Consider the following 144,179-nt stretch of genomic DNA (forward strand, 5'->3'; position numbering starts at 1 on the left):
CTGATTCTCTCTGACCTTGATCCATGTGATCCAGGTTGAAGTGAAGGTGGCAGGCCCCAGTTCTGCAGCTAGCAGACTAAAATGAAATTCTGAAGTGAAATAGTTGTTGATTCCAAGAAATTAGGAGGATCCTCTGTGTTACTCTCAGAAGCTGCAAGTTGCAGGAGCTTGCCTGGTTTTGCTCTGGCAGGTTTCATAAGGTCTGTGAGAAATCATAGAAGCATAGACTTTATAGCTGGAAGGGATGGTGCTTAGCTTTCATCTAAATACCTCGTTAGAGATGAGAAGATGCGTCCCAGACAGGGACTGTGATCTTGAAAGGCACATTTTCTATTTGTATTCCTTTTTAAAAAGCCATTTTTAATTCAAGTTTTGTACCCTACTGATGGACAGGGACTCCAAAATTTGTTGTGATTGCTCTGTCCACAAGGTGGAGGAATTGGAGGGAAGGACTAGTTTGCTCCCCTGGAAGGACTGAGAAAATGCAGAGCAAAACTCCTTGAGCTGGATCTGACTCACCAACCTCCATATTAGTAAAACTAACTATCTGATTTACTGTATATAATCACAAACTCCAACTATGAAATATAATAACAAAACAATATTATGGAGGGCTACATGTTCAAGCGATAGAACCATAGCTGCGTTTAAAAACAAAAAGATAGTTTAAACATTCACTTTCTTACCCCACATATCGCTTCTTGTGTATCTTGGAAACACATTTATTTACTGTACAAAGTTGTAATTTTTAAAAAGTTTACTGTTACTTATTATCTAGTGAGTAGAAACACTAATTGAGGAAACAGTGGAGAAGAATATATTTCTATTTCTACACAATAGCCCAAAATATTACAAGTGAGAAAGCTTGTTGAGTCTGTAGTCATGAATGTCCCCAAATGTCTCCATGATTTGACTGTTTTTACAAAGTCAGAAAAATGGGACCATTGTTTTTCCTCCTATCTCAACTTCTGGGCTTGCTATCTGACAGACTAAAGGTCCACATCATTGGGAGCTTTAGTATGGCCTTCTGGGACTGTTTTTTATAAAGGGAATTGGCTTTTATTTAAATATGGTTCTTTGGCTTAGGATTAGGTACCTGGACTACTGTAACCAGAGCTCTCCAAAGTCGAACGTGTTACATGAACACAGGAGTTGGTGAGGGAAGCAGTTTCAAAACAGCCTGATCTTATTTTTATTTTAAAAAGAAAATGAAATACATAAGGGATAATGCACGCACGCACACACACACACGCACTCTCACACCACAGTTATGCACCAAACAGCAGTATAACAACATAGCAGTGAAAAGCTTGAGTTCTGGAGTTATGCAGTCCTGGGTTCTACTTCCAGCGCCAGCACTTAATCTCCTTTCTTAGTTGATTTTCAGTCAACTGAGAAGATTTAAAAATATGGTACAGGCTTCGAAATGCTTAAAATTGCCCTACTAGCCAGCCAAGTTCAGATTCCTCAATGCTTCTCCACCAACTCTGGATCCTGAAGCACTCTATTGGGCTTCAAAGTTCTTAAACTTAGTGTTTATGGTGTCTAATCCTTCCATCCACCACTATCTAAACATCCTGCAGCCCCTGCCCATCCAATGCCTATTTACTCTGTCACGAGAACATGCACATCTCAACCAGTAGTTGATTTGAGTCTTCTAAGACTCCTCTCCTGATCTCAATCCCATATGTCCTTATTTTCAAACACACACCCTTTGAGCACCAGGGTCTCTTTGTCTTGGACCTCCAAAGACCAGTTTAAAACCACAGAACATGTAGAATTCTGAAGAAAACTTATTTACCAAATATTTCATCCATACTCAAAAATATACAATTTTTAATTAAAATATATTTCCTTAGAAATACAATCAACTTCCTCATTCTGATAACATGCATAAAATTTATCTAGACTAATTTCCAGCTGTGACCTAGAGAATTTTAGCACTAGTGCAATTTGCCAACTATGCAGAACTAACAAGTTCTATTTCCAGTATTAAAAATTTTGTATATCTCATACATGTTTATAAATTCTTTTCAGGGCCGGCCCCGTGGCTTAGTGGTCGGGTGCGTGCACTCCGCTGCTGGAGGCCCGGGTTCGGATCCCAGGTGCGCACCAACGCACTGCTTCTCCGGCCATGCTGAGGCCGCGTACCACATACAGCAACTGGAAGGACGTGCAGCTATGACATACAACTATCTACTGGGGCTTTGGGGTAAAAATAAATAAAATAAAATTATTGAAAAAAAAATTCTTTTCAAAAGAGTCAATTATTTTTAAAAGCATACTGATTAATTTTAGTGCTGCAATCTTAATATGCAGGCATGGCTCATTTACTGAATATTTACAATTTACAACATTGTATTGTATATATTTATTTCCATAGGTACATTTCTTCAAAATTTCTTTTTAGTTGCTCTTATACTTCCTGGAAGAATAGCATTATAGAGAATGTGCTACCAAATATTTTAAATTTGGTTCCAACAAGTTTGCCCTGAAAAAACAAATTTCAATGATAATTTTAATGATTACAAGAAAACTGATATAACCAGTCGATTGTTTTGTTTTTTTTTAAGATATTTCTAATTTAGAACATTGCACAAAGAAGAACCCATTCCAGCAGAAAGACAGAATGAGAATTAACTAACCAGACTGTACCGCAAGTTTGTAACTATATTTAGTTATGATGTTACTTTTGGTAAAGCAAATTGTTTTGATGTACTCATAAAACGTGGATGTAAAGGAACTATGTTGCAGTCAGCTTTACATACAAATAATAGGCTGGTTTAACTTTCTATTAATTGCCTTACTTAGGATACCATGGAAAGAAAGAGCAATATGATATAAAATTTTATGTAATTTTTTGAGTAGTGTATGTACTTGGATAGAGAAAAAACCATAAAGCAATGTGTATCACACAGAATATTTTATAACTGTATATATTATATGGGCTATGCCTGCAATTGATACAGAATAACAAAATGCTACACACAGTTGATCCTAGATCATATGACATTTTCAGAAGATAACAGTTTCAGCTATTTTTCAGTCTCTGAAGATTTCCTTCTTCTTTTTTTTTTTGTGAAGAAGACTGGCCCTGAGCTCACATCTGTTGCCAATTCTCCTCTTTATGCTGAGGAAGACTGGCCCTGAGCTAACATCTGTATCCAACTTCCTCCATTTTTGTATGTGGGTCGCCACCACAGCATGGCTTGACAAGCGGTGCATCAGTCCACGCCTGGAATTTGAACCTGTGCACCCTGGGCCATGGAAGTGGAGTGCGTGAACTCAACCACTACGCCATCGGGCAGCCTCATGAAGATTTCATTTTTTAACTGCATGTGTACTTCATTATGTGATCTTGATGCAGAATTTCCATACATTACAGAAGGTCTCTGACTTATAATGATTTGACTTAACGATTTTTTGACTTTATGATGGTGCAAAAGTGATAGGCATTCAGTAGAAACTGTACTTTGAATTTTGAATTTTAATCTTTTCCTGGGCTTGGGGGAAATTATCCTAACACATGATAAGGGGATTATAACCTTCATATACAAAAAGTTGTTATAAATCACTAAAAATCACAAATTTATCCAAGAAGTAGGTGATGAACAGGTAAGTCACAGGGATATATTCTTAGGAGTTCAGTTAAAAGGTCAAAATTTAAGAAAAATGTTCAATATTACCAGTAAACAAAGAAATGCAAATTACAATGAGGTGCCAGTTTTTTTAAAAAAATCTACATTTAAAAGAAATGTCAACACATAGTCTGTAGAGCTGCTGGGAAATGTGCATTGCTGGTGAAAGTCTACATGTACAAACTTTCTTGAGCATACTCTGATAATACATATATTTTAAAAATCTTTAAAATTTTTATACCGTTTGGTTCTGTAATTCTATTACTATGAAGGTATCCTAAAAAAACAGAGATGTGCACAAAGATTTACAAAGATGTATAACATACTGTTGTCTGTAACAGGAAAAAACTGAAAACAGCCAAAATCAAAATTAAGTTATAGGAGAATCATTAAATAAATTATGGCATACATTGACATTATTAAATACATAAAAATTAAAAATCATATCTTTGGGGCCGGCCCAGTGGCACAAGCGGTTAAGTGCATGCGCTCCGCTGTGGCGGCCTGGGGTTCGCCGGTTCGGATCCTGGGCCCGCACTGACGCACTACTTGGCAAGCCATGCTGTGGCGGTGTCCCACATAAAGTGGAGGAAGATGGGCACAATGTTAGCCCAGGGCCAGTCTTCCTCAGAAAAAAAAAGAGGAGGATGGGCAGATGTTAGCACAGGGCTGATCTCCTCACAAAAAAAAAAAAAAAAAAAAAATCATATCCTTGAAGAATATTTACAGATATGGAAAACATTTCCCAAATGTTAAGTGAAAAAGTATGTTATAAAACAGTAGGTCCCAAATATATATATATATATATACACACATATATAATTATATGTAATATATATGATATAACTACACATATAATTTTTTTCTGTAAATATACATAGAAAAAAATTGGATATATATCCAAATATAAACAATGATTATCTCTTGGTGGTATGATTACAGATGATTTTCCTTTCTTTGCACTTTTCTGTATTTAAAACATTTTCTATAATAACCATGTTAATGATCCAATGATTTTCCTCCAAGGATGTTTTACGATTAAGCTATTCCATTTACGTCACTAAAAAATTACCCAGTGCCCAGAGTCAGGCAAAAAAAAAGAACAGGCTTGCTCAAAAGTGGAGCATTCAGAGTAGTTCCCTCTAGTGGAAACAATGGAGGTAATGGACAGTCTAGTAATGGCTAATATTTAGCCTCAGCGTATTCTACTCTTCCACATCCCCATCTAGAAAATGCCACCCCAAGCTCTGCTCCAATTATCGTTTACCCGCAACTTAATGGCACTGTAATGGCACCGCATTGCGTCCCTACTCCCAAGAGACGTTAGTGGGGACTTCTGAGGTCTGCTGTCTAAAGCCAATTAATCCCCAGTACCTGTGGGTTATAATCTGTAAAATGTTGTTTCCTTTTCTAGGGGACAGCCTGATCCTGGAGTGCATACCTTTTCCAAATAGCAGATGAGTTAAGTTTATGAATGGCCAAACCAATTATTCTACGCCAAATGAATCTTCTTTTGCCAGTTACTCATTTCCCTTCCTTTGGAAGCCACAGTCTACTTTGAAAATTCCCTGAGAAAAACCCTGACAATTGAAAGAACTAGATTCAGTATGCTGTATGCTCAAAGTCCTGATTCAGCACTAAGGAATGTTATTTTTAGATGGAATATAAAACTGAAAACCTGATCCTTTATTTATTAAAGATCTCTTAAGAATCTTTGTGAGATGACAGCATTAATACTTTATCCCTTACTACATTCTTTTTTTTCATTTTAAAATTTCTCTATAGTGTCCTGATTGCTACTTGAAATCCCTATTAATGCTGTGGGTAAAATGTGGAAATTGATTATAATAAAAAATAAAAATCATTAGGGAAAACAAAGTAAATTAACTATTAATTCTATGCAATTGCTAAAAATATTTTTATAAGTTTAAAATTTTCTATTATGTTTGTTGCAATATATTGTTTGATGTTGAAAAAGCTATATAGAATATATACATTTTGTCAGTAAAAGTACCTACAATAGTCTTTAAAAATTTTTCATTTTTCCATCTGTCTTTAACACACACACACATTTTTTTCTGACACTGGCACATTTTCATTTGTTCAAATATACTTTTTTGGGGTTTTTTTGAGTGTCTATTATATGTTTGTTCAAATGCCAAGGGCACCTAAGATAGTTTCAATTAACTTGTAATATTTGAAATTTGCTTACCCTAATAAACAAACATTATATTAGTGGTTGGTGATGTATATTTTCTGGTAAAGGACTTAGATGAGTGCTGTCCGATAGAACTTTCTGTGATGTCCAATATGGTAGCCACTAGTTATGCCGCTATCAAGCACTTGAAATATAGCTAAATGAGACAGAAGAACTGAATTAATTAATTAATTCAACTTTATTTAAATAGCCAAAAATGGCTAGACGCTACCATATTAGACACTGCAGACTTAGACTTTAATAACTACCCAAAATTCATACAGAAATGGACTGGAGCCAGAGGTGGGATTAGAACTAGGCTCTCACTCTAGTTTTACACACTGTCTCACGTGTGGAGCACATGCAGATATTTGTGAGTGTGCAAGTATATTGGTGAGTTAACAAGTATGACAAACAGGCCTTCTCTAGTGTCGGAAGATGTCTGTTTTACATTTCAATCATATGTTCTGTTATGTTTAGGTAAACACTCTTAGGTATTTGCTATAGATAGGTATAGGTAAATACTATAAGGTAAAGACTTAGTAAATTAGTAAAATGGAAATAATCTCAAAGTCCAAATATGTGGCTTTTTCTTAGTACTCACTTTTATGTGCAAGAGACCAAAGAAACAAGTGAGACTTCTGATAGACTTCTGATTCAGAAAAACAATTTCGAGACATAATTTAGCACATCTCAGTGGATATATATGGATGTAAACCAATTGCCTGCACTTCTCCATCTGTCTTGGTCCTCTTTGACCACACTGCTGGACCACTCCTTTCATCCTAACTCCTCTCCTTTAGCTTCCAGGGCATCCTTGCTGAGTCTCCTGCCCTTCTGCCTGGCGCATCATCTCTTCTGTCACTTCCTTCTCCTTCTGCCACTTACTTGTAGATATTATCTTTGGTTCTGCTGTTGGTCTGGCCCTATAGCTCCTGTGCTATCTTATTTCTGTCCTCTATCTCATGGTTTAAACTATCATCTTTATGATAACTACCTAAATTGTAATCTACTTATATGGAAAAATAATCAGCACAGAAAAAGAATGAAGCTTATCATGTAGAGTGTTAACAGACTGCCTTTAAAGACACCGTGCGTTTTTTCCTCCAATACATGGAAATAGATATGGATTCAAGAGGTTTAGGAATAAATCTTAGGAAGAAGCCTTTTCTTTCTCTCGTTTTTGGTCCAATATATAATATAGAAATAACTTATATAACCAATTTATTATATAAGTTTTTTAAACTTTTGCTAATTTAAAAATATTTCTAATTTGTGTTTTATCTGAAAAGTAAATGATGGAAGATTTTATTCTGAACAAATTCAATGTTAATTCTCTTACGAGAATTAGAAAAGTTGCATATAATCCATAATTTTAAAAGTAGTTATGCTTAAAACTTAAAGTTCCATCCAGTAGTTGGTATACATTTTCCCCAAACTCATTAATTCATAAAGCTATATGTATTATAAGAGTGCTGTTTTCTACCATTGTTTTCAATTGCAAATATACAGCATTTTAGCTACATTATAATTTAACTAGGCTTTTGTAGGAAGGCCATTGTTTAGAGAACTGTTTGTAAAATGGTTTCTACGGAGAAACGAGTTTTCAAGATGGAACTTATAATCCTTGGCTCACACCTCTGCTGCTTAGCAAGAAGGGAATGAGCCACTTCCCTGCCATCTCAGGTGCCAAGGAACATTTCCTCAACCATGCCCTGGAGCAGGGGCTAGCTGGCATCACTGCTTTCTCCACCATTCAAAAAAGGATTCTGGGAAGGACGCCGATCTACTCCCCACACAGTCTAAGCATCCACTGCAAGAGAATTTTGTGGTGTGAAACTAGGTGGTAAAAAGATGCAAAAAATTCTTGAATCTGGGATTACTGAGGTGGGACATATCTGTTTTATCTAGGAGGAGAGGTAGACGTTTCCTCTAAATCTACATTAACAACAAGTGTACTAAAAAGGAACAGATTTTTTTTTTAAGTGGTTTTAATTGGCATTTTCTCCCTATGTATAAGAAGAGTGTAAAATCAAACATGGTTTCCAGCCGATATCAGTCAGTATAATCATGAATAAAAGTGGATGTTTGGGGGAAATACTGCACTGGAACACCTTAAACAACTACACGAATGGTAATTTGTTTCTTCTGCCACCCTTAAATGTTATATACGAATAAATAACAGTGATCAGTCCTTTAAGAAGGAGGCGGATTTCTGGATATCACAATGATCTAGAAGGTCTACACATGATAAAATTTCCTGTGATATTTCTAACTTCTTAAAGACAATTGTGGAGACGCTGAAGCCTGAGGTAAAATATGACAAACACTACTCTCTCTTTCTTAAAATTTCCTTTTCCTTTAATTTTTTTTTTCTACTTAGCAGATTTCTTACTATCTTTGGGTCCCCTCTTTTTTTTTATTTTTAAATTTTTTTTTATACTTATTTTTCCCCCCAAAGCCCCAGTAGATAGCTGTATGTCATAGTTGTACATCCTTCTAGTCGCTGTATGTGGGACGCGGCCTCAGCATGGCTGGAGAAGCGGTGCGTCGGTGCGCACCCGGGATCAGAACTCGGGCCGCCAGCAGCAGAGCGCGCACACTTAACCGCTAAGCCACCGGGCCGGCCCTGGGTCCCCTCTTTTTCTAAGTGAACATTTGAAGATTTCACTTTCAACCTCTGTTTTTAAGTTGATTCCCACATCTCTATTCCTTTCTAACCTGCACTTCCAGCTTCTACTTTGGTGCTTCCACTGGGAGATCTCATCAGCAACTCAAACTTAGCATTTTTAAATCCAAACTCATCTCTTTTCACTCAGGCACCAAACTGCTCCTGACTTCTGTATTTCTTTTAAGGGTATCACTATTTTCTGTCACCCAAACTAAAACTGGTCATCTTTTCTTTCTCCCTCTTTGTTCCCTACAGCCACTGAGTTGCACAGTCAGTCCATTTCCGCTTCATGTCTTTCATATTCACCTCTTCCATTCCTCTGCCATCGACACTTCTCATTACTTCACGCCTAGCTGCTACTGTTCTTGTAACTGGTATCTCTGTCTTTAAGTGTGTCTCCTTCCAAACTATCTGACATAATACTCCCCAGCATCATCTTTTGGTTGCTAACTTTTCTAGGAAAAATAACCCACTTATTAGATATGTCTTTTGCCTTTTCACTTATCTAGTTATTTAACTAGATAAGCGAAATGCTTTTAGCAGTCCATGCTTTTAGCAGGACTGTTTGGTACTGTTTCCTCTCATACCTAACTTTACATCAAAACAATGAAAAAAGGCAAAAAGGAGAATGACTACTTACCATACCTTCTTTTTTGGCCTTACAGGAAAAACCTGGGTATTAAAGGTGCATTTTGGATTTATTTCTCTCAATGGATTCAGAATAGACTGATAGTGGGCCGGCCCGGTGGCTTAGCGGTTAAGTGCGCGCGCTCTGCTGCTGGCGGCCCGGGTTCGGATCCCGGGCGTGCACTGACGCACCGCTTCACCAGCCATGCTGGGGCCACGTCCCACATACAGCAACTAGAGGGATGTGCAGCTATGACATACAACTATCTGCTGGGGCTTTGGGGGAAAAAATAAATAAATAAAATCTTTAAAAAAAAAAAAAAGAATAGACTGATAGTTTCAGTGTCAGAGATGCAACCTATTACAAGATGCAGTGTACACAAAGCTGAGGGAATGTAAGTGGTGAACTCTAGATTTGTAGGATGAGAAGGAGCAGGTAGACTGGCTTTGTGACTCTTGCTTTGGTCAGTAACAGAGACTAACCAATCTTTCACAGTGCTAGCTCCTGAATTTCTGATTTAGGTTCACAATAGAGACTTGAATGATTATCGTCTAAATTGGCTAAAATCATGACAAAATTATGAGTTACTCTAATTCTACTGCATCCCATATAGCTCAAATTTCTTCCTAGCATTTAATCCTCACTAAAAACAATAATCTGATTTTCATTGAACAAGGGACACACACACACAAATGCAGTTACAGTGATTGTCTCTGAGAAATGGAACTGAGGGGGAGGAATTTTTTTATATAGTACTTTTTTTTAATGAGCATTTCTTAATTTTATAATGAAAAATTAGTTAAAAATAATATACTTAGAAAACGTTACACACATTTAGTTTAGGAACTTTCCCCTGTTTTGTAACACTTTAGTACCTAAATAGCAACATAATCTAAGTCAAGAAACTTAGATTAAATGGTGGAAGAAACAGTGTCATTTCTTGGCCTTTCCTTGACACATTCACTATGTGACCTTGTCTTTAGTCTAATTTACTTTTCCTTATTCATTCTGACACAAACAACGTAGCTCTTTAAAATAAGTGGGGGGGGGAGACCTAGGGCACATCACTCAGCCTCTACTAGAAAAGGTGAGTGCTTATCATGTGGAAAAATAATTAACACAAAAAAAGAATAAAATTCTCATGTAAGGAGTTTTAACAGACTGCCTTTAAAAACACTATGGTTTTTTATAAAACTACCCAAAGGATTTGTCAGTAAGGAGTTTCTGGCCACTCAGAAAACATTCTCTCCCTCTCTCTTTCACACACACACACACACACAGGAGATTATCAAGTTTTAAAAAGGAATAACTGGTTAAGAAATTTGCAAAATGTTTTCTTCATTATCCTTATCAAACCTCTCCAATCAGTGCTCTATTTGTTTCTTCTCTGAACATAACTTTCCTCTTTATGCTTTTCTGGACTCTTGTAATCTGAATTTTCTGGGAATGGTAACAGCCACCAAAGTGGATATAGCCCTACTAAAGGGATAAGTGGGCAATCTGTCTTCGAATGTTTTTCAAAAACAAACGGTGCTGCAACCGTCAAAGGGGAGCCTGGAAGGTTTAAGGAAAATCCCGATACGGGGCGAGTCTTTGCGGGAGTGGGAAGCAGCCCCTCAACTCGGTATAACGTGGTTCCCCACGCCTTGAGCTATGGCCAGCTTTGGCTCCCCCCCTTGTCTTTCCAACCCGGCTCCTAACTCTGCCAACTCATACCGGAGTGTGGGCCTGCGGGTGCTGCACTGGGGTGACAACAGTCCAGGTGCACCCTGCAATTCCGTAGTGGGTCCAAGTCGGTACACTGATGCAAATATACCTTTCTTCAAGAGCGAACTGATTCCCTCTAGCCCCAGGACTGGGATTTTCCTTTTTTTTTGGTGCGGTGTCTGGGTGGTTCTAACACCTTAAGGCTGCTCATCTGCTCCTCTTCCCCGACAAGGCTCCCACCCCGGGCCCAAGTACCCCGCTGCCCGGTGCTCGCGCAACCCTCGCGTTTCCTCCCTACCGGGGCACCCTAGCATTTCCTCCTTCCCCTCCCGGCCAGCCTCCCCCGCCTCCCCCCGCCTCCAGCCACATGACAGGAAGGGCTCCGCCACGCGACGTCACGGACGTCCGCACCCCCACCCCTGTCCTCCCCCCGCCCAGCACGCAGGGGGCGGCCGGCGGAGGGACAAACGTGGTCCGCGCGCTCCGCGCTCCCCAACCAGAGCTCGACAGAGCGCCGCGGCGGCCGCCGCCGAGCCGGCACCCGGGTTCCCGGATGTGCGGCGCTCGCGGAAGCCCCGCCCCCGCCGCCGGCTCCGCGCGCGCCCCCGCCCTCCGCCCCGCGCGCCGCTGCGCTCCGCTTTCTCCTCCTTCTCCCGCCCTCCCCCTTTTTCGTGCCTTGAGGTTGCGGGTCAGCGCGAGCCACTGCAGTGAGTCCGTCACGGCTCCGGCGCGAGCGCGAGGCTGCAGCCCCCGAGTCGCCTGGCCCCCTCTCCCCCCCTCCCCCTCCTGTCTGCCTCTCCCCCTGCTCGCAGTCTCTCTTCCCGCTCCCTCTGTGTCTGAATCTCGACCTTAATTTCTCTGCTCCCCCGCCCGCTCCCGCGTGCCCAGTCACCCGGCCGGCGCGGGCCCCGCGGCGCCGCCTCCCCTCCCCCAGCCCGCACCCCCTCCCCCGCGGCCGTCCCGAGGGCCGCAGCCGCCCCAGCCGAGCGCAGCTGGGCCGCCCGCGCCGCCGCTTCCTGAGGGAGCCCGTCTGAGCGCCGACACTCTCTGCCCGAGCGAGCCGCCGACCGCCGAGCAAAATGGTGAGACCTTGGCTTCCCCGGTGCACCATCCTTCCCCCGCCCGCCGCTTCCAGGGCCGGGGGCGAGCCCCGACGCCCCCGGTCGGCTTCCCTCGGTGGAAAATTCGAGAGACCCGGCCGAGCCGGTGTCGCGGCGGGTCCGAGAGAGCCCTTGGGGGCCCGGGTGCGTCGGTGGCTGGCGGGGGCGGCGGGCCGGCTGCTTGACAGGACGGCGGGGCCCCCGCGCCGCCCCCGGGCCTCTGCGGGGCGCCCCCGCCCCCTCCCCCCCTCGCGGCCGCCGGGATTCCGCCCCTGCCTCGACCTCCGCTTCCTCACCAGGGCCATCGGCCTGGGACTGTCCCCTCGTCGCCCCGCGTTCCTTCTCTCCCGACCCTCCTGCACGTGGAGCCCCCCCTTTCACCCCCAGACTTACTCTCAAGTTCGGGGATTTTCCGAAATCCTGTGGAAATAATAGTGTGTGACAAATGGCTCTTATTTATATAAGACCCACTTTCCTCTCCAGAGCGGCTCTTTCTCCCACTCACGCTCCATTTTCAAGCAGTGAGTGAGTCTCGGCAGGAATCCTGCCACTTACTTCCCCCCTCTCCTGTTAGTGTTTATTTCGCTGCTCTTTGCAACCTGGCGGGGTTTCTTTCGCTGCTGCTTTTCGCTCTGCACTGGCGAACCGGAAAGGTCCAAGGTGTACGCTCATGAAAACAGAGTCTAACTCGGTCTTTGAAAAATGAGGATACTTGGTTTTTAATGCTTCCTTACTACCGAGGGGTTTTCGTTTTCTTTGTTACCTTCGTAAGTCTCTCTCTGGTGGTGGTTGTTTTTGAATCATGGCGATTTAAATTTGTCTTTCCTTACCCTCGCGTTAATCCCTAGGTAGAATTCGCTGCTGTAGTGTTTCAAACCGACGCTAGGGGTGTGTCTCCCGCCTCTGTCACTGCAGCCAAGAAATCAACGACGCCCTTTTAGCCTGTTACCTTACCGTTTCTCTTTCTCCGGGTAGCCGGTGCAGTTTCCCCTTTGTAATTAAGAATTGTATACATCGTAGAGAAAGTTCGCAGTGCTTTTCTCTCTCTATCAGATATTCGAACGTGTGATTTGGTGGTTCCGTTTTTTCTAAAAGTCACTGAACGGTTGTCAGAAGATTTTTAGACTGACTGGGTAATTTCTTGGACCTTTTCATTGTATGTATTTCACCCTGTATGTAGAATTAAAGTGTTTCAGAAATAGAGTGGTGGATTAGGGAAGAGAGAAATTCTGTTGATTGCAACTTAAAATCAATTTGGCGTGGTTGTGAGGGAAGAAAGTGAAATTAGAATATTCAAGTCACCTTTTATTTAAAATATAGGACAAATGACTAAGGGCACTTATTAGTGTACTTAAAATCCAGATTAGGAGCCGTCTTAAATGATTAGTGATTTTGATATGTAGAGGAAGTTTTTCTCTGCCAACTTGGGAGGCAGCCCAGAGACGACTTTGGTCCCCAAAGTCGCAAAACTTATGCTTTTCCAGACTGTCACAGAAAACAACTTAGATCAGAGCCATTCATGGTAGTCTTGTTGTTGGCGTAGTCTTTTGTAGTTATGAAGTGCCCTTTAGTGCTTCAATACAACTTCCTTACTGCGTGTGTTTCTCTTGAAGTTCTTTGACCATTGCAGGGAATGTTCTTACCTGCATTTATAAACAGTGCATTTTGAGGAACAATGATCTAGGCTTTTGTTGTTTATATATTAAGCAGAATGATCTGGTTTCCAAATAGTTGTTTTTTCCTTGTAGGGCGTCCCCCCAACTACCCGTCTCTTTTTTTTGAACAACAGACTGCATTTGGGAAATCTTTTAGCTCTTAAATTTATCTTCCTGGTACTCAGTGTTTCCTTATCTTTTAAAAATATTTTAAGATTTACTGTACGTTATTGCTTTCCTCCAGGTCTTTGTTTCCCTCTTCTTTCTAGTTTCCTTTTCAGTATTTATTTTCTAGTTCACTCTTGGCTCTTTTTTCTATCATCCTCTCAATACCATTTCAAGACCTAGGTAATTTGTCGCGACGGTGGCTTCCCAACTTTAGGATTATTTTGGTCTGCTGAATACAGCACTGCTTTGAAAGTATCAAGACCATATCTGTAGCTCAATTCTGCCATATGGGATACTGAGTAACTCAACTAAATTGGGCTTTGGAGTGATCTGGTTGATTTTGCTGGTTAATTGAGCATACAATTCTGAAAATTTTCACTCCCTTTGGAAGATCTTTATTATAACTCTTACTGAGTATCATGAACATGTTTGCATTTTTGTCAACGGATTTTAATTTATGAATAATATTCATGGATTCAAGTAAGGGGAAAGGAAAAGGCTAAGATTGGATTGAAGCTATCAAGAATCTTTTCTGATAGATAATAATTTTAGTTGTTACGTTAAAAGTAGTTTACTTCTTTTTTCCCGGAAAGTTAAGTCTTTGTCTCCCTTCCCCTTTATTTGAATTTTAAACTGTTGAGCATCTAGGCGGGATGAAGATTTTGTATACTTATATAAAAATCTGTGTACTGAGCTCCGAGGAATTTTCCCCTAACCACTAATGGTCAGTTGTCTAGGGTTAAATAAATAAATAGATGTTTATTTATTGAAATAAATAAATAGATACCTTCACAATTTTTTCTCTGGGTAAGCATATGTAGTTTTAGATAGAGTCTGTCAGTGTTACTCACATGCAGAGGAATGGAGAAAGAATAAAATCAAAAGAAGAATGTTTAGGTTAGTGTGATTGAAAACAGTCTCGGAGTATTTTTGAAGGAGTAAATTTTATAGGGGCATTTTTAGAAACTTAGTTGACTTCTCATGTAGCAGAAATAGTTTTTACTATGTCCTTAGTATAATTTAGAAATATCACCAGGCTTTTTGTAGCTGTTGTTGTTTTAATAGGTAATATGGATTTTGTTCTGGATGCATATATGGACATAGTGCATGAGTAATTAGCTTTTCTTTTAGATTTTGTTTCTTAGGGCAACCTTAAATTTTATAAATGACCTTTTTATGTCTTTGTATTTTTAAACTTTTTATTAAAATTATCTCCACAATCTGAAAATAGAACTTGAAACACATTTATTGCTGTCTGTGGTAACTGCACTTAGAATTATATGCAATATATTCTAGTTCAGGTTCTGTGGCAAAGAAAGGCTATGTTAAAAAAAAAAAGAAGCAACCTGTCTTATGGCCAGCAAAATTAAAATTCACATCAGTCATGAGGAGAAAATTTCTTCACTCATTCTGTCCCACAGTGGAGGAGAAAATTAAAAAGGCTCAGAGTACAAGGTAAAGAAGCTGACTAAGGGTCAGTTAGCAATGAGAGGGACAGACAAGTGTGGGAGGATCAGGCATCTGTCATAGGTAGCGAGGCAAGTACAAGGTAGTATAAGGAAGTCAGCTTGGGCCAGGAGGAGTAAGCGAGTCAGACAGACTGTGGGCCCAGAGTCTGGGCAGGGAACAGGGATTCATTCATATCAGCAAATACTTGTAGATTTGTGTCTGCTGTTCACTAGTTACTGTGCTTGGTTGTGGAGGATATTAAAATGATTGTTTCCTACCTTCATTTAAAGTAGGGAACATAAGACAAATGCCAATAGGTGTGAAAAAAGTTAGCATGAGTTATCACATGAATTATATATATATAAAGCTCAGTAGAAATTGAGGGAAGAGCAAGATCAATTTCATCTGGGATTAGGAGAAGTTTTATGAAGGAGGTGACAATTGAGCTGGATCTAAAAAGATTATTAGGATTGCAGTGCAGTAGACAGAGTTGGAGGCAGCTAGGAAAAGATTCCTTAAAGCCTGGAGATAGGAAGAGACAACATGTGTTTGGAGCACAATACTCATAATATGGTTCCTGGGCCAGCAGCATCATTATCATCTGGGAACTTGTTAGGTCTCACCCTGGACCAACTGAATCCAAAACTCTGAGGATGGGGCCAAGCAGTCTAGATTTTATCAGTCTTCAGGTAATTCTGATATATGCTAAATTTTGAGAGCCACTGATTAGAAACTAGCAGAGAATGTATTTAAATTTTAGTTGAGCATCTGTTAATATACCTAGCACTCACTATACGAACATAAGACATAATTGTAATTTCCAAGGAACTTAAATGGAGTATTCTGCAGTGTGATGTGTGCTATTAACAGACTAAACATGGGGTACTGTAAGAGCACATGGCAGGGGAGAGGCTTAATCCGAACTGGAGGGGGGATGGGGCAGGGAGATGAATGTCCCTCAAAGGAAGCTTTCTAGAAGAGATGGGATCTGAGCTGAGTCTTAAAAGAATGAGTATTTAGCCAATGGGAAAGGCACTCTAGATAGAGAGCTTTATGTTGAAAGCCGTAGAGGCATGAGATATACAAGCCAGTTCAGCACGGCTGGGGGGTAGAGGGTTAGGGTGGAAGGGAGGGAGAAGGTGGTCAGGTAGATGGAGGCAAGATCATGGAGGCGTTTGTATATCATATGAAGGAGTTAACATTTTTTTCCTAAAGCCAGTGGGAAACTATTATTTTTAAGCAGGAGAATGACATTTTCTCATTTACTTTTTAAGAGACATCAGAGGATCTGATGGCCGTGTGGATAATAAAATAGGATAGATGAATCGAGGCATGGGGACCAATTAAGAAATTATCAAAGTAATTCATGTGAGAAATAAGGACCTGAAAGAAGGCAGTAATAGCCCAGAGGGAGAGGAAGGACCAGGTATGAGACACGTTTAGGAAGTAGACAATAGGACTTGATGACTGTTGGATTATGGAGAAGAAAAGGGGTGAATCCTGCTGTGGCTTCTGGCTTGGGTGACTGGATAGAGGATAGTGCCGTCCATTCATATTTATTGACTGTCTACTTGGGTAAGATTCAGTTCTAGAGATACATGGGAAATGGTACGCCGTCCTCAAGAAACTTTCAGTTTGCTGAGATGACTGTTGTTTCATCTCTAGTCTTCTCTTAGCATTTGGTTATTAATACTTGGAATCCTATTTTGTAAGATTCTAAGTTCAGTAGGATGGAGTGCTGTGAAATATGAACAGTGCCTGCTGCGTAGATATCATGGCCTAGCAGCAGAAGGAACTTGATATTCTGGAGGTAGGAAGAGGCAACATATGTTTGAGCAGTGATTCTCAAAATATGGATCTTGAACTAACAGCATCAGTGTTTTCTGGGACCTTGTTAGAAACGCATGTTCTCTGCCTAGGAGATATAGGAGAAGGAGATTTGAGGGAGTTATGATGATTTCTGTTTTGGACATGTTGAATTTAAAGTAGTCATGGGTCATCTAGGTGGATATGGCCAACAGATAATTGGCTATCTATGTCTGGAGCTCAGAAGAGAAATCTGGACTTGGATTAAAGATTTGAGCATTGTCTGTATTTGTGTTAGATAGTAGTTGAAGCCGTGAAACTAGATGAAATCCTGTAGAGAAAGAATGTAAAAGAGAAGAGGGCAAATCCTAAAGAATACTGCATTTAAGAGGAAGGTGGAGGATGAGGAACCTGTGAAGGTTGTCTGAGGATAATAGCCAGAGAGATAGCTGGAAAGTTAGCAGAGTGATGTCACATTTGAAGGAGTCAGCAGTGTCTAGATATTGCAAAGATCGGGAAAGAGAAGAACTTAAAGGTGTATTTTGGAGGGATCAGGAGAGTTCTGGTGACTTTGGTAACAGTACTAAAAACACCATTTTGTACTGGTAGCAAGGAAAGCCAGGATGTAGTGAGTTGAGGAATAAATGGGTGGCCAGACATCGAGTATAAACTGTTCCTTACAGCTTTGACTAGAAGGAGAGAAGATGAAAGCTAGAGAATTTAGGTTTGAGGTAGAATTTATTTTGGGGTTAAAGGAACAAACCAGGAAAGAGGAGGTGTGGTTGAAGATTCAAAGGGAAAAGATGGAGTTATTAATAGTTTGAGGTCTCCAAGGAGGTAGGAGGGACTATGACTCTCCTTAGACAAGAGGAGAGATTTTTCTCATCTGTTAACAGAGGGAAGGAGATAAAAATGAAAACTGTTATAGAGGTAATAATCTTGAAGACAGTAACTTCATTTAAGTCCTAGGTAATGAAAATAAGATTAGAAGAGAATGTAAACTCTGAAAATGCAGAGGCCTTGTCTTTGTCTTTTCGTTGTTATATTCCAGATACTTAGTATATAATAGATATTAAGTAGTGTTTGAAGAAGGAATGTGTGAATGAATAAATAGAATAAAGGAGTAAGTGCTGATGAGACGTTGGAGGCAATGAGTATCAGTTCCTTTTTTGAGACATTTATGAAAAAAGGGACAAACAAAAGTTGGCTTCAGTGGTTTACAGTTGGGATAAGTTCTTAAGGATAGGAGATGTCAGTATTCTTTAGAATCAGAAGAGAAGCCAGGAGAGGGAGCTGTAAGAAAGATGATGATTAATGGAATGAGCCCTAGAAGTGGTAGAAAGAAGAGGGATAAAAGGAAGGAGAGACATCAAAAGAGAGAGAGAAAAATCAGGGTCAGGAGAGGAGGCCATGGCAACAGATATGTTTTAATAATGGAGTTCATACCAGATGGCCTAAATCATCTCAGTAACTCCAGATAGTTTGAGGCAAGATCATCTGCTGAAATTGAGGTTGAGGCTAAGGCAAATGGAGTGAGATTGATGGTGAGGAGTATGGAAAAGGATTATAAAATTGATTTGGGGGGATTTGACAGGCAGTTAACAGGGTATTAAGTATTGTTAAATAGTAGATGGACCCAGGAGAGGGCAACAGGGGTCAGTGACCTAGGAAGTGAATCCAGGAAACAGGAGTTTTAACCAGAGTAGAGCTTAATACTTTGTCCCGTCTTTGCTTTAGTGACTTCTCATCAAGTTACATAGATCTAAAAGGAACCATTTTTGAGTTCAGATTTTATGTAAGGGGAACATCTGGTTGTATATTGATAGTCTTAAAAATTTTGTTAAGTTCTAAAGACACTATTAATACATTTGCTTAAAAATTTAAACCATACCTAAAGGTATCAAATGGAAAGTTAAGTCTTTCCTGGCCATCCTTTCCCCTTGTATTGATCACTGTTGAATTTTTTGTATATTCTTCCAAGAGGGAGTTTTTTTTTGTGTTTCTTTGTTCTTTCTTCTTTTTTTAACCTATGCCAGTGTATGGATTTATTAATTTTTTAATAATTTAGTTTTTATTAAAAAGATTACAAAGGTCAGACTTAAAGAGATTTTAATGATATCATGCTCTAGTTTACTCATTACAATCAGTTTTTTTCCGATGCTTTTAACTGCATTTCAGATGTAAACGTTGAGTCAAAAACAATTCAGCATAATTTTTCTAATCAGGTAGCAATTTCATAATGATCGAGGTTGGTGCTTTTAACAGGGGTATGCTATGACAGTATGCTTATGAAATTACTCATAGGGAAAATAATATTTTACTAGAACATTTCTTGCACTTATTTTTTCTGCTTATCACCTTATTAAGCATTAACTACATGGATAACAATTTCTTAAATTAAAACAGAAAAGGACCTCCAAAGTGTAGTGGATAAAGCATCTGTTTTATTTCAAGCTTGTCAGATTAAAGTTTCTTCCTCATTTTTACTCTTCTAAATAAACCTTTTCTGCAGCAGCCCACATCCACCCTCTCCTTTTCTGAATTTTCTCCTTGGACTCCCATACCCTCTTGGTGGTCATGAGTTGACAGTATAATTATAGCTAATGTATAGTTCTAGCACAGGAATAAAATTTTGAAATGAAATAATATATGTTTCTGAGTTTGTCTTTGGTTTTTATGGTCTTGTACTATAAAAATATTTAAAACACTTGAAGATTTCTATAGGAAATCCTTTAAAATTTAGCACTGAATTCAGTAAGTCATAAGTTCGTAATAGGTTCCTTCCTCAAGAGAGTTTTTTTGTTAGTTAAAGCCCCTTCTTACGAATATCATCAGGAAGGCCCTGTTGGTAGCCCTATTGCTGTCCGAAAAAACATTTCTGTAAATGAGATGCTACTTTGACTTGTTTTTCTGGTAACATTGTTAAATTCGTCTGTGCTCTAGCCAGGTCTCTTTTGTAAACAATGCAGAGTATTCATTTTTATTTGTTTGTTAGAACTGGGTATGCATTTTAAAAACCTACAAGAGAGTGATGCATAGCAACCTACAAAAAGGATCCAACCTTCACCATTGGCCTTATTAGAGCTATCTACTAGCACTTTTTTTTTTTTTGTGAGGAAGACCGGCCGTGAGCTAACATCTGCCAATCCTCCTCTTTTTGCTGAGGAAGACTGGCCCTGGGCTAACATCCGTGCCCATTTTCCTCCACTTTATATGGGACGCTGCCACAGCATGGCTTAAGTGGTGCATCGGTGCGCGCCCGGGATCCGAACCGGCAAACCCTGGGCCACCGCAGCAGAGCGCGTGCACTTAGCCACTTGCGCCACTGGGCCGGCCCCTCTATTAGCGCTTTTATTTATTTATCCTTAATCTCTCTAATTTCAGGGATGATTTTCTTTCATATCTTCCTGAGTGTGATGCCACAAGCAATCTCCTATTATAGGCATGCGATAAGCCAGCATCCTTTAGTATTATTTGCTTGTAAGGCAATCTAATAAAAATTGGAATGTCGGGAAAAACAAGTGCTAAGAGGTAATAAGGGAGACCTGTGATTTTATGTGTGTTTATGTTGCAACTGTTTTCCTAACAAATAGAATTTCATGAGTTATGAACTAACTCATAATGATCTTTCTAAAGTAAATAGTGAGTTTATGAACATTAGGTATACTTCAGCTCTGCCTTCCTGTCTGGCTGTCACTCTCTGTCTTTACCTTTACCATCATGCTTCTTGACTCGTTCTGTTTCCTCTTTTCTTGTTTTTCAGTCTACTGCAGTCTAGTTCTGTGATGTACAATTCAGTAGCCACTAGCTACGTGTGGCTGTTTAAATTTTAATTAAAATGAATTAAAGTTAAATAAAATTATAAATCTGCTTCTTCAGTCACAATAGCTACATTACAAGAGCTCAGTAGCTACTTGTGGCTGGTGGTTACTGCATTAGCACAGATATAAAATGTTTCCATCATTGCAGACATTTCTATTAAATGGCACTGGTCTAGAGTGATTATGTATCTGCATTTCACTGAAACTTATATTGGCAGTAATCTTCTAATTACCACTGTGAGATCTTGAGTTGGAAAGATGTGAATTTAAATTCTGGTTCTGCCATTTATTAGCTAAGTGACCTTGAACAAATACCATAAACTCTCTAGACCTTATTTAGTTCTTGTGTAAAATGAGAAGAACAACTCCTAAGACTGTGGTGACAGTAGAGAGAGTCTGGAAATCCAGTAGGTGCTCATTAAATGTATTTGGTTCTTTATTCTTTTTACTTGACTTCTTTGTAATGTTGGACCTTGTTGGGAACTCTTGAAATTCTCTCTTCTTTTGGCTTCTGTGACATTTTCTGCTAGTTGCTGTTCTACCTCTCTGACCATTTTTAATCTCTGTTGCTATGCTAGCTTCTCATCTGAGTTTGGTCCAAGACCCTCTTAAATATGATTTTATGACTTTCCAATTTAAAATCCTATATATTATAGAGACTAAAATCCTTGGCACTGCTCATAGACTCCATAGGTTCTGCCTGTTCTTTACTTCAGCTTCTTCCCCCATGTTCCTGCTTTCTCTCTGTACTCTAGCGTTACATTTTATTCAGTATTGTATGCTATATTTATTCTTCCATCTGTTTATTCTGCCATCAGAGCCTTTTGCATAAGCTATGTTTGGAATACCTCAAAAGTCCCTCGAGTAAGTGACTGAGCCTCCCACCCCCTATACCAGGTCAGTTCATGTTACTTTTAGTACCTTTTACGTCTTGTTTGTACATGATTAATTAGTTCTATAGGTGTTTGATTGCTTTCTGTCTCCCCATGATTTAGTGTGAACTCCGTGAGCATGGGCATCATGGCTGTCTTGTGCTTCACTCTTGATATACTCCTGCTGCCAGCATAGACCCCTACATATTGTAGGAATTCAGTAAATATTTCTTGAATGAGTGAATTGAGTGAATGCATGAATTCTTGTTTATTTTCAAAGTTTCATCATATCCTATGTACGGATGATTCATATTTTCAGCCCACATCATCTTCTGCTACAGTCTGTGGATCTAACTACTTACTGGATATTTATCTAAATGAGGCAGTCTGTAAGGCACTTCAAATTCAACATAGCTAAAACCACATTCATTATTGTCTTCCTATTCATGCTTCATTATTCCTTAATTTTCCTAATGGAAACGTATCTATCCATTCACTCCTATCTGGAAACCTGGTATACCTTTTTCTCCCCTTTACTACTACCGAAGTCTTAAGCAGTCCTCAGTTGCGGTCTCTACTAAGAGTATAACCTAGGAACACAGCCTAACCTGCTGTAGGGGTGGGAGGATCAGTCGCTTACTCGAGGGACTTTTGAGGCATTCCAGTCTGGCTCACATACTATTGATAAAGAGGAAAATGTTTATCACGTTCCATCATATTAATGCTTTGTGCCATCAAGTAGTGGCAGCTGAATCTAAAACACACTAACAGCTGAAAACTGCGAGCTGCTGAAGAATATAGTACTGTATACTTACTACCCAGAAAGCCTGCATTCTTCCTCTTGACTCAGTTTGGCCATTTGTGTTGGAAGAATTTATTGCACAGTTCCTCTAGATGTTTGCGCATATTTCCTTTGTTTCTGTAACTTAGCTTCAAATACCCCTTACACTTTTTTTCTTTTTCATCTGTGCTTTTAAAAAGTCTCATACTTATTAGTTATTTAGCACTTCTTTATCTATGTTAATATGCTTGTTAGGATTTTTGTTGGTATTGTTAGTACTCTGGTTACAGAGTTGCATAGGTTTTGAGTGTCTGCTTCCAACTCTTATTTTCCTTAACTCATGTTATTTTTAATGTGTAGTTTTAAGACCATGAAGGTTTTTCAGGAACATGAGTATTGTGTTATAGTAAATGTGCCCTCTCATTTAGCTCTCCCAAATGCCTCTTGAATCAGCTTCTTCATCCCCGTTGCCACTGGCATTGTTGCAGTTACATTGATTGCTCACGTGGACTCTTTCTATAGCCTACTTAATGCTTTGCTCTTTTTGCCTCCAGTTTCTTCCTTCGTTCTGTCTTACCTATTGCCACCAGAGTTTTTCTTCTGCAAAGGAAATCTAGTGTTACTGCCTTATTTAAAAGTCAATGCTACATCTTCTAGAATTAAAAATGTAAACTTTTTTGCATGGCGCTTATGTTCTGATCCTTATTTCTAGCCATCCTTATGCCATAACCAAGTCAAACTACTTGGTTCTCAAAACACCTCATCCTTTTTTACTTGTTGGACCCTGTGTGTGTACCTTTTCTTCCGTCTGCAATGTCCTTCCCCTTTCTCTGTCTGGCAGACATCAAGATCCTGTTCCAAAGGCAGTCTGTGAAAACTTTCTCAACTCCCCCAGGCACTTAATGGCATTTCTAAGTAACTTTCATTATAGTAAATCCCATATTTCTTTGTGTTTAATTGCTTCTCCTTCTAAGCTGTGGGCTCCTCTAGAGCAGGGGATGCATTTTTTTTCATCTTTGTAAAGCCAGTTCTCATTGTAGTATCTCTCATGGAATGTAAATATAAATGGTGGATAGGTAAGTAGGCATTTGTCCTGCTGGCTTGGAAAGCCTGCAGAGGTACAGCTGAGTTAAGTTATATTTATCATCTGGGGCTAGGGAGGTCTCTGAAAGTCCTGTGAATAAACAATTAGAAAGCTCAAGTGTGTTAGGCACAATGGGAGAGCTACTGGAAAGGAAACTGCTATTGATTGTAAAAGTTACAGGACTTCTTTTATGTTTCAAGATTCTTTTTACACATCTGAATAAAGTGTCAGTTATATGTGAGTGCTATTTTCATTTGTTAAATAGTAAACTTTTTCATAATTAAATAAAGGAAACTCAAAATTTGTAACTGTTTAGTTTTGTTTACTTAAGCTGATTTATCTTAATGTTTTTTCTAAATATTTTGTAGAACAGCTGATAAAGTGAGACTACAACTCTTTGATCTTTGATTTCTTAATTTAGCAAACATTTATGTTAACCTACTACATGTATCAAACATAGTCTTAGGTACAAAGATGCAAGAAAGACAGACATAGCTCCAAAGATTTCACAGCATAGATTGAATCAGGCATGTAGAGGGAAAAATTATAATACGATATAGTATGTGTTTAAGTAGCTATTATAAGGTGCTAGATTTCTTCTGGTCACTCCACTTGCCCAGTTTGAACTTAACATGTAGCAGCTATTTGGACATTTTATTATTCATTCTAGTCACATTACTCATCAAATAGAATTTTATAATGTCAAGCAATCATTTAAGTGCTGAAAGAATGCTGTAATTATTTTGTTGTTGACTATGTTGCTTTCAATTAATTTTGTTTGATAGTATGAGACATAATATGGTGTGGTGGAACAAGCATAGGATATAGATTTCGAAGACCTATATTGGAGTACCCTGAGTTGTTTTTTTTTTTTTTTTTTAAGTATATGTCGGTAAAATGGCCACAAGACTGCCTGATTTCAGAGTTCTCGTGGGTATTGGTTAAGGTAATTACCTAAGATGCTTGATGAAGTGCAAAATGCTTTTTGAATTCTTAAAAATCAAACTATTAAAAACTAGTATGTAGTATTCCTGGCAGATCTAGGTTTAATAATCACTTCATTTTAATTTCTCTGCAGCTCTCTGTCCAGTAATATACTTATTAACAAAGTAGAAAATGTATCAGAGTGTTTTGGGCTACAAGTAACAGAATACCTATCCAACTGAAAGTGGCCTAAATAATAAGGAATGTATTATTTCAGAAAATGAGAAGCCCAGAGCCAGAGAGTTATAGGGTGGTTCAGCAGCTCATCAGTTTCATTAAGGACATAGGTCGGGTTTGCTTTAAAGCTCTGTGTGTCAGGAGAGGGCTGCCACAATTTCAGATACCAGCATCTGGCTGAAGAGGAGCGGGGAGCACTTCTTCAAGTGTCTCTTTTTATTAGAGAGGAAAAATTTTATTGCAAGTCGCATAGCAGGTTTTTTCCTTAGGTCCCATTGTATCTCCATGTTTCTTTTGTACTAGAAAGAGACCAAATTCCTTGCTCTGGCAGTTAAGTTTTTTTTTTTTCCCTTCTAGTTTTATTGAGAGATAATTGACATACATCAGTATAAGTTTAAGGTGTACAGCATGGTGGTTTGATTTATGTATATTGTGAAATAATTACCACATTAGGTTCAGCTAACATCCATCATCTCATATAGATAAAATAAAAGAAAAGAAAAAAGAAAGGAAAAAAGAAAAAAAAGTTCTCCTTGTGATGAGAACTCTCAGGATTTACTCTTTGAACAACTTTCCTATATATCATGCAGCAGAGTTAACTATAGTCATCATGTTGTATGTTACGTCCCTAGTGCTTATTTATCTTATAACTAGAGGTTTATACCTTTTGACCATTTTCCTCCAAGGCAGTTAAAGTTCTTATCAGCTGGCCCTAGCTTACCTTCGTCACGAGAGGCCAGGCCGTTAGTAGTGAAAACAACCTCATCGATATTTTATTTGGTACCCTGAACAAAAGTCACAGATTACTGATGGGATTGTAGGCAGTGAAAATTATATCTGGCTTCTGATGCTATACTGTACTTCTTCCTTGGTCACCCCGTGTTGTCAGCCTCTTCACAAAAATAGTTTACTGTAACCAAAATTCTGCTTCCTTCTAAAGGATATCATCTGCCTTGCAGCCCCTTCAAGTGAAGGAAGGCTGTTCATCTTAAGTTAAGGGTGAGTGGGAATTGTTGGCATTGTGTTTGATCAGAAGTTGAAAACTTTTTCTATAAAGGGCAGGATAGTAAATATTTTAGGCTTTGTGGGCCATACAGTCTTTTGCAACTACTCAGCTCTGCCATTGTAGCTTGAAGCAGCTATAGAAGATACATAAACAAATGAGCATGGCTGTGTTCCAGTAAAACTTAACTTGCAAACACAGGTGACAAATTGTTTCTAAAAGCACAAACAACAAAAGAAAAAAGATAAATTGAACATCAGCAAAATTAACCACTTTTATTCTTTAAAGGACACCAAGAAAATGAAAAGACAACCCATAGAAGGAGAGAAAATTTTTGCAAATCATAGACCTGGTAAGAGGCTTCTACGCAGAACATATTGTTGAATTCTAAGAATTCTTTATGAAAAGACAACTCAACAAAAAATGGGCACAGAATCTGAGTAGACATTTCTCTAGAGTAGATAAATGTCCAATAAGCACATGAAAAGATGCTAAACATTACTAGTCATTAGGAAAATGCAAATCAAAACCATAGTGAGATACCACATCAGAAAGACCAGGTTAGTGTTAGTGAGGATGTGGAGAAATTGGAACCTTCCTAACATTGTTGGTGGGAATGTAAATGCTGTAGCTGCTTTAGAAAACAGTCCCTCAAAATGTTAAACATAGAGTTACCGTATAACCTAGTAATTCTGTTCCTAAGTGTATAACCACAATAAATGAAATGAAAAGCTTATACATGAATGTTCATAACAGCATTATTCATAATAGCCAAAGAAAGGGAAACAGTCTACATGTTCACTAACTGATGAAAGTGGATAAATAAAATGTGGTATATCCATAAAATGAAGTATTATTTGGTTGTAAAATGAAATAAAGTATTAATTCTTGCTACTATGTGGATAAACTTTGAAAATATTCTGCTACATAAAAGAAGCCACTTACAAAGGAACACATGCTGTATGATTCCATTTATATGTAGTATCTAGAATAGACAAATATGTAGAGACAGAAAGTAGATTAGTGTTTGTCTAGGGCTGGGGTGAGGCAGGGAGATGGAGAGTGACTGCCAATGGATATGAGCTTTATTTTTGGGATCATGAAAATGCTCTAAATTTGATTGTAGTAATGGCTGCACAGCTCTGTAAAAGTACTAAAACCATTGAATTGTACACTATAGATGGATGAATTGTATGGTATGTGAATTATATCTTAATAAAGCTATTATTAAAAACCCTTACAAAGCTATAGTAAACAAAATGTTATGGTATTGGCATAAACACAGACACATAGGTCAGTGGAACAGAATAGAGAGCCCAGAAATAAATCCATATATATATGGTTAATTAATTTATGACAGAGGAACCAAGAATATACAATGGGAAAAAGGACAGTCTCTTCAATAGTGTTGAGAAAACTAGACCACTGTCTTACACCATACACAAAAATCAACTCAAAAATGGATTAAAGACTTGAGTGTAAGACCTGAAACCATAAAACTCCTAGAAGAAAATGTAGGCGGTCAGCTCCTTGACATTGGTCTTGGCAGTGATTTTTTGGAATTGACACCAAAAGCAAAGGCAACAAAAGTAAAAACAAACAAATGGGACTACATCAAACTAAAAAGCTTCTGCACAGCAAGGGAAAATGTCAACAAAATGAAAAGGAAACCTATTGAATGGGAGAAAATATGTGCAAATCGTATATCTGTTAAGGGGTTAATATCCAAAATATATAAAGAACTCATATAACTCAATAGCAAAAATAAAATTTGATTAAAAAATGGGCAGATAATCTCAATAGACGTTTTTCCAAAGAAGACATATAGATGGCCAACAGGTACATGAAAAGGTGCTCAGCATCACTAATCATCAGGGAAATGCAAATCAAAATCACAGTGAGATATCACCTCACACCTGTTAGTAGAATGGTTGTTATCAAAAAGACAAGAAATAGTTAAGTGTTGGCAAGGATAGGGAGAAAAGGGAATCCTTGTGCACTGTTGGTGGAAGTGTAAATTGGTGCAGCCACTGTGGACAACAGTATGGGAGGTTCCTCAGAAAATTAAAAATGAACTACCATGTCATCCAGCAGTTCCGCTTCTGGGTATTTATCTGAAGGAAATGAAAACACTAACTCAAAAAGATATATGCACCCCCATGTTCATTGCATCATTATTTACAATTGCCAAGACATGGAAGCAACCTAAGTGTCCATCGATGGATGGATGGATGGATAAATAAAATGTGTGTGTGTGTGTGTGTGTGTGTCTGTGTGTGATGGAATACTGTTCAGCCGTAAAAAAGAAGAAAATCTTGCCATCTGCCAACAATATGGATGGATCCTGAGGGCATTATGTTAAGTGAAATAATTCGGACAGAGAGACAAATACTGTATGATCTCACTTGTATGTGGAATTAAAAAAAAATGTAAAAACACCCAAAATTGAACTCATAAATACAGAGAATAGTTTCGTGATTGCCAGAAGTGGGAGGTGGGGGGTGGGTGAATGTAGTCAAAAGGTACAAATTTCCAGTTATAAAATAAGTCATGGGGATGTAATGTAAAGCATGGTGACTATAGTTAATAATACTGTATTGCATATTTGAAATTTGCTAGGAGAGTAGATTGTGAAAGTTCTCATCACAAGAAAAATTTTTTTTTAACTGTGTATGGTGATGCATGTTAACTAGACTTGTGGTGATCATTTTGCAATATATACAAATATTGAATCATCTTGTACACCTGAAACTAATATAATGTTATATGTCAATTATATCTTAGTTTCAAAAAAAGATATTACCAAAAAAAAAGAAAACTCGTGAGGTGTAGGCCTTATTTGGCCCAAGGCCGTAGTTTGCTGACCCCTAATAGATTATTACTTCTTAGTTCACCTGCAAGGTCATTTCCTTCTGTCTGACTACCTTCCTTTATTTCTTTTCATTGCTATCATCTAATATCTTTCTACTCAAGTTTTTCATTCAAAATTTAAGTCCTTGTGTCACATTTTCCCTCCGGTTTCTACTATCTCTTTAAGTCTTTATGTACATCCTTGCTTTAGTGTTCCTTGACCTTTTGCAGCTTACTAACCTATACTTTCTAGTTTAGCTGTTTCCTGTGGCTGTAGTCAAAATGGTCTCTTACCATCATCCAGAACTGTGCCACTGCTAGGACTTTATTTCTTCTGTTTTGAGATTTTCTCAGTTATGATTATTGAAAATGCTGTGCCCCTAGAGTTTTCTGTTTTGTTTTGGGATTGTATGTGTTTTTATATTAAATATAGTGCCAAATTAGTATTGCTCCCTACAAGAAGTTGTTGGACAGTTTCCAAGCAATAGTATCTTATATTTTCCATCCCTTTACTTCTCCTCTTGGCTGTCTCCACCTATCTCACACCCTCTTATTGTTATGTTTCTATGATTGTGACTACTGTGTTAGATACATGAACAACACATTTTAAGTTACTGTGCTGGGCCAGCCCCGTGGCTTAGCAGTTAAGTGCGCGCGCTCCGCTGCTGGCAGCCCGGGTTCGGATCCCGGGCGTGCACCAACGCACCGCTTTTCCGGCCATGCTGAGGCCGAGTCCCACATACAGCAACTAGAAGGATGTGCAACTATGACATACAACTATCTGCTGGGGCTTTTGGGGAAAAAAATAAATAAATAAAATTATAAAAAAAAAAAAAGTTACTGTGCCAGTGTGAGTTGGCAGTGACAAGCCACTTGAGTTTAAGTATTCTAGGATGAGAAAAAAAGGGCTTCAGTAACTTAACTGCTTCTCTTGTAGAATACAGAAAGGATGTGGCTTTATGGTTTATTAGTAAGAATACTCTGGGAATTATGTTAGCTTGAGTTCAAATTTGATTTCTGCCACTACTGGCTGTGCAACTTTGTGCAAGCTACTTAACCTTGACACCCAGAAGATTGTCTGGAGTATAAATGAGAAAATGTGTGTAAAATCTCTAACAGTGCCCAGCACGTAAATGTTATTTCACTTTCTTGGTATTCAGTAAACTTTCCTTTCTTATTTCCGTGTTTATATTCACAAAGCTAATTTTTAAAGATTATTTTCTAGATCCATCAGTTTTTTACCTTTAAAAAAGTCCATTAGAACTTGACAAAGTAACAACATTTATCGTATTGCATGTTTAATTTGAACTAAAGTAGTTACTGAAATTTAAATTAGTACATCTGAAGTATCTGAAGGATTTTAGGACCTTATGTAAAGAATTGTAGTAATTTGAAGAAAAGTAATTTCATTGTTAGATTAAAACAAGATGAAGAATAGCTAGTAGGGTTTTTTTTGTTGTTGTTTTTTTTTGGCAAATGTAGACTTTCAGAAAGATCGCTTTAGTAAAGCTTTTGTCATGTATCTGTTGTTACTTGAGAGATACCTTTTTACATTTGGGAATGAAATCTTATTCATAAATCCTTGTTTTTATTAATGGCTTACAGTGTATTAAGCACTTTGTAAAATATCATTCTTTTGGACAAATACTCATTCTTTTGAGAGTTTTCTTGAATGTTGGGAGCCTCATTCCTGGAAAAACTTGGTTTGGCATAAAGAGGAAGATTAATTGGCAAATGGAATATATTGAAAGTTCATATACCAGTTGTTTGGGACTCAATACATTTATCCAAGCAGATAACAAAAAGAGATTTACTTAATAAAGATTTACAAAAGCATATTTCAGTGGTAATTCAAAAATATTTGTTATTTTCTGTGTATCATGCACTGAAGAATAACTGGTGAAAAAAACAAATACATAAATACGTATAGAAATGGAGGGGAAAAGAAAGCCTTTCCTTACAGGAGAAAGCCAAGTAATAAATGTTGAAGGAATGATAAAATTAGAAAACTACCATATGGCAATTGTGTCAGTTACCTATTGCTCCATAATAAATTACCTTAAAATGTAGTAGCTTAAAATAACATGCATTAATTATTTCACAGTTTCTATAGGGCTTAGCTGGGTTTTCTGCTTTGTGGTCTCTTAGATGGCTAAAATCAGCCTGCAATCTGTGGTTTCCTCTGAAGGTTTGATTGGGGAAGGATCCACTTCCACACTCACTCATCGCTTGTTGGCAGCATTCAGTTCCTTGTGGGCTGTTGGCCAGAGGCCACCCTTGGTTTCTTGATTCATTAAAGTGAGTAAGCTGAGAAAGCTATAGAAAGACTATTGGTAAAATATGTCACCATCTTTTGTAACCTAATCACAGAAGTGATATTCCTTTAATATTGTTGTATTCTATTGGTTAAAAGCAAGTTACACAAGGGAAAGGGATTATACAAGGCTGTGAATACCAGGAGGTGGGGATCATCTTAGAGGCTGGCTATCCCAGGAGTCATCATAATATAATTGACTCAGACAAGAATCGTCAATGGATGTTAAAATGAGTGGGTGAAAGTTGGAGGAGTAACTTGTATATTTACATAGTCTAAAAATAAATTCCCACAAGATGCTTATTCAATACAAAGGGGAAAATATAACTTTACAATGGACAAACTTGGCAGGCCTTCACTAAGTATTCAAAGTTACGTTAACACCTAAAACCATAAAACTCCTAGAAGAAAACAAGCAGTAAGCTTTACATTGGTCTTGGCGAAAAAAGTGCTTTGCTGTCATAGAGCTTGCAGTGTGGTAAGATAATCATAATGGGAAACTGATTGCTTATATGGAAACAACTCCTCTTTGTGTTTAATTTAAGTCTTAGTTAAGGTAGAATCTTACCCATTCCACAGCCACAGTAGTTGTGTGACCACTCAGAAAATATTTTTCTCTGAGAGAGACCTAGAATATTGTGGTCCATCTTTGTGTGTTCATTAAATAAGGAGGAACTTACAATGTATGTTATAGTAAATAGATCATTTAAAAAATTTCACCCTCTAAGGTCATTTTAAAGATAGTTTTGTAGGGCTAGTGTTGGTAATTAGTATAGTTGGTCTTAGTATAGCAATCTGCATAACTTAGAGTTGTTAATGATCAAATTAAAGTTATACCTTGCTTTTAATAATATGACTTATAAGAAGTCTGAACCTACCGAAAAAATGGGAGTAATTATTGTTTGTCCCCTCTGTGACTTTTAACTCTTTCCTTAAGTGGTTTCTAGAACCATATTAGAATATGAACCATAATAGAACCAAAATAATGATGTTCTGTTATAGTATAAGAAAACAGAATAATATAGATTATGATAAAACCATAATAGAGTATTAAACTATTAGAATAGAACCATATTCTCCTGATTCCCTTCCTTTATTTAATTTGCTTTATTTTTGTTGAATTTCTCTTCTTCGGATTCTTTAAATGTAGGCATTTCTACTATTTTTTATTCCATTTTCCAATTTTTATGAACTCTCCCTTGAGTGGGGAAGTCTACCATCCCTATGCTGATAATTTCCAAAATTGTATTTCTAATCATAATCTTTTCCCTAAGCCCAGGTTCTGTTCTTGCTGCATATGTCTACCTGACTGTCCATAGACTCCTACAATTTCAAAATTGTTTGTTTGGGGACCTGAGAGTCTGCAGTGTTTGTACTTTGATCATGCCTAGCATATTGCATTGAAAATGAATGGGCATTTCACTCTCTCCTCCTCGCTAATGGTTCAGTAAAAGGGTATAGATATTCTTTACATGTAGAAAAATACTTCAGAATATTAATAAAGCAATATAAACAGATACAAATTCATATCGTAAGAGTTGTATTCAAACAGCTCAGTAAAAGAGAAATCAGGTGTGTTAGGAGTTAATCTAAACATAGTGTAAAATAAGAAATGAATAAATTAGACTACATTAAAATTAAGAACTTTTCTTCATCAAATGATACCATTAACCATTCTCCATTAAAAGGACCTGGGGCTCCTTGGAGAAATAGCTGATTTCAGAACTGGGGCAGGGAAAGTACAAATGTATGCTTGGAACATCTTGCACTAGAAGGTAAGGAGGGTCCAGAGAATGGTGGGGACATGTTAAAAGGGCACAGGAAGCAGCCTGGAGGAGGAGGACTCCCACTGGCCAAATGTGAGACAGTTTAAGCCTCAAATTAGATAATGGTGGTAAAAGATTATAACTCATTGAAATAAAATCCGTGAGTCTACATACCCATAATAACATTAAATATAAAAGATCTAAATATACCAATTAAAATACAGATATTTGCAGAGTAGATTGAAAACACGACCCAACTCTATAATGTCTATAAGAAACTCACTTCAAACATAATGATATAGGCAGATTGAAAGTAAAAGGAAGGAAAAAGATATGTCCTGCAAACATTAATCCTAAGAAAGCAGGAATGACTATATTAATACCAGATAAAGTAGACCTCAGGGCACAGAAAATTACCAGAGGCAATGAATGACCATTGTATGGTGACTAAAGGATAAATCCATCAAGAAGACATAATAATCTTAAATGTGTTTGCATCAAACAATAAAGCTGCAAAGTTTATGAAGCAAAAATTGATAGAACTGAATGGAGAAACAACAAATTCAAAATTGTAGTTGGAGACTTAAACACCTGTTTCTCAACAAGTGATGGAACAACTAAGCAGAAAATCAGCAAGGCTATAGAAGCACTTAACACAATCAACCAATAATACCTAATTGACATTTATAGGACATTCCACCAAACAACAGTGTGGAATATACGGCCTTTTCAAGTGCCTGCAGAACATATACCAAGATAGGCTATATCCTGGGCCATGAAAACAAACCTCAACAAATTTAAAAGAATTGAAATCATACAAAATGTATTCTCTGACTACAGTGGAATCCAACCTGAAGTCAATAACAGAAAAATAACTGGAAAATCTCTGAACACTTGAAAAGTACACAGCATATCTCTAAATAATCCATGGGTCAAAGAGGAAGTCTCAAGGGAAATAAAAATACTTGGAGGGGCCAGCCTCGTGGTGTAGCGATTAAGTGCATGCGCTCTGCTGCAGTGGCCCAGGGTTCACAGGTTCAGATCCTGGGTGCGCACTGACACACCGCTTGTCAAGCTGTGCTGTGGCAGCGTCCTATATAAAGTAGAGGAAGGTGGGCATGGATGTTAGCCCAGGGCCATTCTTCCTCCACATAAAAGGGGAGGATTGGCAATAGACGTTAGCTCAAGGTTGATCTTCCTCACACACACACAAAAAAAATACTTGGAACTGAATGAAAATAAGAATATAACCTATTGAAATTTGTGGGATGTAGCTAAAGCAGTGCTGAGAGGGAAATTTATAGCACTAAATGCACACTTTAGAAAAGTGAAAAAAATCTCAAATTAATAGTCTTAAGCTCCCACCTCAAGAACCTTAAAAAAAAAAAAATCTACCTGAAGCAAAGAGAAGGAAAGAAATATAAAAGCAGAAACCAGTGAAGTTGAAAACAGAACAGTAGAGAAAATCAATGAAGTAAGAGCTGATTCGTCAAAAAGATCAGTAAGTTGACAAACCTCTAGCAAGACTGAGAGGAATAAAAGAAGAAACAAATTACTAGCATCAGGAATGAGATAGAGGGTATCACCATAGACCCTGCAGACGTGAAAGAGATAAGGGAATACTGTGAACAACTCTGTATACATAATTTGACAACTTTGATGTAATGGACCAGTTCCTTGAAAAATACAAAACTATACGTCATTCAATATGAAATAGATAATTTGAATAGCCCATTGCCTTGATAGCAAAATAAAAAAAAGACAGTACAATAAAGAAAACTATAGATCAATAGCCCATATCAATGTAGATAGAAAAATCCTTAATAGCGTATAAGCAAATAGAATTAAGCAGTATGTAAAAAAAATTGTATACCATGACCAAGCATGGTTCATTACTGGGATGCAGGGCAGCTGGTTCAATAGCCCATATCAATGTAGATAGAAAAATCCTTAACAGCGTATAAGCAAATAGAATTAAGCAGTATGTAAAAAAAATTGCATACCATGACCAAGCATGGTTCATTACTGGGATGCAGGGCAGCTGGTTCACTACTTGAAACTCTATATAAATAATCCACTGCATTAACATACTAAAGAAGAAATATCACATGATTGCATCAGTTGATGTGAAAAAAGCATTTGATGAAATTCAGGACTCATTCATGATTTTTTAAAAAACTAAGAAAAATAGAAATATGGGGAAGCTATATATCCAACTAGCTCAATTGGATAAAGAACATCTATAAAAACCTACAGCTAACAATATCCATAATGGCAAAGACTGAGGGCTTTCTCCATAAGATGAGTAACAAGGCAAAGATATCTGCTCTCACCACTCTTTCAACATAGTACTGAAAGTTCTAGCCAGTGCAGTAAGGCAGGAAAAGAATATAAAAGGTATATTTGGAAAGAAAGAAAAACTGGCCCTATTTGCAGATGACACAATTTGTCTACATAAAAAGTCCTGAGAAATCTACAAAGAAACTGTAATTTATAAATGGATTCAACAAGATTGCAGGATACGAGATAAACATACAAAAATCACGGTTAATTTTGGGTAGTAGAGAAAAATAGGACTAGTTAGGTTAGGTATTTTTTAATAGGACATAAGTTTTAAACTGTGAAATTGGATAATAGATATGATTATTCCAGGCCTCATTATGCAGTAGGATCTTTAAAATAGTTAACATATGTTATGTACCTTCAAACATTTGCTAGATGAATTCAAGCAAGCTATAGAGTGTAATTTTGGCATTTACCAGGCTGGAAATTTTTAGTATTGTTTTCCTCCTAAAATCATTTGACAAGTACAGATATGTTATTGACTTCTATTGGAAAACTAGTCACTGTTTAACAATAGTATACTGTCTTAATGAATATTCCTGCCATGTGATAGCATCATAACTAATTTTTGTAGAGTATCCACAAAATCTCTGGTGCCAGATTTGTAGCTGTAACTAAGGTCATGTTTGATTTATATTGCTAAGAACTTGTACTTCTGAGATTTATTGCCTTTTCCTTTCTTATATGACTGTTGAACTGGCCTACAAAAGAAAATAATAAAAAGCTAAGCATACTCTATTTGGGAAACTTTTTGTCTCTTGGACCAGCAGGATAACTTGAAGTTTCTTAACATTCTGGGTCTTTGTTTGCTCTCCCTTTTGTCTTTTCTCCACCTCTCTCTTCCATATTTAAGTATGTCCAACATCTTCCTTAGTAGTCAAAACATTTCATACAGCTAGAAGGATCCCTTGAACTAATCTAGTCTTTCTTATTTCCTCCACAGAGAAGTCAGTGCCTAAAGGGATAAAAGTGATTTTTGTCCCTTGCTTCTGTCCTTTGTTCTTTTCACTCCCTTTCCCCTATACGCACCTATCCACAGTTTCACATCTTGTTTTATATTTCTAGAACACTTATTAAGATGGTCAGTGATTTTTACCCTAGAAAAAAATTGATTTCGTTGTTGCAATTACATCAACTAGGAAGTTGGCAAGCTTTGTCTTTGAGTAGATAAAGACATTTGGATTGATTCTTTTTCCTCAGGGTCATATTACTCAGTATTGTTTTTAAAATTTACTTTATGACAGTTATCAATTTTGGTACACATTAAATCAGTAAGAATAGGAAAATATTTTCTAAAGAAATTTTCTGGCAAGAAAATGAAGAAAAGAGTTTTGGATCTCTTATGTCATTTTGTTGAGTTACTTTGATATTCAAGTGTCAAGATATGAGAGAATAAAAATAATTTTATAGATGCATACTGTAAAGTTTAGAATATTTTCAAAAGGCATGCTGTCAGAATATTTAGACATTTATCTTTATCTAGTAGACTTTAAGAGGTGACAACATTGTCTTATTTGGTTATAAGCTCTCCTTGTGAACTATAAATATTACTCAGTACTAGAGTACTGCTTGCTTATTTAAAGTGTGTGTAGATCCAAATTTAAATGATACTCATTATGAAAAGTCAGTAAGATACTCAGCTTCGAGGAAAGTGAAAATCTAAAGTTTTTAAATAACTGGGCTTTTAAGAATTTATTGAGTCCCATAATATGCTCTTAATCTTTATGTTCTTTAACACATTGACACTTAAAATGCCACTTAAACCAAGTTTGGTAAGACTATCTAGATTTTTACATGCATCGATAAAATTCTTCCTTGAATAAATTTACAACAATGTTAAATCTGGCAAGGGATAGCAGAAGATAGTGAGACACTTGCTGCCTTCATGGAGTTTAAAATCTGAGGAGACTGAATAAAGGGTGAAAGAATTATAAGGGTTAAGATTACTATAACTAGGTAGTTTCTGGTTTCTGATGATACTGCAAGATTAATCTGAAAAATATGTAATTTGCTACCTTGAAATGCATATATGTATCTTATAAAAATAAAAATTCACATAGTTTTTAGATTGTGAGTAGTAGTATGAAACTATGTTATTATTATAAAGAAAATGGTGGCTTTTCATCTTTCTTAACTAGAAACTTATAAATCTGTGTTTTGAAGCAATTCCATTATACTTGGGACTCCTTAGTGAGTTTTAGAAATCAACTTTATTGAGGTGAAACTTACATATAATAAAACTAATCAGTTTTAAGTGTACAGTTAATGTGTTTTGACAAATGTATATAGTCTTGTAAGCACCACCACAATCAAGATGTAGAACATTACTGTCACCCTAAAATGTTACCTGGTACCTCTTTGCAGTCTCCCTCCACCCCTGTCAACCTCTGATCTTTCAGGAACTATAGTTGGCCTATTCTAGAGTTTATAAATGGAGTCATGCAGCATGCAACCTTTTGTATCTGGCTTCTTTCATTTAGCATATTGCTTTTGAGGTTCATTTATGTTGTTGTGTGTATCAGTAGTCTTTTCCTGTTCATTACTGAGTAGTACTCTATTGTCTGCGTGCGCCACAGTTTGTTTATCCATTTGACAGTTGATAAGCATTTAGATTGTTTCTTGTTTGGGCTATTAACAATAAAGTTTCTATGGACAAGTGTATACAAATCTTTGTGTAGACATGTTTTCATTTCTGAATGTTATGTTAAAACTTAATATTAGGAATCTACTAATCTGTTTTCCAAAATGGCTGTACCATTTTGAGTTACCACCAGCAATGTATTAAAATTTTAGATGCTTCACATCTTTACTTTTAGCCACATATGTCTGGGTGTTAGTTTTCTATTGCTCTGTAACAAATTACCATAAACTTAGTGGCTTAAAACAGCACCTGTTTATTATTTCATAGTTCTGTGGGTCAGGAGTTCAGCACAAGGTCTCTCTTTAGGGTATCACAAGGCTAAAATCCCCCTGTCAGCCAGACCAAGTTCTTGTCTGGAGATTCTGGGTGAGATTCTGTTTCTGAACTCATTTAGGTTGTTGGCAGAACTCAGTTCCTTTCTGTTGTGGGATTGTGGTCTTTGTTTACTTGCTCACTGTCAACTGGAGGCCACTTGCAGCTTCTAGAGACTGCTTGCATTCATTGGCATGTGGTTCACTCTGTCTTCCTTGTGCTGAGTTCTTCTCAGTCTTTGCATCTGTGACTTCTCTCTGCTTTTAAAAGGATGTTATGATTAGGACAGACCCACTGGAATAATCTTATTCTAAGGTCGTCTGATTTGAAATCTTAATTGCATATACAAAATCCCTTTGCAGCAGTACCTAGATTAGTGTGTGAATAACTGGGAGAAGGTGTTTGTAGACCAAGGGCTGGGATTTTCAGAGGGCCATCTCAGAATTCTCCCCACCACATAACCATTTGTTCTCTATTTTCAGCAACACTTGGTATGTCAGTTTTTAAATTTTAGCCATGTATATACTAGTTGCGTATATAGTGGTATCTCATTGTAGTTTTCATTTGCATTTCTCTAATGTCTAATGATGTGAAACATCTTTTCATGTGCTTATTTGCTATGTATATGTCTTTTGTTGTAAAATGTATATTCAAGTCTTGTCTTTTTTATTTTGCATGCTGATATCCATTTGTTTTATCATTTGTTGCAAAGATTTTCTGCATCGAATTACCTCAACACCTTTGTCAGAAATCACTTGACTGTATATGTATCTATTTTTTTCATTCTGTTCTGTTTCATTGATCTTTACATCTGTTCTTAACACCCGTATCACTCTGTTGATAACTATCTGTATGATAATTCTTTAAGTCAGATCGTGTAAGTCCTTCCACAGTGTTCTTCTTTTTCAAGTTGTTGGGCTATTCAGGTCTTTTGCATTTCCATATAAAATTTAGAATCAGTTCATTGACTTTTGTGAAATATTTCACTAGGATTTTGATTGGGATTGTTTTCTATCTGTATATCAGTATGTGGAGAATTGTCATCTTAACGAGTCTTCTGATCTATGCACGTAATATAGCTCTGTGTTTTTTTCTTAGATCATGTTTAATTTCTCTCAGCTTTGTTTCAGTCTTCATTTTATAGTGCTTGCACATATTTTATTAACTTTATCACTAAGTTTTTTGTATTTTTGATGATTTTCTAAACGGAAGTGTTTTTTTTTTTTTTTTAAGATTTTATTTATTTATTTTTTTCCCCCCCAGAGCCCCAGTAGATAGTTGTATGTCATAGCTGCACATCCTTCCAGTTGCTGTATGTGGGACACGGCCTCAGCATGGCCGGAGAAGCGGTGCGTCGGTGCGCGCCTGGGATCCGAACCCGGGCCGCCAGCAGCGGAGCGCGCGCACTTAACCGCTAAGCCATGGGGCCGGCCCTGGAAGTGTTTTCTTAATTTCATTTTTCAGTTGTTTCCAGAATATGGAAATACATTTGATTTTTGTATGTTGACCTTGTATCCTGTGACCTTGCTTCATTCATTTATTAGTTCTGATGGCTTTTTTGTAGTTTGTTTAGGATTTGTGTACATACACAGTCATGTCATCTGTGAGTAAAGGCGGTTGAGCTTCCTCTTTCCAATCTGTAGGCCTGTTATTGCTTCTGTCTTGCCTTATCGCACTGGTGCAGATATCTTTATCTTGTTCCTGATCTTAGGGAGAAGGCATTCAGTCTTTCACCTTATTAAGTATCATGTTAGCTGTAGGCTGTTTGTAGATAACTTTTATAGATTGAGGAAGACCCTTAGTTTGCTGAGTTATTGTTCTTGTTTTATCATGAATGGGTGTTGAAATTTGTCAGATGCTTTTATTCCATCTGTTGAGATGACCATATGATGTTTTTTCTTTTTTACTCTGTTAGTGTTGTGAATCACATTGGTTTTGGATATTAAACCAACCTTGTGTTGCTGGGATAATCTTCAGTTGGTCATGATGTTTTATTTTTTAAAAATTTTTTCTGGCTTTAATTTGCTCAAACGTTAAGGATTTTTGCATCCATGGTTGTCAAGAGATATTGGAGTATAGTTTTCTTTTTTGTAGCGTCATTGTCTGATTTTGGTATCAGGGTAACGCTGGCTTCATAAAGTGAGTTAAGGACTATTCCTTTTTGCCTTCTGAAGGAATTTGTGTAGGGTTGGTATGTTTTTGGACTTCGAATGTATGATAGAATTGACCAATGAAGCTATCTGGGTCTATAGTTTTCTTTATAGGAAGGTTTTAAACTCAAATTCAGTTTAACAGCTATAGAGCATTTAGCTTTTCTCTTTTTTCTTGAGTTAGTTTTGGTTGGTTTCAAGAAACTTGTCCATTTCATCTAAGTTATACAATTTATTTTCATACATTGTTTAGAATAGTCCTTTATTTTCCTTTTAATGTCTGTAGGATTTGTAATGATTTGCCTGGGAGTTTATTTATTGACCTTTTCCAAAAAATGTGTTTTTGGTTTTATTGATTTTTCTTTGTCCACTTGCAATTTCATTCATTTTCTGCTTTTTTCTCTCTCTCCTCTTGCTTTGGGTTTAATTTATTCTTTTTCTAGTTTTTTAAGGTGGGAGCAGATCAAATAATGTCTGTCTTTGTGAATGTTCCGTGTGCACTGGAAAAGAATATTCTGTTTAGGACATGTTGGTTGATAGTGTGTTGTTCACATCTTCTATATAACATTACTGATTTTTTTTGGTCTGCTTGTTTTCTGTCAGTTACTCTGAGAGAAATGTTAAAATCTACAAATGTCATTGTATGTTTTCCTTTCATTTCTCTAAATGTTTGTTTTCATTTATTTTGAAGCTCCGTTATTCAGCATATATGTATAAAAGAGTTCTGGGACCCAATTACAATGTGTGTGTGGAGTTTTTCCCTATACGTCTACACAATTCTTGGACACCAGCTGGGTGTGTCCTATAATTCAACTGAATTCTGACACTATCTACCCAGAGATAGCAATAAATTCCACAGATTAAGGACTCAGTCCTACAGACCTACCGCCTCTCTTCCTTTCAGATGCCAATTGCAAGTCCAGGTTGTCACCTGGGTTTCTGACCAACTGGCTATAAATTGGAGGTTCCTATGATCCCCTCTTTGAGTTTGATTTGTTAGAATGACTTATAGAACTCAGAGAAACGTTTTACTTACTAGATTACTGGTTTATTATAAAAGTGTATAACTCAGGAACAGCCAGATGGAAGAGATACATAGGGCGAGGTTCATGGGAAGGAGCACAGAACTTCTGTGCCCTCTCCAGGTGCTTTGCTCTCCTGAATCACCACGTGTTCACCCATCTGGAAGCTATCTGAACCCTTTCCTTTGGGTTTTTATGGAGGCTTCATTGCAAAGGCATGACTGATTAAGTCATTGGCCGTTGGTGATTGAATCAGCCTCCAGCCCTGCCCTGCTCCCCAGAGGTTAGGGTTGAAAGTCCTTCTGATCACATGGTTGGTTCTCCTGGCAACCAGCCCCCATCTTTAGGTGCTTTCTCAGTCACCTCATTAATACAACAAAAGATATGTCTCTCCACACTTTATGTCTCTCCACACTTAAGAAGTTCCAAGAGTTTTAGGAGCTCTGTGCTAAAAACGGAGTAAGGCCAAATATGTTTCTTATTGTAAATCACAATATCACGATATATTGAGGATTGTTACATCTTCCTAATAAATTGACTCTGTTAACATTGTGGAATAGCCCTCTTTATCCCCGGTAATATTCTTTTTCTTCTGAATTCTACACTGTCCAGTGTTACTAGCCAGTATATTTTTCTCTCTTTTTTTTTTTTGCTGGGGAAGACTTGCCCTAAGCTAACATCTGTTGCCAATCTTCCTCTTTTTGTACTTGAGGAAGATTAGCCCTGAGCTAACACCTGTACCTGTCTACCTCTATTTTGTATGTGGGTCGCCACCACAGCATGGCTTGACGAGTGGCGTAGGTTTGCGCCTGGGATATGAACCCAAGAAACTGGGCCTCCGACGTGGAATGCGAGAAACTTGAACCACTCAGCTGGCCCCCACTGTATCTTGCTTTTGATTAGTATTTGTGTGTTTTCTATCTTGTCAGTTTTAACCTGTCGTAACCTGTGTTTAAAGTAGGCTTCTTGGAAATAGCATATAGTTATGTCTTTTAATTGAAGTTATTAGACTATTTACACTTAACATAATTAATACAGTTCTCAAAGTGTTTGGATTTTAATCTCGCATCTTGCTATTTACTTTCTGTTTTTTTCTCATTTGATTTGTATTCTTTTTTTCCTATTTATCTACCTTCATTTGGATTGAGTATTCTTTATGATACCATTTTATTTATCTTTTTATTAGAAAGTGGTTGCTGTAGGGTTTACAACATATATCTTTAGCATCATGTAATGTTTTCTTCGTAGTGTAAGCTCTTGACAGTACACACCCATTTTTCTGTCTCACATTTGTGCTGCTGTTGTCATACATTTTACTTCTACACATTATGTACTCCACAGTGCATTGTTGTTATGTTTTTTAAATAGTCAATTATATTTTAAAGACATTTAAAAATGAGAAAAATGTCTTTTATATTTTCCTACATATTTACTGTTTCTGGTAATCTTTATTCCTTGGTCTAGATGCATATTTCCATCTAGTATTAATTTTATTTTACTTGAAGAATTTTGTTTTGACATTTCTTGTAGTGCATGTGTATTAGAGCCTAATTCTTTTAGTTTTTGGTTATCTGGAAAAAGCATTTTGCCTTAATATTTGAAAGATAGTTTTGCTGGGTATAAAATTAGATGGGTTGAAGTTGAAATAACCTTTTGGATATGTGGATTCTAAGTTTGGGAGAAAGATGAGGCATTCAGTGTTGGTGGAAAAGCCCTGAGGAGGAGCCCTAGCCAAGGCTGGTCCTTGGGTCTTGTGAACACTGGCTAGCGGTGAGTGATACAGATAGAGGATGGATGGTATCATTTACAAAGAATTGATAACACTGTAAATGTCAGTGGGTTGGAGAGACAAGGACCTGGTTTCAAAGTCCTCCCTGAAACTGCCACGTAACCCTTTTACCCTTACTTATAAGATGATTATAACATTAATCATTTAAAAAAAACAAACTCACAGTGACAATCCAAAGTATCATTATACTCTTGAGAGCCTCACAAGAAGCATACTTAATTTTAAGATAGAGTGGAATAAGATTTTTAAAAAAGCGTATTTTAAAAATTTGGGCATGAAAGAATATGTGAGGCAGTAAATGATAGGAATCACAGTGAGAATCATAGGGTCAATTAAGTAAGATGCAAAATAAGCAGAACTCCATCTCTGCTCATTAAAAATGTCAAGTTTTATTAATGTTTGCTATTTCTTCTATCTTTAATATATATTTGATATTTAAATGACCTAAAATTAAATTAACCAGTTCTGGAAAATTGCAGTTAATAATTTTCAAGGAAAAGACTAATTATTGGCAACATGATAAGAATTGAAGATGCTAATTTACTGATAAACTTTTCTTAGACTTGAAGTTTACGCAGAATAAAAGATACTTTTAGGAGTTTAAAAGCTAGCTAGCCAGACTAAAGTGATTTTTCAGGCTATATTCAATAACTTCTTAGGATGTATAAGTATATTCAAATATTTAAATGTTAATCCTGTTATACACTTATTGCTAGACAGCGTCAAGATTACATAAATGGAATATAGGATGTGTGGTACTCAATTTTATTGCTGAACTTTAAATACTCAATTTACAATACTTTAAATTCTGTAGACTTTTTAAAAGTTCTTCATGATTTTTACCTCATGTGAGTCTCTTATACTTGGAGTTTTTACTGTTTTAGATTTAGTACTACTCCTGGTTCCATTACTAGTCAAATGGTGTGATCTTCCACTAGGTACTTGACCTCCCTGGGCAGTCATCAAGATTTGTTAAATGTAGGCATTGGGCCAGGTCTGTAGTTTTTCTGGAGCACCTTTTTCCTTAAATAAATTTCACGTGGAATCCTAGTTTAGGAAACAGGTAGTTGGTTTTATATTTTTTATAAATTAGGAGTTAAGATAAATTATAGTAACTTAGAGTCTGTCCATGAGATAAAACTTTTCATGAAAAGAAAAATTTGAGCTGGCGTTCAAGTGGCCAGCTGTCCTACATTGAACCCATCTTCCTATTAATATTTTTCTTATTTTAGTTGCACAGCTTATAGAAAATTATTTCAGTGCAGGTATAAATGATAACAGGGTTTTGTTTTTTCTTTTTAACAGCTTTTGTGGTCTCAGGAAACTCAATTGAATACAGATGGCAGGAGTTAGCTTTATTCTGAGCTCTTTCCCAAAATGAGTTCACCCAGCAAGACAAGTTAGAGCATTGATAGTCTCCAGTGTGTTAAAATTTGTTATACAACATGTTTAGGGTATTTAAAATATTTAAATTAAATTTTAATCAAATGTTTGCATGAGTCTTAAGTGGCAGAGCCACAAATCAGGCCTGTTTTGATTCAAGAGCTCTTTCTGTCATATGTATTTTTTTTTATAAAAAGTATAGTTTATAGATCTAGGCGTATTAGTTGATGGCTTATTTCCCTGTGTTTTGTGACTCAGAATATTTAAGTTCAACCTTTTAAAGAAATTTGTGCCAATTTTGTGACTAATTATTATTATTTTTTTTCTCCAGGGAAATGAGGCAAGTTATCCTTTGGAAATGTGCTCACACTGTAAGTCACATATTCTTGTTATCAAGAATTTCTTTTATTTACACATCTCTATGTATGTATATATATCACACACCTCTCTATATATAGCAGTTAGCCCTTAACTATTTAAAACAGGTACTGAATTTGACTTACAGTCTTTTTAAGTTATTAGAGTAGGGAAATATTTTTTTATAGACCTCTTTATTATTAGTATCTGCACTATGCTGTAGTTAGAAATCAACCCTCAAATCTCAGTGGCTTAACCCAATGTAAGTTTTTCATGTTAAAAAAGTTTCAAGTAAACAGTTAACTTACGTGGTTACATAAAATAAAGTGCTTATTGAAGGCAAAACTTTGGAAGACCAGGTAGCTATTGTGAAAGATCTTTCTGGGGAGAATGAGGAGTATAAGAAGTGTGGGTGGGCTGGTTATTTCCTTTTTTTTGAGGAAGATTGGCCCTGAGCTAACATCTGTTGCCAGTCTTCCTCCTTTTTTTCTCTCCAAAGACCCAGTAGATAGTTGTATGTCATAGTTGTACATCCTTCTAGTTGCTCTGTGTGGGCTGCTGCCCCTCAGCATGGTTTGATGAGCGGTGCCTAGGCCTGCGCCCAGGATCCGAACCTGTGAACCCCGGGCCACCAAAGCGGAGTGTACGAACTTAACTGCTATGCCACCAAGCGGGACCTGGGCTGGTTATTTCTGACTGTACTGGATGGAGAATGTAAAGAAAGGAAATGACTATCTTAGAAATTCTTGCTTCAGAGATCAGTCAGAGGACCAGGGGACTTAAATAAAAATCATAAGGTCTCTTGTGTGGAAAGGCAGTGATTGGGAAAGAGGGTGATCCAGAGAATTGGAATGGGGACCTTTAGTAAATTTAAGTATCATCATGAGGTCCCAGAACTCCCAAACCATTCTGAACCTCCCTTGCCCTTTCCGTCCCTGTTTGATAAAGTTGGTCCTGCCTTGTTTGGAGACATCTTATCTTGCAGTGAGGTGTCACTTCCTTTTTGTCTTATTAAAACCCATTTTCCCATTGCTCATTATGTTTCATTAGTCTCCTTTCTTTTCCTAAAACACTTGTCACTTTCTTTCATTCTCGTCAACACCTCTGCTTGCTTATAAACTCTGGGTAGAATCCTCTTCTATCAGCTCTTTACTTGACTGACTTCTTTGTCTTTCTACTCTTGACATAAATGTCACCTCTTCGGACATGTTTTGTATCTCTCTCTACTCTTTTCAGATTCTCTCTATCATGGGTAGTACCCTGTTTTTTTTAATAGCAATTACCATAAGCTAAAATCTGTTAATCCATTTTATCTTCCATTTTGAAACTTCTACAGTTTTTTAAACTTTTTGTCTTAAAATATGGTATTCTATGACCAATTACCCATTATTCTGCCATCCCAACTACTATTTACATTTTATTTTACTATTTCTTCCCAGGCTTTCCTTTATGAATTTCTTACATAATTATGATCATATGTAGGTGTATATTTCTGTTTTAAACATGAAGATAAAATGTGGTATCCAGCATATTGTTAGAATTAACCAAAACCAAACCTGATTATGACTATACCAGGGGTTGGTAAACTACTGCGTGCCGATAGTTTTTGTTAATAAAGTTTTATTGGAACATAGCCATCCCATTTGTTTGCGTATTGTCTATGGCTGTTTCATGCTACAATGGCAGAGTTGAGTAGCTGCAACAGAGACCATGTAGTCCACAAAGCCTAAGATATTTATTGTCTAGCCTCTTACAGAAAAAGTTTGCTGAACCCTGTTATAGACTGGAGCAGTCTTCTGGATTTGAGAACTATCACTTCTGTCACTGCCTAACCTATTTTTGAAATATGGTCAAGATAGAGTAGTTAGAGACTAGTACTCTGGGTGTTATCTAGATCTGTAATTCTTGTCTCTGGCAAAGTTAATCTGTCAGTTTTACAGTTTCTTTAGAATTGAAAGTGTTCTGCTCAGAATTGTGCCTTGCCACTTACTATTCAGTTTGAGCATGTTATGTAATTATTCTTCTAGCTGCTAGTGGGCAAGAAGCAAGTGTGGAAGCCTTTATTAGCTAAGGCTTCAGGCTGCAAATAGAGTTGGGATTGGCTGTTGGGACTTCTACTCTAATAGGAATGAGGTACTAAGGAGTTAGTTTTTGTTTCTTGGTCAAGGAACAGAGGTCCTAAGGGGACAGTACTTCCCAGGTTCTTATCTTCTCCTCTCCCTTTACCTCTGGGACTGAGGGTCATTTACCTGGTTGCAAAGAAAAATGTACCAGGGCAAAAGGCAAGGTGGATTCCATTCTGCACATCCAGGATGGCAAAAGCTAAGCTTTTAAAATGTGTGGTAGGTACTTTAAATAGACTTCGTATACTATTAAAACTGTCCCTTTCAATTTTATCCTCAGAACTTAGTAAGTCTTCTTTCTTATGACTTCATCTATTAGATGCTTTGATGAAATTGTTGAGCCTTGTCACTAAAGATCCATACTTGTCAGTGACTGTTCAACCAGCTGTGAATCCACCTGAATTCTTCTGTTATCCAGCATATAGTTTTTTCTCTGTTCCTTACTTGGTTCACTAGAATGTAATGTATTTTTATCAAATTTTGTACATGATTTGGATGAATTTCCCCAAAATGAGTTGTCTCATTTTGTAACCACTTTTTTCTCCAGCCACACAGTGCAGTAAATTTTTTCTTTTTTTTTTTTTCTCATTTACAAAACCTGTTCAGGGTCTGGCCTGGTGGCATAGTGTTTGGGTTTGTGTGCTCTGCATTGGCGGCCCCGGGTTTGTGGGTTCGGATCCCAGGTGAGGACCTATGCACTGCTCATCAGCCTGTGCTGTGGTGGCATCCCACATACAAAATGGAGGAAGATGGGTACAGATGTTAGCTCAGGGCCAATCTTCCTCACCAAAAACAAACAAACAAACAAAAAACCTCTTCAGTATTGAAAGAGCTTAATGTTATTTGTAAACAGCTGCTATCATACATAAGAATGTTAAAACCAATCCTTGAGGCACTTCACTATTTGTTCTTGCCTGTTCAGGTTAAATCCTGTCATGCCTTCTTATCCCTTCAAGACTCTGCTCAGTTCTGTGTTCTTGGTGAGGCCTTATATAATTGTCCCAGCCTTCAGTGGTCCTCTCAACTCTTTAGGTAGTTACTATCTGTTTTGTTCTTTTGGTATTTAAATTGTGCTACTTTTTAAAAAGGTAAGAATGGGCCGGCCCGGTGGCTTAGCAGTAAAGTGCGCGCACCCCACTGCTGGCGGCCCGGGTTCGGATCCCGGGCGCGCACTGACGCACCGCTTCTCCAGCCATGCTGAGGCCGCGTCCCACATACAGCAATTAGAAGGATGTGCAGCTGTGACATACAACTATCTACTGGGTCTTTGGGGGAAAAAATAAATAAATAAATAAAATTAAAAAAAAATAAAAAGGTAATAAAATTCTAAATTATATGCTGTAGGGTACTGTCTTCGGCCCTGTGACACACACAGATAAGTAAGTAGCCACAAAGTGCTTACAGTCTAGCTACTAGGAAAGAGAAATGCCTAAATGATTATAGTTGCATTATGAGAAATGAAAACAAAGGTTTCAAGGAAGGAAAATTACGTTTACTTAAGGAAATTAAGCAAAGCTTCATGGAAGGGGTGATATTTGAAATTGTTCTTGAAAGCTATATTAGATTTGAATGCTGATTAATTCTTTCACCTGTCTGGTCATTTGTCTCTTTCAGTCTCCTTCAATTCCATCCAGATCTTCAACATTCTGTCCAAACCCTCTGCATGATCCTTTCCAGTACCTTGCTTTTAAATCAGTGATTTTTGTCTCCTAATTCTTAAGAAAATTGAGAACATTTTAAGTGTTAACCTCATTGCCTCCTCACTCTCCCGCACCCTCCCCCAGCTTCCACCCTTGCCTGCCACATATAGAAAGTTTCCCAATCCCACACTTATGTTTAACTAACTCCTTCGCTTCAGTGTCAGAGGTTGGGTTATATTTCCCTGTTCAAGGTCAGCCTCTTCATTTGTGCTTTTGATCTCATCCCCTCATCTCTAGGACCTTATTTTGTTAGCTTCTCGCTGTTTTTTCCTGTCTTCAGCTCTCTATCTCTCTTCAGTTTACAAACATAATCAACTACTCTTTGATCGTGATCCTGCTATTCCTCCCAGTTTTTCTCCATTCTTTCTCATATTTGAGCTTCTCAAAAAAAGAGCGTATACAGTTTTCTCCATTTCTCCATTTCTGGTCATCTCTTGGCCTGCCGCAATCTAGCTGTGGTCTCGTACTACTATACTGAAAATGTTATTATTAAGGTCACCTTCATTTTATTGACACACTGCCTAATTGCCAAATCTGATGGACTCAAGAAAATCTGTAAAATCATTGGTGACATTTGGGGAAGTTTGAGCACTGATTATTTAATATCAAGGAATTAATTATTAATCATTTTTTAGGTATAATGTTCTTGTGATGTTTTTTAAAAGAGTATCTTTTAGAGATAGGTAATGAATAGTGAACAGTTATAAGGAAATGATATGTTTGGGATTTGCTCTAAAATAATCAAAACAGATCTATAAATAAAATTTCTCATGTGTTAATGATTGAAGCTGGATGATAGGTATATGGGATTCATGTACTAGTCTTTCAGCCTTTTATGTGTTTGAAAGTTTTCTATATAAAAAGTTTTGGGTTTTTTTGATGAATGGAAAAAGTGTAAGGGAAGTAAATTAAGAGTGATATCAAGGAGAAATAATTATTTAATTATAGTTAAATATGACTTGCAGCACAGCAAGCTTTAATAATACGAGGCTGTTTAAGCTAATTTTCACCGATAAAAGAATTGAGGTCGGGCTGGGCCCGTGGCTTAGTTGCGCGCTCAGCTACTGGTGGCCCGGGTTCAGATCCTGGGCACGCACCGACACAGCAACTAGAAGGATGTGCAACTATGACATACAACTATCTACTGGGGCTTTGGGGAACAAAAAAAAAAAAAAAAAAAAAAAAGGAGGATTCGCAATAGATGTTAGCTCAGAGCCGGTCTTCCTCAGCAAAAAGAGGAGGATTAGCGTGGATGTTAGCTCAGGGCTGATCTTCCTCACAAAAAAAAAAAAAGAATTGAGGCATTGTCAGTGGAAGCATAAGTGCAGTGCCTGGCATAAAGCAGATGCTGAATAAATATCTGTTAACTGGATAAGCTAGTAAGAGCTCAGAGCTGGACTATATAGACAACTGGTTGGATAATTTTAAAGGCTGTACCTTTAGGAAAACCCAGTGGTTACCAGTCACCATGTTTGTTTTCATAGATAATAATAAATAATTACATGGCATTTAAAATGTGCCAGGCACTATTCTAGCACTTGTGTACATTAACCTTTTTAATTCTCACAGTAGCCTCATGAGAGAGGTATTATTAGTTTCCCCCATTGTATAGTTGAGAAAACAGAGGTAGAGAGACCTTTAATAACTGGACTAAGGTCATACAGCATCAGGTAAAGTAACAAAGCCATGATTTGGTCTCAGGCAGTCATTCTCCAGTCATATTTTTAATCACAATACTCTAGCCTTTCTTATAGTAAATCTTACAAGATTAATGTTTTGTTTGTCTACATGAGTTAGGCAAAACTGGACTTGTCTAAGACATAGATATTCGTTGATTTTTTTGTTTCTGAATTCAGTGTTCACTTTTTATCAAGTTAAAATTTTCTGGGCCATTGTGACTTTGTTTCTGTCTGTTGGTCAGCCTGTCTGGACTAGGAAATATATACTCTATTGGGTGATTTGCTCAAAGTTGAGACCTTCGTTGTAACTTGGCATGATAACTTGGAAAAGTGACTGAGTGCAACTACTTTAGATAGTTTAAGCAGAGGACTAGATTGGGGCACAGTTGAAAGGATGAGTGGAAAATCACATTCAATTAATTTTTACTGTTGAGAAAACCAGTGTTCTGAAAGGCTTTGACAAAATCGGTAAACACAGGGCCTATCTAGTAGATTGAATGTATGTGAAAGACTAATAAGTCTTTTATCTAAAAAGATTTCTCAGTTTTCTTTCATTAGAAAGTGACCCAGGAAGAGCTTGGCGAACTCGGAAGGAATGTTACCTTTTGCATAATGAACTACCTGTAGAAACCTCGAAGACATGCTTAGCCATTAGGCTGGCTGCACTAATTTTGAGCTAATAGTCTCGTATTCAAGCAGTTTTGTTTCTGGTTTGAACATTTATGGGTGACTTGAAACTATAAAGATATTGACTTTGTGCTATTAATTTCTCTTCACAATCATATTGTCTTAGGGACGTTTACATGTTCATATTCTTTACTTAGGCTAGGATTTTCCTTTGTTGTGAAAACAAAACTTTTTCAGAGAAAAAATTAAAGTTAATTTGACTTCCTCCTTCATTTCTGCATTCCTTTATGTTTCTTATCTTATATGAACTAGCTTAACTCACTTCAATTTTTAAATAATGTATGTTGTAAAGAGTAATTTCTGGTTTACTCCCAAATCTTTATTCATCATTTCAGAAATCTTTGGAGGAAACCTTTTTAATGTCAATAAAAATTCAATTTGAATATGAACAGGTAAAAATGTTTTAAAACATTTTATTCCTAAAATGCCATTTATGATTAAAAAAAATTTTGTTATTAACTTTGAAACTGACATGTGCATTTGTTACTTTATTATTTTTTTTCTTTTTTTTTTTTTTGTGAGGAAGATCCTCCCTGAGCTCACATGCCATGCCAGTCCTCCTCTTTTTGCCGAGGAAGATTGGCTCTGGGCTAACATCTGTGCCCATCTTCCCCTACTTTATATGGGACGCTGCCACAGCATGGCTTGACAAGTGATGTGTCGGTGCACGCCTGGGATCCGAACCCCAGACTGCCGCAGCAGAGCGCGCACACTTAACTGCTACGCTACTGGGCTGGCCCCCATTTGTTACTTTAGATTAAAATCGTCATAAATTTATTACATACTTAATGCTTCTTAAACAATCTACCAGCCATAATTTATTGTTTGCTTAGTGACTTAGAGATCCTGAACTCTAATTTATTTTAGCTAGTCCACTGAAAATTACTTATATTTTGCTTTCTTTCGGTAAAGCTTTAAAGCTGAGAAATGAAGAGAGGGATGACAGTTTTTCTAACGTATAGTGCATGAACTCGAATGCCTAGGCTTTGAGTTGTTATTTTGTTTTGCTGTTACAGTACCTTTTTTTTTTTTTAATCCCTGGATTATCTGCTATATTCTAAGTATTTCAAGTTTTTAGGCAAGTAGTCTTAAGAAAAGTGAAGTGCTAGCTCTGTTTTTTTATCCATAGTGTCAGATTTTGTATTGTGACAGCACTTAAAAATTTGTAGTTTTGGCAATGAACCATGACATGTAGTAATTTGCAAGTTGCCACAAATTTGAATAATTTTGTATCTGGTGTGTAGAAGTCAGTTACTTTAGCTGGTGAACAGCTTAGCTGACCATTTAGCAAAAGTATAAATTCTTGGATCCCACTCAGAATGTTAGAGCAAAAGATATGGAAAAGTATGCAAGAAAAGAAGGATTTGGGGAACAAATACAGAGGGTAGTAGCATCTGTCTAAAAGAAATTTGAGGAGATGTGTTAGATGAAATAGAAGCAAAGATAATCAGTGAAATAGTAGGAGAAAATTTCTCTCACCTGAAAAATCAAATCTTCTGATTGAAAGAGCATTTAAGAGGTTAGGTGAAGAAAGATATGCATTTAGTCTCAATTTCTTTTGTAATTTTAAAATTCTAGGAGTGAAAAGAAAACCCTAAAAGCTGCCAGACAAGGAAAAAAGTTGCCTAAAAAGAGTAGGAATTTACTTTCATTAGATTTTTTTAGCAGCAGCAGTAGATATTAGAAAGCAGTGGAGCAGTTCATTAGAAGTTCTGAGTTTCTAAATCCAGAATTTGATACCAACCAAATGATTCCTCAGGTGTGAGATCAAATTAAAGACATTTCCAGAAGTTGAAGGACTTCGAAAATTTACCTTTCATAATTTCTTGAATGTGTACCCAGAAAAATGAAATAGAAGTTAAAGAAGAAGATGAAATGAGGTCCAAGGAACTAAATCTCTAAGATACCAGTGAAAATCCCAGGATAACAACTATACTGCAGGCTTAGAAAGCTGTTGGTTCAAATTAGAGCAAGAAGCCAGAATTGTCTGTGAAGAATGTCTTCAAGAAGAAAGTAAAAACTGTTACATAAATTGTGTGCTGCAATTTCTTAGTGTTAAGATAAAAGGCAAGTCAATAAGAAAAAAAAAAATAGACTGGGGATGCAGTATGACATTCTTGGCGATAAACCAGATTGAGCTCTGGAGCGGCCATAAATAACTCTTGAATAATTGGTGCTGAAAGTAAAAGAAGACTCTTGAATATGCATTCTTTTGTGAAAATACCATATTTTTGGGGGGGGTGGGGAGTGGTACAAAGCTAAAGAAAAGTACAACTAACGTGTTTAAATACAGCACAACATAAGAACAGATAAAATAAGAGGAAAACCTGGAGAATATGATGTAATGGGCTGGGGTTGGATTTGACTTAAAAAACAATGGAAATCTTTGAGAGCTGCATCTTTTGAATAAGATATGTTACTGACCTACACAATATGCACTTAGGTTTAAAAAAAATGAGAATATGACTTTTAAGCCAGGGTTATTAATAACAGTGAGAAAACTTGAAGACATGTTTTTATGATCTTACAAATATATGCTTTTTCAATAACGTATTGCCTATTTTGATTTTTAACCACAATGTAGATAAATCAAAAGGAGAAAAACAACAGCAATGCGAACACTTTCAGCAGGAAAACTAGTAATAAACAAGTTGGAGAACATCTTAGAAATATATGGTTTGATTTTTATCTACCTAGAGTGGGAACATTCTTACTCTTCCCTTTTCTCCACACTTGCCTCAGAAATACAGGTTAAGGAACAGCAATGTTTAGTATCTCTTACCCTAAGCTTCTATGCTGACTCTTCAGATGAAACTACCATAGGAAAAGAAAGTATTTCAAGAAATCCTATCACTCAGCTTTGCCTTTACAGCATTGAGCAACTTAGTTAACTTTCTCTGGGTCTGTTTTCTTATCTTGAGTTTGTCTTCTCCAAGGTTCCTTCTAACCCTTAACATTACATGGCTTTTCTATAACAGATTTTCTTCTGAAGCTCAGTGAGCTGTGAAAACAGTTCTAAGAATGCATTTTTAGGGTTGTTATAAGTTTGTAGCTTCTTTGTGACATCTTTGAACAAGATTCATTTGCCTGAGTGACTTCTGGTATGGTGGGTCATTTTTGGTCATGCCATTTATATAAGGTGGGAGGAAGTTAGTGGTACATAGCTTTCACATTTTGAAGGAGCAGTTTAGAAGAAAGAAAACACAATTACCGTTATCAGTAATGAAGAACTGAAAGCACTACAGATCCTACAGATGTTAAAAGTATAACAAGGGAATATTATGAACAATTTTATGCCAATAAGTTGTACACCTTAGATTAAATGGACAAATTTCCTGAAAAACAAATATCTAAAATGGGCCCAAAAAGAAATAGAAAATCTTAATAGCATTATACCTGTTAATGAAATTGAATTCTTATTTAAAAATCTTCCCGCAAAGAAAACTCCAGGGCCAGATAGCTTTATTGGTAAATTCTACCAAACATTTAATGGAAAAAAAATATCAATCATAATCCGGTTTCCTTCAGAAAATAGAAGCTAGCGTTACACCGATAGCAATACCAAAGACATTATAGAAAACTATAGACCGATATTCACCATGAACATATGTACAAAAATCCTTAAATATTTGTAAGTCAAATCCAGCAATATGTAAAAAGGGCAATAAAACACGACCAAGGGGTCGGCCTGGTGGCGCAGCAGTTAAGTGAGTGTGCTCCGCTTCGTCGGCCCGGGGTTCGCAGGTTCGGATTCTGGGCACACATTGACACACTGCTTGTCAAGCCATGCTGTGGCGGCGTCCCATGTAAAGTAGAGGAAGGTGGGCACGGATGTTAGCCCAGGGCCAATCTTCCTCAGCAGAAAGAGGAGGATTGGCACTGGTTGTTAGCTCAGGGCTGATCTTCCTCACACACACAAAAAAATGACCAAGTGTAGTTTATCCCAGGAGTATGATTTTAACTAAAAAAATCAATTAATGTAATTCACTATATTGACAGAATAAAAGGAAAAACATAATCTTCTCAATAGATATAGCAAAGTGTTTGACAAAGTTCAGTACCCTTTCGTGATAAATACTCTTAAGCAAATTAGGAATAGAAGGGAACTTCCTCAACCTGGTAAAGGGCACCTACAAAAAACCTACAGCTAACATCATGCTAAACAATGAAAGACTGCTTTCCTCCTAAGATTGGGAAAAAAAGCATAGTTTTTCACTCTGACCAATTCTAGTCAAAATTGTACTAAAAGTTCTAGTCAGTACATTAAGTCCAAAAATGAAATAAACTACATGTAGATTGGAAAGGAAGGAGTAAAATTATCTTTATTCTTGGATGATATGGTTGTGTATATAGCAAATCCTAATTTACTAGAAATAATAAGTGAATTTAGCAAGGTTGTAGGATACAAGGACAGTATGCAAAAATCAGTAGAATTTCTATATAATAGCAATAAACAATTGAAAAGTGAAATTGATAAAAATACCATTTAAAATAGAGTGAAAGCGTGACATATTCGAGTATAAATTTAACCAGATATATGTAAGATCTGTACACTGAACTGTAAAACATCACTGAGAGAAACTTAAAAAGACCTGAATAAATGGAGAGAGATACCACATTCATAGATTGGAAGACTTGATACTGTTAAGGTGTCAGTTCTACTCAGATTGATCTATAGATTCAATAGATTGAATTGATCTGTAGATTCAAGATTGAATTGATCTATAGCTTCAAGATTCAATCTCAATCAAATTCTCAGCAGGCTTTGTGTAAAAATTACTAAGCAAATTGTTAATTCCATATGGAAATGCACAGGTCTTAGAAGAGCCAGAACAGTTTTGAAACATGCTTTTAGAATAAAGTATGAAGAGAGTGCTCCCTGATTTAAAGATTTATTATAAAACATAAAAACTGTGGTATTGGCATAAGATAGATCAATGGAACAGAGTAGACGGTATATACACACATATATACATATACACACACACATATATATGGTCGATTTTTAAATTTTTTAATTGAAATATATTTGATATGTAACATTGTATAAATTTAAGATGTGCAACATGTTAATTTGTATAGTTGATTGATTTTTGACAAAACCATCAAAGATACCATTGTAAGGCGAGCCTTTTCAGCAAAATAGCTGTATTTCTATATGGAATAAAAGTTTACCTCTACCCTTACTTATACCATATATGAAAATTAATATGGGTCATAGATTTAAACATGAAAACTAAAACTATGGAACTTCTAGAAGAAAACCTTCATGACCAAGATAGGCCAAGATTTTTAGTACACATAAAACATGAATCGTAAAAGAAAACAACAGACTTCATCAAAATTGGAAGTTTTTGCTCTTTAAAAGACACCTCTGAAAAGGCAGCTTATGGACTGGGAAGAAAATACTTAAATAACTCTTCCTGACAAAGGACTTACATCAGGCAGTGTACAGAGAACATCACAAACTCTTTAAGACAACCCAATTTTAAAAAGGTAAAAGATTTGAACAGTCGCTTCACAAATGAAGATATACGAATTGCCAATAATCACATGAAAAAGATGCTCAAGATCATTAGTTCTCAGAGAAATACAGATTAAAACTATAATCACATACTGCTGCTACCCACTAGAATGGCTGAACTTAAAAAGACTGACAATACCACATGTTGACGAGGATTTGGAGCTCCTGGAATTCTCATATTGCTGATGGGAGTGTAAAGTGGTACACCACTTGGGAAAACTTTTTGACGGTTTCTGAAAGTTAAACATGTGGCCCAGCAATTCTAGGAAAACATTTGTTTACAGAAAAACTTACAATGAATATTCTTAGCAGCTTTATTCCTAATAGTCCCAAACAGGAGACGATAGGAACGTCTGTTAACAGATGAATGCATAAACAAATGAGATATGTCCATACAATGGACTTTATGATAAAAAGGAGCAAACTGCTGATGTATGAAGCAATTGGATTAGTGTCAAAAACTTGATGAGAAAAAGAAGGTAGACACAAGAATATATATTATGATCCCATTTATATGAAATTCTAGACAGAATTTAGTTACAGAAAGCAGAACAGTGGTTGCCTGGAGTTGGTGGGGATGGTGGGTGTGTGTGTGATTGACTGCAGAGGGCCCAAGGGAACATTTTGGAATGATGGAAATGTACTTTTTATCTTGATTGTAGTGATGCTTACATAGGCATATACATTTGTCAAAACCTATGGAACTATATATTTAATAATGCATTTTTGGGATGTCAGTTATTTCTCAAAGTTGGTTTAAAATCCTTTTTTTTTTTGTGAGGAAGATCACTGAGCTAACATCTGTGTTAATCCTCCCCTTTTTGCTGAGGAAGACTGGCTCTGAGCTAACATCTATTGCCAATCCTCCTCCTTTTTTTTTTTTCCCCCGAAGCCCCAGTAGATAGTTGTATGTCATAGTTGCACATCCTTCTAGTTGCCCACTTAATAATTTTTAAAGTATGTAAGAATTATAATATAAAAAACCAAAAGTGCGCGTTGCCTCTTGCGTTAGAAAATTATGATATACTCTTAAAATCTAGACCTTTTAAGTGAATGAAAGTTCTTCATTTGTAAGGAAAGAGCACAAATGTCTGTGTCCATATTTCATGATACACTTTTTCGATTCTCTCGTAATATTGGTAGAGTGCTTTCTTTGCTTTGTTTGTTCTGTTGTCAAACCATTCTGTGCAGAATATAAATGTTAAGCTACTAATGTATACGTAAAGTCGTTATAAAAGTTTGGGTGTTTTTGGAGCTGCGTATGGTTTTTATCTGTGACCGTCTCTACTGCGCCCCCTGGTGGGTTTTACTTCTTATTTAGGGTAATATGGAAATAACAGTCATTACCTTTGTAGGAGATGAATTTTACAAAAGACTCTAAAACTTTTAAATTAATCTTTATGTTGAAAGACTACCCAATATCTTCTGTTGACAACATGATAACGCTTTATTCTTGTGGTAGTTTATAAGGTATTCAGTACATGTTTCTCCTTAGGTAATTTTGTCATGTCTGATGGCTCTTTCCAGAGTATCTTGAAGGTAGAGATTCTGAGATCACTTATTAGAGTAATCTTTCCTTATAGTTTTCATTTTATAGTATATTTCTAAATGTCCAGCTATACAAAAGAGATAAAAGAATCTCTTCTTAGAAATATTATGTGTACTCAGGATGAGGCTGGAACATTTTATGTGCCAGAAATTAAGGAAGTGCTCAAAATGGAGATTGTTGAAAGGTCACACAGGAGCCAACCAGAGGTAGTACCAAAGGACCAAAGCTGAAACAGTTTGACTAGCAAATAATGACAATGTTGAATTTTAACCCATAGAATAAAATAAATACCTATGAATCCATGCTGATATGAATAATTGAATAAAGAAGTAAATGGAGAGAAAGGACAATTTTTGTTTTGTTTTGCTTCGTTTTTAACAGGAGCATTCCAATTAATGTAGGAGGAAAGAGGGAAAAAGAAAATCATTATTAGGCAAATACCACAGTAATAAAATCTTGCAGACAAGACCCACCGATGGATGCTAAAATTAGGTCAGAATTTTAGGAGAAATAGGATATTTGCATAGTCTCAAAGTATTTCCCTTCACCCCCAATATTTTTTAATACAAAGGGAAAGATAGTAATAGTGGAGAAATCCGGCAGACACCACCTTGCCCTGGTGATAAAAGTTACCATCACTAGTACTGAGAAGGATACATCATTATTTCAGTGGTAGTCTTGCTCCAGATGTCCAAATTAATTCAAATTATGAGAAAACATCAGCAAGCTGAAACTGAGGAACATTTACAAAATACTGGAGCAAAAGTTTCAAGGTCATGAAAAACAAAGGAAGAATTAAGAGCTGTCACAAATTGGAGGAGACTAAGGAGAAATTACAAAAAAGTTGCAGAAATAATAGAGTTCCCAAATATCCCTCACTGAGCTTCCTCTAATGTTAACATCTCACAGAATCATAGTGCAGTTATCAAAATCAAATTAATATTGTTATACTATTAAACTGCATATTTTAGTGAAAAAACTGAGGACATATGAAAAGTTTTCTTTTTCTTTTCCAGAATTCTGAACAGGATCCCACATTACATTTAGTTGTTTCTTTCAAAACATTATTTTTGCTAGGACAATTTAAAAAAACTTGCTTTATTTTGTTTTTGTTGTTAAATCATTGATAGAGTAATAGGTAATAAAGTATTTATAAAGTGGCTGTTAAAAGAACTTCCTGAAGGAGCAATAGTCTTCTTGCTGTTTACTACTACACAATTACTGGGAATTGGCTAAAATTTGAGGAAAGTTCATTTTTCTGCCATTCTTCTTATTTTTTTTCCTTTTAATTCTGAGAAGCCTCAGAATCACCTAAAAGAGCTTATTATACTTGAAGTTGTTTTTACTTTTAACCCTAACAGTAGAATAGCAGCTTGGTGTGTATCTGGTAATAACAGTGCCTTAAGAGCCAGAACTCTAGATCTCTTCTCTGCTGTTTTGGAATCTCTTATATTCCTTTTTTTCTAAATAAGAAAAAAAAATCTAATAAAGGGAGATGGTTAAATTTCTTCATCTGAGAGTGTGACGAATGAATATGCGACCTTCTATCTCTGTTAATATTATAGCACTCTAGTATTAATATGTCCTGTTGAAAATATTGATTAAAATTTACTGTAGCAACATGAGCTCTCTAAAAGCAAGTTTTTAATTATTTTATGTGGTAATATTAATAAGATTCTTGATATCACTTGTTAAAACCAGTAACCATCTAATTTCACATTTATCTTTGAGTATACTCAAGGTACATTGATCTGGGTAAGGTCTCAACAATTTAATTTGGTGTTTTCCATGTAAGCAGTTCATCAATTCCTTATTAATAACTATTTAAAACTCAGACTAAAGTATCTAAATTTTTAATGCCTTGCTTAAATTTTAGAGAGCTGTGTGTGTGTGTGTGTGTATATATATATGACTTTATAGAGTAGGACTTTATAAGATTATCTACTTTAATACTTGGTATAATATAATTTAAATTGACTATGTAGGCATTTTCAACTATTAAAAAAGATAGTCCTCTCAAAGGTATGCTTACAAAAAGTGGAAAAATAACATGTTTCAACTTGGCAGAACATATGAAAAAGAGTATCTCTGAGTCACAAGATGAGTCAAGAGGAGGGTGAGGTTTGTTTTTTTTTTTTTTCTTTGTCCGTCTGTTTTAAGAGAGTGTGATCCCAAGCAGTAGGAAAAATCTTTGATGAAAGTTGGTGCCAAAAGTTGGAATTTGTTCTTTAATAAGCTAAGTGCAGATCTGAAACATTTAGTGGTGCTGCCAAGATGGGTTTGATCTATTTCAGAGATCTGTGCCTAATTGGTAGGAGATTGGTAAATGCTAATATTTCAGGAATTGAGACCCTGTTTCATACTTTAGGATATGTTTGATCTTGAAACATGTCTAGTTTACAGTGCTGGCAAATGGGAAGTGCTGAATAACTGCTTCTCTGGTGACAGTAATGACCAAATAAGTCACTTTGTTCCATACCTAAAAGAGCTATTTTTACCATTTGTTTTTGAAAGCTAGCTTTCTTAGATCTTGGCTTTAAAAAATATTCGTGACATTTCCTTGCAAGCTAGCCATTTTAAAACATAATTATTTAGGTACAGATTCCTTCGGTTGTTTAGCTAGCCTCAACAAGATAGTAAGTACTGAGTACTCTAGTCTGTGTCTTACTCATCGTTGTAATCCAAGCAGGAAGGAAGGGACAGAAAGGAGGAAATAAATGGGTGGTTGGAGAATAGATACTGCCTTCTTTCAAACTACGCTGACTTCGTAAAGAAGCTCGAGGTGAGTTTGGCTCCAAGGGGTATGTGAATGGTGATGAAGAGAAGATTAGATGGAGCTCGTTTCCTCTAAGTCATAGTTCAGGGGCATTTTAAAAAGCCGCTTACTGTCCAGTTAAAGTGTGATCACTGGCAAATTGCTTTGCCTTTGAGGAAAGTTTTAGCTACTCAACCAGAACAGGTATCAACTATTTTATAATATTTCATAAGATACTTCAAGTAAAAGAAAGTGAATGGATTTTAAATGTTGCTTTAAGGGCTTTTGCCAGAAAGTGAGTTAATGGTACTAATAACTACAGTATATACAGTTAAGAACATCCTCCCCTCTTTTTTTAATCAGAGAAAAATTGAGAGGGGTCTCATAAATGGAGAGTTCAGGGAAGGGCATTCCAGCAGAGGGTTTATAAGGTAATGGAGGCATGAAATTTATGCTGTCGAAGATTTGTGCCAAGATTTGTAGCTAAAGTAAAGGCAATGTCCCGGGGGAAGAGAAAGATGGAAATTCAAATTGAGGCTGAATATTGTCAAGAGCTTTAGACTTTTTATCCTGTTTGCATTAGGAAGCCACTAGAAATTTTTTTAAGCACAGAGCTAGCAATTTGGCTGAATATGCCTTTTTGAAAGATTACTGTTGGCAGTGTAAAGAAGGATGTATTGAACCAAGTATATTTATGTGATTTAACAGTCATCCTTATTACTCTTAAGATTTTTAATATTCTTATTCTTTCATCAAGACTGTAGAATGCTGTCTTCTCACTTAGTGGGGTTTTCCAGGTAATTGAAACATAGTCCTTCAAGCACCTCAGTTTCAATTTCATAATGGAACTTTCTAAACTATTGTTCATGTCCCAGCCTCAGTAAATGGAATCTAAAAGATAGTTTCCATAAATATTATGTTCTGCCTTCCCTCTTTTCCACACTCTAGAGCTATTGCTAAATGAAATGATCCTGATTCATCCATGTACTGTTGGTGGAGACATTGTCTTTCTTTTTCCACTCGTAATCTACCTTGGTCATCCATTATATTCAATTTCTTCATCACGCTTTTTGGTCTATGATTGTAAACTAAGGCAAAACTCAAGACTGCTAGAAGAAACTAGTTAACTGATCTTTGGTATGTATGTAAAATTAAGGCACGCATGGAGAGGGTAAGCTTTCAGCAAAATATAAACTTTGAGAACCTGTTCTGAAAGATTAGCTGATTGGTATCTGGTTAAATAAGTAGAGTTTTACTTGAAATACTGATGGCATTTTGATCAATAAGTTTTAAATCTGAAACATTTAAAATTAGTACTCATTGAAAACATTTATTGAGCACCTATTATATGTAACGTACAGAACACCAATGAAAAGGTCATAGACTCTGCCCTGAGGTGGGGGAGACCAGTAAAAAATAAATGAAAAGCATTTGTGGGACTTAATAAGTTTTTTTTCCTCCAAGAGTGAGGGTATCTGATTTCATCATGGAAAATTGGAAAATAAGATTTATTTGAACAGTTTGCTTTTCCCATCTCTTCCGTTAAAGAAGGAATACTCTTTAATATAAAATACTCTGTGCAGTTGATGTGTTCATGAAGTGTATGTTGGAATTTTTGATTGGATTATTATAAATATATGTATTTTGCTGTTTGAGGCAGTGTTTAGATGAATCACTAAATTACTGTAAAGACATTGCTGCTGTGATACAATATATATGCATTCCTGAAAAACCTCACATGCTGCAAAATCACGTCTAGGAAAAATGTGGATAGGGTAGGTCACTCATGCAGCTTTGTAACAGAGTACTAACAAAAACAATAATGATTTTAAAAATACTAGCACAAATTACCTCTGGCATTTATACTAAGCACCGTAGCCCTTAACTTATTAGCCTTAAACTGAGGCTTGTGCATCTTGTTTTGAGATATGAGTTCTTGAGGGCATCTGCTTCAGCAGAAAATAACTGTAAAAATTAAATAATAAGCCTGGGTATAGTCACCTTTGTTAATTGCTTTTTCGGGGAGCAGTGGGAGGGAGAGGTGATAGGCAAGAGAAATTGTCTCTGCACGGGCCGGCCCCGTGGCATGGCGGTTAAGTGCGCGAGGTCCGCTGCTGGCGGCCCGGGTCCGGAGCCTGGGTGCGCACTGACGCACCCGCTTGTCAGGCCATGCTGTGGCAGCATCCCACATAAAGTAGAGGAAGATCGGCATGGATGTTAGCTCAGGGCCAGTCTTCCTCACCAAAAAAAAAAAAAAAAAAAAAGAGGATTGGCATGGATGTTAGCTCAGGGCTGATCTTCCTCAAAAAAAAAAAAGAAAGAAATTGTCTATGCAGCTTGTTCCTTTGCACCCTCAGTTTTCACCAGGTGACAATGTTGGAAAGCCTCGAGGTTCTTGAAGCCGCTAAACTTGCTGTTATTTTCTCTAAAGGAAGGCATCTGTTGTTTTCACCTTTTCTTTTTTTTAAGGTTTTCATATTAAGACTTTTCTGTTTAATTTGAGAAAACTTGCCCCTGATCCTTTCATAACATACCGGGGAAAACTCCCTGTGAACCAATGACATTTCTGGGCTCTGCTGACATTGCTCCTTGTATCAGTTGCGTGTGAACTACTTCGTATTAGAGCAACATCTTGTAGTTGTACAGTCTATATTTTAGTAGTGCAGATAATTATAGTTCTTATTCCATTTTAATGTAATGTTTTTATATTTTAAAAATATATACTTTAACTTTTAAGTTCTTACAATGAGGATGCCATATATTTGAACTTTCAAAACAATTTGCAATCTCAGTTTCTAATATTGTGGGCAATTATACGTGTATATTCATGGGCAGTAGCATATTTTACTTGTTAATTTTCTTTTAAAACGTTGGTGATTGTATTTAATTTTTTTATATATTTGTATATTAATCCATGATCAGATTTTTTTATATGAATTAGTCTGATTTTTTAAAGGAATGAAAACAGTAATGTAATTTAGAAGACGACGAAGAAAAGAAAGCTTTTTCAAGAATGCCTACGATAAGAGACCTGATACTGCATTATTTTTATAGAGTAATTACAGACTAATGCAAACATTTCTTAAGTTGTTTAGTTATTTTTTTTCTCCTTTAAAGCGTTGAAAAGTGAATTTTGTTAGCTGTAGTTCTTTTGGTTAAAGTAAAAGCTGTGTTTTATTTGCTCGTATTTGCAAAGAGTATCTCTGGAAGAATATTCAAGAAACTGGTAACATTGCTTCCAAGGAGGAGAATTGGATGTCTACAGGGTAGGATGTGGTGGGGAGGCTTTGAATTCTGAACCACGTTTAAACCATGTTCATATTTTGAACCAAGAACTATTAGAAATAAAGTAAATTAAAATTTAAAAACAAGTGAAAATCAAGGTGCTTTGGTACAGAACAGAGATTGATTTAGCCTGCCTAGTAAGAACCACCTGACTTCCATGATCAGCTTAGCATTGTCAATCCTGTAATATCTTGATACTCAGCATACAGTTATGGCAGGTGCCGACAAACAAAAAGGTAACCAAATAAAAATATTTCTGATATACTTTCTCTGTTATAAGGAATTAGTCAACAGTATATGTACTCTTTTAATTAAATTGAAAATTAAACTATTGGGTAACTGCTGGATTTTTTCCCTGTAATTATCATAAAATCATTTTGTAAATCTTGCTGTCTCTTTTTGTTTGCTTTTAGTTGATGCTGATGAAATTAAAAGGCTAGGAAAGAGATTTAAGAAGCTCGACTTGGACAATTCTGGTTCTTTAAGTGTGGAAGAGTTCATGTCTCTGCCTGAGTTACAACAGAATCCTTTAGTACAACGAGTAATCGATATATTCGACACAGATGGGAATGGAGAAGTAGACTTTAAAGGTAAGAAAGTACTTTTTTAACATCACAAGTTAGATAATCTATGAGTAGTCTTACAGCTCTGTGTATGAAAATGTCTGAACAATTTAGTTTTTCTTAAATGTCTTTATATTTTTGGTAATCTTATAATAATAGATTATGTTAAAATCTCAAAGTCTGTGGTATATGAACCTTAATGAACTAAGACATTTTACTTTTTGGTTCATAAATGATCAAATTGTCCTTTAAGGTAGTCTAAAAAAATTAGATTTAGTATCGTGTTTTTAGAATATTAGTCTCACTTTAGGGAAACTTAGAAATAGCATTTTCTGAAACCTTTTTTTAAAGAATGAAACTTAATTCTAAGTCAGTGATAAAAAATAAACTGTAGTAATAAGGATATGAGCATTATCATAGAAAGGATTAATTTATTGTAGTTAATCTAGGTTTTTACAAAGACAATAGTGCTTTTGCTAGTATTAACATAATTTTATATTTGATTCTATACTTTAAAGTAAATAAACATTTCATTTCACTGGGGAATCATCGACAAGATTTTATTTTAGTTTTAGGAACTGAATTATAAGTGAAGGGAGCTAAAGATGATTATGATTTAGGGTTTAGCAGGCAATGAAGAAAAATGATCATTTTCATGAAACTTCCAACAGTTTATTTAAATGATTCTGAATTTTGGAACCAGAAATCCAAAATTACTTTTGTTCTGGTAAAACAATGCATTGTCTTTTTTTAAAGCCCCCCTTTTTTAGTCATATTCCAAGAAGAAAGAAATAAATAGCTTAAAGCATTTGTTTTTGAGTGTTATGCTCTGTGGTACTTAATAAATATTTGTTCAAATTGATTTGACCTTAGGGAACTCTAAGTTCAAATTAAAAAATATATATATATATAAAACTTTGTCGAAGTTTCATATTTGGCATTTTCAGTTTTAAACACTGCTAGTAATATTTTCTTTTGCAGCAAGGAAATATCCTTTTGTGGGTATGTAAGAATTTTGTGTGTATTGTTTTTCTGTGTAAAAAGTGAAAACTTCTGACTTGTAAACATTTTCTGTTCTTATTCAGAATTCATTGAGGGAGTGTCTCAGTTCAGTGTCAAAGGAGATAAGGAACAGAAGTTGAGGTGTAAGTATTTCTCTTCACTGAGCTCATTTTCACTCTTATAGCACCACTACCCCAAACTGCATTATAAAAGATGTCTTTTATTATAGATCCTTAGTAGACATCACAGAAATTTTACATTCTGGAGAAAATCCTTTTAGGACATTTGCATCTGGTATTTTTTAATAATGTGTCATTGTTGCTTTTTAGTTAGATAGAAGGAAAACAGAATTTCTTTTTATTAGAAGCAGCCATATAAACTTTGTCTTGGATAAGAGATTTTTTGATGAAAGTGGGGAGAAATGTTCTAATGTTCTAGGTAACTTAGTTTACACACACTATTCAGAAATATTTAGCTGAAAGTCCACCGTTTTGGTTTATAGAGGCAACCTCTACAACAGGGAACATCTGATGCCTTTTTAAATTACTTAACTCTTAACTAAAGAGACATTTTATTCAACAACAGTTCTCCGAGGCACAGAATATATGCGAACATCTTCTGCAAATGAACTCATAAAGTGAGAGTAATATTAATAGCAATCGCTGTCTTTTATTGAGCTTTTGCCGTGTATCAGACACTCTTCTAAGCAATTCACATGTGTTATGTCATTCAGTATTCTGAAGAACCTGGGAGGTTGGAGCAGTTTTTAGCCCCAGTTTTATATGTGCAGGAACTGAAGCTTAGCAGGGTTAAATAACTTGCCCTCAGCTATACTAATTGGCCCCAGCACTCTTGACTCCATAGCCCATACTCTTAACCAACCATGTTAAACTGCACCTGAAGGCAACATCTGTATGTGGAAAGTAACCATCCTCATAATTTGTAAGTTTAGATGTTTGGCAACTTATTGTTTTCTTTCTCTTTGAAAGTATTCACTTGGGATTGCGTTGTAATTGCCATTGATTTTCCTTACTCTTTTTTTAGTTGCTTTCCGTATCTATGACATGGATAAAGATGGCTATATTTCCAATGGGGAACTCTTCCAGGTGCTGAAGATGATGGTGGGGAACAATCTGAAAGATACACAGTTACAGCAGATTGTAGACAAAACCATAATAAATGCAGATAAGGATGGAGATGGAAGAATATCCTTTGAAGAATTCTGTGCTGTAAGTACAAAAGAGCTGGTTCTTCATTAGTTATGATTTAAAAACATTTTAAAAACCACATAATATGGGCCGGCCCCGTGGCTTAGCGGTTAAGTGCTTGCGCTCCGATGCTGGTGGCCCGGGTTCGGATGCCCAGGGGCGCACCGAAGCACTGCTTCGCCGGCCATCCTGGGGCCGCGTCCCACATGCAACTATCTACTGGGGCTTTGGGGGAAAAATAAATAAATAAATAAAATTATTAAAAAACAAAAAACAAAAAACCACATAATAGAGAATTCCTTATAGTTTTTTTGCACTGGAAATTTTTATATTTGATTTTGCCTAATTGCCCTATATTCAGTTTTGAAATGTTCTTTGTTCTAATTGTTAATAATTAACAATTAGTTATCATTCTCAAGAATTAGTATTTTCAGTGATTGATAAAATGCCACAAGAATGGTACTATTATCTTTTACTTATTGTTGGTAGTCCTCCAGATTACGACTAGGTTACATTCTTAAGCTTCATTTAAAAATAAATGTCTGGAAAGACATTTGTGGCAAATATGTGTTCATGAGTTTCAGCTAGGTATCCAGAAGCTTGGCTCATTAGGACAACAGAAATCAAGTCCCTGTCCATCTTAAACTCACCAGCGAGGCAACGTAAATGGTGTGGTTCCCCCCACCCCTTTCCAACCTATTGATGGGTAGTTCTTGTGTTTTGGGGCAAGAGCCCTGCAGAGACGGGGGGACTACAGTTATGGGGAGCCCTAGAAAACTAACCCTGGGTGGAAAGGGGCAATAGCTTAGCCTCCAGTTTACTGCCCTTCTTCAGTAGATCCAGGGATTTGCTACCATTCATTGCTTCCAAACAGGAACACAGCCACTCAGCTACTCGTCTCTACTTCTGCCCCTAAAGCAAAGATGGTAACTTTTTGATGTGTTACAAGGAGTTTTAACTGCAAGCTAGAGATAGTAGAGAATCCAGAGGAGAGGCAAAGATAAAGTTTTGAAATTTTTCACTTATGACTGGCTGCTTCTATAGGAAGATTCCCCTCTTCCCTTTCTTTTCACTTTTTATTTAGACCACACAAGGAAAAGCAAATGACTCTGGTTGTGTGTTACGTCAGGACTGAAGTGTAGCTACTTGGGCATTTAAGGAGAAGTTCACATTCTCCTCTAAGTATCTTCCTTCATCTCAAAGGAAAACTATCTTTTCATTTTGTTTTGAAAAGTGGGGTGGTGCTCTAGTTTAAAGAACAGGCTGGGTCTTTTTGGAAGGGAGTTAGGCTTGAGACTTGAGACTTTGAACTGTTGCCAGGTGTGCTGCTCCAGGTGTGTGTTATCCTTTCTGCTCCTCCTTCACCATTGCCAGAGATCACTGAAGGACTCCCGTGGCCTGGTATCGGGTTGAGTACATCAGACCAGGCTAGTAATGGCATTACAGACAGCAGCCAGTTTTCAAAAGAAGAAACCTCAAGCCTTGAGGGAACAAAACAAAAATGGAAAATTCTTGACTGGAGTGTTATGGAGGGGAGATATGTAAATGAAGTTTACTTGCATTTAGTAAATATAAAATGTAATGTAAAATTACATCTAAATCACCTGTCAGTGGAAGGAAATTAAAATACATCTTTAGGTATAGAAATGATGCTGTTTACAGTGAAGACATAAGCTAAGCTTTGAGTCCGTTTTCCAGTATTTGTGATAAATTCCTTTACTTGTATTTTTGAGGGGCATAGTCCAGGAATTAAAGAAAAATGTTTATTTTAAACCAACTTTTCTGAACATTGATCAAGCCCATAACTTTGGCTTCATTGAGTTCTTTTTATTCTGATTTCTCGAGCTATAACAGTGAAAGAGATGGGAAAAGTTATTTTAAAAGATCACATACTATATACCTACTTTAAAACTTTCAGAATACTTAACATATACAAATAAAACTTATAAATGATTAGTGACAGGATTAAAGTTGGTGAATTAACACACATTTATTTTTTGCTTCCTCTCAACTCCAATGAAATTAAATGTATTAAAAAGAAAATGTTATGAAACAACAAGGACAAAATGAACAGTAGAGAGGATAGCAACTAGATTTGGCAACTGATAAGTCAATAAACTGTCTTAGCAGACAGCACAAAAAATGAATTCTAAGCTGTCAGTTTGGAAAGCTGAGAAGCAAACTGGTTTATGATGCAGAATCCCTGAAAGGCTCAGAAATTTGTTGGCACAAGATAATTGAAAGTGGAGGTGAAGGTGAGGCTAAAATCAGGAGACCTGCTTAAAGTCTGTTTAAGAAGCAATTAGAGCACTAGATCTCCTTCCCCACTGTTCAGAATCTGCTGCACTTTAGTGGGAGATTGGAAAGAATGAAATAGAGTCTCTAGGCTGGGAAATACGAGGCATGGGTGCACGCGCGTGTGTGTGTGTGAAATCCTTGAAACAAAAATTGGATAATGTATAAAAGAGCTCTTGGAAATTGAAATTTAGTGATCCATTCTAGGTCTAACACCTGAATGCTAGGATTTCCAGAAAGAAAATGGAAGGAAATCATCAAAAAGTAATGAACCAAAAGTAATGAGTTTCCTGACTGAAAGGACTTATTAAGTAACCCAGCATAGTGTATAAAAATAGTCTAGACCCAGGCACATTGTCATGAAATTTTAAAACAGTGGGAACAAAGAGATGGTTCTACAAACTCCAAAGAGCTGAGGTAGGAGGGCTGGGGGAGGGGCTTCATACAAAGACTCAAGAATCATAATGGCAGCAAATTTCTCAGTAGCAAGGTTGGAAACCAGAAGACAAATGGAACATTGCCTTTACAGTTCTGAGGGACAGTTATTTCCAAATTAGAATTCTCTACAAACTCAATTGAACTGGACAGAAGAGTAAAGACATTTTCAGGTATGCAAGACCACCTTTTTTGACACTACTGGAGGATGTGTTCCCACTCTAATAAGGTTGTAAATCAAATAGGAAGACAATGTGGGATCCAGGAAGCAGAGGGTCCAACATGAGAGAGAAGGAGATCTCCAGGATGATGGTGAAGGGAGATCCAGAGATGACAGGCCTAGATTGGAGCAGGTTGGAAAGCTCTGGGAGTGATTTCAAGACAGTAAAATTAATAGAATTACATAATATATTTGAATATATTTAGAACAAAAGTTTTGGGGTTGAATTAATGGTAAATGTATAAAACATCCTGCAAAGAAAAGGTAATCATAGTATGTGATTCTGTGCTGCTGCAAGTAATATTTTAGATAGTCATAATTAAATAGCTGAATTTTTATCTAATCAAAATAAAGGTATAACTATTGGAAAGGGTGGGGGGTGGGAAGTATATGGGGCAGGAGACAGTTGGCAGAGGTGTGTGTGAAAGAGCTGAATCTTCATCTTCTGTGGTGGGAAGTCAGTGGATAATGCCCACAACTTTAAATCCAAGTAAAGGCAATGTAGGAATGTTATTTGGAGACCTGTAGGTAATACTGAAAACTCTAAATGATTACCTCTAGGTAAAAGGAAACAGAGAATGAGGGCAGGTTAGCAAAGTGTGGTTTTCATAGCAGAAGTTGTAGAACAAATTGGTTGGTGAAGCTTTATTTTTCAAATAAAATTTTTTAAAAAAGTTTAAATTTAAAAATAATGCAGATGCAACTATACCAAACAACATGGAGTTATCTCACAGACATAATGTTGAGTGAAATAAGCCGGACACGAATGAGATTTTATTTATAAAATGTATAAAAACAAACCAAACTAATCTAGGATGTTAAAGTCACGATAGGGGCTTCCTCTATGTGTGTGGTGGGGCGGGCGGAGGAAGATGGCTGGAGCTGGATGGGGGCCGCAGAAGAGTCCTGATAATGGTCTGCGTGCTGGTTACTTGGGTGTTTACTCTGAAAATTCATCAAGGTGTGAACTTTTATGACTTAAGCACTTTCTTGTGTAGTTATACTTAATAAAATGTATCTCACAAATAATAGTACTGATAATTACACTTTTAGATTACCCTGTCAGTATTCACTGATATGTCCATAACAACTCTACATGTATTTGACTCCATGGGAAAGTAATGTGCAGAAAATTTTATTCATTTGGTCCTTTTTAATACCTTCTGGAATAGACTGACAGTGAAACCCATATTTGGTTTTTGAAGACAGTTTTTATGGTAATAGCTAGTTATCAGTTAATATTACTACTGAAATAGGCGCTGGCAAACCACAGAGCGGGCCAGATCCTGCCCACGGCCTGTTTTGTGTGTCTTTGAGTTTTTTACATTTTCAAAATGTTAAGAAAAAAGTGGACGAAGAAAATGCAAGAGAAATTATATGTGGCCTGCAAAGCCTGAAATATTTACTATCTGGCCCTTTACAGAATGAATTTGCCAATTCTTGTGCTAGAACACAAGAAAATGCCTGTTATCCTGGGAGAAAGAAGCAATGAAAATTCTAACTAGAGGTCAACACAGGTTTAAAAACAGCTTCTGAAAATGGTTAAAGTAGTATGTTTTTTAAATTGTAGTTTTGATAAGGTGGTTAGACTAGTAAAAAAGAGTTTCTCGAACATGGTTAAGCTTGATCTGTTCCTATCTGTTGCAGGTTGTAGGTGGCCTAGATATCCACAAAAAGATGGTGGTAGATGTGTGACTCTTTTTTAGAGTACCACCCAACACTTTTGCTTTCTTCTCCATCTCTGAAGATCTGCTCAAGACGTCCAGCAATGCTCTCTGTGTATTTAAATGGAAGTATTTTTCTCTGTGAAGCCACATTTTCCAACATGAGCCTCATGAAGCCAACTAAGTGTTATTGAACTCTGATTCTCTCAATAACTCAGTGTAGCACTTTCAAGTCTGAAGGACAGCAACATGAAAAGAGCATATCAATGTGGTGAAGAAAGGGAAGGGGTTGGCTTTTTAATTTATTTTTCTTCATCTTTTATAACAAGAAAGTATCTATATATACATATGTAAATATTTATATATAGATATATGTAGCTTTCTATATGTGTAGTAGGTTGGCTTTAATTTAATATACTTGATTCAGAAACAAAATGATAGAGTACAAAAGTGCCAAGCAGAATATAAAACATCCTTACTTTTATTTCACACAGTTTTATATATAGATAGAAGATTGTACAATTTGAGCCGGGTGTTAGGCCAGCTATTTTCCTTTTCCTGTGCTTTCTCCTTTGAGAGATTGACAAAGCATTTGTTAATGTCCTATTATTTACCTTAATTACATTTTTGTAACAGAGGAGTTTGTACCTTTATTTATACCTATGAATATATTTCCAGGGACTACGTCTCATTGCTGAGCAGCTCTTACTACATCTCTGCTTGAGGAGAAAGTATAGTTCAGTGCTACTGCCAAGAGCTCATTCTTGTGTTCATATAGTAACTGCACAAAGCTTATGGCTGCTTCGTTGTTACTTCATAACTAGGAGCCATGACATTTATTAAATGTCCCTGAATTAATGTAAGTTATCAGTTGTGATTTTATACATAAAGGCCAGAAGCTATATAAGGCAATCATGATTTATCTTAGACATTACTTAATGAAGAGTACCTAAAGTAATCATGTAACTGCTTAGGGATATCTGTTTTATTACATGGGTAAATAATTTGTCATTAAACTTATGTTTGAACCATAAATTTCCCTTCTGTTTCAAAAGACTTGCAGCTAATCTTAAAAAACTGGTGATGTTTAATGTGCATGTGTGTATCTAAACACCCACATATATTTGTGATTTAAATGGGAGAAATCTCACTAATCTATATGCCACATAAGAGCAAAGTTTTATCTTAAATTTCTTTACCACAAGGCATAGAGAGGAGAGTGCATGATGGTGTTCTTTCTTGATTTGCCCGTATATGTAATGGATGACAACTTAATAAATTTGTGTGATATAAAAGTAGTGTATCATGTTCCACCACTTGATATTATTATCCCTTCCCTTTTCTGCAAAGGTACTATTGGCTGGAAGAAAACATTTTGGTTAGCTTTCTAGGACAGTAGTCTTTCCCTGTATAGTTTTTCTATAGAAACTGGTTTTATAATCATGAGTGGAAAAGGGCAGGTGGAATCAAGGTGAATGAATCTGAAATTGGGCACCCCTGCCTGCCATCGCTGTTCCTTCAACTGAGTGCTGCACATCATGGGCTCTGTCTGTGAGAGAAAAATCCCGGTGCTTGGTGTCCTTGCATGACATGGAGTTTTGCATGTAGATCGATTTAAAATGTACCTCTTGTTTACATAATTTGCATAATTTAAAAAGATAATGTTGCCAAACTTTGGAAATGTTAATGTTCAAACGGAAAATCTCCACTACATGTAACTTTCTTCCTCTGGATCCAGTACGTGGCTTATAATCCCAGCCAGTGGTTTGATCTGTTCCAGTGTCAACTGCCATGTGCTCTGCTTCAAGGGGGAACTAGTCTTTTGTGAATTTTTTGTACATAAGTATTTGTTACAGATATTTTAGCAAATGCTTTCTATTTCTCTTGCTTGTGCATATCTTGGCTGGCGTTACAGAAAAATAGTGCAAACATTATTTCCTTACTGGGGAATGAGGGTTTTTCTTTCCTTGTTTTTTTTTTTTCTAGTGTGTGGGTGGGGGAGGGGTGGTTTATGTTGAATGTTTAGTTTTTCTTCTGCATGAAACATCATGTTGTGGGATCTTTAGAAAACTTCATACTGTATGAATAAGAAAATAAAATATTTGAAACTTGCTTGACTGTATTCACAGCAGTCTTTGGTGGGCTTCCACAGCCATTAGATATTTTCATTCTTTTGGATTTTTTAAAAAACTCATATAAACTGATGTTCGATATTTGATTGTAAGCCATAAGTAAAAATAAATCTGCCTTATCACTGCGTAAAAACACAAGGCATTACAACGACCTACAAAGCCCGCTCTCATTCATTTACTACTCACCCTTCCTCTGCCTCCAGCCGCCTCAGCCTCCTTGTGGTTCCTGGAGCCTTTGTCTTGCTTCCGCTCCAGGCCTTTGCAGTGTCTCTTCCTGCACCAGATGTCCTCCAGCTAATGCCTCCAAGTCTTTGTTCAGGTTGGTCCTGTCCCAGCAGGAACTCTCCTGGCCCTATTTAAACATACTAATACACCTAGGTCTCCCTTACCCCACTCTCTTTTCTTTTTCCATAGCTTTTAACCTCTTCTGACATAATTTACTTATGTAAATGTTATATTATTTGTCTTCCCCAATTATCAAAATGAATGAACAAGCTCCATAAGGGCAATGATGTCCGTCCCTTGGTCACTGATATCCTCAATTGTCTAGAATTCTACCTCTTAGTGTTTGCTCAATAAATACTTAAATGAATTAGGTAATAGGAGACACCCTGTTTATACAGGTGGTAATTTTATAGTGAATTCTATTCAGTACTTTGTCACTCTTCATAAAAGGTAAAAATTAGTATTTTTTTAAGATATTCAACAACTTGACTTTCATTCATTCAACAACTTTGTAGAGTTCCTACTACATGCCTAGCACTGTATAAGAAGCACTTGAGATACTTGTGACAGGTAAATGACATACCTGGCCCAGAAGAGTTGTGGGCTGTTTGTGGTGTTTTATACCCAGAACACCCATATTGTCAGGTATGCACTAGTTCTGAGATACTGTGCACTGGATTCTGTGGCTCCTTAGACTATCCTAGACTATCTTAGACGTATACATTAGTTAAGCCTAAACCAATAGATGCATTTAAGCTCTAGGTCTCCCTTTCTTTACCTAGTTCTAATAGTCTTAAGAGGAGAAAAGATGACTCAATAGTGTGAAAAGGCAACCCACAGAATGGGAGTTAATATTTGTAAATCATCTATCTGATAAGAGATTTCTATCCAGAATATATAAAGAACTACAACCAACAAAAAAACAACCTGATTAAAAAATGGGCAAAGGACTTGAATAGCCATTTCTCCAAAGAAGATACAAATAGCCAATAGCACATGAAAAGTTGCTCAGCAGTACTAGTCATTATGGAAATGCAAATCAAAGACAACAGATAGCATTTCATACTTATTAGCATTGCTGTTAGCCAAAAAAAAAAAAGGCCTTGGTGAGGATGTGGGGGAATTGGAACCCTAGTGCATTGCTAGTGGGAATGTAAAATGGTGCACTCACTGTGGAAAGTGGTATGGTGATTCCTCAAAAAATTAAACAATTATCATATGATCCAGCAATTCCACTTCTGGGTATATACCCAAGAGAAGCGAAAGCAGGAACTAGAACAGATATTTGTACACTCATGTTCATAGCAGCATTATTCACAACAGGCAAAAGGTACGGGGCTGGCCCATGGCGCAAGCGGTTAAGTGCTCGCGCTCCGCTGCAGCAGCCCGGGGTTCGCTGGTTCGGATCCGGGTGCGCACCGACACACCGCTTGGCAAGCCATGCTGTGCCGGCATCCCATATAAAGTGGAGGAAGATGGGCATGGATGTTAGCCCAGGGCCAGTCTTCCTCAGCAAAAAGAGGAGGATTGGCAGATGTTAGCTCAGGGCCGATCTTCCTCACACACACACAAAATAGCCAAAGGTAGAAGCAGCCCAAGCGTCCATTACAGATGTATAGTCAAGATGTGGTATAAACATGACAAGAGCATATTACTCATCCATAAAAGGAAGGAAATTTTGACACATGCTACAACATGGATGAACCTTGAAGATACTAGGCTAAGTAAAATAAGCCAGTCACAAAAGGACAATATTGTATTATTCTACTTATATGAGTTCCTGGAGTTGTCCAATTCATAGAGACAAAGTAGAATGGAGGTTGCCAAGGATGGGGAAGAGGGGGAAATGGGGAGTGAGTTAGCGTTTAATGGGTACAGTTTCAGTTGTGGAAGATAAAGTTCTGGAGATGGATGGAGCTGTTACATAACAATGTGAAATGTACTTAATGCTACTGAACTGTATACTTCAAAATGATAAATTTTATATATATATTACTACAATTTAAAAGAAGAGTAGAAAAGATGGTAAAAAAGGAATCTCAGTTGCTGGACAGTTTCCAGCATTTACCCACAAAGAAAGAAATGGTGTTGAAGCTCATATATGTCTGGAATCATTAATCCTGTCTTCAAAATTCCCACATGCTCAAAAATCTCTCTGCATTAGCTAACATTTAAGCTCAAGTCCATTGCTACTTCAACCTTTCAATACCTTTGAGCATTATAAATCTGCTAACCAGATCAAATTAGCGAGTCCTTGCTCTCTCAAACCTGAAGATTTACTGGTTTGTTTGACCAAATAAGTAACATTTGTACAAGTATTTTGCAAGTTGTAGGATGGTTATGTACATTGTCACTGTATAATTTCTGTAATCTAACATTAAGCATGATGTCCCAATCTTAACATGGCTCTGGGATCAGGAAAACTAGGTCTCTTTCCCAGATGCTCAGGGAACGTGAGCTTTCTTCTGTACCATCCTAGTGCTAGGTAGCATTAGAGTTGGAACCCAAATCTTCTGGAATGTCTAGCAGGAAACTACCAAGGTCTCTTCCTTTATCAGCCACTGAATATTGAAGAAAATACTCCTCTTTCAGGCCCATCCCCCCCGCCAATGTATCAATAAATACATACACTGTTACATGTCAGAAAGTGTACTAGGTACTGAGTATCCCAAGTTCAGAGGCTTTACTGTGGGAGGCAGACACTATAACTACAGTATATAGCATGACAACTGCCACAGAAACATTGCCAACCATGGCTAAGGCTTGAGGAGTTAGATTTAGTGTCCAGGCCTTAGAGGGGGCTTTCAAGAAGTGATTTGATTGAGTTTGTTAACTACCACTGTGAAACAGATTTCTTACCTCTATTCCTTCTTCATCATTCCCATTCCAAGAATTAGTTGGGTTTCCTCTAACATTGTGTCTCACATGCAAAGCCCAAGTAGTACTACTTCCCCAGGGGAGGAGAGAGAAATGCTTGACCAGGGAGGGGCCCAAAACACAAGTCACTAAACCCAAGTTCACCACCCCAAATTTTAGCAACTGGCAGAGACATGTATTTCCTCTCGTGTTACTGATGATTCTAACTACATAAGAAATCTTCAAAAGGAAGTCAATTCAAACAAACGAAAACATTCATGCACTTGAACATAGAAAACCCATGTTTTCCCAATCAAAATTATGCTCTTTTCTTAAAAATCAACCAAAAACATTTGTGGTTACCTAGGAATGGTTCATTCCACGGTGCAGGTGCTTTGAAAAGCTGATTAAAACTGTGGACTCATTCCCCAGAAGAGTATACCTAAGCGGTCACAATTTTGAATATAACTTCCTGGGCAAAGCAAGGGGGTGGGCAAGTACCTCTGAAGCCTGTGCAGACTCCAGAGTAAGAAAGTCCCAACAAAGTCCTCCTCTTCAAAAAGATATGAGTCAAGAGATTTGATAAAATCATACACATACTGTCTCCATGCTACTGCATTGCCAAAGAAAAAATTATTGGAGGGATGTTTCTAGCAATTTCCCATTGGATTCCTACCCTAATACATAAGTATATCCAATCCCATGCAATATACAAACCAGTTTTGGACAGTGGCACATCTAACTGATATAAAGGAAACAGAAGCTAATAAGAATACTTTTTCTAGTTCTTACATGAACTTTCTAACACTCCCACCATTAAAGTTAAAAAGTTTTGGTCAAGAGTTTGAGAGATGTATAAGAGAACATAGTATCACAATCACAGATTTAATGAAGTGAGTTCCTTTCATTTAAAAAATGCGTAAAATGAATCAGGTAATATTTAAATAGGCAGACACTAGTTAACACAATCTATTACATTTGCAGAACACAGAACTACATTTGCAGTAGTTTTCTTAGGGTTGTAAAATCATTCTTTTACCATATTACTACTTAGAAGAAATATACCCAACATTGGTAATGTCTGACTACTTTCATTAAATACTTACTTGAAAAATAAAACTCTTTGCTCAGGTCGACTTTGTGATGTAGGTCTTTAATTTTAATTTTATAAACTGCAAAACAGGTACAAGATTAACCTTTCTTGGTTCACATACTACAGCTAACCTGCTGCTGCTTACCTGATTCTAAAATATTCACATACCACCCAGTATTAAGGGTCATAATAGAAAGAGGTTTTCTGAGATAATTCTTCAATTACTGCTTATAGAGAAGTGTTTATAAATTTATAAAAAGTTATAAATCTATAAATAAGAAACTTATAAACTCATACAGAACTGTTTAAACAAGTTTTCCCTCCAAATGAGAGTATTATAAACTGAAAATGTGCACGTGATTTAAAAAATGATAAATTAGAATTAATATGTAAGTATAACAATGGTACTAAATTTCAATATTTAAATTATCCTCAAAGCTGTTGAGTGTGAATACTATCAAACTTTTCCTTTCTGTTTACGCTTCTGGCTGAGAATGGAAGAAGGGACCGAGGCTTAAAGTGACTGAAAAATTCTTCACATGGTTTCTTGTGACCACTTGTAGAGGGTAAGGTCTTTTTCTCTAGAGTCCAAAGACAAGATAACAAGTCTCTTATTTGAAATCAGAATCGATCTGCTGCTCTGCTAGCCACGGCTCGAATATTGCCATAAACCTTTGATGGAGGATTTCCTGCAGAGGGAAAAAAAAAGTTTATCTATCTATACAAATATACTCACATATATAGAAGCTACATAAAAAATGGTCTAGAACTCCTTATTAAAAAGAACAGGGCCATTTTGCATTGGATCTTAAATCAACAAAAGAATCATAAAGGAAACCATACTCAAATATTCTCCAAAAAACATTTGAAATCCTAAGAACCAAAGGCACCGAGTTGTCAAATATTTCAAAAAGAAGCTAGTTGGTCAGACCTGGGCACTGAGGGAGAATCCCAAGTGTTTTCTGAGCAGGCTGCTACAATCCTGTAACTCTCATCAGAAGTTACTGACTTTGCTGCACAGTTTGAAAATGGGACTAAGTGGATTAGGTTGATGGGCGCTGATCAGCAGCTCCCTTATTGTTGAAACTAAAACACAGTGTTGCCTGCTATTCTGGAATGGCTTTTCCGTGCAGCTCATCAGGGGAAAGCAGCAAAGATTTAAGCAATATAACCCAAATAACCCTTTCTCTTCTCTGGCAGGCAGACAGCTGGAATCCAAGCAAAAACATTCCTACTTTTTTCTCTAGGCCTACATTTGTGAACCCCCGGAGTTTCTACTTGCCATCTTTAACACGACCCTTATCCTAAACTGATGCACAAATGTGGTTTGAGTTCCTAGATTCCTATTCTTTCCTTTCCAGAGACAACACGAAAGAAAGAAACTATTACCCAGGATGAGGTTACAAATGGCAGTTCTTGCCATCTTGATGTTTTGGAAAGAGCCAAGGATGTGAACTTTCCTGCAAGAGAAAAAGTGACACAAGTTAGCAACAAAAAGCATTTCCTTAACTAAATCCTGTAACTCAGAAACTCTGGAAAATCATGCTACATAGATTCCTAAATGCAGGTGGTGGTAATGGTTGCACGATCTGTAAATATACTAAAAATCACTTTGAAAGGGAAAATTTTATGGTATGTGAATTATACATCCCCAAAATTATTAGAAATGACATAAACAAAAAATTTTTAAAAAACTAAGTTCTTTAAGATTGTTGGTTAATAATGGCTACCATCCAGTGAGTGCTCCCTCCGTGCCAGGGCTCTAAATACATGTTCTCTCTCATTTAATCCTCACACCAGCTTTATTAGGTAGATGTCATTCCGACTTTACAGATGAGGAAAGAAGTTTAAAAGAAATCAAGAAACCTGTCCAAAATTACACACTGGCAAAGCTAGGATTATTGAGTACCCGGAAATGCAAGAAATACTGTACTTAATTAAAACATCTTTGGATTTCATCCACAAAGTTTTCTAAAGATTAGCTAAATTTCTTCAGTACTCACTGAGGATCATCCAGATCCTTATAATATTCCTTGCTGAATGAGTCAAATGAGATTGACAATAGAGCATTTTGCCTTTTCAAACCCATCTTTCAAAATGTCAGTAACTGACACTGAATTCGCAGTGGGAACATCAGCAGAACTCTCTCACCCCCATAGGCTCAGGTATTTCTGAAACTGGGGTAAAAGTGAGGCTAAAAACAAGAAAATCAGTCTGTTCAAGATGATGCCCAGATTTTCTTCCCCACCCTGTGCAAACAGGCAACCACAGCTCTGTAACTGCAAAATTATGAGAGGGGGGCGGGGGCTGCTTACTGGAGAAGACAAAAAACATGGTGTCTGACCACGGAGTATCAGGCACAGCTGAGGGAGGAGTACCATGTTAACAACAGGCGCAACATCAAGCAAACATCTGCACACTGAATGTTGAGACCTCCAACTGTCTTCCATAACTGGGCTCCAAATTCTGGCAGCAAAGAGACTGGAGAATACTTCTCTGGGGAACCTGACCTGCTCAGTAAGCAAGATTACAGACACTGACATCAGGGCTTCCCCAAAGAAATAGCCTGGCCAGTCACCCTAAGTGAAGCCTACAGTCAATCCCCCCACCATGCACCGAGCTCAGGGCTTCTATTGCTCGTTACGGCTCCCCTCTTATGTACAGCACACACTGAAGATCACCAGCATCCGAGGAAGCATCTAATACTACAGGGTAAAAGCCACAACCAGTGAGGTGCAGAAAGCATTACAGAAACAGAGACTGCAGGGAGAGAGGAATAAAAACAACAAAACAAAGCCAGCCAGATTAGAAAAGCTACTTTCATGTACCCATGAATCAAGGACAGGATGTTAGGAAAACTAAAGAGAAGGATTAGAAGATACTTAGAGAAAGGAATTCCAGATATAATGGGAAAAGAGAAGGAAATCAAAGAAGTAATTCAAGAAAATTTCTAAGAACGGTAGAAAATGGAGTTTCTAGTTTGAAAGCGCCCAGTAAGATGAATAAAAATAGACCAACACACATCACTATGAAATTTCGGGGGCTGAAGACGACAGTGTAACTGCCAGGAAGGAGCTAAAAGAATCAGGAATCAAAATGGCTTTGGACTTCTCAACAGCAACGCTGAAGGCTAGAAAATAATGTAGGAATGCCTTCAAAATTCTGAATGAAAATGATTTATAACAGAATTGTATACTTGGTCAGGATAGAACTCCTTTTCAGAACCAGGTCTCAAAATATGTACTTCCTCTGCTCACCTAGCTCCTGGACTATATATAGCACCAAAACAAGTACTCAAGAGGGTGGGTGAAATGGGTGAACTCAAAAGGTACAAATTTCCAGCTATAAAATAAGTTCTGGGGATGTAACGTACAGAATGGTGACTACAGTTAATAATACTATATTGCATATCAGAAAGTTGCTAAGACAGATCTTAAAAGTTCTCATCACATGAAAAAAATTCTTTATGTATGGTGACAGATATTAACTAGACTTATTGGTGATCATTTTGCAATATATACAAATATCAAATAAAAAAAAAAAAAACCCCAAATCAATGAGTATTCGGGAAAAAGAATCCAAGAGCCATGGGGTCCAAACAGCAAGGGGCAAAGGTGAAAGGAGAAGCCAGGATGGCAGCTGGGCACCAGGCAGAGAGGGTGGCAGTGCTTCTAGAATGGAAGGCTCCAGGAGAGATTTCTAAACTGTGTGATGCATCTGAATACACCAAGAGGAGATAGAGACAACATACAGCTTTTTGTTGAATTAGTACACTAAAAATTCAGAAAGCACACAGACACATAAGAATTATTTCTTCAAGGGAAAACAAAGTTGGAAAGAACAGATAGAGTAATCAACAGTTTATCAACTGGCTCAGCTGTTAATACGCTCAGGTAACACTCAACACTGGTCTAGTAAAACCCACGATGTGCGGGGAGGAGAGGGAGGAATCAGTAAACTGGATTGTGAGAAAGGAGGAGTGTGGGGTGGAAGTGGGGGAGGGGTGAAAGGAGGCTAAACCTTCATCTTTCATGGTAGAAAGCCAACAGTGAATCTGAACAAAAAATCAAGAAGCTGGTATGTAAACAAGATATTTGGAAATATGGAGATAAACAATTTTTAAAAATTAGCCTAAAGAGCAGAAATTGGCTCCTCTGAGGATGGGGAAATGGAGGTAGGCAGCAGAAATTTTTGGCTTTTTAAAGTATGTGTATGTCTCACTTTGATAAAAATAAAATTCTTTAAAATAGAGCATGAGGGCCAGCCCCGTGGCTTAGTGGTTAAGTGCGCGCACTCCGCTACTGGCGGCCCAGGTTCGCATCCCGGGCGTGCACCGAGGCACCGCTTCTCCAGCCATGCTGAGGCCACATCCCACATACAGCAACTAGAAGGATGTGCAACTATGACATGCAACTATCTACTGGTGCTTTGGGGCAAAAAAAAAGGAGGAGGATTGGCAATAGATGTTAGCTCAGGGCCGGTCTTCCTCAGCAAAAGAGGAGGATTAGCTCAGGGCTGATCTTCCTCACAAAAAATAAAATAAAATAAAATAGAGCATGAACGATGAGCAAATAAAGATAGCAAGAATATATGAAGTGTGAGTAGTTTTCCTACTAAAAACAACCAAAGTAATGGGGCAGTAGTCGGAATGGAATGTACCTGTCAGGATACATGAGCAATATTATTTCCCATCTGATATACTGAATATATCTGGAACAAATAGTTTTTAGTTTTATATCTTGCTCACATTACACTGTATTTTGCCAGGTTATAAGCAACTCATCAAAAATAACACTGATAGGCACATAATAGTCCATCTTATGGCTATATCCTAATTAATACAAGTCATTGCACATGTGGATTTTCAATTAGCCTATTTATAGCAAAAACTATAAGACAGTACTTTTCTTTAATTTTTAGTATGTAATTCAGTTTGTAAGAAAAATAAAAAAGATATAAAAAGCAAGTCAACAGCAACATTATTCGTAATAGCCCCAAACTGAAAACAACCCCAATGTCCATCAACTGTGATAAACAAATGTGGCATGGGCACACAATGGACGAGGACTTGGCCATTAGATGGTATCACCGAGACACCCAATAAAATGGAGAAACTCAAAACAACATGCTAATTAAAAGAAGCCATACACCAAAGACTACACACTGTGTATTTCCATTTACATGAATTTCTAGAACAGGCAACACCATAGTGACAGAAAGTTGATCAGTGATTGCCTGGGAACTGGGTGGGGCTGCAAAGATGCACAAGGAACTTTTGGAGTGATGAAGTCTGTGAGTGTGGTGGGGTTACAGGACTACAGAACATTTGCCAAAAAACTCACTGAACTGTATACTTAAAAGAGGTGGATTTTCTTATATGTAAATCATACTGCAATAGAACTGTTAAAAAAATTAGTTCAACTAGTCAGTTTTTAAGTTAACAGTTATAAATATACTTATAAATTTATATGACATACTACCCACAATGTGATCAGCAAATCAGTTACATTTTTAGACTTCTAAGTACACAAAAGTTTTTAGGGCTATATGTGATATTTTTAAATGTGGTATACATTTCAAAATTTATGAAATTTCTGGTTCAAAAAAGCTTTTCCTGTGGCTCTATATTTCCAACTCTAGGCTCAATTCATATAAGATCAGAATTATAATACACCTGTCTTCAGGTAAAGAGGGCCACCAACATAGTATTATGGTTATCTTGAAAACTATAAAAAATCATCTAAAATTTAGATTCTAAATAATGGTAAGCCCTGAAGTTTAGAGCAAAGATAGCATAATTTTAAATAAAATTATTTCCGGATTTAGTAGCAGGCCGATCCCTCCTCTTCTCAGTCAACCTCTTCATTTCCCAACTTCCTGGCATTATATAATCCCTGAGCCATCTGCCAGTAATCCCGACCTGGCAACGGAGCAGCTTCAACCTCAGACAGGGGTAATCCCAGCTTGACTTCCTACACCCTTTTTTTAAGCCCGTATCATCTTATTTATGTTCACATATAATTGCTCTCACCCAACATGCAATATTCACCTTCCTTTTATGAAAGGCTTTTATATCTAAATAAATAAATTACATATATATATTTTTTTTTTAAAGGAAAGCCTCACAATGGCATTTAAAACACCTACTCCTTGCTCTCCCCTACTGATTTAATAGACTCCCCTGAGATACTATTTAAATCTTTACCTGTCATGTAATTTCTTTTAATAGTGATTCTAAACATTTCCTTCATTGCTAATTGAGAAAAAAGCTATAATTTCTAAGATTTTCTCAACTAACAATCTGCTTTCAAAGTACATATCTATTCATCCACAACCATACATTAACAAAGATTTAGTGGTGACATTATGCATAAAATACAATCTTGACGACTTTTTGAGACCAGCAAAATATTAAATACAAATGATGACAGTAATTTTCTCAAGATCACATGCTTACACGTCAGCCAAAACTATCCGCGTCCGTGTCACATTCTCTATGGTGAATTTGGTTTTTCCTCCTTTGCCAGCGATTCTTCCTATTGCCCTTGACAGGTGGTCTCCCTTTAAGGGCTTAACTAAATGAGAAAAGCAAGATGTCAAGAGGTAAGCCATTCCAGTGTATTCCAGTACACCACCACTTCCACATAAAGTTTAATCATTAACTAAATTTCCCTACTAAAAGACACGAAATATGTATTTTTTAAAAAGCTGCTAATAATATAGCTCAATTGATGTTATTAGAAAGCTGACAGTCACACACAATACAAAAGTACAGTATTTCATAAGAAAGACTACCATACACTCACCATCCGTAATTTCAAAAGACTCCAGGAAGAGGTCATCCAACCTAATAAGGGCAAGTGCGTCCTACAATATAAAAATAAACACCTGAGAATGAGCGGTAAGCTAAAATTCACAAACTGTAGAACTAGAAAACTCAAAAAAAAAAAAAAAAACCCAAATCCATTGAAACATTCTTACTCAGTATTTTTCAAGCCCCCATTTCAGACGTCATGAAGTCACTCACCTCCACCTGAAACCCGAGAATAAAGGCTTTCACAAAATCAGCTGCTTTTGTCAGAGCACTAACATCCTTGGTTTCTTTACATGTCTGTTAAAAAAAAAATTAGCACAAATTATAGCTGGGGATGAAAAAGACAATATTCTAACAAAATACCTTTCCCATTACTGTAATTTCCTTCACCATCACCCTTCCCCAATATATTCTCTATGACTCTGTTTTTGGTGAGGTAAGTACTGTGTTTAATTTGCAAAATAAAAGGTTCCAGCTCCACAGCTGGGCAGTTCCACCCAAAGACCATCAAATGACCGACGATGCTCCTTGCCTGATTGGATTCTGGGACGATCAGCAAGATGCCTCTGGCAGAGCCCAATCGCTCACATTCTGAAGGGCTCCAGCCCCCGGTTCATCCCGTCAATGCCCAAGTTGGTCGTCTTCCCCTTCAGTCCAGTCTCCTGGGAGTCCTGATCTATCTCCTGACTTCAGTCATTATTTACATGCTGATGTTTCCCAAAGCAACAACTCCAGGACTAATACCAAGAATGGTTTAAGCAAGGATGGTACCCTCATGGAGTTTATTCAATAATCACAGAAATAGCTGCTATTCCTAAAATGCCTACCACTGTAAAAGATGCACTACAAAGGTACTTTGCACGCTATAGCTCTAATCTTCACGACAACTCTGAATGTTAAGTAATATAAATACTTTTACATATACATATATATTCTTTTTTGGTGAGGAAGATTCACCCTGAGCTAACATATATTGCCAATCTTCCTCTTTTGTTGCTTGAGGAAGACTGTCCCTGAGCTAACATCTGTGCCAATCTTCCTCTATTTTGTATGTGGGTCGCCACCTCAGCGCAGCTGATGACTGGTGCAGGTCCACACCCGGGATCCAAACTGCGAACCCCAGGCCGCCGAAGCAGAGCCCACCAAACTTAACCACTATGTCACGGGGCACCCAATACTTTTATATTTGAGGAAACTAAAGTACTAAAAAGTGGAAAAAGTGAGATTGAACACAGATCTGATTCCAAAACTGTTATTTCCACTCTTCCACTCACACAATCTAGTAGAAGAGACCACATATTTGACAAATTTAAAACAATATAGGGCTGGGGCCAGCCCGGTGGCGTAGTTGTTAAGTGCGTACACTCCACTGTGGCGGCCCAGGGTTCGCTGGTTCGGATCCTGGGCGCACACTGACGCACTGCTTGTCAAGCCATGCTGCGGCGGCATCCCACATAAAGTAGAGGAAGATGGGCACGGATGTTAGCCCAGGGCCAGTCTTCCTCAGCAAAAAAGAGGAGGATTGGCAACAGATGTTAGCTCAGGGCTAATCTTCCTCACACACACACACACAAAAACAATACAGGGCTGTGTAATGGCAAATTTAAAACTAGAGCCCAGTCCCAATCCTATATGTGACCTTGGGCAAGTCCCATAGACACTCTAGATCTTAAGCTTTCTCACCTGTAAAATAAGGAGGTCAGAGTAGGAGATCCTGAGAGGTCCCTACTAGAGTCACGATTCACTTATTACCTTGATGACTTTGGCTAAGATACTCCTTTGCCCCTCAGTTTCCTCACATCTATAAGATGGGGATATGTAAGTCATCCACCTCATAGGGCTGTCCTAAAGATCAAAATGATGTAGTGCATGCCAAAGCACCACTCTGTGTCTGGCAAAGAGTAGTATCAGCAAATGTTAGTGGAATCCAAATTGATAACACTGCAATACACAAGACAGCTAAGCACAATCGAAGTCTAGGCACTGACGACACGACTGAAAAAGGGACCCATCATAAAGGAGAAAGAACTTGAGCTAGACTCTGAAGGATGACTGGAACTGAGGTAGGAAGAGAAAGGGGGTAGGGAGGAGAGGGCCTTCTTCAGAGAGCAAAGCCACCCATAAGTGTGAAGATACAAATGTTCAGAGATGGTGAGACGAACTTAGGACTGAGACTTGTACTTGAAAGGCAAGTTCAGTCAAAAACTTAACTTTTATCCTTCAGAGACACTGAAGATACCAGGATATCATAACAAAAGCAGCATGGTCTGGGAAAATTAATCTGGCTCTGGCATAAAGGGTGGAGTGGTGAAAGGAGATTTAAAGCAATGAAACAACAGAAACCCATAAGGAAACAAGAAGTTTTGGCATGAAACCAGAAAAACCTGAATGAAAGTGGCAGTGGGAACGAAGAGGAGTTCTACTGTCAAGTTCTATATTTTAACCTTTACCAACTATTTAGAGAAGGGCCTCTCTGCATTATTCCATTATTCTGGTCTCTCAACAGAGATAAGTCTATAACAGCATTAACAGTCCTCAAAATGGAAGATGTAATTAATTTTGGTCATTGATTATGAAACAAAGTTGACATCCAGAAAAAGAAGACATAAGTCAATTAATTTTAATTGTCTAATTTCTGGACTGACATCATGGAATGAAAAAAAATACATATATATATAATTTATACTTATTCTCAAAATAATACATATTTTTCCCCAAAAGAATACTTTTAAAATATATATTGCCTGTACTGCAGCAAGCACTTGGGTTCATTATTTACATACTTCTGTTTATGATAACCTCTTTACTGGACCTCTTTGTTTTTTTTTTGGTGAGGAAGATCAGCCCTGAGCTAACATCCATGCCAATCCTCCTCTTTTTGTTGAGGAAGACTGGCCCTGGGCTAACATCTGTGCCCATCTTCCTCCACTTTATATGGGACGCTGCCACAGCATGGCCTGACAAGCGGTGCTTTGGTGCGGGCCGGGGATCCGAACCGTGGCCACCAGCAGCGGAGGGCACAAACTTAACCACTACGCCACAGGGCCGGCCTCTGGACCTCTTCTCAATTCAACAGAGAACATTATTGTACAAAACAGGCACAGGCATAGCCAGTATTTCGATCTCAGACCTAACATATGAATTTAATTAATATTTGTGTTAAACGCAGACCCTGAAGGCATTTGAGAAGTTCAAACTCACTAAATTAGAAAACTGGAAGAAAACCATTTGATAAAATAAGTCCCGTTAAGGAAAGTCTATTGGTGCATTTTCATCCCTGTAGGAGAAACCCTGCTATATTTGGAAATGCCTGACATTCTCCTTACCCTGATTTCTACATTCCTCGATTTCAAGTTAAAGCGTATCTGAAGTCCCAAATGTTCTACAATAGGAGTAAATATCTTCATCCAGTTCTCTTTTAACGGCGTGTATCTGTTAGCTGGGACTGGCACTTTCCTTGTTTCTTCTTTCCCACCCTACAATAAAAGAACACACAACTCAGGAGACGTCTGGAGGAACGGGCGTGGAGTTGTAAAGTGACAGCCCATCCACAAAAAGCTTCCTTTAACTGAACGAATTAAACTTCAGCAGAGTTACTTCTCTAATAGAAGTCAGAAGAGCCCCAGCAGCTTCAACATCACCCAGAGACCACCGGCTTGACCCGCCTCCGGCCCCTGCCCCGTTTCTGTCCCAGGGTCCCGCCAGTACCAGGAACCCGTCCCCGGAGAGGGGCGGGAAGACGGGCCTCTTCGCGGGTCGGGCCTCCTCGGTGTCCATGCGGCCCGCGTCCCCGCCCTCCCCCGCTGCGGACAGCGGCTCAGCCTGCCGTTTCTTCGCCCGCCGGCCACCCTTGCGGGTGACCTGGGTGAAGCCGTCCTCGGCCCCGACGCTCTGCGCCTCCATCTCGGTTGCCATCCCCAGGAATCTCCAGTCCCAGTGGGCGCTTCCGGCTCGACCACGTGCACTGCTGTACTGCGCAGGCGCACCTCCCGCAATCCGGCGTTCGCCAACCAGCCCCAGGGCTCCTCCCCCTTCCCTGAGAGGTCCCACGCAGGGGACCTGAAGCATGATTTTGTGTGTGTTTGTTGGTGAGGAAGCAGGGCTATCCTACAATATGCCTGATTCTTAGAGTTTCCCTCTGGCCCCGCTATTGGCAGCCAAAGTATTCTGTGATCTCTAATCTGTGTATGTGCGAAAGGCAGTAGGTAGAAACGATAAACGTTTGTGCCGTCGTGAAGAAAAATCTTGTGTGACTTCAGTAGCGCATCTGGCATTACCTGAGACAACTAAATCCAACTAGCGAGGGTTTAGGGGCGAGTACGCAAACGGAAGGGACAATCGTCAATATTTGGAGTCTGGTTTCCAGGTTAGTGTTTTGTCAGGGTCTGGGTGTGCCGGTTGGCAGAGGCGAAATCGGCTGGACCATGTCGGCCTTCGAGAAGCCTCAGATCATCGCTCATATCCAGAAGGGCCTCAACTACACGGTGTTTGACTGTAAGTGGGTGCCCTGCAGCGCCAAATTTGTGACCATGGGCAACTTCGCACGGGGGACCGGCGTCATTCAGCTGTACGAGATCCAGCACGGTGACCTAAAGCTGCTTCGGGAGGTGGGTGCCGGGTCGAGACTGCGCAGTTGTGGGATGTGGAAGTGCCGTTGTGGGGCGAGTGCGGGTCCTGGGGGAGGGAGGGGGTCTGCATTTCTTTTTTGCCAAAGCCTTCCTCCAGGGTTCCCGAGAAGCACAGTTCCAGCTGCGTGGGGCTAGCAAGCTGATCGCAGATTGAGGAATACTTCCGACATTAAACGATTTCGTTCGAGTCCTGAATTCTCCTCGGCGGGCTAGTTCATCTGCGCCCTGCCGGCCCCTTCCTCCATCTACCTCCAGCTACCCTCGCAGTCCAGCGCGAGGTCTCTGAAGTGACGTTACGATTTCGTGTCTAACTTGGAGGCCCTTCTGGGCGGTGCGCAGTTCTTTGTGGAGAGTCTGTTAATAGTGTGTTAATAACATGTTACCATGTTAGTAACATGCTTTTTCCACACAAGCAGAGCCAAAGCAGGCACCAGAATGCCTGCTGTGTAATTGGAGGAGACAACCTAACATTTATTCTCTAAACTAGTATCAGTTGATTGCCTGGTATTCCCAGACATGTGAATGACAAGGTCCCCGATCTCTTGGAGTTTATTTTCTAGTGGGAGAGAGAATCAGTTAAATAATCAAATCAACAGTGCACAAATACAAACTGAGATGAATTCTCTAACATAAAGGAACGCGGTTCTCTGAGAGTAAAAACAGGTTTGGGATGAGTAGAAGCTAACCAGGCCAAACTAGGAGTGGAGAAGGTTTCCAGAGGAAACAGCATATGTGGAGTTCAGCGACGGGAGAGAGGTTATCGCCTTAAGAAATATGAGTGGTAAGCAGGGACCAGAAGTCGCAAGATCTGTAGGTCATTTAAAAGATTTATGCTTTTTTTCTAAGAAAAATGGGACAGTGTTGAAGGGCTTTCAACAGGGTGTAGCAAGATCAGGTTTACAAGTTTTGTAAAGATCACTAGCGAAAGATTTGGAGAATAATGACATTAATTAACATTTTTATACCTGTTTACAGTTTTAAAAATGCTTTGACTTGGGTTGCCTGAAAAAAAAAAAGGTTAGTCATACTCAGGTGTTTAGGGTTAATAGACTGCAGGGAAGGCTGAGAACTCCAGAGATCAAAAGCTATGGAGAGAATCTGCTTGGAGGAGCTAGGGGTTAACCTGGTAGGTAAAGAATGAATACAATTTCCATAGAAAAGCTTAGATTAGAAGGTATGTAAGGCCCCTTCCCACTTTAGATTTCTATGAATGCCAGTTCTCTTGTTTAGTTTGTCTTCTCTAGCCAGGCACTCTACTCAGAGATCCTAAACATGGCTTGTTCTTTTCCACCTTTCCTTATGTTGTTCACCCCTTAGGCCCCAGTCACCTATTTCTATTCTGAGGTCCCGTTCAGATGATCTGATTTATGAAGTTCCTTCCTTAGCCCCACACAAAATAACTGTTCTTTACATTGCATTCATATGGTGCTTATTATCTGTGCCAGAGATATATCCTTCTGTCCCGTTTACCCCTGATTGGAGTGTAAGCTCCTGCAGAGCAAGAACAGTGTCTTTCTTGAGTGTGGTTTGTAAGGAGCAGCCACTCGATGAATGACTTGTTAAGAGAATGAGTAAATCTATGTCTGTAAAAGGATCTAACTTGGGAAACTTAACTATTGATTTACTGATCATTAATCAGTTGGAGTCCGGAGATTGAACAAATGGGAAACATTGGAATAGTAGAAAGAAACCTAATGGTGAAGTATTAGGAACCAATCAAAGCTTAAGCAGAGAGCATCTACAGGCTTGTGACTTTTTTAAATAAGACTCTATGACTTGTGTACATTTCAGGAATACACTTGTTCCATGAAGTGAAATAGTGCTCTTTGTCCCTTCTAGAGATTCTGGAGGATTCTAGCAAGTTTTTAAAAAAATAATCTTTTTAACAAAAGTTTTGTGTGTTTATGACAGAGCGTTTTAAAAATGTGGGTAAGAGGAAAATTACTATCAGCCATAATCTCAGCCCTAGGAGTAACCACTTTTTATATATTCACCTGTTTCCTTTGGGTCTTTTTTTTTCTGTCATAAACCATCTATTAAGACCCTATTATTTCAAGGTACTATGCTAAAGAAGGACCAAAGGTATTTGAAAGATGAGTCCCGTCTCCTCAAGAGCCTGCTGTCTGAAGAGAGGATAAAACATGTAGTAACACATTTAAGAACTTGTATTTGGCTATGATGATGCAGTGGAGAAGAATATAGGTTAAGTACAGGGTCACTGATTCCCATCTCTTACTGTGCATCAGGATCACCTGAATGTGTCTTGTTGCTGTTGTTTGTGTGTATGTGTGTCTTTTAAATATTCATGCCTTGGTCCCACCCCTAGAAATTCTGATGCACTGGGACTCGTGCGTCTAGACTAGAGTGAGGCCTAGACATCAGTATTTTTTAAACTTCCACCAGGTGATTCTAATGAATACCAGGGTTAACTACCATTGGACTAGATGAATTATTTATTAAAATGTTAGGAAACATTCTTGATTCTATCCTTGTGGAACCACCTCAAGTCATGTGCTCCAAACCCCATGCTTTGTATCCAAGATAAAGAGGAAGGAAGCAGATAGGTCTTGTTGATGCCTTCCTCGTCTTGTTGGGTAGATAGGGAATGAGGGCAGGGCCTCGTACAGATAAGCAGTTGGTTACACCACACATAGGTGCCTGGCCAAGGGTTCAGGTGAGAGCTGAAGTCCATCTATTTCTCATCAAGCCTTACAGATGTGAGACTTCATCAGCCTGTAAAGGGCACCTTTTTTCGAGTTGGTGCAAAGGACTAGGGTGGCCTGAAGAATGGAATTATAGTTGGGGATGTTTACACTTTAAAAATTAGTAATAAGCTAATAAAGTTCTGCTTTTTTAGCCCCTGTGCCACTGAATTCACTGCCTGTTAGCATTTGGTTGACTAAGCCTTTTAATGTTAATTAAGTAGTGCCAGGATGTGGAGGAGGAAATACTGACAAGCTGTACTAGACCCACCCACAGATAGAACAAAAATAGCTCTGGTGGGAATTATTGATCATGGGCTTCTTTACTTATGTTAACTTATTGTAGCAAAGAGAACCAACAGTTAGGTCAAATATGACCATCACTGATGGTCATTTTCATTATCATACAGCAAAAGTTAATTTATACTCATTTGTGGAACAAATTTCACAAAATCGATCTTCATTTTTTTTAAACCAGTTTTCTAGCAAGAAAAATTTTAAGTAACCACTGAATTCTTTTCATCGTTTCTTTTCCAAAGATAAAATATGTACCAGGAGCAGGGAGGGAGCCCTTTTATTAACTATAAAAAATTAGCTTCATTCCAATGTCCTCTCTTAATTTAGCTACTATTATGATTTCCAAGAATGTCTGAGGAAAGAGAAAATACCCCTGCGTTTTTCAGTCCACTTGCCAGCATAGCTCAGCCTTTCTGAGCAAAGTGCTGCTGTGTTGCAGATAATAAGATGTTTATACATTTGAGTTTATTTTTAATATGTTTATGTATTTTGAATTTAATTTGATTCTCGCACAACAGACCACGAGTCTCTATAAATCTCTATGTTTCTTTGATACAAGGAGAAAAGAGAACATGAGGGAAGCATAAATACTGTATATTTATATCTTTAAAGATATGAATGAAGGTAAAAACCAAAGGACACAAATCTGAAAGGTTTAATTCATGCCTGTGCTGTCTATCTCCACAATCCATTTCAGGATTGAAACGTTTCTTTGGCGCTTCTGATGGCTCTCAGGTTCGCAGAGTGGGGGCTACATAGTAAAATGTTTATTTACTTGATTTACGGATGGACCTAGGGGCAGTCTAGTTTAGTAGAAAGAGCTTGGAGTCTACCTGGTTCTAGGGACCCTGGGCAAGTCTCTCTGTCCTCTGAGCCTGTTTTCTCATCTGGAAAGGGGCATTCCAAACACCTAGTGGGCGGTTGTGTGTGTTAGAATAAGGGATGGTCTAGTCTAGAAGGACATTTAGAACAGTATCTAGTATACAGGTGTTCAATATTATATTGCATATAAATCACACCAGAAAGTGGACAGTGTGTCACGTGAAAACATGCTGAGAGAAATGGGAGTGGAACTCCAACAGTGGCGTCTCCCCCCAGCTCGAGGACTGAGAGATTAATAGATGTTCATTTATACTCTCATTCAACAAACGATGAACACCGACAAGATGTTGAACAAATTGGACAAGGCCCCCTTCTCACGGGACTCATTCTAGAAAGGGAGGAGATAGATAATTTAAAGAATAAAATAATTTTGTTGATAAGTGAAATAAAAAAGATTAAACAGGGCAAGTGATAGTGATGTGTGGGTTCTACTTCAGATGGGAGGGGCAGGGAAGGCCTCTTAGAGGAGGTGACATTTAAACTGAAATCTGAATTGGGAGAAGAAGGAAGACATGATGGTCTGATGGAAGAGCAGTCCAGGCAGTGGGAGGTAGAAATGAGGTAGAAATGACTTTGGTGGGTCTGAAGAACAAAAAGAAAGCCGCAGGTGCAGCTGGAGTGTAGTGGGGAGGGGAGGAGAAGCAGGAAATGAGGTGAGAGAGGCAGGCAAGGCCGAGTTTCAAAGGGCTTCATACATTTTATGTACCACAGGCCTTGGTGCTGCTCCTGTGAGTCTGCGCCTCTAAACGGAGATACATTTTATTTCATTCCGTTATATTTGCAGTCAAGACCCACTTTTAGAATCTGTGCAGTGACAAATGTGAGACTACTGTAGGGCCTGTCATGTCATGGAGTGGCTCTCAGTTTGGTTTCTTCTAAGGTAGGAATCCGCAGATGAGTTCAGGTGTCGGAACATCTGGACCTCGTGGTCCTGTTTTTGGAACACCGTGAAATATTGGGATAGTGAGTTCCATCTCTGCACAGGAAAGGGTTTTTCCAGTAGAAAAATCTGGCTGTATTATGCATATTCTGATCTTTACATCACAAGTAACCATACATAAAATTTTTTTATCCTCGTTTCCAGGTTTTCCTACTAGTGTTCATTTGCTAGTATTTTTTTAACAGACAAGCTAAAAAAATTATTGAAGAAAACTTAAATTTGAGAAAAACATATCCATTAGCTTTTTTTTGGTGAATTTGTGTTGTGATCTTTGCCAGAAGATCAGTGTGTTCCAGGAGCGTGGTTTCTCTATCCAAAGGGTCTAAAGGCGGAAGTTAGGTAAAGGAATAACACCAGGAGGAAAGTTTTTGCTTCCCAATTTTTTGTTACCAGCAGTAAAATCTTAGAAGAACCTGGTGCTTACTGTAGGGACTGAAAAGTAGAGGCTAGCGTTTACCTCTTCCATGGCCTAGGAAGAAGAGAGAGCCCATCAGAGAGCAGCCCACCTGCTCCAGGTGATCGCAGTGGAGTTATGGGAAGCAGAATACTTGAGGTGGTGGAAGAGAAGAAAATGGGTGGCCAGTCTTCCCCGGGGCTTCTCTGAGAAGTATTTTCCCAGAGAGTTATATCAAGGTCTGATGCCAGCTGCCCTGCAGCTCCTAATTCCCCGAGTCCCTGGAACCATATTCCTGGCCGTCAGGGCGCACCTGCTTCTCACCTGAGAGGCCTGTCTTCACGCTCTGCCTTAGACCGTGGGAGCCATCACCAGTGACATGGAGCTGGGGGAGACCGAGGCTCAGTGTGAGGTAAATGGGGGGAAGGACTGGGTAGCTGTTTGATCTGTTGGTGTAAGTTGGAGCTCTGAATTAGTTTAACCATAGAAATTGTGTCCTAATAGTGATTAGGTGATTAGTTAATAGTGATTAATTAATTACTAGTGATTAGCTATATCACTATTAATATGTTATTTCAGGTACTTTTATTTAGGGGAAGGGGAAAATGAGGAGGACATAAGTGATTTGGCGTTGGAACTGTCTGCTTTGTTAAATTGACAAAATTTTGATCCTGCATGTTGCCCCATGGTAAGATACTTTTCAGAAAATTGGAAAAATAACTGAAATAAATTAATATCAATTTTCTGATGCAGTGAATAACTGATACTATCTCAGACCACCTATTCATTAAAAAAAGAAAAATTAACATTCTGTGGTTCTGTGCTTCTCATCAGTGTGATCTTTTACAGCCATATTTTTGTAGATGACTGATTTTGTTTAGTAGACAATTCCGAGGAAGCTGTGAATGCTTTCTCCTAGACCTGGCTCATAGTAACTGCTAATTTATCCAGATCCCAAACAGGGAGAAAGCTCAACTAGCTTGGAGTTTCTAAAGCCCATGTGATGATATCTTTTGAATCATGAAAGAAAAGTTTAGTTATAGTTTGTGGTAAGTGAATTTTATTTTCTTTCTTCTTCTTTGAAAATTACTATGTGTACCCTGTATGGAAATGCCCCACCACACATCGAAAGTGGTAGGGAAATTATTTTTTAAAGTACATGAAACAGGCCGACCCTAGCAGAAGGGATGAAGGTTGTCCCAGGAACTGAAAGGTTACAAGGGGAGATGCCCTAGAAACTGGGGAACTCTGCAGAGGGAAAAAAGTTTATCTGGATATATTGTTAAGTGAAAAAAATCAAGTCAAAGGACAATGTATTATGATCCTCTTTATGTTAAAACAAACCTGTAAGTGTTTGTAAATGCGTAGAAAGAGGTCTAGAAGGATGGTGATTACTTTAGGGGAATGTCAAAGTGAGACTCACTTTTTACCCTTCAGTCTTTTGTTTGAATTTTTGAACATGTTTTGAATTGAAAATGTGTTACTTTTGGAATTGTTAAGGATAAAAAATTTAAAGATTGTAAGAGATTAAATAAGAGGAATAGTTTTGCCCTGTTGAGGCTGACAGTAAATGGAAGGTGATATTATGGGGCTAGAGTGTGGCCTTATCTAATTCCAGGCTGTTCAGAGTTTCCAGGGGCAGGACAAGCAGATGCCAGGAGGGACTTCAGTGACTTGGGAGGGTGGGGGCAGCAGAGAAATGAAAGATTAATGGAAGACCCACAGAGGTGTGGGAGTAGGTGAGAGTAGTGTATTGCATGTGAATATGTGTGGGAGGAGTCAGAAACTGATACATATTTGTGTTGTAAACTCGTTAAGAGCATGACCAATCTCATTCATTTTTGCACCTCTTCTGCCTAGTTCATTGGCTTGCATTTAGTAGGAACTCATTAAATGTTGAATGCCTGGGTTGGGTGAATCTGTAAAGGTCTAGGCTTCAGTCTCTTCATCTGTCGCAGGAGGCTATTCCATTAGATCATTTCCAAGGACCTTTTCAGTGATATGGTCGTCTTCACATGATTTCCATAATGCGTAGACCTTAAATAGTGCATTGCGTGGGGTTGTTTTACCAATGTGATTATACACAATACTTGCTGCAATAGTCTTTTAAATTAAAGAAACTTCAACAGATCGGCTGATCCATACTGATAGCAGTGACTTTCTTTGGTACACACGGCTGTACAAATCTCTATGCATTCAAAGGGTCCCAGAGAGAAGAGGACATAAACAGTCTCAGTTGATAGGGTTTTGCAGGGAAAAACTAGAAGAGACACATAGACATTTTTGTTCCCTTAGCCATCTGGAAAAAATATGTTATTATGTTCTTATTTCTACTGAGGATCTTAAAGAAGAATACCACATTAAATGCTGAAATTTTCATATTTGCAAACCAATGGAGACGGTAGAGTTGTCAGCATTTGAATGTCTCATTAGTGAGATGAGAGGAAGGCAAAACTCATTCTTTTTGACAGTTACATACTTTTAAGCTATACAAAAATGACTAAAGGAAAGCATGATAATTTTTATCAGAAAATGTTTTAATTGCCTTTCATATTATGTGCCTTATTTAAATCCTATATTAGAGCCATAAAGGTCGTGGACTATAGATAGCTACTTACGTAAATAATGTATCCTCTCTCCTTCCCTTCTATCAAGATTGAAAAGGCCAAACCCATTAAATGTGGAACATTTGGTGCAACATCTTTACAGCAGAGATATTTAGCTACTGGAGATTTTGCTGGAAACCTTCATATATGGTAAGGTTGTTTAATCAGTAATAAGACATGAGATAAGCTATTTCTTTGATAGTCTTGTTACCCTTCCTCTGAAAGAGAGAATTCTAATTTTAAAATGTTTCTTTCCTTGTTCAATTTTAACTATTTATAAAAATGTGAGAATTTTAGTGTATATTTCTAGATTTCATGTTCAAAATCCATTTAAAAATACTAACCTATTTTTCTTTAGATATTTTGAATAATGTTATCAATATTTATTTCCACACATGCTGTTTGGTGCTAGCATTTAATATCCTGTATTTATACATAAAGGGCTATTCCCTTCCACCTTGAAGGACACAATATATAAAAATGCACATGTGTAACACTGAAAAATTAGGTATTAATTGTTTATAATTCACCAAGATCTTTGGCATTACAGAATGGTATGCTGAGTTTTTGTTTGTTTTAATTTTTCAATATAGAACTCCCAAGTCATTTAAAATTGTTGTTTTTAATGCTGTAGCTAACATCTAAGCACAACTTTTTAGGAACACATCTTATGAGCAAATCAAGATACACTTGTTTTAAATGAGCACAATCACAGTTGTGCCAAATGCTTTTAATTTTCATGTTTTACCTTGAGTTAGTTCCTCATATTTAAATTAGAGTTGAGTGAATTGAAATTCCTCTCTAATTACTTTTTAGGAATATCACCTAATCATTTAAAGTGTACGGTAATGTTCTAGAGACACTATCTTCCCTACCTCATGTTTTCTATTGTGACCTTTCTTGATTCTAACTTAGAATCTGCTACTTTGTAATCAAATTGCTTTGACATATTTATCTGTCTTAGAATCATAATTTAAACAGAATGAAGCTATTTGAATTTCCCCTTGCTTTAAGCTATTTGAATTTCCCCTTGCTTTAACTGCTAATTAAGTTAGCATTTACTAGAATGCATCAGTTCTTATATGCTGTGTGATATATTTTCAAAAAAATTGGGAGAGAGACCAGTCTGAATGTTATTTCTTAGAGTAAATATATTTCAACATAAGAATATGCAAAAATATGACTGTTGACTATCTTCCTAATAGAGTTTCCTAGTATAATACAGATATTTCTGACTTATTTCTATGGGTAAGTGTTATAATTTCATGTTAAAGTAGTGTTTCAAAGTCTGTAAAAGTAGTGAAACAGTTCTTTTAAGTAGAACTTCAGTCCTATTTAATCTCTTGATTCTTTCACAGTAATGCTACAAAGATAAACTTCGTCTCTAAACTAGGTTAAACTATCTCAATTTTTGATTAGCGAGATTTTACTAATAAATCTTGGCCCAGTAATAAATTGGGTTTACATGTTGTGAATAGCTACATTCATTAAAAAGAAAAAGTGTGAGTTATTGAAAGCTGACTTGTTAAAGAGGTATATGGGTAGAGGCTCTAATAGAAAAGCAAAAGAAGGGGGGAGATGGAGGGAGGCAAGAAAAGGGATGTATTAACATAACTTACTTAACATTCGTCACCCAGCCATCCATTGTAGACACAGATGCACTCTGTAATAGGTACTTTATTGGATTCCGATCTCTTAACTAACCTAGAGTTAGACAAACTTCAGCCAGTTTGACTATAATATTTATTGTGACCAGCATGATGATAAATTAAAAAACACAATATAACTAGATGAAAATCAGTATGAAATTCAGTGAGAAAAGAATACATTATAAAGGAAGAAATGTATACCAAGTAAACACAACTCATATTTTAACCTTCAAAAGATCTCAAGATCAAACTACCAAAGCCTACTTTGGAAGCATTCTAAATCACTTTGAATTATTCTCTATTTAAAGCAGTGATTATCAGACTTGAGTGTACCAGAGAATCAGCAGGTTTGGGGCCCCATCCCAGAGGTCCTTATTCATTATGTCTGCGGAATGTCTGTTGTGAATCTGCATCTGTTAACAAGCATACTTGCTAATTCATGTGCAGAGGTCCTAGATGGATCATCTTTGAGGACCACTGAGTAAAGTGGGCTCCAGAGTAGAATCCCGAATTGAATGATGACAGTTCTCACTGAGGGCTTGAAAGAAGCTAAAGTGGAGAGAAAAATTTGAAAGTAAATGTATAAATTAACTTAAGAGCAAAACCCTTATTTTTAAACGAAACTCTACACATGGTATGCATTCTTAACTTTTAGTAGTGTCCTAAACATTTGGGACAGGTAGTGTAAGTAAGAAGCTGTGTTCTGTTATTTAGGAATTTGGAAGCTCCGGAGATCCCAGTATATTCTGTAAAGGGCCATAAAGAAATTATAAATGCTATAGATGGTGTAGGTGGACTAGGAATCGGGGAAGGAGCGCCTGAAATCGTGACTGGCAGCCGAGATGGTAAGTCAGAATATTCTATATATTTTAATTGTTTTTTTTTTCAGTTACATCTCTGTGCAACAGTGCATTCTCTCTGTGTGGAAATCTTCCTTGGTAGCCATGACTACCTAAATCTAACATTCTTTTTTAATAGGCATGTTTGATTGTGTATCCCTCAATTGTTTCAGACTTTGGGGAATTTTGATATAGAGGTATAGCACTTATTTAGTTTTGAGCTAGTTCAACTACTAACAACCACAGTTTCCTGTGAACCTTGAAGGATTTAAAATTTCTTTACAGGTTTTTGAGGCAGCTGACGATATAATGTGGGTGGCAGCTTTTCATTTTCCTTTTTTAAAAAGCAGAATTAGTACTTGTGAAAATTGTCATATTGACAGCTGGTTGAACACTGAAGTTCTGTGATCCTTCCGCTGATCACAGAACATTGTAGAAAGGTCCAAGGTCACCAGCTCTGCTTTTCCACCCTGCAGTGACTAACAGGGGACAGGTCTGTTGATGTCTGTCGGGGGAAGAGGGAAAATCACCCTCTGCCCTTTCCCTTAAGGTTCTTCTGGCTGGCCAAATAATTAACAAGACAGGTTAGCAGGAGAAAATAGTACCAAGTTTAATAACATGTATACATGGGAGAAAGCAGGGACACTGCGTTTCTCAACACAATAGCAGAAATTCTCGTTTTAAATATCATTTTCAGCCAATGACAAAGGAGGATTTTGGGGGTGGGGGGAATCAGTTATAGGAGATTACCACTAAAGCACAGTAAACAAGAGTAAGGTTTATTATGTAGCTCAAGGCCTCACCTTCTACATTGATAAGTCACTAGAAATGAGCTCATCCCCCTCTCTTCTCCAAACAGAGAGGGAGATATCTTTATAAATGGAGATTTCCCTTATAAATGTAAATGATTGTCTGGCAACTCTTCGCAGGGTCATCCAGAGAATGTGGCCAGAGAGACAGAACTTCTGATAAGAGGGGCTTGTTGGTGCCTTTTCTATTGTAACATTTACCCTACGTTATCTTTACAGCCATCATGATAGATCTGTTCCAGGAAGGAGCTACCATGTCAAATTCTTTAGGCAGTTAGTGGGGGAGGTCAAATGTCTTCAGAGAAAACAACCAAGGTAAAGAGATAGATTTCAGGGTGGCCAAATCTTGATCTCCCACATGTCCAAAGCTGTTCTGAATGACTAATGGAGTCAGAATTTTTGTTGCTTCATGAGGGATACGTAAGAGATTTGGTACCTTTGTGGGCTTGGCTAGTTTTGTAATGGCTGCTCAAGACCGTGAGGAAATTGTTTTCAAAGAAAAGTGAGATGAAATTTTCTCATAGTTACTCAAGAGCAGCTGTGTTTTAGAAATCAAATATTTTTTCCAATCATAAAAACAATATGGAATATAGAAGAAAAAATAGCACTCAGTCTACCACACTAGCGTAACTATTAGGTTTGTTTTCTTTTCCAGTCTTACATACAATTTTGTGTAGTTATCAATGTGAATACAATTTTGTATCTTACGTTTTTCATTTAATGTTTTATCATATGTAAACATTGCTGTTTCCATATAGTTTTTGTAATTATCATTTTAATGACTATATAATATTCCATCCTATGGATGTGTTACAGTGTCCTTAACCATGCCCCTGCTAATAAGCATTTAATTTGACTTAAGTTTTTTGTTTATTGTTTGGGGATAGTGACTTAAAAATAATGAAGAAATGAGTATTGTCAGGTATATAACTCTTTTGGAATAAATGTATGTTATGATTTTTAAAATTTATTGTTAAACTTTCCAGAGTACCTGTTTACCTTATTAGCTACAATAAATAAGGTAGATTGCTAGTCTATCCTACCACCATTGATTTTCTTTTTTTCCCTAATTTTATAGTTAAAAATGGTACTCCATTCCACCTTGTGTTAACGTCTTTCTGTATTTGTTTACTAGTTAATTTTGCTTTGTGAATTGTCTATGTTCTTTGCTCATTTAACTGTTACAAACTTAATATGAATCATCAATTTGTATGAATGCTGTAGAGTAATATAATTACCTCTTGTCACATTTGTGGGAAATTTTTTTTCTCCTTAAAGCAGCCTTTTTAATGACCAACTTTATCCTTGGCGATAAATCTAGTGGGATAGCTCCCCTTTTCCTGAGTTTATTATCCCTTTTAAAGGTTTTTTTTACCCTTTTCCTATTCTTTCTCAGGTACTTGCCTTTTAGCTATTTTATTACATGCATTTGTATTTCTCATAGGCAGTGTATTTCTCATTGCCAATGCCATTTAGTTAGTATTCCTGTAATTTGCATTACAATGAGGGAGTTGAAATTGAGAAGAATTATTTGTTAATTTTATTTAATATTTCCCTCTTCTCTATTGCCACCGGAAAATTAAACTTAATTGTGTATGAAATAGTATTCTAAAATCCCATATAAGAAATCACAGATGTAAAATTAGTTTATTCATCTGTATAAGGAAAATGCCAATGATTACATGGGTAGTAAGGAAAAAAATTACAATGACACTGGTATTATTGTAAATAAATAACATTAGTTTTAGGCTCACAGAAAATAAGGCATAGTTTGAATTACATAACATTTGTGTTTGATTGTCAGTCATATGTTGTTGATAACTTAGGAACAGTTGTTGGCTTTTCTGGGTATCTATTAATTTGGAAATCAAATCACACAGTAACGTAAGGGTTATCTCTCTTTTTTTTTTTTTTCCTTACGATGAGAAATTTTAAGGTTTATGTTATATCTCTGATATTAAATACAACTTGCCCAATTAGAAGTCAGAAAAATGTGAATATTTTTCAGATGTTAAAACATCTATAATATTGCCATATGCACAGGAAGCCATAGGAAGAGAATACAGAAAAGAAATGTCCTTGTTCACTGTTGAATTTTGCCAACTCACTTTTCTTCACAACAGGAACTGTGAAGGTGTGGGACCCAAGACAGAAAGATGATCCTGTTGCCAATATGGAACCTGTACAAGGAGAAAACAGGAGAGACTGTTGGACTGTGGCATTTGGTAAATTATTGAAGAACTTTTGCATCTGAAGTATCAGGTGGTAAAAAGCACAGTGCTTCAAGTCCTGATAGTCTGTTTATAGTCTGTCTTGTGGATTACTCTGACAGTTTACTGAGGCAGATAGACATGGTGGTTAATATCAGCCTCTAGGGACTGGTGTGAATCCTACTGTGCTCCTCACTGGCTGTGTGACCTGGGGCAAGTTACCAAGCTTCTCTGTTTCTTGGTTGCTTCATTTGTAAAATGGAATTTTATAATAATAGAATTTCCCTAATAGTGTTGTTATGAGGATTCAATAAGTTAATACATGTAAAGTGCTTAGAATTGTGCTTGGATTATTAAGTGCTCAAAAGTATTTGCTGTTATTATGTACTTCTTTTTAACTAGATAATGTTGACCTAGTTTGGAACCAAATGCCATTAATGGAGCTAAACAGAGCCTCAAAGGCAAACGGTAACCTAACACATCTTACATTATACTCTACACAGAGTATGTTTATTTTCTAGAAAATAGTTATGCCATTACAAAATTATTTCTTATAAATTTGATAGCCATGTTCCTCTATTAATATACTTAAAGTGAATATTGATTTTGTAGGACTAATTAATGTTTGCCCTTGTATCTCTTGCTGAGCACCAAAATTAAAATAATTTTTGCTAATGAAGGATATGGGCCATATTTAGTTTAAACTTCTGTTTTCTCTCCCCTTTTTCTTGGTATAATCCTGGGTAGATAACAGACATTAAAAGTGAGGTTTAACAATACATGTGAACTGTTTAACTTTTTATGTTATTTTAAAATTGAATTGTTATTTGATCAGAGGAAAGTTTTAGATTTCTAATTTTAAAAATAAATTATTATATGGGAATTACTATGTGTGTGTATTATGAGCAATATATATAAACTTAAGACGTATGCTTTGGGGAGAAGTTTCAGGATTAGTACTTAGAATCATCATCTAATAATTGATGTAATAATTAAAAAGTAGTTATCTTTGGGTCCATTAAAGCCTTTTTATCATTTATCTAAGGGACATAAGCACAGTTTTAAATATAGGACATTAAGTTTAAAAAAGAAAACATTTATCTGTTGATTTGACAATTTTTTATGAAAGCCAAGTATGTGCAAAGTATTGTGAGCATACAAAGGTGAAACAGCCTCATATTCTAGCCTCAAGAAGCTTATAATTTAATAAAGGGGGCATGATAGCTACATTAATTGCAGTACAAGGTAGGAGTGATGAAAGGTCGTGAGAGGCAGGGATGAATGCAGAAGGCATCTCCCAGGGAGAGGTGACTGGGGAGGAAGAATATTTTGATCTCAGACCAAGGATGTACAGGATTGAATCACTGAAATTGGGAGGAAATTTCAAGCATAAAGAATAGCTTTGTAAGTGTGTATAAGGAAATGTGGTAGGAATAGCCTTAAGGATGGCTCAGGGCCATCGCCAGAGGTTTTAGATGGTGTGGAGGTGGTGGTAAACCTCTGAACGTTTCTGCAAGGATGAGATGTGATCAGAGCTTTAGGAAGATTAACCTGCTGTTGTGTAGTGGGGAGAGATGAGTGGCAAAGGGAATACGAGTTCTGAAGCTCTTTGCAATATTCCAGGAAAGGCATAGGTTAGAAGCAATGAGAATGGAGCAGAGGGGATTGATTCAGAAGATAATATTGTGGCAAAATAAATAGAATTTGGCAATTTTTTGGAGATGAGGAACAAGAGAAAGGATTATGTCCAAGATGACTGAATTTTGAGGCTGATAGTGGGGTGAATGATGTTTTTAATTGAAGGAGTTCCACAAGGGGTGTGATAGTTTGTAAAGGAAGATGGTGAGGTCAGTCTTGGACGTCATGAGTTTAAGATGCTCTTGTGTCATCTAGGTGGAACCCACAGTGGAAATGCAGGGCTGGAGTTTATGAGGAAGAGGAAGTTGGAGGCAGCAGAGAACAAAGACATTGGGATAAGATGCCCAGATAGCCGAGCACAGTTAGAGAGGCCTCCATCTCACTTAACACATTTCCATGGCAAGAGGTGCTCCGGAAAAAGTTCCTGGATCCGAGCAGGATGGATTTATGGATTATAAACTTACTTCTGGTGTGATCATCCATACAACTATAAATACATCAGTGTGTTAAACTTATTTCAGGTTTCCTTGCAAAGATGAGATAACACCAGAACAACATTTTGCAAAATAAATAAGTTTAAAGTAGTTTCTGTTTGCATTCAAATATGGTTACTGCCAAAGAAAGCCATAGAAGCATAGCTGTTTTCTGCCAAACCCTGCTGTGTTTGAGCTGTCGTTGGCCTGTTAGTCTTTGCAGATAGAATATCTAGAGAACATTTGCTTTCAACTTAGGATCCAATAAATACTTTCACATATCCCTTCACTATAGAATCTCAGTGAATGAGCTCTTTTTTAATACAATATTAGACATCAAATTAATAATCTTGATGTCAGGATTGGTAAAATGAGATTCTACCCACAGTGATTTTTTTATCTGATTTAGTACAAGTTATATGTGTAGTTTCATAAGATGTTTTAGAAGCCTTCAAATTAGCATTTATAAAGATCTGAAATGTTGTATCTTGATTTCTAGGCAACGCTTATAATCAAGAGGAGCGTGTTGTTTGTGCTGGCTATGACAATGGAGATATCAAACTGTTTGATCTCAGAAACATGTCATTGCGGTGGGAGACAAACATAAAAAATGGGGTAATGTACATTCAGATTCTTTGTAGTTTCTCTGAGCGTGTTTCATCCACCTCTGAATACTACAAAAGGAAAGCGCCTCTAATTACTCCTCTTGGTACAACCCTTCCACCAATGGTTCTTAACTTCATGGGGCTGTGGAGCCCTTTGAGAATCTAATGAAAATCATAGATCCCCTCTTCAGAAAGTGAACACACAGCCAGATGTGGTATGACAGTGCCGAGTGAGTCACCAGCCACTGCGGCCTGTCCCTGGACCCCTGTGGGCCATGCAGGATGATACCAAAATGAGCTAGTAAGAGGCCTTCTGTCTGCTAATGTTAGGGAGCCTGAAATATTCATAGCCTCTCCAAGTGCTCTCAGGTTTTTGGTTCCTGAGTTGTACACCTTTAATGAAGAGTGTAGTTCCCTCTTGTTTTCTAAATCAGCCTTGACTTAACTGTATAAAATAATTATGTAATAACTATAAAAAAGTCACTTATGGCATTCCAAATGCATCTACTGGACAGGGGAACTCAAGATGGTTTTGTTGATCTTATTAACCAAGAAGAAATTTTTTTACCTTCAAAAGTATTTAATGTATTGAATCAAAAGATAAAATGTTTGTTTAAAAGGCTCTTACATGAACCAGAGTTGTTGGTTCATAATAATCTTTAGACCATCAATAATAAATGTTCTCTGTTTTCAGGTATGTAGCTTGGAGTTTGACAGAAAAGACATAAGTATGAATAAATTAGTAGCTACGTCCCTGGAGGGAAAGTTTCATGTTTTTGACATGAGAACACAGCATCCAACCAAAGGTTTTGCCTCCGTTTCGGAAAAGGTAAATGTGATGGAAATGTCTTTCTATGAAAAAGAATGTTCATAGCCTGTTTGAGACTAATAAATAGAATTAGTCGCCAGTGTTCCTTCCAGGTCTTTATATGAAGGGACCTATTTTTTTTTTGTGGGGAAGATCAGCCCTGAGCCAACATCTGATGCCAATTCTCCTCTTTTTTTCTGAGGAAGACTGGCCCTGGGCTAACATCCGTGCCCATCTTCCTCTACTTTATATGGGATACTGCCACAGCGTGGCTCGACAAGCAGTGCGTTGGCGCACGCCCGGGATCTGAACCGGCAAACCCCGGGCCGCCACAGCGGAGCGCGCACCTAACCGCGTGCGCCACTGGGCCGGCCCCCAAGGGGAGCTATTTTTAATATATTCTTGTGGGATCCTGACAAGTTTTTCTGTGCAAAGAGTACTTTCCCAGAGTTTATCAGTTTAGACTTCTTGATTATAATAAAAGCCTCAGTTGGCTAGGAATCTTATTTTGTAGTTTAGGAGCAATCACAAGAAAACTAGCTGATGTTAGGAATTTGATCAACAAGGCCTAGCCTGGTGTTTTCTAATAAATATATAATATTAGTATTAATACCTAATTGTGTACTTTTCAAAACATATATACATTATATAATTTCATCACATTGTATTTTATATTTCAGTTTGCTATATTAAATGAAATTATTTAAAGCACTAATCACTATGATTGGTACATAGTAGATGCAAAACTATTCATTCATTCATTCATTCATTTATACACACATATGTATACATACATACATAGTTTGCCTAGTTCCAGATAGTTTTGGAGGTAACTTAGAAGGAAATGTTGGTGGTCTAGTGGTTAAGATTTGGTGTCCTCACCTCCACGGTCTGGGTTCGTTTCCTGATCAGGGAACCACACCATCCGTCTCTCGGCTATCATACTGTGGCAGCTGCATGTTGCTGTGATGCTGAAAGCTGTGCCACCAGTATTTCAAATACCAGCAGGTCACCATGGTGGGCAGGTTTTAGCACAGCTTCCAGACTAAGACAGACGAGGAAGAGGGACCTGGGTAGCACTGGAAGGTGAGAGGATGGTGCAAAAAGACTGGGCAGGGTTCTGCTGTGCTGTGCACAGGGTCGCTGGAGTCGGAATTGACTTGTTAGCACTAACAACAAAAAGAAGGAAGCATATGGTATTACAGTGTTAGAAAAATAGATGAAGAAAGCAGGGCACAGGAAAAATACTGGTTTAAAAGAAACGATGATATCTAGAGGAAGAGGATTGCATAAAATTCCTGCTGTAACATCCTGTCATTTGCAAAAGATGGGTTGGAAATGTGATTCTGAGCTTCCTTGAGTATGAAAATGAAGATCACTTATAGATTTGTAGTTTCCATAAGATTAAAATATATATGTTGCTCAGGAAATAAAGATTCATTCCCTTGCTTCCTCTCCCTCCACCGTATAGTCAGTAGTACTTCTCAAACCTTCCTATCTTGTCTTATTTTATTATTACAATAATTATTATTATTGTGTGTAATTTACTGTCACTGCCTAATGAACTCCATTCTTAACAGGGTAGCTGTAAATTGTATTGTTTTGCCTTTGTCGTTTCAGGATATATTAAGTATCTACCAACAACATAAAGCACTTTACTACATTGTTCCATGTACCATTTCAATGCATTTCTCATTGTCTGTAAATAATAGTGTCATCTCCAAAAATTTTTATTACATTTAGTTAATCCAGTAATTGCTAGATCTGTCAAACAAATGACTCTGGTCTATTTTAAGAGGTCATGTCCCCTCTTGCTTTTTGTATTTTTATCAACTTTCAGAAGAAAAAGAGAAATGTAAGCTACAAAACAAATTTTTAACAACTTGAGCCTAATCACTCGAGGGCTCTCACACACTTAAAGCATGTATTTTGAGATATGTGTTTTTATCTGCTAATGGTAATTCGCTTAAAAGACTATTAAAATCAGATGTGAAGACATCCCTCACTGAAGTGTGAAGGTCTGAGTGTGGCGTAGATCAGGTTAGCCAATCTCCCTGCGTCTCCCTCCTCTCTTTCTCCCCACCCCTCCTCTCTTCTCTCTCTCACTTCCTCTCTCCCTCTCTTATCAAGTTCCCCCAGTGAATACAGCACTGTTAGGACTGATTTCCTGGGTGTTGTTAAGGTGCTAACAAGGTGTTAACCTTCTTCAGTTGCCATTTTTATCTCTTAGTGTAATGTGACTGATAAAGGCCTGGTTTATTATGACCCTAAACACTGCCTATAAGTCCTCATGGTCCTTATTTTGAAGCCTAGACAAGTCAAATGGTATAAACTGAAAATGAAGCTCTGGGAGCTTTAAGTTAAAATCCATTCCATATATGGGAACCCTCTGTACTTTCCACTCAATTTTGCTGTGAACCTAAAACTGCTCTAAAAAATAAAGTCTGTTTAAAAGAAAATTCAATCTATCCTTTTTTTTCCCTTAGGAAAAAGTGTTTTTGTATTTTGAGTTTTTTTTCCCCTCCTCAGAGTGAGCTAGAGGTATTCAAATGTATAAAATCTATTTGCATAATTTATATGGTACTATAAATTTAAATGGACTTTTAATCTTATAACATCTTTTTTTTCCATCTAGTAGAACTTTGTTTCTTAAAGCAATAAAGAAAAATAATGCTTTTCCTGATTTCTGATGGGCTTCTATAAATCTCTATGGCCGTAATAAAGAGAAGTGCCAGAAAATACGTTAATTGCTTTTATAAATTTGTTGAAATTATAGAAGTCAAGATTTCTTATTGACAGGTTTCTCTTCTAGGGCAGTCTTTATTTAGCATAACAACTTATAAACCAGTTGTGTGCCTCTCGTTCCATTTAGGCTCATAAATCGACTGTGTGGCAGGTCCGACACCTGCCGCAGAACAGGGAGCTCTTTCTGACCGCGGGCGGCGCCGGCGGCCTTCACCTCTGGAAGTAGTAAGTCTCCACCAGGGCACAGCGCTCCTTTTTCAGTTACTTGTGGGCGGCAAGTAGGATTAGATTAACTTTTTTGTCTGTTTTTCCTCCTTTGACTTAACTCATTTTGATATGATTTTAAATTTCATAGTATTACGTAAGTATTATGTTCTAAGCATTTTTTTTACTAATATAGTCATTTTACAGTTAGTACATATTAACCTTCTTTTGACGCACTAAATGTGTTATTTGGGTTGTGTCTTGCATATATTAGAGTAGCTCAGGAACAATTCTTTTCATAGATTTGAAATCAAGGTTTTTGCTAGTTTTTTAAAAAATAGGAAAACTTTGACCAAAGGCTTTTGTGAAGTGTTATCATCTGGTCATTAGAACACTACCCCTAGAAGCTAGGAAAAGGGTTGGAATTCTTAGTGTTAGATCCTGATAATTCACTTGCCCAAGTTCAGATAAAGTCCTTGTGATAGAAGCCAACGCAGAGCCCCAGGCCCCTGAGGCTCGTTGAGTTCACTTTCTGCGCCCCGGCGGCAGGGTGAGTTAACAGTGTGAGCTGTGCTGCTGTGCACTGTGCTTTCAACCCCAAGGGCCCTGAGGGAGCAGATGTGAGGTCAGCTGCTCATTTAAGAGGCCTGAGAAAAACTAGGAGTTAATGGTAATTCTTTCTCTAAACGTCACTCAAGAAAAAGACAAAAAGACCAATACAAGCCTATAAATGAAAGATATTTCCAAAATAAAGTTTGAAAAAAAGAAATAGAAGAAAAACACCATCTTCAGTATGTCTGGGACTTTCACTTTTATAAACAACTCCTCTGTTTATTAGCTCCTTTTAGAAGCTAGAAGGAATTCTGGAAAACAGGGCCACAATTGGAAAGTACTTGTTAGAGTATTTAGGGCTATAGCCGACAACAAACCGAGAGTGAATGCTCTAGGTGAAAACTGCATACATAGTTTCTGTGAGTAAAAAGCTGAGGAAAAGCTTTAAGACTTCTGGGAGAGAATGCCTGGTAGATAGATCACTTGGAAATTTTGCTTTCCCTGGCACCTTTGCCCATTGTCCTTCCCTGATTCTTCCAGCCCACTCTCCACTCCAGCAGAGGCCCTGCACATCGCCTAAGCCCTGCATCACTGTCCTGTTGATGCCCACTCTTTAGGCAGCTTACTTGAGGCACTGGTCTGTTTTCTACATAATGCACACATGGAGTTGTATTCCATGTGACATGCAAACACGTTTGCAGCTAGAATTTTTGACTGTGGTGGATTTAGTTAATATCAGTAAAGTTGGGTCTGTACGTATTTAGAAACTGGAAGGTTATCTCCATCTGAACTTTAATCCTTACCATCACAGATGTCTAGTCTAATCTTCAAATTGGTCTGGGGCTTTGCTGTGAAGTATTTCACCAGCAGAGGAGAACTGGTTTAAGAAAAATGAGATTTAGCTTTATTTCCATTTGCCAGTCTCTCTTGGTCGTCATGCAACTAAATCATAATGTTTACTGAGCACCTAAGCAAGAGTTCCTAGAGGAACTCATCCGGTTATTCAGAAATTGTGTTTTGAGTGAGTGGGCCCCAACATGCTGATTTTTTTTTGCATATTTGAAACACACACAAGAAGGTTTGAAAAAAAATCCTTATGTTATCTTTTAAATACTAAATAACTGCATCCTTTGCCAAGAGACATGAAAAAAGTCTGTAAACTGTTTATTCGTCTAAATGTTTTATTCCTTTTAATCAAAAGAAGCTGTAGGATCTGAGAGAAGGAAAGAGTAGTGAGTTATCTGCCTGTCACTTCTGTTTCTGCTCCTCCTCTGCCTTGCTTTGTGCCTCTTAAACTCTTGGCCTTTGTTAGCACTTAGGAAAAAAGGTGGTGTCATAGTTGATACCTAACAGGCTCTAAAAGGCATTCTGAGGAGGAGTGCCCCTGTATCTCACGAGGAGCACATCTCTGTGGGGGAGGGCTGTTTTTTTTTCCCCTCTCTCCAATCTAGACCAAATAGTATTTGTGAGTTGTTAACCTTCAGCTCTTCTTCCTTTATAAATTTATATTTTCAGCTGAAAAAAAATCAAACGTTCTCGGAATTGCTTTTTTCTTTTTTGAAGCAATGTTATCTAGGTCTAAAACCTCCTCCCAGCAGTGCCGTCCTATAGAGATGGTACCCAAAGGTCCTTAGGCTTGGATCTGGGTAATGGAGCTCTGGGGTTAGAAATCAGCACCTCTTCTCCATTCTGGAAGTGTTCAGATGAGGTTCTGTGATGTTACAGCTTTTGCCTCTGCACATGCTGTTTGCCCGTGGCGTCTAGCAATCTGAATCTAGAGGAGAATTGCAAAAAAAGATTATCAAGAGCACCAAGTAAATTTATTAAGGAATACTAGATCAACCTAGAACTTTCATATTAAAAGAGAAAATACAGACTCATGCTGAGCAGAAATGATGTTTCAAAGTTTTAAATAGAACCAACCCTTTTTTATGAGATTTTTAGCAGATGAGGTTGAGGTTGAAATAGTCTCTCTTTATTTGCGTACAACTCAACATTAGAAAGATTCTTTAAGTGTTTATCAGTACCAGTAATCAACTGAGACATAAAAATAGAGTTATTGGAGTATGTGTATATAAATAATATGGAGAGTGCTAAGATTGACCTCCTCTCCCCACTTTGATTTTGTTCTCAGCGAATACCCTATTCAGCGGTCAAAGAAAGATTCCGAGGGTGTGGAGATGGGAGTCGCGGGCTCGGTCAGCCTCCTGCAGAATGTGACATTGTCTACCCAGCCCATTTCCAGTTTGGACTGGAGTCCAGATAAAAGGGGTCTCTGCATCTGTAGTTCATTTGATCAAATGGTGAGAGTACTGATTGTTACAAAACTCCATAAAATTTGATCTGAAGACTTTGGACTTGAAACCTTCCAGAGGAACACTCATGGAATTTAGAATAAGTTTTTCCTCTGACCCTCATTGAACAGAGTTGGATTTGACTGATGAACAAAGGCCCCAGCAAACCTCCGGCTAGCCTCTCTCTGGGTGTGAAATGCCGAGTGGTGTGTCCCGGCGACCTGGCTGGATGCTGGTTTGCTGCTGCTCGTGGGGCCACCACTGTCTCTAGCTCCAGCTCTGTGCCTTTCCTAATAAAAAGTTGATACTTGTCTATATTTAAACATATTTTAAATTTGTTCTGCATCCCCAGAGTTCCATATTTATCATAACACTTGTGTTTTAGGGTTACAATGTTGTGGTAGGGATCACTTAATTTGGTTTAAGCTAGTTTGCTTTGGTAAGACTACTGTGAATTACCCTTCATAAATACACTCTGAGAGATTTCAGTGTCAGTACATTTCTATAAAGAATATTACTTTATAAAATACCAACATGGCATGGTCAGACTAGATTTGAGTAACTGTTTTCAGCAGTATAACTCATAAAATGAAATACTATGATTTACAATGACCTCTTTTTTACTTAAAAAACAGAAGTTGAATTAGTGAGACTTTTGATTGTTGACTGGTGATGTTGAGATGTACAAGATTGTGGGGTTTTGTAGCCTTATTTTTTGTCAAACTTTTATATATTTTATGAATAAATTTCTGTTTTTGAAATCTTTGATTCTTTTGACTTAATAGTAATAAAGCCAACATCATCACTTCTTTTGCTTTACAAATGCTTAATAATTACCTCTTATATCACTTTGTTTCTTTAATTCTCACCATAGCTTTAGCTAAGCTCAGAGGTATTTGCTTTATCACACCTTCATTAAGCCTCATCCCTGCCCCCCATTCAAGAGACAGAGCCACCTAAAACATTTGTAATATGTAAAATTCATGTGATTTAGGGGTTCTTGGAAAACCACTTGTTTGGAGTATTAAATTCAGAAAATTAACTTTTTTTTTTTTTTGCTGAGGAGGATTAGCCCTGAGCTAACATCTGTTGCCCATCCTCCTCTCTTTTGCTGAGGAAGATTGGCCCTGGGCTAACATCCTTGCCCATCTTCCTCTACTTTATATGTGGGATGCCTGCCACAGCATGGCTTGATGAGCAGTGTGTAGGTCTGCACCCAGGCTGAACCTGCAAACCTCGGGCTGACGAAGCTGTGCACACGAACTTAACCACTGTGCCACCAGGCTGGCCCCCAGAAAATTAACTTTTTTAAAAATCTCCAAAATATTTTATAGAACAATGCCATGGACATAATTATGAAAGTAAAAATTAAATTGAGTTTAAAAAAAAAAACCTATCCCTGCTAGGTTTTTGTTTTTGTTTGCTTTTTTCAATTTTCATAGAAAAAAGGAAAAATTTATGAAATTCTTTCTTAGAACACTTGTATTTGGCAGGATAATTAGACAGATTTAAGTCAAGAACAATCAATACTTATATTTCATGAAATCTATGATGTCATTGATTGTAAGATTATCTTATACCACCGAGAAAGGAAAAGGTTGCCAATGAAGCTGACAGAATGCTTTGTTATCACTTAGCATTTCTTTAATATTCATTGAATGTTCTTTTAAGTTTATTTAGGTGTGAGTTTTTTCATTATATATCACTCTTGTGTATCCTTAAAAAGGAAAATATATTCAAAACAGATTTGGTACGGTATTCCTCAGATTTCCTCCTCTTCGGAGTCTCATCCTTCTAAATCACTTTTTAAACAGAGTCATCAGTGTTCATATTTTCCTTACTGTATTATTCTTTGTACCATAAAAAGTATTGGTGATGCAGCGTTTCTTTAAAACACGCTTCTCTGGTGTCCTCAGGGTTTCCTTTCAATTAACTGGCGCCTATTCTGCAAGCTTTAGTGTACACGCGTAGGTCATGACTGCTGCCACGACTGCTGCCAGGCTGCCCTCCGTGGTTTTGGTTGTCTGCTGCTGTAGGAGAGCAAACCACTGCAAAGCTTAGCATCTTAAAACAGTAGCAGTCATTTACTTTGCTTACGAATCTTGCGATTTGGGCAGGGCTCCCCAGGGAAGGTCCATCTGTGCCCCACGCAGCATCAGTCGGGCAGCCCTGCTTAGGGCTGGAGGGTCTGCCTCCAGGGTGACACACGGCTTGCATGTTGGTGCTGGCTGTCAGCTGGGACCTCAGCCGGGCCTGAGAACCAGGGGCCTCTCCACAGGGCATGGGCTTCCTCAGAGCATGGTGCCTGCATTCCAAGGATGAACATCCCCAAGGAGAAGGTCAGGTACGAGCAATGTCATTTTTCATGGCCTAGCTTCGTAATGCACTCAGCATCACTTTTCCACTCTTTATTACTTGAGGTGGTCACAATGCCCCTTCGCCCCCACCCAGTTCAGGGGAAGGGGACATGTATTCCACTTCTTGATGGAGGCTTGGCTATGTTCTGAAAGGATATGTGAGACTTGAAATACTGTGTCCTTTTATGGAAAATACAGTCTGGTATAGTGGTTGTAAGATGCATCTCAATTTCAAAGATGTGAAAATAGGGAGTGAGTGACCAGCTTGTTGGAATTGGTGAAACACTTCACTTGGAACACAGACCTCCTGTTCCACTCACCTGCCTACCACTGTCCCTGCCCTTAATCTGTTGCAGACATTACTAATCAATCATCCTCTCCCTGCCCCTAATCTGTTGCAGACATTACTAATCGATCATGGCACGCATTTTCTCTGAGCCTCAAGCTTCATCACACTAGGAGCTACTACCAACTGTTGGCGATGCCCTGGAGGCCAGCTAGCCTCTTGGACTAGGCATCATTTCCTCAGTGTGGACCCCCTCCATCCTTGGCTTTGTTTTTTAGGATCCCAAGAAATGCTGAGGCTGTCCTGCACTTGACCATGTGAACCAAACGTGCAGAAACCAGACTGGCACTCCATTCACGTGCCGTGAGGGACGAGTCCCGTAGGCACCACGGGCCTTGGGTTTGCCAGTTGGTGCGCCCGCTTTGTCGTGTCGTCTTATCTGGCATATTGCTCTGAAGCCTTCCTGTGAGTGTGGAATTAGAGACAGACGTTGACAGTGTTTAGAAATAATTCCTCCAGGCCTTAGTGAGGCCTAAAAAAACCACCTCAGAGCAGTGAGGCCTTTGGCTATTCTGCACATTTTTGCTGCACTGGTTTCCATCCTTCTTTGGCATTAACATGTAGCACATTGCTAGGTGTGGTGGGAAATCATAGAGTGTTTTGGTAAGGGGTCCCTGGAGTAATTCTCATCGTGGGGCCAAGGCCCTTCCAGGTAAGTGGTACTTTGTCAGGACATGTTTTTCTTTTGGTCGCCAGACTGTCCCCTAAAGTCGGTGAAGCAAGTGGGCTTTGGATATAAAGCTGGTTTGTGCAGCCTGAGTGTAATATCGCAATCTGCACTCAGGTGCTGTGGCTAGTTTGGAAAAGAAGTGGGCAGTTGGCTTTCAGCTATGTTTCTAAAAAGGGCTGGTTGGTTATTTTTGCCCAGGAAGCTCCCATCCCTGAATGTCTGGCCACCCTTGTGTCATGCGGCCCCACCTCATTACTTTGCCGGGCCCCTTTTTCCTGGCCTCTCCCTTAGAGCTGGGCTGTACCCCACCGTCCCTGTAAGCCAGGGGTCCTGATGGCGCCCTCCTGAGCAAGCCTGGGGCACTGAGCCCATGCTGCTCTGAGACCTGTTGGGATCTGCTGACGGAAGTCCTGTCCCCCATCCAGCCAGCTGAGGACTCAGGGCTGCTAGAACAATGTCCCCACCCCACTCCACCCCCATCCTGAATGCTGCCTGGAGTGGTGAGAAACTGGCCAGTGGACGCCCTCCATCTTCCCCGTGGAGGGTGGATGAGTGGCAGCACGGAAACTCTGTCTCATCCAGACCCTGTCAACCTGTGTCGCTGTGGAGGGATCTAGAGGGAGAAGAGCCTGCCTGTGCTCCACCTCGAGCCAGAAAAGTGGGTGGTGCTCGATCAACAACACACAGGGAGTGGACGCAGACTGGCTTCACAGTGCCGTGGCCATTAACGCAGCTGTGCACAGGTTTTGTATGTTTTGCATCAAACATCAACTTTGAAGGCAGGAACAGAATTTTGACTTTGGGTTAAGTCCTAAAGGGAGATTCAGGATAAGCACAACCTTTGCTGCCAGGGAAAACAGAGATGTCAGAAACAGCTATGGCTGTGACCAAATACAGCTGCAATTATACATAAGTGCTGGAGCAATTTTCATGAAGAATTTTTTAACAATTGAACTTTGCTTGTGGCGTCCTGATCCCACTCTATCCTTCAGCCAACTTAAAACCAGATCTCCCAGGGCCGGCCCCGTGGCTTAGCGGTTAAGTGCGCGCGCTCCGCTACTGGCGGCCCAGGCCCGGCGTGCACTGACGCACCGCTTCTCCGGCCATGCTGAGGCCACATCCCACATACAGCAACTAGAAGGATGTGCAGCTATGACATACAACTATCTACTGGGGCTTTGGGGGCCAAAAAAAAAAGGAGGAGGATTGGCAATAGATGTTAGCTCAGAGCCGGTCTTCCTCAGCAAAAAGAGGAGGATTAGCATGGATGTGAGCTCAGGGCTGATCTTCCTCACAAAAAAAACCCCAGATCTCCCAGCAGTGCCCTTCACACAGCATTCCATAAATGTTGATTGGTGATAAAAATTATGAAATAAATGACAAAACAAATAATTAGAAAACATAGACCATCTTACCTCTGACCTGTTTTCTCAAGCTATCTCTATTGATTACAAGTAGGTTCAGCTGCAGGAAGCTGAAAACCCCAAAATATTTTTATTTCTCTCTCTCGTAAAAATCTACGTAGGCAGTCCAGGCTGCTATGGTGCTCCACAGTGATGAGAGACCTGACTCTATCTTGTTTTTCCACCATCCTCGTGTATCTTTTACCTCATCATCCAAAGTGGCTGCTCCAGCTCCAACCATCACATCCACATTCCAACCATCAGGAAAGAAGGAAAAGTAAGAAAAAGGATACCCTGCCCCTTTAAAGAATACCACTTCTGCTTTCATCTCATCGGCTGTGGTTTTGGTCATGTGGCCACACCAACCATAGTAAGCTGAGAAAAATAGATTCTATTCTGTGTAATGATAACTCACAGCCAGGCGTTCTGGTACTGAGGAAAACAGGGAGATGGATATGAGGAGACATAAGTGGATTCTGCTAGTGTGACGGAACAGTCAAGCATAAAGTCTCCCTGGCTAAGTTCTCCCATGAGATGAAGACTAGGGAGTTTGTTCGTGCTTCGTTAGGCTGGATCTGGGTCTTGGCACCCAATACGCACTTTGGCTATTGTATCTTCTCCATCAGTGGGCACAGTCAAGACACAGCAGAATCACTTGTTTTCCTGACCCATTGAATCACTTATCCTTTTCATACATCCAATGGAAGCCTGGCCCAGGACAAAAATATGAGAAGGAATTTCCCCCTAAAAACTCAGACTAATTTTCTATCCTAAATTTTTTCCTTTGGAATTTATTTTTGCTTAATAATAATTTGTTTCAAATTCTAAGCACTATTTCCATCCCCTGGCAGTCCAAACTCACATGTGGTAAATCGTGTTTGGAACACTTTACCTCATGCATTTCTATAAATTCAGAAAAGAAACTTGAAGGGAAAACAATATACTTATGATTCATTGTGTATTGGTACCTGCCTAAAATCACTTTTGCTGGTGCTTTAGGTTGATCAATTTTGTATTGACACAGAAAAAATAATTTGTTTCTGTTAATGTCTAAGAATTGTCCATCACACAAAATGATTTCATCCTTTTTCTAGAGAACAGCCAAAAAGTTTCTGGCAAATACTTAGGGCTTTCAATTATGTCGAAGCACTATCAGATCTGCCTCTTAGCCTTTTAGTGAATTGTCTGTCTTCCCCCTGGGAAGGAGGCACGCTCTCCCAGGGCTGTGCATTCTGAATCCCAGGACTTTGCTGTAACTAAAGACCCTGTGGTGCGCTGCCCCCTTGTGGGAAAAGGTGGACACTGCAGATTGTTCATTCCAGAAGAAAACGGATTTTACCTTTCAAATGCAGCTGGAAAAATCCTCACTGTTCAGTTCACAGTAGGCACACAAGTCAAACTGGACCTCAAGAAAGACCTTATCTTATGGAAATTTCTTCCCAAAATGTGTGTTTTTGAAAAGAAACATTTTGTTTGTGATAACACTACATAGCATGGCTATGCTTGTTTTACACAATGGGTTTTTTAGCCAAAAGTTGTGTAATTAGCTTTGGTATGGACTCAGTCTTATTTATAGCGCACCGTGAGAGCTGACTGCCAAGAGGAAACATTTGCCTTTTTATAAAATGAGGAATTGTTTTGCAAAGTAAATAAATAGTATATGTCTTCAACTCCCACCACCAATTCATTCTGTAAGTTCTGATTTTAATATGCAGTATATTCTCAAAGTAAGGACTTTTTTATACCAGCGCTTATCTTCCTGCAAAAATTCTAGACTGCCTCCCCACCCTCCTTGCTCCGGATTTGCATGGGACGTAGTCACTGTTTTTAAAAGCTATTTCTGCACGAACGAGTCGAGGAGCAGGAGCCCTCCAGCTGCCCACGTTTGGCAGCGTGGACCACGCAGCTAAAACCAGAAACCCCAAATAAACAATGTGGTCAAAGAGACGCACGCTTCTCCCTCACACAGGAGGCTGAGGACGCTCAAGCTTCCTGTTGCTCTGCCACGTTTCTTCTTTATAAGAATGCTCGCTGGAAAGGTCTAGAGTCTGCAGGGCCCAGTCCCTCTGTCTGGAGACAGACACAGGTGCCGCGTCTCCTGACTCCCCCCGCCCGGCGCTCTGCTCCCTCCATCTCCCCAGGAGGCCGCTCTGCGCGCTCCATTCGCCCTGAGAAGCGGGGCACCTCTCAGTCTGCCAAGCCGGAAGCTGAGATCAGGTGTGCAAACACCACCGCCGGTCAGAGGCGATAAGGGGAAGCAAGTAAGGCCCAGGGAGGCACAGAAGCAGAGGTTTGGCTCTCACCCCCCTGCAGATAAACAAGGGTTTGATCCGGGCTGAGCAATAAGTGATAACATTCCCACTGAGGGGGAGTCGGTGCTTGCAGTCAACATGTTTGGAAGCCTACTGAGCGCTGGCCTGGCCCTCATACCCACTGAACCAGGGCTCAGGGTCAGGGGAAGGGGAAACCCTCTTACCGCCCACGCAGGGGGCCCTGAACTCTTGGGAGATCACAGGCTAAAGAGCCCTGAGAAGACAAACCCAGAAGTCTCAGCAGGGGAGTCCTGGCAGCCACAGTCTCTACTCATCCACTAAGGATGATTGGCACATGCTGTGGATTTTCCATGTCGGCTCAGTAAAGCTTCTTAGACAGGAGAAACCTCAGAAGCCTCATTCTCTTTCTCACTGTTCAGCCTACTGAAGATGAAGAAAGCAGTGGAAGTGAATCCAGAGGGAAAACCATGAGAACCTCTCTAGGGAGACTTGACTAGCATCACTATTATAGAGATCATAATCTTGACAGTAATAGCTGCTAATATTTATTGAGCACTTACTATGCAGCAGGCACGATACTAAGTACTTCTCCTGCCTTTTATTCTTCAATCCTCACCACAAAGCTTTGAGGTCAGTACTATTGAATGTTGACAATTGCGACTGAGGAACAGGCTTCAAGAGGTTAAGAGACTTGCCCAAAGTCCCACAGCCAGTAAGCAGGACATCCAGAAGTATGGACATGGTTTGTCCATCTCTAGAACCCAAAGTCTTAACCTCATCTTTTTTTTGTGTCTAGGTGGAAGCTGTTTAATGCATTTTTTTCTCCATCAATTTCACTACTTTAACTTAGGGATGTAAGGCCTATTAAAAAGTGTTATTACAGTGAATGGAGACTTTGGGAGGGATTTTGATGAAATCAGGAGAGAGCAAGAGAGCACTGAAAGAGGATGAGGGAGAAGGAAAGCTAACCCTCCTCGTTGGCCTGGCGTGGACTGGACACTGGTTTCCATCCATCCTCACCACAGCCCTGCTATTGTCTCCCACTGTGGTGGGTGGCAGGTTGCCTCCCATGCCTACTCTTTCCTCAATAATCTGAGCCCAATTTTTATTTTAGCCCAGCAAAGATTACGTTTGCCAGCCTCCCTTTCAGCTAGGTGTGGCCACTGTGGATCGTGAGGATGCACCTGTTCTCCAGGGGTGGTGGAAACTAGAGGGTGAGCAGCTCGGTGCCTGATGATTCCAGAGCCACTATACCTGCCTGAGGCTGTTCACTTCGACTACTTCTACAGGACGGAAAAATGAACCTGATTCTTGTTGAAGCTAATAACCTGGGATTCTCTCTTTATGCGTGGATACCTACTCCTAACTACTAATTTTGTTTTCTTTTTACAGAGACGAAAACACTCAGAGGAAGTAACTTTATCCAAAGTCATACAAGTATTACCTGGCAGAATTCAGATTTGAATCTGTCTGTTTGATCCCGGAGTTCTTCATCTTTCCAGTACAGTCTATACTATTAAAAGTAATAGGAATATGCATGTATTTAGTGCTTTGTAATTTGAAAACGTTTTCTCATGCATTACACAATGTGTATGGTTTGGGATTTTAGGGCTGCAAGCAGTGGAAATAGACTCTGGATTAAACATAATAAAGAGGACTCTATCAGGAGGATTTCAGGTGGTTTATCAGTCAGCGTTCAACCAGAGAAGCAGAACCTCTAGAAAAGCGAAATCACTAGGGATTTATTACAGGCATTTGAGCTTACGCACTCGTGGGAGCTGGGGAAGCAGCCTCTGTCAGGCCGCCATCCTCAGCTCTGATGCTGGAGCTTGCGGTCCACAGGGCAGACAGCTGGAAGGGGAGATGGATGTAAAGTGGGGGAGAGCAGGACAAGCTGGGGGCCACGCACCAGCTGGGGGCCACAAGGAAGGCCTGAAACCTGAGCCTCTGACCTTGGTGGCATGGATGTCCTGCAGAAATCAGGACTCTGCGTCACATTGCCAAACACACCCGCCTGGCCCAGGAGTCAGACAAGCTGAAGGAGGCTCCTGGGAAGGGCAGGGCAGTTGCAGGCCAGGCCACTGCCTCGTGCTGACAAGGTGAGCCAGCCCATAAATAACAACAGGTGTGAGCTACAAAAATGGCCACTCCACTTCCACCCTCCAAATCTCACACTGGAATCTCTCACGGCCACCCTAACGGAAGCGTCCGGGAAAGGGAGTTCTGAGAAATGTAGTTCAGCCTTGCCAGGTCGGCATATTATAAAGCCACGTCAGGTAGCTCGTGGAGCTGAAGGAGAGCTGAGGAACGGGACTGTGGATAGGAGGACAGCAAGGCAGCTCTGGGGGTCTGGGCGGCAGATGACACTCATCCTCTCCTTAAGTCTTGGAATCACCTCCAACCACATTCCCTCCTTGTACCGCTCGACTTCCCATGACAGAGTCTCATTGGCTGGTGTGGCCCATGTGCTCACTCCTTGACCGGAAGAGGGTGGACACCTTGGCTGACTGTCCACATAACACTGCATGTGGTGGGAGGTGGTCCCCCAAAGGGAAATCAAAGTGCTGTTGCAGGAATAGGGGAGTACGTGCTAGGTAGGCAGACACGATGGGTGCCCCCTGTGCCTGTGAACGCTGCAGACGGGGAGGGAGGAGGCCCTGGAGAAAAGCTGCTCTCCTGCCAGGTCAGCTCCAGCCTTGCTCATTCTTAGGCGGAGCTTTTGGAGAGCAGAGACCGTCTTTCTCATACTCTGTGACATCCCTTCCCAGGACCTAGCCGTAGCAAAGGACTGAAGTGTAGAGTGAAGATGGCAAAACAGCCCCAGAATCAGGGCTCAGGGGTGCCGCCCTTCTGTCCGTCAGGAGTGTGTGTGCGCACGTGTGGGTGTGCACACATTTTCTAGGGTACACAACTCTCAGCGTTTCAGAGGAGTACGTGACTCCCCCAAGGGTAAGAACTGCTGCTTTAGGTTTGGTGAAACTCTGCAATTCCGTGTGATCCAGCAATTGATACTTATCACAGATTCACTAAGAGGCCATGTAGTGTAGTCATCAAACCTGTGGGCTCTGGAGCCCAGAATGCCTGGGAGAAAATCCTAATCCCACCACTTCCTAGCCGGTTGACCTTGGGGAAGTTCCTCAACCTTTCTGAGCCTTGCTTTCCTCATCTGTAAAGTAGGGGCAACAATAATGGTTACCTCATATGTTTGTTTGAGGATTTAATGAGTTAGTGCATGTAAAGCGCTTAGAACTGTGTCTGGCACACAGCATGTGCTTGCACAAATGTAGTCATTATTTCCCAACACTGCTTCAGGGTTTGTGGAAGTGTCAGACAGAATCCCTGAATTTAAAGAATTTAAAATTTAGTTGAAGAGATAAGATCAACATATGGAAACAAGAGCCAATGACCTTGGCGTTAATTGTTTAATTGTGTGGAGCCAACTTGTGTGAGAATGGAGAAGAAGGGCAGAGCAGTCAAGGAAGCTGAGGTTAAGAAAGTTTCGGTGGAAGGAGAGAAGTCTTGGCCTGGGCTTGAAGGATGGTGGGACAGGCCAGGGGAGGTTGCCCAGAATGAATGATGGGAACGCATGTGGTGTGTTGGGGAGAAAGAGACGGCACAGTAGAACAGAAAGGATGCTGATCACAGAGCAGAAAGCTGCAGTGTGTTAGTCATGCCTCTTGGGGTTCAAGATACAGGAACTCAGCTTGCACAGGGTTAACAAAAAAGGGGAGGTGTGTAACGGTGAAGGCCAAGGATAAATTACCTTCTGCTGTGGCTGAACCAAAGATGCAAAGCTCACACTTTGCTGCCAGTGCAGTGTCTTTCTGAGTCTCGGCCCTCTTTCTTCTGGGTGACTGCATTCTGAGGAAGGGTGTCCTCACATGGTGGCCAAAGTGACTGAGTGTATGTCACCCCAGCTGAGCAACCCCAATGGGCAGAGGGCGCGTTCCCCCAACAGTTCCAGCAGAAGCCTTGGGATTGAGGTTCCTTGGCCTGGCGGGGCCCATGCCCTCCCTGAGCTAATCGTGATGGTCAGAGAGAATGGGTGGTCTCATTATTCAGGCCCAATCATGTGCCCACACATTCCAAACAGTGTGGAGAAGGTTGGGGTGGTTCCCCCAGCAAAGTCAGGATACCATCGTCACCAGGAGCAGGGGAACGGAAGCTGCGGGGCCAAAACAGAGATGCATCTAGGAGGCTCAGTCCCAGTCCTCCTCTTCATGAGCTCCAGGTCTAGCTCGAGGCCAGTAAAATGGACCCATCAAATGGGAGAAGGCAGGCATAAGCCCTGTGGAAACTGAGTCAGCTCCCCTCAAATCTAAAGGGTCGTCATTAAGAGGAAACCAGCCTGGTCGGACAAGAGAGAAGACACCTCAAGTGAGAAGATGGGGAACAGAGTGACCAAAATGGGTGTGGCAAACCCTGAAAGGACATAGAAACAAAAATGGCAAACTCCGTAAGGAAGGGGAACATGCCCCATGGTACCACGCATGGGTGCTGGGTCACTATTTGATGTTGGAGACAAGGGCAGACACTGCCAGAGGATAAATGACTTGCAGAAGAGTAAACACAGTAACAATGTAGGCCTCAGCCCAGTGAGACTCTCATTAGTAATCAGCAGGGGAGACTGGGCTGCAGTTCCAGGCTCCAGGGCCTCCCTCTCCTCACAGTTCTGTCAGGGTCAACCTGGGAGAGCAAGGAGAAAACTGGGGCCTGTTAATTAGTGTAGCTCATGTCTAACTGCCTACCTGTCCTGGGGAAAGGGCACCTGAGAGGGGCTGGTCCCTTGGGCTGGGCTGTTGCTTACCATGCCCAGTGAGGCTGAGGGCAGGAGTGCTCAGGTGACCTTGGGGCTGGTCCCCAGGGAGGAGACATCTCTGAAGTCAAGGTGGAAGGCAGTGCAAACCCAGTGAGTCAGGCACCCAGCGGCAGCCATGAGGCCTGCTCAGCACACAATAGGCGAAGGCCTCCAAGAGAAGCCATTCAAATGCGCATGCCCCGACCTGTCCTGGGATGCTGCTGGATTTGTAGTGCGAAAACCGGAAAAGTCTCAGGTAGACCAGGATGAGTTGGTCACCCTACGTCACCTTTATGAGACTGAATTGTCCTCTGACCTCTGAGGAGCCGACCAGGAGGAGCAGCGGAGCGTGTGAGGGGAGGAAGGGCAAACAGGGCCAATTAAGACCTGGCTTGACCAAGCTTTGGGGGCCGTAAAACAAGGAGAGAAACCAAGTCGTCAGCCCTTTGGGGGCTTGTCATTCGCTTCATGGCAGGTGACACCATCTTTATGATCAAATATGGAAGACTTGCAAGCTAAGAGAGGTGTCCTACAGACAAGTCACAGGGGAAGCAAAAATGCTGCCCACTGATCATTCGTGGGCCAAAAAGCAGGTACTCTCAATCATGATAAAGAGGAAAAGCAATAATAAAATGTTGTCATGGGAGGAGAGGTGAGGCTCCTGCCCCTTCCTTGAGGCACAAGGCTTGCCTGTCAACATACTCAATAGATTTCCGAGTATCTGCCATGTGGCAGAGGAATTAACGTACAATTTTCTTATGTAATTATTCCAACTCTAGAAAGTAGAGATTATTATCCCCATTCTACTGATGAGGAAACTGAGGCCCAGAGCAGTTAAGTGAATTGCCTAAGGAAATGCTGCAAGAATATAGCAGAGCCAGCATTTCCCTCCGTTCTTCTGGCTCCATATCCCATGTCCCTTCCCCTTCCAGCAGGCTGAATAACTCAGGTGGCAACGATACATTACTCATAACAGACATCTCTTGGGTTTGACTGAGGTGACTGTGAACTTTTGTCACACTTGATTCCCATTTGAGAAGTTCTGCAGGACCTCGTGTAGATTAAAAAGGAATTTTATTTGCTGTCTTTATTTACCAGGAAACGTGGGATTTGGTTTGGGACTCAGAACTGACTTGTCAGGCACTGTCCATAATACCTGTCACCAGCAGGGTGGGTGTTCCTGACGTGGAGTGGGAGAGGACCCTGGGGAGGGCGGTGATGGGCCATTACAACAGTCAGGAAGGACCCTATGGGGCAATGGGAGGAAGTCACCCCTGCCCGATCCTCACCAGGGATAGGACCAGGCTCAGCTGCCGGTAGAGGCCCATCAACCTTGGGAAGGCTACAGCCATCACACTTATTCAACAGCTAATATGGATTGTTAGGGGAAACCGACCATCACTTAGAACAGTCGTCTCTGTGCCGTTGGTGTTCATCACTGCAATAAAATTGTCTAATTGAAAAAGTCTATATTGACAAACCAACAGGAAATACGTTGATTTAATAGTGGTTTTGAATTATTAATCTGCAGTTTTTTATTCCATAGAGCTGTTACATTTTTCATTAGATAGGCCTTCTCTTAAAGGAGGCCAAAGGGTTATTCTGGAAAATTCCTGAGCTGAAGTCAGGACTCCTTCAAGTAAAGGGAGCTTTGTGAATGCTGTGAGAAGCTATGTGGTTTTCTGTATGCACTGGGGTGGGGGCGCTGTGTGTGTGTGTGTCTATAGACTGATTTCCTTAGGTCATCTGAGCCAAAGATGGGAATTTAAAGTTTGCTCAATTAGTTCCATGGACTAACTGAGATCATCATTTGGGGAAGAAGGGATGGAGGGTGGTCAATGTACAAGGTCACAACCCAGGTTGCAGTGACCCCTCCAAGAAGGACAGCCCGTTACGGGCACGGACAAGTGCACTGTGGCGATAATCCATAGCACATGACTGGGCTCACAGCAAGTACTCAGCAAAGGCTGGCTCATTGGTTAAGTGATTGGCAGGAACCCTGTGTTATTTAGGAACTACATTCTGCTGCATGTAACAAAGACTCAGAAAATGGTGAGTTTATTCTCTCCAATAATGGAAGTCAAGATGTAGGCAGCATTGTACGTAGATGGAGATATAAGCAGGTTGTATGGTGGCTCTCCATGAGTCAGCCTCCTTTCTTTCTTCTCCACAATCCCTAGTGCCTGGTTTCCATCCTCAAGGTCACTTCATGGTCCAAGATGGCTACTGGAATCTAGTCATCAAGCCACTACGCGGGTTTGAAGAAGGAATAAAGGCAGAAGGGCAGAGAGTGGCATAACTTGCAGTAAGCAGTATCCCAGGATGTTCATGGGGTCACACTTAGCTGAAAGTGAGGCCGTGAAATGCAGCCTTTAGCTAGGCACACCACCACTCTGAAACAAAATAGGGGATCCCTTACCAATGAATTAGGGAAAATGTACATTAAGCTGGCATTCGTAGTTTCTGTCACAAACACCATTACATTTGCATGGCTTTTGGGGGAGACAAATCGGCAACATCCATAAAATGTTAAATATTCGTACCCTTTGAACCTCAAATTTTGTTTTTAGAAATCCTTTCTATATATTTCCTCACACATTTGCACACACACACATCTATACATATATATATATATGTGGTTATTATGGCACAGCGCTATTTATAATATCAAAAAATTGAAAACAACCTGTCTATCAACAGTCAAATTGTTCAAAAACTGTGATACATACCATGGAATACTATGCAGCTATGAAAGAAGAGTGAAGGGACTATAAGTATTGAGATGGAATATCATGTATTAATAAATAAAAAAGGAAGTGGCAGAATATTATACGTGTTATAATAAGTATAATATGATCCCATTAATAGAATTTTATTATACATATTCTTAGAGATGTGTCAGAATCTTTGTGGACAGAGGAGTGAGGCTGTGTAATTTGAAAGAGCTACCAGAAACTCTAAAAGAGAAAATCATAGTTAATGAGTGTGAGCTGAAGCCCCAATACAAATAAATGAGTGGAGACTATGTTCAGAGGAAGTGGTGTCAATCTGGTTTTCAGAAGAGTACTGCTTGTACCAAATTTTCACCAAAATGTTGGATGGACCAATCAATCAGATGTACAGCCTTTGTGGTACGTCTTAGTGGTGAAACTGGGGCACTTGTGGTGGAACGGTGAACAAGATACCCTGATGTAATACCCAACTACAATGGCATTAGATCCAGGTTATAATATGCTTTTTAATACCTTGAGCTCTCACAAGAAACAGATGAAACTTTCCAATGATAACAAAACAAAATAAATAGCAACATAACAAACACACATAGTGAGCTAAAACTAGATTTGAGAGAAGAAAGCAAACTGTGGAGCTTGGAGGACAAATCCCAATGCCAGCCACCAATGCAGGGACTAGAAGCTAAACTCTGAGCCTGCTGCCAGGGTGCATGCCCAAATTAAGAAGGTTAAAGCCGGCCCCTGTTGGTAGCACACACAGCTCTAGGAATAAGTAAATGCAAATCCCTTTTGGAGCAAGGTGTCATTAATTTAGATTTTCACGATTCCCGCAGACTACATAAAGCCAAATAAAAGATCACAATAAAAATTACCAAACACACAAAGAAACAAGACACAATGATTAAATCAGGACTAAATTTGGCCTCACATGGCAGAATACCCAAATAATGGTGCCTTAAACATACATTTATTTGTTTTCATGTAAAAGAAGTCAGGAAGTAGGTATCCAGGTCAGGTTCACCACAAATTCGTCATGGGCCTGTTTCCTTACAGTTCATGAATCCTCCGAGATCTCCGTTAAGACCTTTGTTCTGTGGTCCCGGGTGGCTGCTGGAGCTGCAGATATCCACATTCTAGGGCACTGCGGAAGGAAGGCCGTGAAGAGCATGCCTATTCTCTTTAAAAAGGTATTCTGGAAGTTGCACGTAGCACTGCCACCTACAACTCATTGGCAAAATTTTAATCCCAATTGCCACATCTAGATGTCAAAATAACAACAACAACTAGGGAGTTTTAACAGGCCTGCAATAAGCCTGGCTAAAAATTAGTATTTTCATTACTAGGAAGGGATGGGAGAAAGGACACTTATTGGCAACCAGCAGTCTCTGACACAATGAGTATGTGGCAGGCTGAAAAATGGGGTCCCAAAATATCCAGGTCCTAATCTTTCGTGAATGTTACCTTACACAGCAAAGGGGATTTTGCAGATGTGGTTAGGATCTTGAGATGGGGAGATTATCCTAGATTATGCAGGTGGACTTTAAATGTAACTGCAAGTGTCCTTATAAGAGGAAGGAAGAGGGAGATTTGACTACAAAAGTAGGAGATGTGATGATGGAAGCAAGAGGTTGTACTGATGCAAGGAAGAGGCCACGAGCCAAGGAATGAGTGCAGCATCTAGAAGGCTCCAGATGTGGCTTTTGCTTCAGAATGTGTTTGGATGGTTCTCTTTGGCCTTTTATGAAACTCTGAATGAGTAACATCTAAGGGATGCATCCTGAGGGCTCCAACCAGGACATCCAACTCTGATGAAATAAAATCAAGAGACATCCTCTAGGAAGATTTGGATGCTGATGGGGTCTGAATGGGTTGTAGAAAATGCCCATAGAACTGGGATTCCCAAGGAATAATGAACGCACAGTTGGTTAGGGCATTTTGACAAACCCTACTAGAATCCTTGCAGCAAAAGTTTTGAGCTGAAAGTGTTTCTTTTCACTGGGTACTTGGGACTGGAGAAAAATAAGTACAAAGTCACCATCTTCCCCCACTCTCTTCTTTTTTTAGCTCTAGTACAGCACAGACTGACTGCATCTGGGTCAGGAACGAGGCGTTTTGCAGCATGTGTTGGAGTGCTTCCCTTTGTGTTCTCCAGAATTGCAGTTGATTTCCTTGGCTGGAAACAGAGACGGAAAGAGAAGCTCGTATCTAGCTGCCTTCACTCTCCTCCAAACCCCTAACTCCGCAATCCACGGCATGATGCCTGATGTGGGTCTGCTGTCCACGGCTGCCAGCTCCTAACTCTTTCTCAGATTTTTGTCTTCCCTGGCTGCTGCCATTGTATCATGTAATGGGTTGATCTGTGTCCGCCTAAAAGGATATGGTGAAGTCTGTATTAGTCAGGGTTCTCCAGAGAAACAGAACCAATAGGATACTTAGAGCTATAGAGAGAGAGACTTAATATGAGGGATTGGCTCACATGACTGTGGAGGCTGAGAAGTACCATAACCTGTAGTCAGCAAGCTGGAGGCCCCAGAAAGCCCATGCTGTAGTTCTAGTCCAAACCCAAAGGCCTGAGAACCAGGGGAGCCAATGGTGTGAATCTCAGTCTGGGTCCAAAGGCCTGAGAACCAGGATCACTGATGTCTGAGACAGGAGAAGACGGATTTCTCAGCTCAAGCACAGAGCAAATTTGCCCTCCCTCCACCTTTTTGTTCTCTTCAGACCCTGAACAGATTGGGTGATGCCCACCTGCATTGGTGAGGGCGATCTTCTTCACTCAGTCTATTGATTCAAATGTGAATATCTCCCAGAAACACTCTTATAAACACACCCAGAAATAATGTTTTACCAGCTGTCTGGGCATCCTGTGGCACAGTCAAGTGGACACATAAAAGTAACCATCACACTGCCTCAGAGAAGTGTTATAACCCTACGAGTTAGGTCAATCATTAACTTATTTTGTACATGAGAAAACAAAAGCTAAGGGTTTCAGCAGCTTGCCCGCGGTCACCCAGCTGTGAAGTGATAAAGCCCAGATTCAAGCCCCCGCACCTGACTTCAGAGCTGGTGCTCTTGGCTCCCTATGCTGTGTGGCCCATCAGAGGCACTGACGCAGCTGGACCTCAGGATCTGTCTTAGCTGACAGCTATGCAGTAGCCTGTACAGCCCCTCTGGAGTGGTCCTTTCTCAAACTTGGGCATATGTAAGAATCACCAGAGGGAGACGGGCAGCTACTGATGCAAATTTCTACCTTCCCAGAAAATCCCTTCCAGTGGGTCTGGAGTGGGGCCCAGGAGTCTGTTTTTAACCAAGTGGCTCTATAGAATATCTGCGAAGTTGGGAATTACAGGATAAATTTACTTTTAAACAGTATGTTAGTTACCTTTTCAAATAACAGGCTAAAATTTTTTTTAGTGAAATAACCTTTCAATTAAAGCAAAGGATCCAACTGTTAATCTGAAAAAAATACAATAAATACATCCTGGAAAGTCCAAAGGGTGTTGAAAAGTTCTGAGAACCACGTGGATAATAGAGTACTTATTGTACCTTTTTCAAATTAAAAATTGGACTCATTGCTTTAAATTTAGAAGTATTTCACCTGAAAACATACTAAGCCTATTCTTTGAAAAGGTAGATAATATATTCTTTAAAAATTTATCTTCTCCCAAATGTATTCCAATTTTCAAACACCTTGCATTTCGTGTGGTCTCAGACCACACCCTTTGAAAAACGTGTTGATTTCCGTGCCATAACGGCACAGCCCACAGGCAGGGTCTCTGGAGTGAGGTTGCTCCACACCTACGGCCATTGTGATGTGGATGGGGAAGACCCCAGTGAGAATACTCTGGAAATAGATGTAATGTTGTTCACTGTGTTGCCAAACAGAATCAAGAGTCTTTCAATTATTCTTTCTGTGGGGGATTTCATTACTGTCCTATCCAGAGTTCATTTCTCCTGGGCTGGTGACCAGGAAGTTTCTTTGTCCAGACAATTGGTGGTTCTACACTGCTCTCCTTGACTGTCTTACCCCACTGGCTTTACCTCTTTCTTCCTTCCTTCCGCTGACAAACGTAGCCTTTATCACACAGATGTAGCGTACAGTTCTGATACAAATCTCCAGGCTGGATGCCCGACTGATGGCAAAGGAGTTCCACGGAGGAAGAGCAGGAGAAAGCAAGAGGGAGAAGCAAACACCGCATGTGTCTATAGGCAATGTTAACACATGTTAAGCGTATCCTCTTTGGCTTTCCTAGGTGAGGCTGAGATTTTCCATATGTACCTCTGTCTTTTTTGTTTGTTGGTTTGTTTTTTGTGAGGAAGATCAGCCCTGAGCTAACATCTGCCAATCCTCCTCTTTTTGCTGAGGAAGACTGGCCCTGGGCTAACATCCATGCCCATCTTCCTCCACTTTATATGGGATGCCGCCACAGCATGGCTTGACAAGTGGTGCATCGGTGTGCGCCCTGGATGGAACCCCGGGCGGCTGCAGCGGGGCGCGCGCATTTAACCACTACGCCACCAGGCTCACCCCCTCTCTGTCTTTTTAAGCCCATGCACAGAGTGGATTAATGTACAAATTGGCAGACTTCCCCCACCCAAATGTGGAGTGGAGCTTAAAGGAAAGGAAAATACCTTGCCCAAAGTGACCCCTATAATAAGTGGCTGAGTGGGATTTCAGCCCAGCCCTCTCTTCCCACCAGCTTCTGTTCTCCCACCCCATCACGCTCCTACATGAAATAGTGTCATTGTAGTTGGAAAATCATAGATTTAAACCAATTCATTATTAAAATTGTGTCTCTTAAACTTTAATGAGGGTAGCTGTAATTTTTATTATTTTGATTCCAACTTATGTATGATTTATTTTACATCTACTATGTGTCAGGCTGTGCAGGGCATCCACATGAACAATCTTATTGGATCCTTACAACTAACCTGTAAGGCAGACAAGTTTAATTGTTTGAGAACTTTTGTTCTAAATTATTTTGTTCTTAATCTCACTTAAAAAAATAGTCATTGAAATTTTATTTTTGTATAGATAATATATGCACAAGATTTAAAGGTATAAAAAGGTTCACAGGAAGAGTAGGAGTCCATCTCCCCCTCTCTCCTATCCCTTAGGCACCCAGATCCCCTCCCCAGAGGCATCCACCATTCACCATTATCCGTTTCTTTTGCAACCTTCTAGAAGTGCTCCTTGCATTTGCAACATGTATGTGTATATTCTTTTCCCCTCACACATGATAGTATGCATTGTGCTGGATCTAGCTTTTTCCATTTTATAAAATTTCTTGGGGATCTTTCCACTTCATTCTAGAACTACCTCACTCATTTTATTTTTTTAACAGTTGCTTTTGGGTGGAAATTTGATTTATTTCTAATATTTTGCTATAATAAAAAATACTGCAATAAATATCCTTGTGAGTATGTATGTATTTACTTGATATTTGTGTGGATATACAATTAAATTTCACACATATATGGGTAAAGCTCCTTGCTTTTAAACTAAGTAAGAAATGGTTTTAAAATTAATTTAATTATCTTAAAGCCATGAACCAGACTATTGTCTTTCCATGGCCTAGTCTCGTTTCCCAATTTGCAGATGGAAAACTCACATTATTATGTGCGTGTTTATATCAGTTTTATTGAGATATAATTCACATCCCATACAATACACCCACTTAGAGTGTACAGTGGTTTTAGTATAGTCACAGAGTTGTGCATCTACTACCACAATCACTTTTAGAATACTGTCATCACCCCGAAAGAGACCTTGTAACCCATTAGCAGTCACTCTCCACTTCCTCCTGGCCTCCCCAGTCCCTGGCAACCGCTAATCTACTTTATGTCTTTACAGATTTGCCTATTCTGGACATTTCATACACATGGAATCATACAATCTGTGTCCTTCTGTGTCTGACTTCTTTCACTCAGCTTAACATTTTCAAGGTCCATCCATGGTGTAGCATGTGTCAGTACTTCATTCCTTTTGATTGCTGAATGTATCCTGTGGGTAAACTGCATTGTGTTTATCCATTTACCAACTGAGGGACATTTTGTTTTTTTCCATGTTTTGGCTATTATGAATAATTCTACTATGAACATTCATGTACATGTTTTTTTGTTTGTTTATTTCATTTCACACATATCATTTCTTTTGGGTACGTACCTAGGAGTGGAATTGCTGGGTCATATGGTAACCCTATGTTTAGCTTTTGAGGAACTGCCAGGCTGTTTTCCAAAGCAACTATACTGTTTTACATTCCCACAAGCAATTCGTGAGGGTTCCGATTTCTCTGTATGCTCTGCAGCATTTGTTATTGTCTGCTTTTTGACCATAGCCATCCTAGTGGGTGTGTAGTGGTATCTCATTGCTGTCTTGATTTGCATTTCCCTGATGGCTATACTTCTGTGTTTATGACACATTTTATCCAGTTCTGGAAACCCACTCACCAGGCTGGTCATTTAATACTAGCACCAAGATTCCCTTCCCTCTGTCATTAAATCATACATGAATTCTAGGTGAAAAGGGGGAAGGGGCTACATCATTAGCACTGTTCCTTCTGCTTTATGATAGTCCTGTCAACGGCTCATCATTCACCAGTCAGGTATTCTGCCTTCACACCCATGGCACGCACACTGTTCTGCTCTCCTAGCACCCCTCAGCCAGCCCCCTCATCTGGGCGTTGCATGCCTCTTGCAGAGACTTACGTTCCTCAGTCACAATCTTGAGGGATTTAAAAATACTTCCTTGTGTCCCAAAGCCCTTTTTGCTTTATGGAATCCTGGCCCATTGACCCAATGGGCCTATGCTTTACAAAACAAGCACGCATGAGTATCTTTTCGGGTAAGGAAATCTAAGGCTTTCATATATATATGTTCAGTTGTTGGTTTACAATGAGCCTAGAGTTGAAAGCAATATAGATGGTGTCTTGGGTTGAATTTCCTAGAAGCAGAGCCTGAGACAGGGATTTGGGTGCATGTGATTTATTGAGGGAGTGCTCTTCAGAAAATAAATAAATTAATAAATAAATAAACGAATAAATAAAAGGGAGGCAGAGAAGCACGATGCGGAAGGGGAAAGAAGGAGCAAGGACGTGGGCTCAGGTGAACCCTAGTCTTGGCCTGATCCACAGGGGGGAGACTCTGGAGCAGTGCTATCCACTAGAAGTTACTGCAACGATGGAAATGTTTTATGTAATTGGCACCCTCCAGTACAGTTACCACTAGCTATATATGGCCACTGAGCATTTGAAATGTGGCCAGCATAACTGATGAACTGAATTTTAAATTTAAATAACTACATATGGCTAATAGCTACCATATCGAGCAACGTGGTTCTGGAGTATAAGCCTCAAGACAGAACTGCAGCGAGAAGGCTGGCCTCTTGTGCTGTCATTGGCTGTGGGCTGCTGGTGGGAGGGTGGATGGGGCATAATTTCTCAGGCAAGGCTGTTAGCAGTGGACATTCACACAGCTGAGGGGTGGGTGAGCCGGCCACGGAAGGGATGAGGTGCACCACAGCGCCCTCTACAGGTTACTTATTAACTGGGTTATCCCGACGTCCTGTTTCCATGCCACCTCGTGGATTCTCCAAAAACAGAATTGTAGCCATAAAATAACCTGAAGCCAACAACTAGCCATGTGCTTCAAGCAGCAGAGCAATCTTTCCAACCCCTAGAGCTGTTGGTTCCTCTCCCACCCCATTCTCAAATCTTCACTGGCAAGTCTATTGATTTGCTGGTCCCAAGAGGAGGGTCATCATGTTTTGCCTAAGTATGCAGAGGGAATTTTTCTGTGGGCTTCTGATCATTAGCATTGAGCCATAGAGAGGAAATCTAGTTGATGTTACAATACCTACTGCAGGCTTTGAGATGGCTAGACCAACAGCTCTCAAAAAGAAGAAAAAACAAAAACGACTTTGCCCTTTCCACACTGAAGTGTCATAGATATGAAGTTATAAATGAGGAAACCGGGGTCCATGTTTTATTTATACCTATTACACTTGATTTATGGTGTTGAAAAACACATTCAGCTTAATTTATGCAGGAATTAACTTTGGTGGAGATTAATTTTGGATCTATAGCCCCTTCCTGAAGTATATCATCTCTATTCATAGTCTTGGCTGGCAGACAGAGATGAGAGTGAGTAAAAAAAAAAAAAAAAGGAAAAGAAAGAAAAACAAAACTATAAGCAAAAACAAAAGGGGAATAGTTTAAGTCCTTAAAATGAGGATAACAAGATGCTTTTAAAATTAGGATACCATTAGAGTTCACTGATAGATCAAGCCAGAATTCAGAATTAATCAAATGGTCCTTTCTAAAGAGTTTGGACATTCAATAGAATTTTATATGAACATATATAAAGCAGAAGATAAAAAACAGGACTTTGGCATATATTAAAACTTAATAAGAAGAAATTAAAAACCTCTTAAATATTTAACCAGTATTATACTTATGTTATCTATGTCACATCTTTATAGACTACCAGGCAAATCAAATGTGTGTGTGTGTGTATAAGAGAGAGAGAGAGTTTCAACAGGTTAGAATACGGCTCTGAATCCTGCAAATTTGGGTCATTTTCACCCAAGAATGGGCACAGCCCTGTAGGTCTTGTCCTCAGCACCACTCTAGGAACCAGGGGTGAAATTTCTAGGTTGTCTGGATTCCTTGTCACCTAATGGTGTGGCATTCCAGTTAAAGAAGTGGAAAAAATGGCCTCTTGAGTGTAGAAACTGTTCATTTTATTAATTTATTTTTTACTCTGCATACTTGTGAAAAGGATTTCCCATGCAACTTACAGTGAAAGAGACAAATGCAATAAAGCCAAAGATAACAATATAACTATAACTATCATATATGTGTATGTGTGTATATGAAGTGTGTGTGTGTGTGCGTGCACATGTATCTGTGTATGCGTTGGGAGAGGAAAGGGATGGGAGGGAGAGGAAGATAACTGTGTCAAAAAAATCAAAAGGAAACAAAATTTAGCTTTGAGCCTCTTGACAGTCAAGGAAAAAGGGAACAACAGGTATCATGCTTAATGCAAGAAAATATATTAATTTGCCACGAACACCTAATTTTGTTTTTGTTTCTAAATGTAATCTTTATTTTTTTTTTAAAGGAAGATATCTTTGTTTTAAAAAAAAATGTAGTAGATGATGTCTTTTTTTCTTTTCTTTTCTTTTCTTAGACCCCAACCATCTTTATTGCCTTTCACCTGGTCCATCTCCCTCACTGGCATTGCCTACCTGGCCCCGCTGACACTGGCGTTTGTGAGCCCTGGTCCTGAGGTTGCTCCTCAGAGCTCTCCTGTCTGCCTCTTCCTGTTAAAGCCTGAGGACAGTCAAAGTGCCACCAGGCAGGTAGAGGAGGAAATGAAGTGAGTGATATCCCCCACCCTTCTCGTGGCAGATGACACCCTCTCTCCACAGCTGTTACGGTTTCTGTGACTCTTCTTTCCCAAGCCCGTGGCACTGTTGTCACCCCAGCAGCCAGCCACCACCCAGAACTCCAGGTCATCTCTGGTGATGGGACAGGGGTGCCAAAGCAGAATGTCAGGGGAGAGGGCACCAAAAAGGCCTCCCTCATAGAAGGGGTCTTGTCTGTTAGTTATTACTTGGAAACAATGCAGGGACATTCTACCGCTGTGTGATTTACTGGACAAAAGCAGAGAGTATAATATTAAGTCATCGTTCTGTAGATTATCTGACCAAGTGAGTGATTCCGGTTTGCTTCTAGACTGTGTCCTTGGCAGTTGCATGATTTAGTTCTGAAAGGGAGAACAAATCTCCCTCCTTCCCAGCACCCCACAGAAAGCAAGGCGGGAAGCTTAGTCAAGTGCACAAATCTCTACTATGAACTTTTCTGCCACATATGGGGGAATTACTGGCCCTTGAAAGCTCTCACAAACAGATAAGAAGCAAGGTTATAACATGATTTGACACGGAGTTTTGAAGGGCCCCACTCGGAAATGTGGAAAGTGCGGCTTTCAAGGCACCGTTTCAGGAGATTAAGATTTGAAATTGTGTTGCTTTATCTTGCCGTTTTCCTTTCACAGGCTTTTCCTTGGAGTTCTTTTTTTTTTCTTCCTTTCTTTCCCCAGTGTACATACGATGGTTTGCAACACTTCACGCTTGAAGACTTGAGAAAAACTGAGTAAATTCAATATGACCCACTTCATAGTCACTGGCTCCACGTGCATCTGCTCGCTGTGAAGAGAAAAGCATGTGAGGAAAATATATTGCCGCTGAAGGAATGGATCTGTCTCAAGTATAATTGCTCCGTTTCATCCATCCCTCGTGTCTTACCAGAGTAGATTACTAAAGAGGCCGGCCCTGCTTCGTGAAGGCCTCTCAGCCACAGCCCTTGGGATGGGCCGCATCTCCAGGCCTCCTCGCTCTCCATCCCAGGTGCACCAGCACCAGCCCGGCCAAAACCAACTCCCCTGCTCTCTTCTCAATTCCCTGACTTTCCTTGAGCGTCTCACAAAGCTTAAGCCCCTGGGCTTTTGGCAGCTGAAACAAAACCTTAAAGAAATCCACTTAGCTCTGCAATCAGTGTGCTAAAACCCCTCCACAGCAAGGAGCCAAACCCCCCATTTCCTGTCGTGTGGATGCTGGAGCCACTGGGCTCAGATCCCTGGGTTAATGGCACTAGAAAAGTTGAGACCAAACTCTAGGTCCAGAAGGGAAGAGCCCATTCGGTCCCCAGCCCAAAGCTGCTTCTATTTCGTGAGAAGTGAGGAAGCAACCCCTCACCTCAGACTTTCTGAAGCGATCCTATTTTGAACATTCTTATTTTGTGGCCTATAAAAGTCCTTCTGTCCTTATTAGAGCACATGTTCTAACTGTGGCAGGGGTGGGGGTGGACGGGTTGAGGGGTGTAGGTCCAGGAGCTAACAGCAGTGGAGGCTGGAGAACTGTTCATGCTGTTGCTGGGGAGTCCTCTACAGCTATTAGGGCACTGTGTTACTCAGAAGCGCCGCGGACTAGGACAGCCATTGAGACTGGTTTATCCACGTAGCCCATTCTCAGTCTTGTCAATTAAACAGAAATCGGGGCTCTGACGAGTGGGGGAGGAAGAATGGCAGGTGTGGAGCTGGGAGCACGAGTGAGGGCCGGAAGCCTCTGGCAGTGTTGCACTGGGTTGGTGTAGAGGCCCTGGGGGTCTGGGATGGAGGGTAAGAGGGAAGGGAAGACTCAAAAGAAGGAAGCACTGGGACAAGCTCTGCCTGTTCCACTGTTTTGCTTAAATGAACCTTAATCCCTGAGGCTGAACTTCTGAATAATGGATTAAAAATCTTACCAGGAATAAAGACTGACCTAAGATTGATACCAATGATGTGACATTGCTGGGGCCAATGGTCGGTTCTCAGCAGTCTCACTGGCATGTAGTTAGCAGAGGAAAAGGCCCCACTCTGGTGGGAACCCCGAGGGTTTTGACAATTTGCCTCCAGTCTGTCTTTCCCAGTTCATCTTTTTTCACCTTCCCATCAGTCCCCCGCTCTTGTCCTTCGGAACTCCTCCCCATTCCCAGGCACACTTGCCCTTACACAGCTGGGCTGACGGTTTGCTCGCCGCCTGGTAGAATTTCCTCTCTCTCCTCTCTAGAAAAGTCTTGTTATCAGTTCTTGGTGTTCCCTGTCAAGTTCCTTCTATAATGATTTTTCTAGCTCCCCAAAGTTAATCCTATCGCTCTCTGAATTTCCATTTTTATGCTATTACAGCATATATTGAATTATAATTATTTCTCCAGTGGTCTCGCTCTACTAGATCACGTATGCTTTAAGGGAGGAGACCAAAGTTAAATTGAGTTGCCTCGTCCTGCGTTAAACTAAATGAAAAGTCTGGGGTATGCCAGTACTCTCTCAGTATTTGGTAGATGTTTATAAAAGGGGGAAGAGAATGGGAGTAGAGAAGCTCTCTCTCTGTTATCAATGTTGCATGCTGGCATATACATGGACTCATATATATATATATATATATACACACTCGTATTTAGATATATAGAAGTAGCTACTATGTACCATATACTGTGCTAGGCACTTTTACATGGATGTTTTTATTTAATCCTCACAAGGGCCTATTTTAGAGGGGAGGAAATAGAAACAATGAAGGATTTAAGTAATTTGCCCAAGGTCGCATAATAGAGCATAAATTCAAATTCAGATAGTCTGACTCCAGATCCCCAGACTTCATCTATTATTAATTACGTCCCTTTATCACACCTGTAATGGACAGCTGTCATTTTCTTGGCTGCCTGCCTCCCGCTTTAGAAGCTGGAAAGTGCAGACATTGTCCCAGCCTCCTTTGCAGCTAGGATGCAGGCACATGACCCAGGCTTGACTCCACAGGGGCACCTGCTAGTGACTTTGACCTGGGAGCTGTTGACAGTGGAGACTCCGGAGGCCCTGAGGACGCAGTAGCAGGAGCGGCACTATGCAAAGTCCAGAGTCTGTGGCTGCTGGGCACCCTGCAGCGTCCATTGTTCGGGGGGGGGGCAGCGGTGGTGGCTACCTCACTAGATGGGTTAGGTGGTGTGGGGTCTGCCTGCTGCTCATCTTCCCTTGTCTGGTCTCCTTTTCTAGACTGGTTCCAATCATGTTGGAAACTCCTTGAACTATTTAACAACTCAGCAGCAAATGCTTTTTTCTGCTTCCTCAGCCAGAGTTAGTTTCTGTTGCTTGCAGCCAACAACCCTGATAGGTATAATATCCAAACCCATTATCTTGAAGGATGTACGTGGTTGACTTCCACATCCATCATTTCTACCTGGAAGAAAATAACACATATGTACCCAGAATTTTACGGAGTTTCAACAGAGTGGAGGATGAAGGCGGCAGATTGTGTACTGTTGGGAACAATTTCTAACTCATCTACCTGATTACCTATGTATGATTACCCATTTATGAATGGATGATTATGGGACTTTTCAGTATGTTGTTATAAAACTAGTATCCAGAAATGAATTTTTACCTTCCGAGTGTAATTTTATTTCCAAGTCTAACTCTGGGCTAAATTTTCCAATAAATTTGGCCTTTGAATAATAAGAAAGAAAAATACTAAATATCTTTCCTGCTCATTATAGGAAAAATGGCTTCCCAAAATTGTAGCACTTACAAAACTAAGATCACAGAGGAATTTGAATTGCTGAATTATTTAATATAATCTGACTTGTTGGAGCCTTTTCTCCTGAGATGGAAGAAAACATGATAGCTTACTTAAAGGTTATTGATAAATTCCAAGACGAAATTCACTTTTAATAGAGTGAAATGTGGTGGGGGGGTAACTAATCTCTCTGGCCTAATGCAACGAGGGAGTTGAGTTTGCAGTTTGACAAAGGGGATATAATTACAAGGCATCTCTGAACTTCTGGAAGAAGCTCCTGCTTCAGATGGCCGAGTGGTCTACTGAGATGTCAGATAACAGGCAGGAATAAACCTTACAGAGGCCAGGGGTCTGACCTTGGTAAGTCTAGACATGCTAACGTGATTATCATCACTCTAATCAGATTATAAAGTAAACACACACTCTACAAAGCAAAGAATCTCATGGGGTTGTTATTTAGAGGATGATGAAAAGCTGCTTTCTATTTATTCTAAGGACACAGCGGGAAGAAATGGGGTGGTTTGCAGCATGAGGGACTTTGGTTAGATCAGTGGTTCTTAACTGGGGGTGATTTGGCAATGTCTGGGGACATTTTTGGTGGAAGGGGAGAAAGGGCAATACTGGCATCTAGTGGGTAGAGGCCAGGGATGCTGCTAAACATCCCACAGTGCACACAACAGCCCCACAACAAAGAATTATCTGGCCTCAAAATGTCCAATAGTGCCAAGCTTGAGAAACTCTGGGTTAGATGTAAGGAAGAAATTTCTGAATCTGAAGTTAGATAGATTGGAATGGGTTTACAGGTCCAAGACTACCGAGAGGTGAGTGCAGCACTTGCCTCAGGGTGCAAAATTTAAGAGTGCTCAAAACCTCAGTAGTCAAGATAAATAAAATTTAAAAAAATCCAAATCAATGCGAAAAATCCATGATAAACAATATGTCAAAATTTCAAATTAAGAGAGGCAAGTGCTTCCATCCCTTCATCCTAGTGGCTTGTTGGATTATCAAGAGTATGGAATTGTTTCAGCTAAAAGGTGTTTGATTTGATTATTACTAAACTGGGGTTAGTTAAGCCTGGGGAAGGTAAATAAGAAAGTCTTTTCGAGGACCAGCCCCGTGGCTTAGTGCTTAAGTGCGCGCGCTCTGCTACTGGCAGCCGGGGTTCGGATCCGGGTGCACAGTGACGCACTGCTTGCCTGGCCATGCTGAGGCCACGTCCCTCATACAGCAACGAGAGGGATGTGCAACTATGACATGCAACCATCTACTGGGGCTTTGGGGAGAAAAGGGGAAAAAAAAGGAGGAGGATTGGCAATAGATGTTAGCTCAGGGCCAGTCTTCCTCAGCAAAAAGAGCAGGATTGGCGTGGGTGTTAGCTCAGGGCTGATCTTCCTCACAAAAAAAAAAAAAAAGAAGGTTTTTTCCAGCTCTTGAATTTTAGATTTTAGTGAGTATGTTAAGTAAGGAAGTAACTCCTATGTTAAGCTGCAAAGAATTTCCTTAACATGGATTTTAACTTCTCTGATTTATAGCCTGGCCTCAATTAGCCAAGATCATCTTCACTGTGAATGGTAATGTACGAATGGCCTCCCAAAGAAATATGGAATTCACTGTGGTCTTCGGCAACACTCTTCTATTGCAACATATGCTTCCAGAAAAATAACCATTGTATGACTTTCCCATTTTACTTAGCAAGTCAGCTATTCCTCCTTCCCACCATCTCTTCTGCCAATCCCACTTCACCTAAAACCAACTTAATATTCTTTACTGGGCTCCATGGATATTGACATTATTCTATACTGCTTGCCCCTTTTGTCCTCAAAAATGCCTTAGATGAAATTTTTTGGTAGGGAGGAGGATTTTAAATATTTTTCCTTCTAAAGGAAGGAAAGGGAAGCCTTAGGGAAATATATGTCTATATCTAATTACTAGGTTTATGTGTGTGGGATATAGAGTACTTATAATGCTGACCCTTCAGAAATGCCAGATGAAAGTTTCAAAGATAATTTACTATCCTGGGCAGGGCAAGATAGTTATAACAATTACAGTAATATTACTAATTAGAAGAAATGTGGTCTTGGATCCATATCAGCACCAACGCTCTAACCATTATAGGTTGCCTTCCATTAATTTCCCTGGTTTCCGTCCATGCGCGCTAGCCCTTTAGAGTGCCTGTGCTCAGCAAATGGGCTCGTGCATCAAGTAACTGGATATGGGACCCACCCCTTCCCACATCCTGCCACTTAATCTGACAGACGTACAATTCCTTTTGATCTATGCTAACTGTCTTTATCTCAATGTAGATCTCAGCTTCCTATCTGCTATTTTAAAAAATGCTTTAATCAGAGGGCAGTGACAAGTTGGGTTGAATTATAGGGTTTGGGTTTAGGATTTTTTTTTTTCCATTTTGTTAAAAACAAAGCAAAATCAAACTTGGGCTCCTTCTTCCCAACCACTTAGTCATTGCTATTTTAATAAGCTATTTTGTGTTTATTTCTTGAAGAAAGGAAAGGAAAGAAAGAAAGGAAGGAAGGAAGGAAGGAAGGAAGGAAGGAAAGGAAGGAAGAGAAAAAGGAACAAATAAACTAAGTGGTAGATGGGTAGATGAAGAATAATTCTGATTTAATTTGAATTACCAAAGCTAGATACATCCAAATGTTTTCTTCTCTTTTTTCATTTTTGGTCCAGAGGTGAAGAGAAGTTCATGTACCTCTGCCCTCTGCTTAAGTAAAGGATACATTTAATTGTCTAGGATTTGGGGCAAGCTGCCTGGATGTGCACTTTGCTACAGAAAATCCACCACGAGAGGGCGGTGTGGAGCACTGAGTGGAAAGGGTGTTGCCCTGAGGAGGAGGTCCTGCACAGACTTTAGTTAGGCATTTTGACCAAGGGTAGGTCACAGGATCTACACTACGTGTGTCTAGGTTTTCCAATTCACAAAATGGTGGTGCAAATACTTAAAAGTTCCTTTATAATAAACTGTCTACACGAATATTAGATTTGTGGGCTACCTATTGTTCTGTGGCAGAAAAGAAACTGTGACCCCTGGAGAATTTTAGTTAGATCTTCAGAAACAAGATCAAATGAGACAAATGGGGTGTTTCTTCTTTCTTCTATATTCCTGCTCTCTGAACAGATGTTACTCCACCTCTTTTTATAGTCATATAAATATGTACTGAACAAATGAAGGAGTAAGTGAATAAATCGAGTTCAGTGCAAATACTAATAAGGATTCTTTCACGAAGCTTTGGTCTTGGTCATACACAAAGTAGGGTTCATGATGTAAAGTGTATTTCTCACTGTGGTTTGTGCTAATCATTGCTGATAAGCGAGTATCATACAACACTTTGAACAGAATCCTACAACTACTTAAGTTGTCACTTCATCACTGAAGGCACAAACTTCATGGTTCAAATGTTTTCCTTTTATCACTCTGCTCCCTGCATTGCACTATAACCTCAGCTATTTAAAAACAACTCCCTCCATTGTACTATTTTGTTTGCATTTGTGTGTTTGAAACTTTTCATAGTGAAAATGTTTTAAAAACATTCCACCCCACAGCACCAATTTTTTGTTTATGTAAATACATCAGGGAGAGTCTCTTCTTCTTTGTTTTTTGTGAGGAAGATCGGCCCTGAGCTAACATCTGCCAATCCTCCTCTTTTTTTTTTTTTTTTTTTTGTGAGGAAGATGGGCCCTGGGCTAACATCTGTGCCCATCTTCCTCTACTTTATATGGGACGCCGCCACAGCATGGCTTGACAAGCGGTGCGTCGGTGCATGCCCAGGGTTCGGAACCTGCGGACCCCGGGCTGCCGCAGCAGAGCGCACACACTTAACCGCTTGCGCCATCTGGACGGCCCCGAGAGTCTCTTCTTTATGTCTAACTCTTTGAGGCAAACCCTTTAAACAGAATCTGGACCATCTCAGTGCTCCCAGGGGTTCTGTGCCTAAAGCTGCATCATGTCTCTGATTCAGATTATGTCTAGAGGATGGAAAAAATCCATTAACATAGTAAACCAGCACCCTCTGACTATACGATTTTAGTTGCAGTATTCTCACAGAATGTTTCCATTTAAAGTGGCTGACAAAAATAAATATTAGGCTCTAGGAAATAATCATTTAGAGGTTGCCTTTTATGATGAACTCATTTTCTTCTCCTCTATAGGTATCAGTAGAAACCCAAAGGAGAGTGAAACTCACGTTTGCAGAACACTGGTGCACCAGGCATGATTCTGGGTGCTTCCATTCATTACCTCATTATTGTACACAGCAACCTGTGGTGGTTGGTGTTATCAGCCTCACCTGACAAGAGAGAACTGAGGCAGCTGAAGTTCTGACCCCATCAATTCTGGTGAGGAGCACCAATGGTAGACCAAAATATGGTTAAAAACTTTGTGAGGAAATAGAGAGCTGTGTACCTACAACAGGTGACAGGATGACAGGATTCACCTGCTCTGAGAGGATATTTGTGATGCTGGAGTTCTCAGGTTGGTCCACCTGGGGGTAGAAGGTACCCTCGTTATTCAAGTGCTCTGGGTTTCACACAAATGGAATCTCTTCTGGTGCGGCATAAGAGTGCTGTAGAAAGGGATGTTTACCTTCAGAAAGGATGTCTCAGCACCCACATGTGCTAGATTTATTAGGATGACCAACTTGCCCCAGTTTGCCTGGGACTGTCCCATGTTAAAAGTGAAAGTCCTGTCTCCTGAAGACCGCCTCAGTCTCCAGGAAACTGAGATGG

At 39.0% G+C, this 144,179-nt stretch overlaps 3 protein-coding genes and 1 long non-coding RNA gene across 5 annotated transcripts in view; 2 read left to right on the forward strand and 2 right to left on the reverse strand.

Moving 5' to 3' along the window:
- Positions 1–11,841: 11,841 nt before the first annotated feature.
- Positions 11,842–73,469, forward strand: PPP3R1 (protein phosphatase 3 regulatory subunit B, alpha). The gene is made up of 6 exons (XM_058551067.1): positions 11,842–11,923; positions 44,643–44,682; positions 64,384–64,560; positions 65,619–65,678; positions 66,580–66,764; positions 71,341–73,469. Exons 1-6 carry the CDS (start codon positions 11,921–11,923, stop codon positions 71,386–71,388), a joined length of 513 nt encoding a protein of 170 aa, XP_058407050.1. The 5' UTR covers positions 11,842–11,920; the 3' UTR covers positions 71,389–73,469.
- A 4,235-nt stretch (positions 73,470–77,704) lies between these two features.
- On the reverse strand, positions 77,705–88,436 carry PNO1 (partner of NOB1 homolog). The gene is made up of 7 exons (XM_058551066.1): positions 88,186–88,436; positions 87,804–87,953; positions 84,691–84,774; positions 84,470–84,530; positions 84,121–84,238; positions 79,053–79,123; positions 77,705–78,352 (listed from the first exon to the last, which is right to left on the reverse strand). Exons 1-7 carry the CDS (start codon positions 88,390–88,392, stop codon positions 78,285–78,287), a joined length of 759 nt encoding a protein of 252 aa, XP_058407049.1. The 5' UTR covers positions 88,393–88,436; the 3' UTR covers positions 77,705–78,284.
- Positions 88,437–88,590: 154 nt separating this feature from the next.
- DNAAF10 (dynein axonemal assembly factor 10) lies at positions 88,591–112,562 on the forward strand. Of its 2 annotated transcripts, XM_058551064.1 has the most exons (9): positions 88,591–89,084; positions 96,976–97,076; positions 99,290–99,420; positions 102,347–102,448; positions 102,836–102,901; positions 105,044–105,159; positions 105,844–105,978; positions 108,830–108,927; positions 111,593–112,562. In XM_058551064.1, exons 1-9 carry the CDS (start codon positions 88,902–88,904, stop codon positions 111,798–111,800), a joined length of 1,140 nt encoding a protein of 379 aa, XP_058407047.1. In that variant the 5' UTR covers positions 88,591–88,901; the 3' UTR covers positions 111,801–112,562. The 2 variants fall into 2 exon arrangements, with proteins under 2 accessions (XP_058407047.1, XP_058407048.1); XM_058551065.1 differs by lacking the exon at positions 102,836–102,901 and having other exon boundaries at positions 88,598–89,084.
- A 22,456-nt stretch (positions 112,563–135,018) lies between these two features.
- The window catches only part of LOC131411895 (uncharacterized), a 17,309-nt gene continuing 8,148 nt past the window's right edge, over positions 135,019–144,179 (reverse strand). The window contains exon 3 of the long non-coding RNA XR_009221660.1: positions 135,019–136,538. This is a non-coding gene — a long non-coding RNA (uncharacterized LOC131411895). The remainder of the gene's footprint in view (positions 136,539–144,179) is intronic.

This window comes from Diceros bicornis, chromosome 12, assembly GCF_020826845.1.
Source record: "Diceros bicornis minor isolate mBicDic1 chromosome 12, mDicBic1.mat.cur, whole genome shotgun sequence".
NCBI lineage: Eukaryota > Metazoa > Chordata > Mammalia > Perissodactyla > Rhinocerotidae > Diceros > Diceros bicornis.

Excerpts from the sequence above, each read along its gene's own strand:
- PPP3R1 (XM_058551067.1), top strand. Across the intron at positions 65,679-66,579 it reads TAAGGAACAGAAGTTGAGGT|TTGCTTTCCGTATCTATGAC; the intron begins GTAAGTATTTCT and ends CTCTTTTTTTAG. Across the intron at positions 66,765-71,340 it reads CCTTTGAAGAATTCTGTGCT|GTTGTAGGTGGCCTAGATAT; the intron begins GTAAGTACAAAA and ends TATCTGTTGCAG.
- DNAAF10 (XM_058551064.1), top strand. The coding sequence starts at position 88,902 with ATGTCGGCCTTCGAGAAGCCTCAGATCATCGCTCATATCCAGAAGGGC. Across the intron at positions 97,077-99,289 it reads GCTGGAAACCTTCATATATG|GAATTTGGAAGCTCCGGAGA; the intron begins GTAAGGTTGTTT and ends TCTGTTATTTAG. Across the intron at positions 102,902-105,043 it reads CAGAGCCTCAAAGGCAAACG|GCAACGCTTATAATCAAGAG; the intron begins GTAACCTAACAC and ends CTTGATTTCTAG.
- PNO1 (XM_058551066.1), bottom strand. The coding sequence starts at position 88,392 with ATGGCAACCGAGATGGAGGCGCAGAGCGTCGGGGCCGAGGACGGCTTC. Across the intron at positions 84,775-87,803 it reads CGAGGAATGTAGAAATCAGG|ACATGTAAAGAAACCAAGGA; the intron begins GTAAGGAGAATG and ends TTTTTTTAACAG. Across the intron at positions 79,124-84,120 it reads CGGATAGTTTTGGCTGACGT|GAAAGTTCACATCCTTGGCT; the intron begins GTAAGCATGTGA and ends TTTCTCTTGCAG.